This window comes from Myotis nattereri (genome assembly GCF_964212035.1).
Source record: "Myotis nattereri genome assembly, chromosome: 14".
NCBI lineage: Eukaryota > Metazoa > Chordata > Mammalia > Chiroptera > Vespertilionidae > Myotis > Myotis nattereri.
Genome location: NC_138089.1, coordinates 59,919,204 through 60,058,002, shown reverse-complemented (window position 1 = coordinate 60,058,002; position 138,799 = coordinate 59,919,204). Strand labels below are relative to the sequence as shown.

The window sequence follows — 138,799 nt, the reverse complement described above, 5'->3', positions numbered from 1 at the left end:
ACGGTGAAGCCGCTGTCCAGAAGGTCCCAGGGCTGGAGATGGGGCTGCATCGAAGCCTCCCAGGGATCAGCCCACACAGGTGTCTGGACGCTGGGAAACTCCCCAGGAGACTGGGGCCCGGTTCCCCTCAAAGCAGGTCCGTGGACCCCATGCAGGCGTCCAGGTGCCAGACAGCAGTGACACCGGTGGCTGAGGAGGGTGAGTCATCGCTGCTTCCCAGCCTGGCCTCCCTCCGCTCTCCCGGCTCCTGCTGGCCCAGCCCCACTGGGCAGCGAGGGGGAGAGGTGAGGCGAGCAGCTGGTCGCTCTCCACACTCGGGGTGGGAAGGCTGGACTCCCCCAGCCCAGGAGAGCCCCCCGCTCATGCCACCCCACCCTGGCGGCAGGCTCGGGCCCACCATGGCCACCCCCCATGCCCGAGGCACCACTCCAGCCCCCCAGCAGGAAGGCAGCCAGCCTTTGCCAGCCCTGGAAGCCCAGAGTCTCCCAGCCCGGCCGGTGTGGCCCAGTGGTTGAGCGTTGACCCATGAACCAAGATGTCACCGGTGGATTCGGGTCAGGGGCACATGCCCGGGTGGTGGGCTAGACCCCCAGTAGGCGGCATGCAGGAGGCAGCTGATGGATGTTTCCATCCTCTATTCCTCTCCCTTCCTCTCTCTCTGAAAAACGAATAGAAGCATTTGTTTCTAAAGGCCCTCCTGGCCCCCAGCCCATCGGGGCCTAGAATTACTCTCCTTTCCTCCCCTCCCTGGCGGCCCCGTCAGGGGTTTGAAACCCCGAAGCAGCCCCAGCTCCTGACACTCAGTGGCCCTGGAGGACAACGGTGTCCCCGTCCAGGAGCCCGGCTCAGGCTGACCGGGGGGCCCCCCCGGGAGGGTCCTGGCCCGGGGACCTCGGCCCAGAAACAGGCCTGGACGCCAATCAGCTGCACAGGAACCCTGACCCCCTGGGGCGCCCTTCCACCCCCTTCTCAGGGACCCCTCTCCTTGCCAAGCCCCATCCGGAGACCCCATCCCCTCTGAGCTCCTCTCCCATGAACACGAGCCAGGGGCCCCTGAGCCGCAGAGGCTCCGTGGGAAGCAACCTCGTGCCCCCCCCACCAGGCTAGGTGCTCAGGGGGACCCTTAGACCCCCAGGACGAGGTCAGGGTACGAGGACCGCAAGTGAGAGGGACTGAGACAGTCCTTGCCAGCGGGTGTGGGGACCACAGCTGGGGGGAGGGGGGCTCCAGGACATTCCTCACCTCGCTCCCAGCCTCGGGGGCAACACAGCTGTCCCCTCTCACAGAGACCAGGGGTCCCGCACTGAGGGGCAGCAGGGGTGCAATGGTGAACGGCAGAGCTGCCCCCCCCCACCCCCGGCTCATGGGCCCCTGGTCTCGGCACCCCTGCACCTGAGCAGCAGTCCCTGTGTCAGCTTTCCCTACCTGCCCTCAGGGCCCCGCTGGGCCCCCACTGGGGGTGAGGGTAGAGAGGAGAGCACTGGGCAGCGCCAGTCCCCAGGAGACCCCACTGCTTCCCAGGGAGCTTTCCCGTTCATTCTCACTGAGGATATTTTTCCACTGAGGTTTAGAGAGCAAGGAAGAGAGAGGGAGAGACAGAGAAAATATGACGTAGAAGAAACACATTGATGGGTTGCCTCCTGCACGCGCCCCGACCACGGCCCGGGCCAGGGAGGAGCCTGCCACCGAGGTACGTGCCCTTGACCGGAATCGAACCCGGGACCCTTCGGTCATCAGGCTCTATCCACTTGCCCCAAACCCAGGGTTCCATGTGAGAAAGGGCAGAGCTGGGACTCGCAGGAGAGGGAACGTACTCCCTTTAGGGTGAACGGGGGCCCCCACACTGGCAGGGCAGGGGCAAGTGGGGTCCTGAGCAAGAGCGGGGACCACCGCGATGTAGGTGCTGGGCCATCACCCGGCACCCGCTCCCCCTCAGCACCGAGGCTGCGGAGAGGGCTGCGCGGGGACCTGTTCTCCCTCCGCAGCCGGCCCTCGGGGCCATTGTCCAGTGGCCTTGACGGGTGTAAACAGCCGCCGGCAGCAGCACCTCGAAGCCGGTGCCCGAACCATGTGGCGCTGAGGCCTGGCTGCTGGCTTCGTCTCTCAAGGCTGCGAGTACAAGGCTGGCAGCGTGGGAGGAGGGACAAGTGTCCATGCCTGACAGTGCGGGGGGGGGGGGGGGGGGGGGGGGGGGGCTGCAGGTGGAGCAGGCAGCCCTGGAGAGGGGCGGGGCCAGGGGCGGGGCCAGCCATCCTGGCTGCTGCAATCCTGGGTGCTCCTCCGCCCTCTGGGGTCCACCCGAGTCCCCAGGGCCCTGCACCCTGGGTCCGAGTCTCGCTACCCTCCTGTTCTCTGGAGGCTTCTCACTGACCCAGCGCCTTCCCAGCCTCAGGGTCTCTCTTCCAGCTCTGCTTCTGCGCAGCTTCCGCTTGGCAGGGCCTTCGCCAAACATCACCTCCTGCAGACCTCCCTCACCTCTGCATTCACCTTTATTAAATATATTTTTATTGATTTCAGAGAGAAAGGGATAGAAACATCCATGATGAGAGAATCATTGATCGGCTGCCTCCTGCACACCCCACACCGGGGATCGAGCCCACAACCCCGGCATGTGCCCTTGACCAGAATCAAAGCTGGGACCCTTCAGTCTGCAGGCTGACGCTCTATCCATTGAGCCACACCAGCCAGGGCTGTATTCACCTGCCCATCTAATGCTGTCTTCCATTTCCCCAAAGCCACCTGGTTTGCTTGTTTTTTTTAAAATATATATATATATATATTTTATTGATTTTAGGGGGGGGGGGGAGAAACACCAATACGAGAGAGAAACATCAATCGGCTGCCTCCTGCATGCCCCCTACTGGGGATTGAGCCCGCAACCCCAGGCACGTGTCCCGACCAGGAATTGAACCAGCAACCTCTTGGTACACGGGATGACGTTCAACCACCTAAGCCACACGGGCCAGGGCCACCTGTCTTATTCTTTCAGTGCATTTACCAGAATTTATGCTTAAAGTCATTCATTGACTGGTTCATGGGCCAGCGTCACAGTTGAGTTCCCTGCGCCCAGAGGCCAGGCACGCAGCAGGCATTCCGTAAGTGCTCAAGGATCACCCGCAATGGCTCCCTCTGTGGCGTGAGCGGCCCGTGTGCCCTGTCCCCTGCTAGAGCCTGAAGGTTAAGGGTCAGGAACAGAGCAGTGGGCAGCTGGGGCCACCCCTTGGCGCGGCCTGGGGTTAACTCCCCGGCGGGGTGATGCCAGGTCCAGGCCCTCGGGGCCTGCCTGGGGCCGAGGTCACGTGGGCCTCGGTGGCTCTGAGAGGGGCCGAGGCCGGCTGGTGCTCCCGTGCACACGTGGGGACAGTGGGAGTTCCGGGGACATGGGCTCGTTGGAGGCGGCGAGGCCCAGGTTCACGTAGGCCACGGTCAGCTGCACGTAGTGGTCCCCGTGCAGGGCTGCGGCCACCTGCTCCACTTCTCCCACCAGCGTCCCAAAGGTGGGGCGCGCCGCGGGGTCCGCTGCCCAGCAGTGCTGCATCACTGTGTACCTGCGGGGTGGGGAGTGTCAGGGCAGGGCATGCCTCCACCCGCAGACTCTGAGCTGCCCACTGTTGCCCCCTGGCAGGCACGTGGGCATGAAGATGGTGACAGGGCCTAACGCTTAGCTCAGCCCGGCAACAGCCCTTCTCATCTTGTGATGGCTGCTCCCATCCTGCCTTCCCACCCTTAGAGGTCGAAATGCCTTAGAGGTTAAGGCATTCCTGTGCCCTCGTGCCCTGGGCTGTGTGATTTGGGTCAAGTTCCTTAACCTCTCTGTGCCTCTGGATCCTCCTCTGATCCCAAAGCTGTCGGGGGGTAAGGAGACTGGATGCCCATGAGGGGCCCAGCTCACAGGCTGCAGGGCATCATCGCACAGCCTCCGGGGAGGAAGCCCAGACACAAGGATGTGTGGGCGGTACCAGCAGCTTCTCTGGTTGCCAGAGAAACTGCCCCTTTATCTTGGGAATGTCATCCCTGCCTTAAAGGACACTTTAAGTGCCCTACACACAATAACCTCACATAATTCTCAGACTCCCTAAGGGCGGGTCTATTGTCATCCCAATTTACAGATGAGAAATCTGAGGCCCTGGGAGGAGCGCCTTGCTCTGGGATGGCCTTGCGCTGCCCAGATCCCCCTTCGCTCTCCCAAGGCTGCCGACTGCTCAAGGCTGAGGTCCTAGTCAGAAAAGAACCGCCTCCCCCAGGTCACACCCCTCTCCAGGGGCAGCTGTGACCGGTGACGACTAACATCTGGTACCAAGACCCGGCACCTTGATCTTAATTTTGCAAAACTCCGCAGGGCCGTCAGCTCCAGCAGTCCCCGAATGGGCTGCGGCCCCTGTGGGTCTGCATCAATGCCCACTTCTCTGCCTGCCCAGGCCTGCTCCCCTCGCCCACCTCCCAATAAGCCCCCTGCACATGGAACTCCATCTCAGGGTCTGCTGCAGGGCCTCGCTCCGGCCAGAGGCATCACAGGAGCCCCAGGCAGGCGGGCGTTCAAGGGCCAGTCCTCCGCGCAGCGGGACAGGACCTGCGGCCTGGGTCTGCCTGTCCTCACTGCAAAGGCCTGGGCGCAGCCGAGCGCCCGCTGCTGACGGAGATGAGCCTCAGCACCAAACCCATCCCCAGGCACGAGGACAGCACAGCTGCCGCCGCCATGCCTCCCAGAACGGGGATCGGAAACCGGATCCCGTGAAGAAAACATCTGATCGGAGATGCGGAGGGCGGTGTGGGAGCTAATGGAACCTTTCCTGAGACTGAGCGAGCGGGAAGATGGAAAACAGCCCCCTTGGCAGGGCTGTGGGGAGAGGAGTGCCGGGAAATCAAATCACTGGCCGCAACCCAGACAGCAAGATGGGAATGCTGTTACCATGGCGACCATGATATCCTCCCCGCACCCAGCCCTGAATGGGGGCAGAACCGTCCACAGATGAGGAAACTAAGGCTCTGAGAGGGTCCCTTCCCAGGTCACCAGAGGCCGAGGGCGAGGCCGGAACGCTGTCTCCTGTCCCCCCCGCCTCCCCGGCCTCCGGGGCCCAGCTCCCACCCCCACCACCTCCCCATACTCACAGAGCATCTGGGCAATACTCAGGCTGGGGCAGGCGGCGACCCTGGGCCAGGAAGTGAGTGAGGTCAAAAGGGTCGATGTGGGGGTACGGCGGGGCACCCCGTGTCAGCAGCTCCCATAGCAGCACACCAAATGACCACTGTGGAGGGTGGGGTTTGAGGCGACTCAACTCTCAACCCAGGAGGACCCCCAGGTCTTCTACCTCCCCGAGCCCTCTCACTGGAAATGGGGGCTCCACCCCCCAATCAGAGCCCGTTCCTCAATACCCCAAGAGCACCTTCGCCGTCTCCTCCCACCACTTGAGCCAGGCCTGAGGGGGGACTGGGTGGGGCCCGGGGAGTTGAGGAGCCAGTGAGCCCACAGCCTCCTCCTGTCTGAGAGGTGGGCGGGGGGCTGCGGGGCTGCCCAGCTGGCGAGTCCCTGGGCCCGGTCACCATCGAAGCCGGAGGGGCAAGGCCGGGTGTCTGCGGGCTGCGGGGCGGGGCCTCACCACGTCCGACTTGCTGGTGAACCGGTAGGTCTGCAGGCTCTCCAGCGCCATCCACTTGACCGGCAGGCGAGCGTGGCGGTGCTGCTGCACGCTGTAGTATTCCTTGTCCAGGACGCCGCGGGCCAGGCCGAAGTCGGCCACCTTGACCGTGAAAGACTCATCCAGCCTGGGAGAGGGGCGTCGCACTCAGAACTGCCCCCACCTGGCCCCGAGCCCCCCTGTTCCATGTCCTCGCAGCGTTTCAGAGCCAGGGTCCCCTCTGAGCCTGAACTGGGCAGACAGGACCACTGTGGCACGCAGCCAGGCCAATAGGCCCGGCCGCACAGCAGGGGCTGGAGCGGAACCTTCCCCGAGGCCCCTTTGGGGCAGCTGTGGCCCCGGCACCTGCCCCCTCGCCCCACCCCCGCGGCTCCAGCCCCTCACATGCAGTTCCGAGCAGCCAGGTCCCTGTGCACGAACTTCCGCTCTGCCAAGTACTCCATGCCGCGGGCCACCTGCAGGCCGAAGCTGACGAGGTCCTTCACCGTGGGGTTCTGGGGGGACAGGCGGGTCAGGAGGCGAGGGCAGGACGGCTCCCTCCCCGCTGCTGCCTGGCCTCCCGACCCAGGGCCACAGGAGCGCTGACCCGCTGGGGCGAGCGGATGAACTGGAGCAGGTCTCCATGGCGCATGTAGGGCAGCAGCACGCGGGGCAGCCCCTCCGGCGGCAGCACGATGCCCACGAGGGCCAGCACGTGCGGGTGGTGCAGGTCGCGCATGAGCAGCCCCTCACGCAGGAAGGCCTCCACCTCCTGCACCTCCGTGATGCCTGCGGGGCGGCGAGTCAGGCCGACGGGGACAGGAGAGGAAGGGTCTCCCGCCCGGGGTCCCTCAGCGAGGGGGGAACACCGCAGGGACCAGGACCGCCCATCCTCTGCCCCACTTACGATTCAATGACTTGATGGCACAGTGGACTCGATTCTGGGCCTCGTCTATGTACTCTCCATGGTAGACAACCCCGAAGTGGCCTGGCGAGGGGAGGTGGTGAGAGGGGCCCAGCGCCCAGGGCCCAGACCACACCCTCTCGTGGCAACCAGACCCCAGAGCACCGACTGGCATTAAACACAAGCAGCAGCTGCACCACGGCACAGCCTGCAGCCGCCCAGCCCGCATGAGCTGCACCAGAACCCACGGAAAACAAACGAATCCCGACCCCACAGAAGAGCAGCTGGAGGCTCAGAGAGGCTCCTTGGTGTGCCCAAGGTCACACAGGAAGGTGAGAAGGTGACAGTCCTGCCCAACTGTCCCCTGAGCCCGTGTCACATCACAGCCCCCCCGGCCTGGCCCCACACCTTTGCCAATGACTCGGTCGCTGTGGATGACGACGCGCTCATGGGGAATCAGCACATCCTTGACCTCGGCCAGGAGCACAGGGTCCAGGTCCCCAAGCTGGATGGACTTTGTCCGAAGCAGCGGGACACGGGACCCGTCCCCGCTGTCTGAGAAGGACGCTCTGTGGCCCCGACAGGTGGCATCCAGACCGTCCCCGGCGGGAGAGGCTGCGGAGGAGAGGGAGTGAGGGACAGGAGGGGCAGGGCGCTGTCCCCGGTGGCGGAGGGCCCCGTCTCACCAGGGCCATGTCTGTAGTCAGAGCCTGCCTGGAACAGGGACAGAGGCAGGCCTCCGGGGCTGTGGTCCAGAGATGCCAGGTCGTCCAGGTTCGGAGAGAAGGCTGTGGAAGAAGAGCCCTGGTAGGCAGCCTCGCCCCGCTCCTGGAGGCCGACCCCTACCCCGGCCGGGGCAGACAGGGGGCCGCACTGGGGGATGCCATGGTGGAGGTGGCGGCTGAGTCGCCCGGGCGTGGGTGGGGAGCTCACCCAGCTGCTTCCTCCTCCGGTAGTTGAAGACCAGCGCAACGGCCAGGAGAGCCACGAGCAGGACCAGGGCCAGCAGGACACCCAGGAGCGTCCTCTGGAGGGGACCCCCTGGGCCTGGCCGCACCACTCTGCCCAGGACCTGACATTCGCCATCCACGCAGACCTGGGGGAGGTGGCAGTTCAGGCCCAGCCCGCAGACCCCAGCCACGTCTGCGGCGAAGGGCTGGCCCAGCTGCCTACCTCCAGGGGGGCGCCGTCCTTGCCCAGCGGCAGGGTGGGGGGCAGGGGGCAGATGACCACATCGCCCCGGAGCTCATGCTGGCAGCTCTGGCCACCCACGGTGACGTTCACGTCCACACAGTCGGCCACGGCTCCGAGGCCGATGTACTGCGGAGACAGCGCGAGGCCTGGCCAGCGTGAGGCCTGGCCGGTCCCTCTCCCTGGCGCAGGCTTCAGCCCCACCCTCCGCTCTACCACCTCCGCCCCCACACTCACCTCGAACTTAAGGGCATGCTCCTCCGGCTTCAGTGGGGCCAGGTCAGTGCTGGGTGGGTGGGGCGGGGGCAGGAAGCGAAAGCCAGGCAGTGTGAAGCCAGCAGCTCCATCCCCCCGGGCACTCAGGTTCCCTGTCACCCACCCCTGGGGGCCTCGGACCACGTATTCGGGCAGGCGGCACCACTGCTTCTCCGGGAGCTGCCCCGCACACTGCCAGGGCCCAGGCGAGAGTGGTTAGGCAGGCATCCCCCCGTGGCCATCCCAGTCTCCTCAGCCCAGCGTCGGGGGGGGGGGGGGGGCTGGGGCTCAGGGGACGGGCTGGCCTTCCTCCCTCCTGGCCAGTGGCAGCCGCCGGCCCCGCTCACCGGGTTTTCCACGGCCGTAAGCCCGTCGTGGAATGACAGCGCCAGGCGCCACACTGCGGTCAGATGCCGGCCACGGATGGTGACGTGGGAGCCACTGAGGAGGAGAGCAGGCCCGTGGGCTTGGGGTGCTCTGAGGGCGGCTCCCGACCAGAGGGGGAGGAGGTGGCACCTACCTGTAGCCGCAGCTGGGGCTGATGCCCAGCACGACGGGGTCTTCCCGGTAGTGGAAGGTCCAGGCACCCGGCACCGGGGCGCCCCCCACCTGCAGGCGAACGGGAACGCTGGCCGGGGCGGCACCAGGCGGCGTGGTGCATACAAGCTGCCCCTCGCTGACCCTGCAGGACGGGGGCTGGGTCAGGGCCACTCTCCAGGGGTCTCTACTCCACAGGTCTGTCCAAAGACTGACAGTCCCAGTCAGACCCCAAGAAGAAAGGGCGGGAGCAGGCTCCTCACAGCCTTGGCTGGAGGCAGGGGACTTGGTGATGGTCTCTCTTGCCATCCCCAAACCACCTCTTCCTGGGCCTGACCCTGTGACCGAGCTGCTCTCCCTCTGCCCTGAGGCCCGGTGGCCTCCGCGCCCCCCGCCGCCGGCACTCACCCGTCCAGCAGGCACTCGCTCCCGTTGACCAGCACGGCCCGGCTGGTGCCTACGGACAGGCCCTGGCCCGTCAGGGTGAGGCGGGTGCCCCCGGCCTGCGGGCCAAAGAGGGGGTGCACTTCCTTCAGCACCGGCTCCTGAGGGGGCGTGGCGGCGGCTTAGCTCGGGCGGAGACCCTCCACTCCCAGCCCTTCCCTGCCCAGCGGCCAAGGGCACAGACAAGACCCGGCCTCACCATGAAAGAGAAGCCGGGCAGCGCGGAGGCACCGTTGACCCAGAAGTGCTTGCCCCGCGGCATGTTGGTCACGGTGAGGCTCACGTTGGCAGGCCCAGCTGCCTGCGTGCCCGGGGGCTGCAGCTCACATGCAAGCTCCTCTATGAAGCCCTTCCAGGACATGGGGCTAGAGCCCCCGGAGCTCACGGTCAGCCAGAGGTCACACGGGCCGGGCTGCATGCCCACCGCCGGCTCCAGGGCAGGAGGACCTGGCCGGGGGCCAGCCTTGCCCGCTCCATGACGCCAGGGCACACGCAGCTTGCCTCGACCTCCCTGCCCCACAGGCAAAGGCTAGGGCTCAAGGGGAGGGGCCGCTGGGTTGCCCCCTGAGGAGAGGAAGGGCGGGGGACCGTGGTACCTGGGGTCTGAGCTGTCCTTGGGCAGCAGTCGGCAGGGACTTTGGCCCACGGTGACCTGGTGGGTGCCCTCAGGCACCAGACCGTCAGGGTGTAGGTAGAAGTTGGAGCCACACAGGGTCAGCCTGGTGCTGCCCCGGAGGGGTCCGCTGTGAGGATAGAACTGGAGGGGGAGCAGACAGCCTCTGTGGGCCAGGCCCTCAGCCCCGGCTGCTTGCCCCCAACTTCCCTGCCACAGCCCTCGCCCGCCCCGCTCCATTCATTCTAAGTCATGGCTAGTCCGCGATCACTTTTCTGCCTCCAAACCTGCACGTGCCACCAGAATGCCTTCCTTAAGGACATCCCGGGCCCGAGGAAGGTCATGGTCAAGACCTGCTGCCCCCACCCCAGGCCCAGCTTGCCTCACCCTCACCTGTGCCCGGCCAGGCAGGCCATACCTCAATAAGCTCAGGTGGGCAGTGGTCCTGTTGCCAGGAGCCAGGACACTCCTTCTGCCGGCCACACATGCTCCCACACCAGCCACAGCCCATGAAACGCTGTGCCCGCAGACAGCGCCCGCAGGTGAGGAAATGGCGGCAGCCGGGGCCTCTGATGGGCACCTGGAAGACCTTGGGGTGGCAGAAAGGTGGCTTGGGGTGACGGGAGGAGGTTGGGAGCCCCTGGTCCCGTTGTAGAGCAGCGTGGCGAGACCTGGGTGTTAGTGTCTCTCTCGCGCCGGGCCCTGCCCCTGCCCCTGCCCCTGCCCGCCTTACCTTGTCCCCAGAGGCAAAGAGCAGGTGGTTCCCAAGGCGACTGACATCCCGCTGCACGGGCTGCCTGCTGCTGCTCAGCGAGAAGTTGGAGACATACAGCAAGTAGCCGAGAGACCGGGCCAGCTCCACCTGGGACAGGACCGCTGTGAGCAGCGTGGGGATGGGCAGGAGGACGCAGGGCACGGGCTGTGGAGACGGGGGCCTACCTGCAGGACGCGCCCATCGCTCGTGCCCATGTGGGCCACGGTGACGTTGTCCAGGCTTGTCACGTGCAGCGCGGTGATCTGCGTCGGGCCTAACAGCCCGTTGAACAGGTCCACCCGGGGGATGCTGCTGCTGACCAGCAGAGGGAAGTGGTAGCAGCTGCCGTTGGAGCTGGGCGCCGTGGGGTCCGGCTGGGGGAACCGGGGAAGGCGTCAGGGCTCACCCCACACAGTGCCTGTCAGGGGCCACAGCAGCCCGAGCTCGGGCTGTCACCTGGCCTGCCTGGAGGAGACCCAGGCCCGCCACTCCGCCCCCTCCCCCGCCCCGACCTCCCCCCCACACACCGCCGACCCTGGCCCTCCCCCATCATGTCCATTCTGACAGTGAGTACTGAGTCCTACAGACCCAACCCCATTCTCTCCCCACAACCACTCCCCACGCCTTACACACAAGGAAACAGGCGGGACCTAAAGGCCCTGGTGGGCCAGGTGGGAAGCCTGAGCTCTGGAGCAGAGTCCTCTCCTGCCCCCTGCTGGCTCTGCCTTGCACTGCAGCAAGCCCGGCCCCTCTTAGGGGTTTCTCCACCAGCTGAGGGCGCTGAACTCTGGGTTAACTTGTCCGCACAGGTGGCCACATGGTCCTTCTCCCCGAGACTCCAGGGGGCTTCCCCCACTTTCAGCGCTACCTGCGCCTCCTTCAGACAAGCCAGGGTCAGAAGGCCCAGGTGCCAAGCGCGGTCCCAGGGGCCGGAGGCGCTAACATCTCCCTGCTCTTAACGAGGGCGTTTGGGGCTGCACTCAGGGCAGGGCTGCAGAGGCTTCTGGGAAACCAGGGAGCCAGGGTGTGAATGCAAGGTGTTTGCTGAGTGCAAAGTGCAGGCAAGGGCTCGGTCATCCTAGCTGCCTGGGACCCGGCTAGCTTCGGGGGCGCTCAAGGCTGGAGCCCCTGAAGTCTCCATTAGACCAAGGATGCGGAACCCAGTCATCAGACCTCAGCACTGATGGGGGGGGGGGGGCACATGAGCAGGTGCAGAGCTGGGTCTGCGGCTGGTGGGTGAGGACGGGGACTCTGTCCGCACTGAGGAAGGAAACAAACGGGAGGCCCGTTCCTCACCGGAAGTCAGTTCGGTGTTTCCAGCATGACTCAGGGGCGGGTGGGGCCGGGGGGTGGGAAGAGGCCCTACTCCAGTGGGGCCACACCCCTGCCTGCTTGCTTGGCTCCCCACGCCTCAGCTCTGGCTCCCCAGGCTGGTCCGGTGGCCCGTGGCTCCTGGGGCCAGGGAGGGCAGCCAGCAGCGCCGAGCCCCCGGCTTCCCGAGGCCAGCCCCGTGAGCAGGGGGCTTGCCCTGGAGGGTGCCTGCCCAGTCACGGACAAACATGGTGCCAGCTGGTTCACACACCTCCCAGGGGCCGGCCAGCCTGTGGGCAGGGCTGTAGGTTAGGCTGCCTAGAGCCAGGCACTGCCAGGCCTTGCTGGGTGCTCTCTGGTCCACTGGCCACTAGCCCAGTTGGGGAGAGGTGCAGGCTCCGCAGATGGAAGAGGAGGGGGGCAGACAGGGCTGTCAGGCCCAAACGAGGGAGCCCCAGCCCTAGGCATCCTCAGCCTCCATGAACTCAGCTGAGGGCGGGGAGGGGGGCTGAAGACCCCCACCTCGTGTAGAGCTCCCCCCACGTCTGGGCCATAACAGGAGCCAGACAGGAGTCAGCGGTGATATCGCAACAAGGCGAGGGCCGCAGGGCAGCCAAAGGCTGCGAGAGCAGTGCCTGTCTGTCACTTGCTGAGGGACCCTTCACCCGTGTCCTTGGTTTAATTCCTTATAACGGAGGGTGGACTGTTTCCATGGCTCCCAGGAATCAGCTTGGGCTCTGTTTGTCTCTGCTCCAGCTCCCCGACACGTGGCTGGGGAGCCTGGCGAGGGTCGGCTGGAAGGAGCCCAGAACCCAGCCTGGGCTGGGTCACCTCCTGCCTGGGCTGAGAAGGGGGCTCGCTCCGGCAGGGCCCAGCTACAGTGGAAAGTGCCCGAGAATCCTGCGTGGTGACCCAGTTCCCCAGCCCCTCCTAAGTCTGTACTCCTCCCCAGATGTTTACAGTTGCTTGCACAAGACTAGGGTGAGCCTCCTGGAAGCAACTAACTAGAGCCAAGCCACCTTCCCCCCACCCCCCCAGATCCGGGGCCTCCCGCTTTCACCCCACCCACGGAGAACAATCCATCCGGATGAGAGTGCCCTGCAGACTCCCTGACAAACCCCCAACTTCCCAGCCCGGGCAGTTCCAAGGCCCAGGAGCTGGGGGAGGGGCTTGGTCGGCCACTCCTGCAGAACAAAACAAGTGCTCCCCGAGGGAAAGTGAAACTATTGGGAGCGCTGAGCCCCTGTGCATCTGTGCGCATCTGCCTGGGTGCAGCAGGGCCTGTCTGGGTACTGTCTGTCCCTGCGGGGAGGGTGCTGTCCGTCCCTGCGGGCCAGCGGGCCGGGAGCCCATCCCTCTACCCAGTTTGGCAGCGTGCCTGGCGGAGAGATGGCTAGGATGCAACCCAGTGCTCACATAACCAGGGAAACTGCCTAAGAAATCGGAGGCGGTGGTAGGTGAGGGCAGAGCAGAACGGGGTGGGAGCAGGGACAGCCCGCCCGGCAGAGGCACCTCCGCGGCTTTTGTGCGGCAGAGAAAACTCCTCCTCTCGGCCTCGGGCTCCCAGACCCGCGGGCGGTGGGAGGGAAGCGGCCGGGATTCACCCACGGGCACGCCACTCTCAGATGAGGGCCCCTGCTCTCTGCTCACCGGGTTGGGGCACAGAATGGGCGCCTGGAAGAAGTCGAGGCCTCGCCGGAGGCCCTGGGGGGAGCGCGCCTCGCAGCAGCGCTCCACGCCCTCCTCGATGAGCGCGTCCACCAGCTGGATGGGGAAGGCGCAGACCACGGAGCTGGGGCCCGCGCGGCCTCCGCCGCCTCTGCCGGCCCCGAAGGCGCCGAACAGCACCACCTGGCCCTCGGAGACGCTCAGCTCGCCGGCCAGGCGGCCGCCCACGGGGGCCGTGTGCGCTGCCCGCAGCACCGGGTAGGGCTGCCCGCCCTCGGCCGCCCCGCGGCGCCGGCGTTTGGGCTCGAAGCGGCAGTCCAGGACCAGCTCGCGGTAGTTGCCCACGTCGGTCTGGACGGCGCTGAGCCGGGCCAGGCGCGTGTGGAGGACGCCGGGCGCGGCGGACACGCTGGCCCGCTGCACGGTCAGGAAGTAGACGAAGTCCCCCGCGTGGAAGCTGTGCACGTACTCGATGCGGTAGGAAGCCAGGTAGGCGGGCAGCACCGACAGGGCCTCGAAGTTGGGTGCGAATCCCGATGCGTCGGCCCTGAATCGGCGGATGGACACGGAGCGGGGGCTGAAGCGCGCGGCCACCTCCGCGTCCAGCGAAGACGCCGCGTACAAGTAGGAGGCGCGGCCCTGCTCCACCACGGTCGCCACGGTGCCCAGGGGGCTGGCCACGCAGTCGGGGCAGTCCGCGGGCCGGTTGCGCTCGGCGGCGAAGAGGCAGGCGGGCGGCGCCAGGCGCGGGGCCGTCTCGCCCGGCTCCAGCTCGAGCTGGAAGCAGCGGCCGTGCAGGCTGGAGCCGCAGCTGATGAGCGCGGGCAGCACCGGGTCCAGCACCAGCACCTTGGCGTCGGTGTCCCCCGGCGGGCCGTGGGGGCCCGGGCCGCAGGCCGCACACGTCTGGCAGCCGGGGTCGCCGGCGGGGCCCGTGGCCAGGCTCTCAAGGGGCTGCAGGTCGGGTCCGAGCATGTGCAGGCGGTTGCGCGTGGCCACGAACACGGCACTTCCGTCCTCGCCGCCCTCGTAGGTGGCCAGCGCCTGCACCGGGCCGCCGGCCGAGAAGCGGGGCACCGAGTACTGCACGTCGAAGTCGCGGGAGGCGGCGTAGGGGATGCGCGGGCACTGCCAGGAGCCGCCGGCCGCGGGCCCCGCCGGCAGCAGCAGCGGCAGCAGCAGTAGCAGCAGCGACAGCGACAGCGAGGTCGAGGGCGGCGGGCGGAGCTCCATCGAGGCGGCGCTGGGGTCCGGCGGGGATCCCCGAGGACCAGGGCTCGGCGGGGCGCAGACTCGTGGGCTGGGGCCGGCGCCCAGCGCAGGTCTGGCAGCCCGCGGGCACCGGATCCCCGCCCTGGCTCCTGCGCTACTTCCCCCTCCGGCCGTGCCGCGGATCAAGGCACCTGGCGCCGGGGCACACCCACCGCCGCGCAGGAAGTGGACTCACCTGCCGCCCGGCCGCTCCCTGCGGGGCTCCGAGACCGCGGAGGCGGGCGGGGCGGAGGCGGGGCCTGTGGGGAGCCGGGCCGCCCCGCCCCGCCGGCTCTCGGGCCCTGGGACGTCCTGCTCCGGCTCCCGGGCGCTTCCTCAGCGGCCGGGGGTGGCTGCGCCGGGATGGCCTGGAGCAGTAAGGGGGCCCGAGCCGGCCCAGCCCGGACCCGAGGCCCTGGGCGGCAGGGAGGAGGGGCGGTGAGGTTTCGAGGACCCCCTGACTCATTTCTTCTCTCGGTGCCATTGTTGCAGCAACACCCTCCATGCTGGTTCCCGGGCAGCGCCTGGGGAACCCACCGTGTGGGGAAGCGACCAGGAATGGGCGAAGGATCGAGGAGAGAGGTGAGGGGCCCCGGAGTGACCCCATCTTCTGTGGGCAGGGGCCCTCCTTCCTGGCTTGCCCTGGGCTGTCAGCAATAGGATGGGGTCAGGGGAAGGTGGGCTGCACCCTGCCCGCCTGTGGACGGAGGGGTTACCCGGGAGGCCAGGCCGGCTGGCTGGACAGTGGAGCCAGGAGGGGCTGATGTGGAGGCCCAACCCCAGTTCTGGCCCCCTATGGGTGCCTCAGGGTGTGGAGGCTGTAATATGGGACAGGAAACAATGGGGGCCTTCCTCTGACGCTAATCAATAATTCTCTCTCATCATTGATGTTTCTATCCCTCTCTCCCTTCCTCTCTCAAATAAATGAATATATATATATATATATTTTTTTTAATGAGGATGTAGTCTCACTAGGTGGTAGCCCAGAGCTCTCTCTCCAGACTGGATGTAAGAGGGGGTGGGGGGAGCGGAGGTAACTTAGGTCTGCTCTTGCCATCTCTCACCTGGACCTCAGCCCTCTCCCCCCGCCCCCTTATCCCCCCTTAACTGGCCTGACAAACCCAGGGGTAGCCAGCAGGGTGGGCCCTACAAAATCAGAGACTGAAAGTAAGCACATCGGATGGTCTGAATATAAACATTCCCACTGGAAGTGGGTCATGGAGGGTAGTCACAGCCTAGGCCTGGAGCTGCCTTGACAAAGGTCAGTCTTCCCGGAAGTGGTCCTGTCTATTGTCTCTGTGCATCTGAGACCCCTCAGGGCACAGCCACAGCACAGAGCACGAGACCCCAGAACCCCATTGTGAGCTGGTTCCCCAAATACCAGCTCTGTGTGCTGTACACGTGAATTGTTAACTATCCGCATAAAGAAGTTTGGCCCCGGTGGGCGGCTCAGCTGGTTGGAGCGTCACCCTGTACACCAGGAGGTTGCGGGTTCAGTTCTAGATCAAGGCACATACTAGGTTATGGGTTTCAACAACTGATCGATGTTTCTCTCTCTCCCTTCCTTTCTCTCTCTAAAAAAAAAATCGGTAAGAACATATCCTTGGGTGAGGGTTCCAAAAAGAGAACAAAGGAAGTTGGTGTCTCTGCTTTCTCCCTCCCCCTTAATCTGCCACCAATGGATTTCATGTCACCTTCCCTACCACTTCTCATTTGATTCTTGTGGGGAAAGGGGGCCACACACTAACCCTGACAAGCTCAGGGGAGGCCTGCGTGGTGGCCTCACACACTCAGAGGCCAAAAGTCACTACAAGGATGGTCTGAAATGAGAACTTCCTAACCGTGAGTCATGATGGTGTCCTGTCCTAGGCCCGTATATTTGAGGAAGGTTAATCTTGACCTTAACTGAGTCTGTTTTCTTTTTGCACCTAAGAGAACATACCTTTGGTCTGAGTAATCCCTTTCTCCAGACCCCTCAGGCACAAGCTCATGGAGAGGGAGCGCATGAGACTACAGATCTGTCGCCCTCCCTATGTGCTGTGCATGGTCATTGTTAACTGTCCTATACCCACCAACGTAAAAGGAGGATTAGCCTCTTCATCGTATCTTCATCCATTCCAGAGATTTCCCCACTTTGCTTCCTCCCATCTCCCTAATCTATCACCAATGAATTTCATTGCCTCCTCCTTTAGTTGTAATGTATAAAATAAAGTGCGCCCTAGCTCGTTTGGCTCAGTGGATAGAGCGTCTGCCCTCGGACTAAAGGGTCCCAGGTTCCATTCTGGTCAAGGGCACGTGCCCTGGTTGTGGGCTGGGTCCCCAGTAGGGGGCATGCAGGAGGCAGCCAATCAATGATTCATCATTGATGTTTCTATCTCTCTACCTCCCCCTTCCTCTCTGAAATCAACAAAAATATATTTAGCCGAAACCGGTTTGGCTCAGTGGATAGAGCATCGGCCTGCGGACTGAAGGGTCCCAGGTTCGATTCCGGTCAAGGGCATGTGCCTGGGTTGCGGGCATATCCCCGGTGGGAGATGTGCAGGAGGCAGCTGATCAATGTTTCTCTCTCATCGATGTTTCTAACTCTCTATCTCTCTCCCTTCCACTCTGTAAAAAATCAATAAAATATATTTAAAAAATATATATATATATATTTAAAATAAAGTGCAAAACTGCCATTTTCTCAATCCATTGAGATTTTTTTTTCGCAATCTATTGAGATTTTGCTTCCCAGCAATTGTCAGTTTGGCTCAAATAAACTCAAAAATTCTTACAGGGTTTGGTCATTTCTTGTGTTTACATTTTAAATGTATAAAATAAGCCGAAAAACTGCCATTTACTGGAGCATTTTCTCAATCCATTGAGATTTTACTTCCTGGCAATTGTCATCAGTTTGGCTCAAATAAACTCATAAAAATTCTCTATAGGTTTGGACATTTCTTACATTGACACTGGTCCCCCCCTAACACTAAAGAGGGGCCCTGGGGGACACCCTCCACCTCGCAGCCCCCTCAGCCATGGGGGCCTGGACCCTGGAGGGTGGGGGAAACTCGCAGGATGGCCTTGGTCTGAGGACCTGTGAGTCCTGGGTCTGTCTCGCCAATGGGGTGGGACCAAACCCGGGTGCGGCCACCTCGGTCTTGGGTTCCGGCTAGGAAAGAATTCAGAGCCAAGACCCAAACCGTAAGAGAACATTTGTTTGGAGTCACAGAGGGAGAAAAGTAATTCCTAGAAGAAATGGGCTCAGGAAAGGAGTTGCGGTAAAGGAAGGGCCCTAGGAGCTTGGGAGTGAGGGAGCTGATGGTAAGTTGCCCGGGGCAGGGAGGGGGGGGGAGGGAGGGAAGGAAAAGAGAAAGGGAACGGCCTGGGGCCTGGGCCTGAGGGTTTTAAGGGTGGAGATGCTACAGGAGGTCCCATTGGAATATCTCGGTAGAGCATTCAGCAGCTTTCCCGGGAGTCCTTTCCCCGCAGGGGTGGTTCGCCAATGCAGCTGGCACCCAGTCACCGTCAGCTGGTTTTGTTGCTTATCGGGCCTGGAGCTGAACTACAGCTGAGGCCTAGACGTTCTGTCTCCAGAGAGAAAAGGTCAGGGGGTCCAAGCCAGCGATGTGCGAGGGGAGGGAAAGGCACCTGGGGGAGAGGGCCCCCGACAACTGTCCTTTGCTAGGCACCTGGCACTTTCCATCCTGGTGACCCGTGGTCCTTGCTCTGCCGCCAACACCAGGGCTTTGAAGAGTGAGGAGAGTGGGAGAGAGGAGCCCGCAGCCCAGCAGAATTCCACGGGCATGAGGAGCTGTAATCTCCGCTCCCCGCCCAGCCCCTCCTCCTTGCTCCTCCTTCCAGGAGCACCCTTCCCCTTTCTCCTCCTCCAGGGAGCCTTCCTGGCCCAAGCAGTGCCAGTCCCATTTTTGGGGTCTCACAGACGCTATGCTCCATCCACCCCGGCAGAGTTCATTCTGGATAACTGACCCCTTCCCCCATTCCTAGTGCTGGACTCCGCCTCCACGCTGAGCACATGGTGACAGAGCAGGAGCACCTGTGTGGCCACACCCAGGGCCCGGGGAACCCAGTACCTGGGGTCACGTAAAAGGCACTCCCTCCTCTACGCAAGCTCGGAAAATCACCACATGGCTCCTGTGTTCCGCAGGCACCGTGTCTAAAGGTAGTCAGGCAGGGGCAGGGCAAAACCGAATGAAACTTTCTCCGCCTGGAGCAGAGACGTGGGAGGGAAGGGGAGAGAGAGAAACATGGATGGAGACACACAGACTGGTTGCCTCCCGCACGGGACCCTGGCCAGCCCTTGACCTGGAATCGAACCTGCGACCCTTTTGCGTGTAGGCTGACACTCTCACCACTGAGTCATGCCAGCCAGGGCGAGACACGGGTTCCTGGGACCTGTATCCGCCTCCAGACACTTAGTCACCCTGTCCTCCCCTTGGGGGGCGGAGGGGGTGGGGGGGGGGGAGTGCTGCAGTTAACAGTTGGCTCTCTGCTGCCACCGTGTGGCCACGCTGCTGGCTGCCCCAGGCCAGCGTCTCGCCTACAGCTGGGTCACCGGGCAGCGGGTGTCCCCAGGAGCGCCTGCCCCCTCCCCAGCTGCACAGGCCGAGGCAGGCACGCCCTGCGGGAAGCCAGCTCAGGGGCCCTGCAGCGCCCCGCACAGGTCGCCCCCAAGGCGAACTCACAAAGCCTAGCCTCGGTTTGGCTCGCGGCAGCTGCCACCTCGAAGGAGTGCTGGCCACCCCCCCCCCCCCAAACAATACTCCAGAGCACTAGTGCCCGCCTCTTCCTCCAGCCCAGGGACCACCTTAGAGGCAGCAGGGGGCCCGCTCTAACCACGGCAGAACCCCACACCTCGCTGCAGCACCCTCGGTGGCTCCCGCTGCCGGGCTTCTACCTGGAGTCGAGAGCCCTAGGCCTTGGAGACTCCCGGCTTCGCTGTAAACCAGTCCCACCGGGTCCTTTACCGGGACCTTCCCTTTGCACAGGCTGGTTCCTCCACCAGGAGCACCTTCCCTGCTCGCCTGCCATCCCTCCCTCCACCCCCATTAAACCCCCCACTCCTAGGTGTCTGCTGTCCTAGGTACAAGCTCCTCTCATTGTGACCACCCCTCTCCCCACCAGGACAGGTATGAGAAGCCGAGTCCCGCCAACAAGAGCGCCTCGGCTGACTGTGACCGAACACCCGCCCTGGAGGCAGTGGTCTGCAGCCTTGGCCAGGAGCGAGGGGAACAGCAGGGAACAGGCAGAAAAGCAGCCCAGGGCCCGTGCGCCCGGCAAGCGAAGCTGTGGCTGCTCCTGAGGGCTTTGGGGATCTAGGCAGATGGCCTGCTGCCATACTCATCCTCACGGGAGCAGGGAGGGGCCACGGGCAGGAGCTATGCTGCCGTTTCCGGGGACAGTGAAGTAGGACCCTTCCAGGGCGCCTTCGCCCCAGCCCACCCACATGGACACGCTCCCCACATGGCTTGCTTTCCGTGCAGATATTTTGGCCCAGCTCTCAGACTGGTGAGCATGACTCATGCTGGTCTGAAGACATATACAGTGGACGCTGTTCTCTGATAAACACGTCCTGTCTTCCACTCCCCAACAGTGAGGTGGCCACGTTGTGGCAGAACGAGGAGAGGCCCTGGGCAGCAGGGAGGGGCTCCTGCACTGGGCCCTGAGCTCTGCCCAGAGAGGTCTCAGGAGAGTGGCCGAGGCTGTGCCTTCCCTGCTCAGCGTCCTGGGGCTCCCGGCTGTGCCAGGACTGACCCTCCCCACTTGACCGTCCCCATCTTATTCAGCCCTGCCCCTGCCCAGCGACAGCAGCCCATGGCGCAGAGCCCCAGCCAGGGCTTCCAGGTGGGTAGGTGGTCCTTGGGGGCCCACTCAGGAGTGACGGGAGGCACAGGGGGAAGGGCTGGCAGGGGCAAAGCCAGGGCGATGCTAGAGAAACCCTTATGTGTGGTGGGACTTCGGCAGAAAGCAAACAGCTCAAGTCCAGGGCCCAACTCTGAGCTCGTACGGCCTGATGCTGGTGGAAGGAGGGAGGGAAGGAGGGCAGGGGCTAGGACGGAGGACCCGGTGTCTGTGAGCAAGAGTGAGTGAGCAAAAGAGCCAATGACCAGGCCCGACACGTGTCTCCCCAGAGCACTTTAATGCACGCACCCACAGTCCCTGCCTGCTGCCTGGGCAAGGGAGGGCCAGCCCCGCCTGGAGTGCCCATGGCTCCCGTGCTCCCACGGCCCAGCGGGCTCAGGATCCTCATCAGTAGGTGAGGGGCGTCAGGATAAAGAGGCGGTCTTCTTCCTTGCGGATCCAGCGCATCAGCTTATGGATGGCGTCCACGGCGGACGCCTTGGTGCCCAGGGGGCTGTAGCACATGTAGAGCTCAAAGGCACCTGTCACCTGAAGGAGGGGCACAGGGTGATCACCCGGGTTAGACACACCCTGCGGTCCCCGCCAGGACCCCGAAGCCCGGCCCAGCCGCCTTACCCAGGCCAGGAGGTTCTCGTTGGGGCCTGTGTAGTAGATGGTCTTGAGGGGGCGGGATGCATTGTGGGCTCGGCTGTGCAGGTACTGGTAGAGGCCCAGCAGCCGCTCCTGCTCCTCCTCACTGGTGTACGGGGCCTCCATTTCAGGGCTGGAGGTGGGGGAGTGGGTTCAAAGGCACCACTGTCATTGCCTGCTCTGCAGATCTAGAAACACCTACTCCTGGCCAGGAGGACGCCGCCATGTGTCTTACCCTCCGAATGCTCCCCCAGGACAGGGCATTGTCTCCCCACCGCAGAAGACGCCCCAGGAAGGGCTGGGCCCACCCAGACTAGAGGCCTGTTCTCCCTCACGTTCATGGCATCTTTGCTGACCCTCCCTGAGAGAGGCCAGTCGGAGTTTAAGTGTCCAAGACGGAGGGACAGGTCTGAAGTGGAGGGAAGGCGAGCTGGGAACTCTCTGAACCGCGAAGGGGCGAAGGGGAGACAGCGCCCACCTGGCCTCAGCCCCTCTGCTGGCGGCGGGGAGGAGCCCCAAATCCTGGGCTGGACCAGTGACCCCTACGGCAGTTCCTCCAGGACAAGGGCCCGAGGCTTCTGTTCCGGCTTCCTTCCCGGGGCATCGGGCGTTTCCGGCCGCCCGGGGAATAGAGTAGAGAGGTGTGTGCCCGTGGAGAGGAGGGCGATAGGGAGTCTGGGCCCGGGTATCAGAGTAAAACAGACCCAGGGTGTCGGTCTGTGCCCAGAGGGTCGTCAGTTTCAGCGCCACCTCCGGGCTCAGGCCCCACCAGCCCGCTCCCCAGCCCAGCTCCCGCCAGCAGCGCCCCTGGGCCTCCCTCACCTGGTGAAGAGTCCGGAGCTCTTGGACTTGTAGAGGAAGTGCCGCAGGTCGGGGATGCCCACCTGGGCGACGCTGTAGCAGGGCGTGCGCAGCGCCTCCCGCAGCGCCACGTGGGCCCCGCGCCGCCGCAGGCGCTCCTGGAACCGGCGGCGGCAGTCGGACACGGCGAAGAAGTCCTCGCGGTCGGTGGACACGAGCAGCAGGCACAGGTCGGCGTCGGGCTCCAGGTAGGAGATGTGCGCGTGGAAGAAGCCGGCCGCGTTGAACTTGGGCAGGCACACGGGCGTCCAGGCCTCGCCCTCGCGGAAGGACGAGGAGGAGCTGATGAGGTTGAAGAGCAGGTGCAGGTCGATGGGGTGCAGGAACTGGTCCCGGCGCCGCACGAGCGCCACGAGCTGGTTGCGGGCGAGCAGGATGGAGAAGACGAGGCTGCGCGCGCGGGCCTGCTGCAGGCTGGCGCTCACCGCGTCCCGCACGGCCGCCGCCAGGGGCAGGCAGCGCGCCGCGCCCATCAGGAAGCTGGGGTCCCGCGCCATGAGCTGCAGCAGGTTGTCGGTGATGCGCTCCGAGCCCGAGAGCAGGCGCCGCAGGTCGTAGTTCTGCTTCTGCTGGAAGATGTGGCTCAGCTGCGCGCCGGTGAGGAGGCTGAGGATCTGGTAGTAGATGTAGAGCAGCTCCTGCGTCAGCTCCTGCGCCGACTGCCGCGTGCGCGCCACCGCCACCAGCACTAGGGGACTCCGGCGCACGAACACGACCTTGTAGCCATCTGGGGGGGAGGGGAGGGGGGATGTCGGCTGCAGCCCCTTCCAGGAAGCCCTCCTGGACTGGCCTCACCCAACTCCCTCAGAGCCCTGCCTCCTGGCAGCTTGTCGCTTTCCACATCCTCTCCACCCTTCCTCTGAGCTCTGCACACAGTAGGGGCTTCAGGATGGTGAGAGAAACAGCTGCTCACGGCCCCCTTTCCCTGAGGGAGCCGGGCCTGTTCCTGCAACTTGCCTCACCGACTAGCACCAGCTGAAAGCGGGGAGCACTTCAGAAAAACACGCTTCCTGAGCTAAAAGTCAAAAAGATCTCGGGGGGGGGTCTCAAGACCTGGGGTTTTTGGGTCACCTCCCCAGGCTTCCCACCCTCTCCAAGGGCAAAGCCCACATCAGAGCCACCTTTGGCCTCAACAGCCCTAGGGGGCGGTCAGGGTGGTTGCTCGCTGATCAGATGAACACCTGGAGACAGTGAGTGGAGGGCCTGCCCTGGGCACACCGCACAGCCCATCCTCTAGGCCCCGGGAGTCCAAAACCCGCTGGGAAGCGACCATGGCCAGGGGAGCCCTCCCAGCCCCCTCAGGTGGCTCACCCGCATGGATGGAGCGAATGGCGTTCTTGTCGGCCTCCAGGAAGGACACCAGGGCCACCATGACCCCCATGGTGCTGGACAGGGCTTCCTCGGACCCGTAGCGGGAGTACACGGGCTTCCCCGCCTCGCTCAGCACGAACACATGCTTCTGGTGCAGCCGCCAGGCCTCCGCGGCCTCCTCCTCCCCGTCTCCGGCGCCCTCCCTGGGGGGCTCTGTGGCCGGCCTCCCGGAGGCCCCTGGGGGTTCCGCCCAGTCCTCGGAGCTTCCTGGCAGCATCTCCTCCTGCAGGTCCCGGGCCACGCCTGTCAGCTGGGTGCTCAGCTCACTGAAGTCCTGGCTGATCTGGCGCATGTCCGCAGGCAGTGGGGGTGGGCCCCCGGCACCCTCCTCGGAACTCTCCCCAGGAGCCGCCCCATTCTCCGGCTCAGTCAGGTCCTCGTAGGAACGGGCGTGGACAAACATGGCACCCTCCTGCCCGGCACCTGCCAGCCAAGAGCACCAGTGCTTAGAGCAGCAGCCGCCGGCAGACCCCTCACCAGCAAGGTGTCTCCCAGATGCCCTCGCATGACTGCCTGTCTCCATGAGCAAGTCCCTCTTCCCTCTGCGACTCACTGTCCGCCTGCGACTCACTGTCCGCCTGCGACTCACAGGCCACCAGGCTCCTCCACCAATCACACGGGGGGGCAGGCCCTCATGGCTGGGGGCAGCTGCTGTCTGCCCGCCTCTCTCACGCGCATCTGACAGCCTTGTCATCCCAGGCACACGGGCCTCTGTCCACCTGCTCCTTGGCCACACTCAACACCGCCACCTACCCCAGGGCTTCTGCACCTGCTCTTCCCTCCGCCCGGAAGGCACCGGGCCCCTCGCATGGCTGGCTCTGTCAGCTCTCAGCAAAGATGCTCGTTGCCTCCTCACCCGACCTCCAAGCCCAGCACTGTGTGCCTCCCTCCTGAGCGTCTCCTGTGACACTTGTCGGTTACTGTCCGCTCCCTAACTGTGATGGGGTTCCCCCGCGGGCCGGAAGCTGGCTGTTCACTGCTGTGTGCCCGGACCCCCTGCCCCTGGATGCCTCCTGTGCTCAGTGAGCCTCCCCCTGGGAGAGGCCACGCCACTGACAGGGCCACTAGCCTGTGACTCCCCCAGGGGCCTTGTCAGTCTTCCTCTTCTGATTTCTGGGTGTTTTTTTTTGACAGAATAACTCAACAGATATAGTTTGGGTCTCTATTATGAGGTCAGCTCTGTACTAGGCATTGAGGACACAACTGCTCTGCGCTCAGAGGGAGATGGGTAATACGCACATAAAAAATAAAATTACAAAATAACGAGTGTTCTGTACAGAGCAGGCCTGCCTCGCGAGGAGGCGACATTCACACCTCCTCGCTGGAGCGGAGCCGCAGGTTCACTGCAGACATGGGAGGGCCCAGCTGGCGGCAGACAGCCCGGGGCAGACTGAGCTCGGTCCCCTGCAGGACCCCCTGCCTCTGACAAACGCCCAGTGAGCTGAGCACACACGCGATGGCATGGGAGGGAGAGAGTGGAGGGAATCCGGCCCACCCGGAGGCTGCTCTAGCGGCCAGCTGTGCACACCCTGCCCGTCCGTACCTGGCTCCATTCCCTGGGCCAGCCCCGGGGTGGGGCTCTCGGCTCTCTCCACACTCTGCCCATCGGCAGGAGCCAAGGTGCCGTGGGGGCACTCGCTGCTTCTCTTCCTCTGCATGTCAGCAGCCATCCCCTCGGACCTCCTGTGGGGCAAACGAAAGGCATCATCAGAGGAGGGGGGGGTGCTGGCAGGGAACGCCGGCATCCTTAACAGCGAGTGAGCGTCCCTCCCAGGACCCGCTAACTCAGTTCTCTGGGGATGGGCTCTGAGGGTCCCCCCTGGAAAATGAAGCTGGTTGCCCTGACCTATGTGGCTCAGTTGGTTGAGTAACGTCCTGTGCACTGAAAGGTGGTAGGTTCAATTCCCGGCCAGAGCACATGCCCAGGTTGTGGTGTCTCTCTCTCTCTCTCTCTCTCTCTCTCTCTCTCTCTCTCTCTCGTTGTTCTTTTCCTGATCATAAAAGGAAGAATTCATGGTATCTATTCATTGTCGAAAACTTGGAAAGGACAAAAGATGTCATTTTCCCACCATACACATTTCCCACTGTTCACACTTTAGTGTATTTCCTTCTGGTCTTTTTTTTAATGTATATAAAATGTAACTTTTTGCCAAAACCGGTTTGGCTCAGTGGATAGAGCGTCGGCCTGCGGACTGAAAGGTCCCAGGTTCGATTCCGGTCAAGGGCATGTGCCTTGGTTGCGGGCATATCCCCAGTGGGAGATGTGCAGGAGGCAGCTGATCGATGTTTCTCTCTCATCGATGTTTCTGACTCTCTATCTCTCTCCCTTTCTCTCTGTGAAAAATCAATAAAAAAATAAAAATAAAATGTAACTTTTTTAACAAACTGATATCAGCAGGCAAAGCTCATTGAATGCCTAGGCAGCGTGCTAAGGTGCCGTGGATTAATTCAGCTGTTCCCGATCACTGCTCTCAAGGCAGGCGCTCCTCCCGGGCCAGCTCTAGAGATGAAGGAACTCGGCTGGGAGAGTAAGTGCCTGGCCCCATGTCACCGCAGGAGGGAGGCATGAGAGCTGGGGATTGAAACAATTCTCTGTCCTGATACCTTTCACTGAACATCCTAACATTCCTCCATTCAAAACGGAGTTGAGCCCGGCCGGCGTGACTCAGTGGTTGAGCATCGACCTGTGAACCAGGAGGTCACGGTTCAATTCCCAGTCAGGGCACATGCCCGGGTTGCGGGCTCCATCCCCAGTGTGGGGTGTGCAGGACGCAGCCAATCAATGATTCTCCTCATCAATGTTTCTCTCTCTCCCTCTCCCTTGCTCTCTGAAATCAATAAAAGTATATATTTTTAAAAAACGGAGTTGAGCAATAGTTTTCTTTCTGGATATGTAGGCACTTGCAGTGTGTTCTCTGGGGGCCTTGCCTGCAGGGAGACTTGACCCCGCTAGGAATCGGGTGTCAGGAACGTCGCTGGAGAGGGACCTGGGTTGACCTGGTTTGCTTTGATCAGTCTCAGTTTCCTCATCTATAAAATGGGGACAGTGATAACACAGACTCATCGGGTTGTGGAGAATTAAATGAGATCATCCATGTAACCTGGTTACCCCGGCGCGGAGTAGGCACGGTACACCACTCAGCTGCTGCCATTCGCACATCAGGACTGTCCTTACTTAGCATTCAGACCAGGTGCAGCTGCACTTACATGGCCCCCCGTGGTCTCTGCCCTGTAAAACACTCTGAGAGTTTGCTCCCCCCGAGCCAGGCCCAGAGTGAACGGCCTGGGAGAACCTGTTTCTGACCTTCTGAAGCCAGTGAGCTCTGGCCTGAAGTGACCCACCTGCGGTACCCGGCCAAAGAGCTGTCTATGGGGCTAGGGCTGGGCGTTCCTCCAGGCTACCTGGCTCCTCCTGGGCCCTGGACGCGCAAGAACAGACCATTCATTCGCTCTCTGCTGCTCCTGGAAGTGTCTCCCAAGTGGAACTCCTTGGTCTGCCACATGTTCCTGCCCTTTGGCCTTGCATCTCGGGCTCACAGACCCACGCAAGGTCTACAGCAGCTTGCCCAATGGCCCCTGGGGCACTACCCACTGACACCTTGTGGCTTCAGGTGTCTGAGTCAAGCCCGGCTGAGTAGTACCCACATGGAGTGGGGGCAGGGGCCGCTGGCCAGGGCTGGTGGCCGCCCCTTCACCACAGCTCCGCTGCCACCTGAGACCATGCAACATCTCAGCATCCCCACGGCCAATCTGGGGACCCAGCCAGAAGCCCTGATGCAGCAGACAGCTCTCCAGACACTTACCCTGGACACTAGGCAGGGAGCAAAGCCCACCCCGCCCGCCCCCGGATCCCTAACCTGGACAGTGAGGCTCCTGCGAGGCTGAGCCTGAAGCGCTGAGCAAGAGCGGGCTCTTGGAACCAGTCCCAGGGGCTCCCTGGGGGCCCCCTCAAGCAGCTTCTCGGGGCCGCCGGGCTACTTTGCCTAAAGGTGCTCAGCTGTGACAGGAGCCAGGCCAGCAGGCACCTCCCTCCCTCAGGCGCCCGCCCTGAAGGGGAGAGGGCCTGGCCAAAGCCCCTCCCAGCTGGCTCCCTCTTCCTGCTTAGAGCGAGTTCCATCGAGCCTTGACCCTTTGGGGAGGGGCCTCGGGGCGAGAGGCGCAGACACGGCCAGGTGAGGCTGAGCGGCGGCGCTTCCGCAGGATGCTGACTCGGGACTGGGAGCTGGCCACGCCCCTCCCTGACAAAGGCTGCGCGCCCAGCCCTAGCGAGCGCGAGCCCAGAAAGGGGGCTCACCCAGGACGAGGGGCGGCCCAACCGCCCGAGTCAGAGCACCCCGGCGGGCAAGTCCCAAGGCCCAAGGCACGTTCAGGGGCTGCCCCGCTCAGCCCAGTCACCTCTGCGGGTCCTGGAGAGAACTCCGCGGGCGGCAAGTGTGCACTGGGGGGCGGGTCCTTCCTGGCCACTGCCCGCTCCAGGACTTCGCCCTCCCCGCCAAGGGGGCTCCAGGCCTCGCTTTTGTATCCCCCAGCTGGGGACCAACCGCTAAAGGACCCCGGGGAGAACCTGTCCTCCGACCGCAAAAGGCAGCGCGGACGGCAGGACCCCTTCCCCCGACCTGCCGTCTCCAAGCCCCTCCCTCCACGGATGACAGCTCGCCAGTCTCCCTGCGCCCCCAGGCCACGTGGGTTGGCAGTCGGACCTACCGCTTTCTCCGGGGCCCCCGGACGCACAGATCGCCGGTCACTGCCCTCTGCCGGACCCCCGGGAGGGCACCGGGATCGGGCCGGGCCGGGACTGAGAGCGCAGGTTCGCGGGGCCACGACACCCTGTGGACACCGACATGGCCACAGCGCGGACCACCGCCTCCGCCCACCGCCCGTCGCCCGGCCGCCGGCCCAGGAAGCCGGCCCTCGCCCGCCTCTCCCCGCGGAGGCCCGGCTCCAGCCTCTTGGCCCGACCCTGCCCGTCTCGGGCTGCATGATGGGAAATGTAGTCCGCAGAGCGCGGCCTCCAGCGGTGCCGGGGGCGGGGCGTCCGGGCCAGCAGGGCCCCGGCCGGGCGACATCTGGGTGGGGCTGTCTCACCCGCCCCGCCCGCCTTCTCCTGCGTCCTGTCCGCGCCCCCCCTCCCCCCGCCACCCACCGCTTCCTCCGAGTCCCAGTCCCGAGTGGACCAGAGACCCAGGCCCCCCGCAGCTAGAGGCTATGTCCAGGGAGAGGAAGACACTTTGGCCTTGGTCTCTTCTCTGCCTGTGGGCGGACCGGGAGCGCGGAGAGCGTTATAAATGTCTTCGGCGGGTTGTAAAGGATGTAAGCACATCAGTTGTTGCTAAGAAAAACATCCCTTTAGCCACGTTTTAATACTATACTGTGAGGCTCTAAAACGGTAATTCTCAAATCTGACTGCACAAAGAGTGACCTGGGGAGCTTAAAACAGAAACAGAACACGAACGCCGGACCCTGAGGGGCTCGGTTGGTCAGAGCATCTCCGGATTTCCTCTCCACCCTCTCCCGGCAAGTTGCCGGTTCAGCCCCTGGTCAGGGCGCGTACAAGAATCACACAATGAATGCATACATAAGCAGAACAACGAACCGATGTTCCTCTCTCTCAAGTCAATAAATAATAATTAAAAAACAAAACATGAATGCCTGGACCCCACCCCTAGAGAATTTGATCTAATTGGATTGGGATAGGTCTCCTGGGAGAGTATCTTTTTAAAAGCTTCCCAGGTGATTTGCCAGGGCCAGGAACTGCTACAGAATTTGTACTTTCCTAGATGCAAAGCAATAAAAACAGGAAGACATTAAGCTTTCCCAAACAATTTTATTTTTGGAGAACAGTTGAAAGATGTAAAATTGGGGATTGACAACAATACTGCTCATGTGTTCTCTGAAGCAATTAAATCACTTTACAGCCTGGGAGTCCATTCGCCCGACAGTTCTGGGTGCAGGGAGAGTCTGAAATCACTCCTTCGATTCCCCTCCCCATTTAAGGTCCCAATGCGGTGCTCTGCCCTGCGCTCCTCTTGTGGTCACAGAGGGCTGCCACTCGGCAGCCTCCCTCCACACACTGGTCTGTGATCACATGGGGATGACGAAGCCGTGGCCTTTTACCAGAGATAGCTTTGCACAGGGCTCTTAGACCCTTGCACATAACTCAAGAGATCAACCAAAGGACATGGACACTGGGGCGGTGGGGGCTTGTCCTGGGGAACGGGAGTGGCGGGGGCGGGGGGTTAATCAGGGAAAAAGGAGACATATGTAAAAAGCGAAAGATTTATACGATCTGAAGAGAAACCAGAGTACAGGAGACGTATGTAATACTTTAAACAATAAAAAAAAAAATGAATCAACCAGAGTGCATAAATAAGTGGAGCAACAAATCAATGTCTCTGTCTCTAAAAACCAATCAATAATAATAAAAAAAAAACTTCATTTAACCCACTTGTTGAATTATATTTAAATATTGGGACAACTCCTTCCTTTACTTGTTTGCTGATAGGATTACCAAGTAATAAATCCTTGACCCAACTGGTGTGGCTCAGTGGTTGAGCACCGACTATGAGCCAGGAGGTCCCTGTTTGATTCCCAGTCTGGGCACATGCCCAGGTATCAGGCTGGAACCCCAGTGGGGGGCATGCAGGAGGCAGCCGATCAATGATTCTCTTTCATCATTGATGTTTCTATCTCTCTCTCCCTCTCCCTTCCTTTCTGAAATCAATAAAAATATATTTTGCCCTAACTGGTTTGGCTCACTGGATAGAGCGTCGGCCTGCGGACTGAAGGGTCCCAGGTTCGATTCCGGTCAAGGGCATGTACCTTGATTGCGGGCACATCCCCAAGTAGGAGATGTGCAGGAGGCGGCTGATCAATGTTTCTCTCTCATTGGTGTTTCTAACTCTCTATGCCTCTCCCTTCCTCTCCGTAAAAAATCAATAAAATATATTTTAAAAAAATAAAAATATAGCCGAAACCGGTTTGGCTCAGTGGATAGAGCGTCGGCCTGCGGACTGAAAGGTCCCAGGTTCGATTCTGGTCAAGGGCATGTACCTTGATTGCGGGCACATCCCCAAGTAGGAGATGTGCAGGAGGCGGCTGATCAATGTTTCTCTCTCATCGATGTTTCTAACTCTCTGTCTCTCTCCCTTCCTCTCTGTAAAAAAATCAATAAAATATATTTAAAAAAATGCTTTATAAAAAAAAAATAATAATAAATAAAAATATATTTTAAAATATAAAAGAAACAAATCTTGGCCTTTTGGAACAAAAATATATATTTCAATCCCATGATGGCTGTGGAGCCTTGTATGGCGCTGCTGCAAATTTTGGGCTTTGCCGCCAACAACCCTGCAGGCTCCCCTGTGCCCTCTGTGGCCCTCCAGGTTTGGGGTTCCTCGAAACCTTCGCTTGCTGGTGTGTAGGCCCAGGGTTTTCACGGAGCCAGCATGTCATCTCCACAAACCTCTTGTTCTTCCCCGTGTTTCTTTTCTTCCATCGCTTGCATGGACGGTTCAGAACCCGAGGCTGCGGCTGTAATGAAGTGCCCTGACTGCAGTCTGTCCCCAGCCCTGTCGCCCTCTTGCTTATGTGACAGGCAGACCCTTTCATGAGTCTTTTAGTGTCTTCAGCAGTTTTCTGCTCACACACATGCAAGACAGCTAAGGTGGAGTATTCTGAGCTAACAGTGACAGCCGTCCTTCCCTGGACCTTCCGCACAGGGTCCTTCCTGCCTTCATTGCTTCGCAGCTCCCGGCAGGCAGCTGGTTTCCTTGCTCTGCTGGGAAACCTCACTGGGCTTCCCTCATCTCTCTCTCCTGCTTACGGTCTCTCATTTTAATATTTGAGCCATGACCCCGAAGGAGGCTGAGACAATGATGCTTTTCTCTCTGAGAAAGACGCAGGTGCTGAAAGAGCGCCGCCTAGCGGCTGGGCCCTGTGCCCCCATCCCAAGGAGGACACGGCTTTGGATCAGCCCTTTCATCGCTCCTACATCTTGATCTTGGGCAGTAAATACAGCCTTACAGATACTATGAGCCCATGTAATTTTAAACAATTCCAGATGCTTCCTCTGAAAACCCTCAATAATTACCTTAATGAAAAGGGCAAAGTACTCAGTAGCATGAGCCTTGGACGAGTACAGACCTGGGTTTACCCCCACACCCTCCACTTTCCTGCTGTGGGCAAATGACTTCATCTTTCTGGGCTTTGGTTTCCTTAACTGGAAAAGGGTCTGTCATAAGGTTATTGTGACGATTATTTATTTTTTAAAATATATTTTAATTGATTTCAGAGAGGAAGGGAGAGGGAGAGAGAGATAGAAACATCAATGATGAGAGAGAACCGTGGATCGGCTGCCTCCTGCACAGCCCCCTACTGGGGACTGAGCCTGCAACCCTGGCACATGCCCTGATCAGGAATCGAACCATGACCTCCTGGTTCATAAGTGGACGCTCAATCTCTGAGCCACTCTGGTCGGGCTACTGTGAAGATTAGATAACAAAATGCTAGCACAATGCCAGGCATATAGTGTGATGAAGGGTAGCAATTATTATTACCCAAGGACATTGGGACATAGGCAAGAATAATTAGTTCCTTAATACGGTTTACCTCTTTAGAGGATAAAGTACTATCTGATAAGGAACAATGCATCAATAATGACCCAGTTTGGCCTGGCTGGTGTAGCTTAGTAGTTGAAAGTTGACCTTGAACCAGAGGTCACATTCAATGGTTCAATTCCTGGTCAGGGCACATGCCTGTGTTGCAGGCTCAATCCCTGGTGGGGGGAGTGCAAGAGTCAGCAAATCAATGAATCTCTCTCATCATTGATGTTTCTATCTTTCTCTCCCTTTCCCTTCCTTCATGAAATCACTCAAAATATATATTCTTTTTTTTAAAGATATATTTTATTGATTTTTTACAGAGGGGAAGGGAGAGAGAGAGAGAGTTAGAAACATCGATGAGAGAGAAACATCGATCAGCTGCCTCCTGCACATCTCCTACTGGGGATGTGCCCGCAACCCAGGTACATGCCCTTGACCGGAATCGAACCTGGGACCTTTCAGTCCGCAAGCCGACGCTTTATCCACTGAGCCAAACCGGTTTCGGCAGTATATATTCTTAAAAATGGCCCAGTTTGGGAAGGAAAGTCCAAATACCCACAGCTCTTTGTAGCTGTTCCTCCTCTTCTCTGGACCCTCTTTAGTGCTGGCATGCCCCGGGGCCCAGGGCTGGGACTCTGATCTGTCTGCACACACTCGCTCCCTTACGGCCTTGGCCTTCTCCTCCAAGCCCAGGGCTTTAGATACCAGCACTAGATTCGTTGATACCGCCCAGATTTGCATCTCTAACTCTGACCTTTACTCTGAACTCCCGGCTGATGTATCCAACTGACAACTCCAGGCCCCACTAGGCATGGAAAACTCCCACTGACTCGTGCTCTTTCCACCAAAACTGCTCCTCCCACATTCTGCCCTCTCTTTCCTCATCCCAGTTGTCTCCTGTGGCCACTGTGACCACACAAGTACCATCCTGTTGTGGTTATATTATCACAAGTCTCCTAACCAAATGTCTTGCTTATGACCTTCTTACCTTCGGCCTATTCTCCACACGGCAGCCAGTGGGATCCTATTGGCATGGAAGGCAAGTCATATTATTCTATTAGAGGCCCGCCCAATGCATGAAAATTCCTGCAAGAGTAGGCCTTCCTTCCCCCGGCTGCCGGGTCTAATTAGCATATTACCCTTTTATTATTATAGATTTAGAGCCTTCCATCTCCCTTCTTACAGAAACCAAACTGATTTCAGCAGAGGGTGTATATCTTGTTTAATAACCGCTCCCATCTGCATCTCCGCTAGGGCAGAACTTTTTTTTAAATTTTTTTATTTTATTGATTTTTTACAGAGAGGAAAGGAGAGAGATAGAGAGTTAGAAACATCGATGAGAGAGAAACATCGATCAGCTGCCTCCTGCACATCTCCTACTGGGGATATGCCCGCAACCCAGGTACATGCCCTTGACCGGAATCGAACCTGGGACATTTCAGTCCGCAGGCCGACGCTCTATCCACTGAGCCAAACCGGTTTCGGCAAGGGCAGAACTTTTATAAGCTTTGGCTTTTCCCCTGTATCTCCAGCACCTGATACAGTGCTTGGCATACGGTAGGTACTTCATACAATTCTTGAAGAACTGACTTGCAGACAAGATGCCTGAAAAGTGGGAAGGTAACTTTAAAGACTGCTTACCCCCACCACCTCCTTTCTCTACAGATAAGGCTTTATTTAAGGACGCTTTATAGGCTTTTCTTGCAGCAGACTTCTTTCATCCCCTGAAATTGAATTTAGGCTATAAAATCAGGTTTCTTTCTCTAAGGACCCACTGACAGGGACACCAGGTGGCTGGAATCAGCAAGCATTTCAGGTGCAGACAATCCACCTGGCAGCCTGGAGCCGGCCACTGCAAGAGCATTCGCTAAAACTGCGATGCCCCGCGTCCCGCTAGAATGCTGATGTGCAGGCAGCTTCCAGCTTCTCCGTGACCTCGCGCAAGTCACTCTGAGCCAGTTTATTGCTGAGAACTAGTCAGGCCCCGTGGCAGCTGGGCTGATTCTCCTTCAGAGGCAGGGAGGGCTCCCTCCTGAACCTTAAACGTAGCTAACACAGCCCGGTATTTCCGGGCGGGGGATGCCTAGAGGGACGAACCCGTGTGACCACTGCTTCTCTGACTATCCTCGGCCTCGGGCTCCCTTTCTTTCCCTTCACAAGAAGGCAGCCTCGCCCTGACCGGTTTGGCTCAGTGGATAGAGCGTCAGCCTGCGGACTCAAGGGTCCCAGGTTTATTCAGGTGAAGGGCATGTACCTGGGTTGCGGGCACTTCCCTAGGGGGGGTGTGCAGGAGGCTGCTGTTCGATGTTTCTCTCTCATCAATGTTTCTAACTCTCTATCCCTCTCCCTTCCTCTCTGTAAAAAATCAATAAAATATATTCAAAGAAAAAAAAAAAAAGAAGGCAGCCTCGAGCTGCACGGGCCAGGGTGGTCCGCTCGCCCCCGGCCCCCCGCCGGACGAACCGTGGGAGCTGGAGGACCAGTGGCCGCCCACTAGAAGCCAAGCCACACCCCCCGCGGGTCCCACACAGCGGCGGGAAAGCGTGCCCTCCCATTGGACGCCGACAAGCAGCGTGCCCTCACGCTCCGCCCCCGAAGACACACCTGCCCCGCCCCCCCACGCGCGGGGCACGGCGGGAGGGGAGTCGGCGCGACCCGCCGCTCTACTCCATATCCCGGCAGGCCGAGCGCTCCAGGCGGCGGCGCGGCGCCTTTGTGGAGGCAGCGGCCGGGCGCGGAGGAAGTTCCGGTCTCCGCGACACTGGGTCGGTGGCGGTGGCTGAGGGTTCGGAGGAGCGGGCCGTGGAGGCCGCGCTGCCTCGGTAAGGACCCGGGGCGGGCGGGTGGACGCGCTGGAGCCTGAGGGGAGGAAGCCTGCCTCCCAGGCCGCCCTGGACGTCGAGGGCCCGCGCGGCCTGGACGCTGCGGCTTCGGGGTCGCGGGGCGGCCGCGACTTGGCTCGGGAAGGAGAGAGCCGAGCGCTGGTGTGGAGAGCGAGGCGCCGCCCCCGGGAGGAGCGCCCCGGAACGGTCGCGGGCCTGGGGCGGGCCCCGGTCGGGCGGTAGGATTACCGGTCCGGCCTCGGGGCGGCCGGCTTGCGAGTCGGGCACTGGCGCGTGGTGGCGGGTCGGGGCTCCCGGTCTGTGGGGCCGCAGGCGGCCGGGCCTTCGGTTCCTTCCTTTTGCCTGCTTTTCTGAGGTGTCGCTCGAGGGGGAGTCTTCTGTGCCCAGCACGTAGCCCGGCCCTCGGACCCGGACGGACACGAGCGGGCTCGGCGGGACCCCACCGGGCGCGAGAGCTCCGACCCCGACGTCATGGGCAGTAGAACCCGGAGGCGGGGCGGGGGCTGGTGGGTTCTGCGCCCGTTGGACGAATGTGGGGAGAGCGGGATTTTCCCTCGTAGCCCCTCTTTTCAGATTTTAGATCCCGGTTGGCTTTGCCAGTGGGTTTCCTTCCAGCTGGAGAAGGGACGCGTGGCTGCCGCGTTCCGCTCGGGGAGCGCGTTTCCCATAGGAAGGGCCTGGTCTGGCAGGGCCGGTCCGCTGCGAGGGTAACCGTGCCTTTTGCGTGTTCCAGGTGGTTGCTTGGGAAGGTCAGAGGGGCAGGATGTGGGTGAAGGAGCCCCGCAGACTCCCATGCGTCCGGTCGCCTGGCTCGGCTTCTGAACTCGGGAGTGTGCCCTGGGTCTGTTGTCCACTCCCTGTTGAGTGACGCCACCCGCGTGGATGGTTTCATCGTGTCGGCCTCGGCGAATTGTGCGGGCTGTGGGGAGGGGTGTCCCGAGCGGGTGAGACACGTAGGCCTGGCAGAGCCCGCAGTCCCTCCTGAGTGGTGCCCACCGGGTTGGTGAGGCAGTGGAACCTGCACCTCGCCTCGTGGACTGGCCCCCGGGAGGTGCCTGACCCGGGAGTGGGCACCAGGTCTCTGTCCGTCCTGCACATCTGCAGCGTCCTTCGTTCCCCAGTGCTGTTGCCAGACCTGGGTGCTTGTTGCCTTTTGTGTCCTAGGTTCTGGGAGCCTCTCAGAGGAGGACTGTCCAGGGGGGAGCTTACCAGGTGAACCCACCGTCTTATTGCCTGTGCTCGGGGGCGGGGTTATGTTCCTCTGCCGGTGGTTATTGTTTTACTGGTGGTCATCATGACTTAGTTCAGAGTGACATTGAAGTGAAAACTATGGGAAAGTTTTGAAATTCTAAAAATCGTGTCATTTCTTGGATGGGCTCTTCTAGCTAAACACCAAGTGCTTAGAATTAAGTTTTCTGTTAGACGCCCGCCCCCTTCTCCCCCCCACCCCATAACTGTAGGAGCTCTAGAATGTGATAGTGTTTGATTCCCTGGCGACTCCACTAACTCGGGGACATTTGGCAAATTACCTAATTTCAGTTTCTTCAATATGTGAAATGAGGTTAAGAAATGTAGCCACCTCACAGATTGTTGTGAGGTTAATGTGATACATGTGAGCCGCCACTGTTACTTTTTTTACAGCTTTGTTGAGATAGGATTCACACATCTGACAGTTCACTTATTTAAGGTGTATAAGTCATGTTTTTTGCATATCACTATTTTTTTTTTTTTTTTACAACGTTGTGATAGCCCTGGCTGGTGTGGCTCAGTTGGTTGGATGTCATCCGTGCACCAAAAACATTGCCAGTTTGATTCCTGATCAGGCACATACCAAGGTCATGGGCCCCATCTCAGTGGCCCCCTGCAGGAGGCAGCTGATGAGTGTTTTTGCCTCTCTCTTCCTCTCTCTCTAAAAATCAATTTAAAAAATTTTAAAAGTTGTGATATATAGTAACAAAATTTACCATTTAAACCATTTTTTTATTTTTATTTTTTTTTAATATATTTTATTGGTTTTTTACAGAGAGAAAGGGAGGGAGATAGAGAGTTAGAAACATCGATGGGAGAGAAACATCGATCAGCTGCCTCCTGCACATCTCCCACTGGGAATGTGCCTGCAACCCAGGTACATGCCCTTGACCAGAATCGAACCCGGGACCTCTCAGTCCGCAGGCCGACGCTCTATCCACTGAGCCAAACCGGTTTCGGCTTAAACCATTTTTTTAATCCTCACCTGAGGATATGTGTATTGACTTTTTTATTTTATTTTTTTAGAGAAGAAGCGGGGAGGGAGAAAGAGAGAGAAACATCAATGTGAGAGAGAAACTGATCAGTTGCCTCCTGGATGCTCCCTCACTGGGGATTGAACCCGAAACATAGGTATGTGCCCTGACCTGGAATTGATCCCACAACCTTTTTAGTGCACAGGGTGATGCCCCAGCCAACTGAGCCACATGGCTGGGGCATCATTTAAACCATTTTTTAAAAAATAGATTTTTATTGATTTCAGAGAAGAAGGGAGAGGGAGAAAGAGAAACATCAATGATGAGAGAGAATCGTTGATTGGCTGCCACCTGCATGCCCCCTACTGGGGATGGAGCCCACAAACTGGGCATGTGACCTGACTAGAAATGAACTGTGACCTCCTGGTTCATAGGTTGATGCTCAACACTGGCCAGGCGGCTATTGAAACCATTTGTGTGTTTTTTTTTAACAATGTGAATTTTTTTTTTAAGAGAGATTTTATTTTTTATTTTATTGATTTTTTTACAGAGAGAAAGGGAGAGGGATAGAGAGTTAGAAACATCTATGAGAGAAACATCGATCAGCTGCCTCTTGCACACCTACTGGGGATGTGCCTGTAACCAAGGTACATGCCTTTGACCGGAATTGAACCTGGGACCCTTCAGTCCGCAGGCTGATGCTCTATCCACTGAGCCAAACCGGTTAGGGCTGTTTGTTTGTTAATGAGCACTTTTTTCTATTGATTTTTAGAGAGAGTGGAAAAGAGAGGGAGAGACAGAGAGACACAACGACTTGAGAGAGAGACATTGATTTCTGGCCTCCTGCATGTGCCCTGACTAGGGCCAGGGAACAAGCTGTAACTTGTATGTGCCCTTGACCGGAATCAAATCCAGGACCATTCAGTCCGAGGGCTGATGCTCTAGCCACTGAGCCAAACCAGCTAGGGCTAACCCATTTAGTTACATTCAGAGTGTTCATTACACGCACAATATAGTGCAATCACCACTATTTCCAAAACTTTTTCATCATCCCAAACATAAACTCTAACCATTAAGCAAATAACTCCCATTTCCTCTACTGTCAGCACCTGGTAACATCTAATCTATATCCTCTTTCTGTGAGTCTGCCTGTTCTAGGTACTCCATGTAAGTGGGATCATTCAATAGTTGTGCTTTTGTGTCTGACTAATTCACTTTAACATAATGTTTTCAGAGTTCATTCATGTCATAGCATGTATCCAAACTTCATTCCTTTTTTTAAAATCTAAAAACAAAATTTTGATTGAGGTATGATTGATATCTTCATCTTTTTTAAAAAGTATATTTTTATTGATTTCAGAGAGGAGGGGGGGGGAGAGGGAGAGAGAGAGAGAGATTGAGAGAGAAACATCAGTGATGAGAGAGAATCATTGATCAGCTGCCTCCTACACGTTCCCTACTGCGGTTCCAGCCCGCAACCCCGAGCATGTGCCCTTGCTGGGAATCAAACCTGGGTCCTTTAGTCCACAGGCCGACACTCTATCCACTGAGCCAAACCAGGTGGGGCTCTTCATTCTCTTTTAAGGCTGAATAATATTCTGTTTGTATGTATGGACCATGTTTTATCTCTGCATTTGTTGGTAGACGTTTGGGTTGTTCCCTCCTGTTGGCTACTGTAAATAATGCAGCTATGAATATGGGTATCCAAATATCTCTTCCTGTCCCTCTTTTCAATTTTTTGGGCCATATACCTAGAAGTGGGTCATAGGATAATTCTGTGTTTAGGTTTTGAGGAACTGCCATTCTGTTTTTCCACAGCATTTGCAACATCATTTTACATTTCCATCAGCAATGCACAAGGACTCCAGTTTTTCTACATCTTTGCCAATACTTGTTATTTTCTCTGTGTTGGTTGTTTGTTATTGTTGTTATTAATCCTCACCTAAGGATTTTTTTCCATTGATTTTTAGAGTGGAAGGGAGAAAGGGAGGAGGGAGAAAGAGACAGACAGAGAGAGAAACATCACTGTGAGAGAGACACATCAATTGGTTGCCTCCTGCACTCCCTCTGACCGGAAATTGAACCCTCGACCCTTTGGTGTGCTGGCCGCTGCTCTAACCATTGCGAACACCGGCCAGGGCCCTTTGATAAAGTGCAGTTTGTCTATTTTTCTTTTGTTGCCTATATTTTTGGTGTCATTCAAGAGATCATTGCCAAATCCAATGCACGAAGCTCCCCCTTTTAACTTTTGTATCTGATGTTCGGTAAGGGTCCCACTCCATTCTTTCACATGTGGGTATCCAGCTTTCCTATGACCATTTGCTGAAATGTGTCCTTTCTCCATTGCATGGTCTTGGCACCCTTGTTGAAAAATCCCTTGACACCATATATGTGAGGGACTCAGAAATATTAGTCACAACATCTAAGAAATGGAAGTAGCCCAAGTGTCCATCAGTTGATGAATAGATAGAATGTGTGAATAGGTATATTCATACTATAGAATGTTATTCAGTCTTAAAAAGGAGCCCGGCCAGCATGGCTCAGTGGTTGAGTGTTGACCTATGAACCTGGAGGTCACGGTTTGATTCCCAGCCTGGGCACAGGCCTGGGTAGCGGGCTCGATCCCCAGTAGGGGGCGTGCAGGAGGCAGCCGATCAATGATTCTCTCATCATTGATGTTTCTATCTCTCTCTTCCTCCTCCCCCCTCTCTGAAATCAATAAAAATAAAAATAAAAAGGAATGAAATTCTAATAGATTCTGCAATATGGATGAACCTTAAAGACAATATGCTAAGTGAATAAGCCAGTGACAGAAGGACAAATATTGTATGATTCCACTAGTATCATGAGAGGTACATTAGGGTGGTCAAAATTATAGAGACAGCCCTGGCTGGTGTGGCTCAACCTTGTCTTGTGCACCTGGAGGTTGCTGGTTTGATTCCTGGTTAGGGCACCTGCTGAGTGGCAGGCTTAATCTCCAGTAGGGGGCATGCGGGTGGCACCTGATCCATGTTTCTCATTGATCTTTCTCTCAAATGAATAAAAACATTTAAAAAATCATAGGACAGAAAATAGAATGTTGGTTGTCAAGGGCTCGGTAGAGGGGAATGGGGAGCTCCTGTTTAATGAATATGGAGTTTTAGTTTTGCAAGATGAAAAAAGTCCTGTGGACGGATGGTGGTGATGGTTGCACAACGGTGTGAATGTACTTCATGCCACTGAAATGTATACTTAAAAATGGCAAATAGCAAGTTTTACAATGTGTATTTTACAACAATTTTTAAAAATACGTAATTTTAAAATCAGAATGGATCTTATTGATTCCACTTTCCCATGTCCCGTTTCTTACTGACTCCTCTTCCACTTGACCAAAAGGCACCTCTCTATTAGAAATCAGACGGAAGTAAACTACTTAATTGAGGAAAGCCCTTCAGGACACCAAACAATGTTTATATCCTACTGAAGGCTGTTTGGCTTCTTTCCATTTTCAGAGCTATTATGAATAAAGCTGTTATAAACAACAAGTATTTTGTTTTCATTTACCTCAGGTAAATACTTAGTGGAATTACTGCGTCTTAGAGTGACATTTGTCAGAGCAATTTCTCAAGTACTTGTACTATTTTGCCATCTTTCCAGCAATGTATGAGAGTTCTGGTTCCTGGAAACCCATGTGTATTTGACTTAGTGAGTCTTTTTGCTAATTTTAGCAGTTCTAGTGGGTGCGTATTGTGATTGTGGTTTTCTTTAGGATTAATAATAGCATTTTCCAGGTACATGTTGCAGATATTTACTCCCCGTTCCCTAGTTTGCCTGCTCATTTTCGTAAACAGAGTCTTCTGAAGAACAGGTTCTCATTTTAATCTCTATGGTAGTGCTTCCCGGACCTTTCCTAGGAGTGTCTGCTGACACCATGCTCAGGGAGACTTTCTCCTCTGGTTTCTTTTAGAAACTTATTGTTTAGCTGCTACATTATGTCTGATCCATTTTCAACTAATTCGTTTTTCTAATTAACTTTTTTAATATATATTTTTATTCATTTCAGAGAGGAAGGAGAGGGAGAGAGAGATAGAAGCATCAATGATGAAAGAGAATCATGGATTAGCTGCCTCCATGCCCCCGCTGGGGATTGAGCCCACAACCCGGGCACGTGCCCTTGATCGTAATCAAACCCGGGACCCTTCAGTCCACAGGCCGACGCTCTATCCACTGAGGCAAAGCAGCCAGGGCTTCCAATTAACTTTCTTTCTTTCTTTTTTTTTTATTGTTTTATTGCTTAAAGTCTTACAAAGGGTATTACATGTCTCCTTTTTCCCCCCGCCCTTGACAATCCCCTGGCCTCCCCTACCCCCCAGTGTCTTATGTCCATTGGTTATGCTTATTTGCATGCATATAAATCCTTCGGTTGATCTCTTACCCCTCCTCCTGCCCCCCCACCCTCCCCGGCCTTCCCTCTGTAGTTTGACAGTCTGTTCGAGGAAGCTCTGCCTCTGTATCTATTTTTGTTTATAAGTTTATAATGGTCTTTATTATCCATGAATGAGTGAGATCATGTGGTATTTTTCCTTCATTGACTGGCTTATTTCACTAAGCATAATGCTCTCCAGTTCCATCCATCCATTGCAAATGGTAAGAGTTCCTTTTTTTTACAGCAGCATAGTATTCCATCGTGTAGATGTACCACAGTTTTCTAATCCATTCATGTACTGATGGGCACTTAGGCTGTTTCCAGATCTTAGCTATGGTGAATTGTGCTGCTATGAAAATTAACTTCCTATTGTGGTATGGTGGTCCACAAAGCAAGTACCATCAGTGGGGAATCAGGATGTGATTCTGGAGATGGAGCCTGAGAAAGTGCTGCCACATCCAGAGAAGGCAGCGGCATGCAAACTCCTACTTCAGTCTGAAGCCCTGTAATTGGAGGGAAGACACATAAAATTTTAGTGGGAATTTTTTGGTGGGGATAAGAGTGCTATCAGCAGCACTAGTTCCAATAGTACATTCTAAAATTGCTTCTGGTCTTTTTTTCTTTTCAATTTATTTATGTATTTATTTTTAAATATATTTTTGTTGATTTCAGAGAGGAAGGGAGAGGGGGGGAAGAGAGAGATAGAAACATCAATGATGAGAGAGAATCATTGATTGGCTGCCTCCTGCACATCCCCTACTGGGGATTGAGCCCACACCCTGGGCATGTGCCCTTGACTGGAATTGAACCCGGGACCCTTCAGTCCGCAGGCCAACACTCTATCCACCGAGCCAAACCAGCTAGGGCTTTATGTATTTATTTAGAGAGGGGGGAACATCCATCTGTTGCTCCACCCATTTACGCATTCACTGGTTAATTCTTTATATGTATATATTTTTTATTGATTTCAGAGAGGAAAGGAAAGGGAGAGCGAGATATAAACATCAATGATGCGAGAGAATCATTGATCAGGTGCCTCCTGCACGCCCCCTACTGGGGATTGAGCCTGCAACCCGGGCATATGTCCTTGACCAGAATCGAATGTGGCCCCTTCAGTCCGCAGGCCGACGCTCTATCCAGTGAGCCAAACTGGCTAGAGCTCATTGGTTGATTCTTGTATGTGTCCTGACTGGGATCCATCTTGCAACTTTGGCATATCGGGAGAACACTAACGTACTGAGCTAGCTGACCAGGCTAGAGCTGCTATTGTTTAAAAATTCATGGTTGGGGCCCTGATCCAATAGGTCAGTTGGTTAAAATACCCTCCCAGTATCCAAGGTTGCATGTTCAATCCTGGTCAGGGCACATACAAGAATCAACCACTGAATGGAACAACAAATTGATGTTTCTCTCTCTCTCTCTCTCTCTCTCTCTCTCTCTCTCTCTCCCTCCCTCCCTCCCTCCCTCCCTCCCTCTCCCTCCCTCCCTCCCTCCCTCCCTCCCTCCCTCCCTTCCTCCCTTCCTCCTCCTACCTCTTGCCCTCCCTCCTGCCCTCTCCCTACTTCTCTCATATCAATAAAAAACATTTTCTAGTTGGCTAGGTGTTCAAACCAACCTTTTCCTTCTGTGCCCTGTTTATGCTTTTAGCTGACTGTCCTTTGGGGCCCAAAGCATTTACTTTGGAAAAAAATTAGCGTTTAAAGCAGAATAAAGCTGCTGCATACCACAGCCAACAAATAGAATAGGACCCTAAGCATGTGCCCTGACCAGGGATTGAACCAGCAACCTCTTGGTTCAAGGGTCGATGCTCAACCACTGAGCCACACCACTGGGCTGCTTTTTTTTTAAGCACTTGTTCATCTAATATTTTAAAAAAGATTCCCTTGAGTGCCAGGAGTTCAAACAAACCACACCAACAAACAAAAAAGAGAAAAGCAGAAAATGAACTCCTCTCTGCTTCTGCAGATTGGTTTTATGATGGGGCACTCCCTCAGCACCTGGCTGTGCTTGCTCCAAGCCTAGGGATTAGCCCAGGTCAAAGCTTCTCAAGTCTTGTCTGATCATGTGTCTTGCCTGGGTATGCATGTGGCTTTCTACATTTTTCCGTATACATGTTGCCTTGAAGTGTCCTTATTTCCCAAAGTTTTTCACCCCAACTTCTCTAAATATCCTATATAATAAAAGCCTAATATGCAAATGGACCGAATGGCAGAACCCCCAGTGGAACAACCGGTCGCTATGACATGCACTGACCACCAGGGGGCAGACGCTTAACACAAGAGCTGCCCCCAGCCCACAGGACCCAGGCTGGCCGAGGCGGGTGCCAGTGGGGGGGCCCCTGATCACCCTGCTGGTCACCCCATAGATTGGCTCTGATTGCCAGCTAAGCCTAGGGACCCTACCCATGCACGCATTTCATGCACCCGGCCTCTAGTGTGAGACTATAGTTTGCTTTGTAGCTTTTATTAGCAATGCCTGCTGCTTCCCCCGACTCCCCTACCACAGAGTTCTGAGTTAGGTAAAATAGAAACAAGCACCTCGAATCAGTCCTTCAGATATCCCCCAGACAGGTTAGAGCAGATGTACACAAAAATTCACAAACCAGGTTTCCTTTTGATTTGATGGAGGAAGGTGGGAACTGGGCTGCCACTACTTCAAGACTAAAACCACTGCCATGTTAGAGAGGGCATGGGGCAGGGATCAGTAAAGACATAAAACTTTCCTATTATTTTGAAGATGCTTTTTCTTGAATGAGCATTTGCTTTGTTGTTTTAAACCTTTGATTGTTTTCTAACGCTCCAACAAAGTTGATTCAGACAGTTACTGCTTTTGGGGGGGAATGCCTTCGTCTGTCATTTTACTGACCTATAGGTTATCTTTTCACCCTCTCGATAGTGTACTTGGATGCACTAAAGTTTTTAAAATTGATGAAGTGTCCTTCATCTGTTTTGTCTTTTGTGCCTTTGATGTCATTAAGAAACCATTGCCAAATCCAAAGCCATGAAAGTGTGCCTCTTTTTTAGTAGCTGCAGCAAAGGTCTACCCATGACTTCTTAGCTTCTCTTGGGTTATGTGCCCATCTTCAGAGCATCACCGTGGTGAGGATACTAGACTATTGTGGTTGGCCAGGCTGGATGGTGTAGGACTGGTGTTCATGCTAATTAAGATGCTGTTTCTCGAATGGCTACTAGAAAAATTAGTCAATGTTTATAAATGTGAAGCATTCTTAGTACACTGAGAAGTTTGTAGTGGCCTGGAATATGCATTTCTAATTTTAAAAATATATATATTTTTTGTTATAAGTTAATAAGTGAATGTTTAAAAGTGACTTCCAAAAATATCCCTGCTGCTGTGGTCCCTCATAAGGTAAGCAGGAGAAAATTAGGTTAGCTTTACTTGATATTCTAATGTTCTCATTTCATGTGGCTTGTTTTGCACAGGTACCGCTGTAACCAACATTTGGTGGCGAAAGGACCTGCTTATCGGGCCCCTCGGCTTAAGAGATGTGGGGGGATTCGCGACCTGCTAATAGAACAGGCCCTTTTCGGTAAGTCTTAAAATAATGAATATTGAAATGGTTAATATATTCATGATACAGTATAACATTTTTATGGACTACCATTAACGGGGATATTTTGGTGTGTGTAGAAATAGCTCTGGTTTTTAAAAAATAAAAACATTTAAAAATTTTTAGTCATTTCTGAAGTGATTCTGAGACTAGATATCCAGCGTGCCAAGTGTTTTGTGTTTTAGCATTTTATTTATATTTATGGATGACTACTTTACAAGTAAGGCTGTTTCTTATAGAATTAACCCGGTCTGATGGTTTAGGTAAGCCGTAAGAAATGTTAGGTAACTTTAGCTCTATTGCCTAACTTTGTAAAATTTTCAGAACATTTTTTTCTTTGACCAACTTATCATTTATATTTCCTCACCTTAATTTTAGTTTAACTATAAGTCATTACATGCTTTTTAAAAAAAATGTATTTTTAAATTGATTTCAGAGAGGAAGGGAGAGAGAGAAACATCAATGATGAGACAGAATCATTGATCGGCTGCCTCCTACACGCCCCACACTGGGAATCGAGCCACAACCTGGGCATGTGCCCTGACGAGGAATTGAACCATGACCTCCTGGTTCATAGGCCAATGGTTAACCACTGAGCCACGCAGGCTGGGCTATTACATGCTTTTTAAAAGATCTTTGACTAGGAAATATAATTTATAAAGGGGGACTCATTTGGATTTTTTTAAAAGGTACTTGTAGGAAAATGATATTATATATCATTTTAATAACTTCTTAAATTTTTTTTTATTTGGCTAAAAATTATTTTCATAGCCACTGCTATTTTATATTAATAGATCTGTTTCTTGAATAGTCTACATATAATACAGTTCTAACAACCCTAATGCAGTACATTATTCTAGAACTATTGATCGTCTCAACTTAAGAGGGTAAGATAATCCTTAGGGCAGTATTTAAAGACAGCGTTGGATGTGTTCTGGTCAGAAAACGTAGTTTTAGATATCTTAGCGCTCGCCCTTAAATCCTCCTGCCAGCTAACCATTGGGATTTGAGTGGTTTTAAACATGGGAGACATTAGAGTTAGTGGTACTGTCCTAATTTTAGTGTTAAATTGTAATACTTATGAAGAACATTTGAATTTGCTTCTCTTATGTTGAACCACATAGACATAACTAATGTTAATGAGAACTCATGGAAGTCATCATGTTCTGAAGATTCATTAAATATGCATAACTCTGATGTTTAGGTTGCTGTTGTTAAATTCCTATTTAAGAGAGGGTTTGGCACTGTAACTGTTTCTCTTGAACTGAGTGACCCAGCATCAGTCCTGTGAATCTGTCTAGTGTAATGGTGCAGTCTGAGTTCAGAAGGGTCGTATAATAGAACCTGTATATTCTGGGACGAGGGGGCTACTGAGTTGGACTTGGCTCTCTTAATATTTTTGTTTTACTGCTAAATAGCAGATAACTCTTCAGATCATTTTTAACCCTTCAGATCATTTATGTTTTCCCTTTTCACATCCTCCTATTCCCCTCAAAGTCAAAATTCTGGGTGCCTAATTGTTTACTTAAACTCTCTAAACTTTCATCAAAGCCAAAACAATGTGAAACGACTTGGGAAAAAAATAAAATAAAAGTAAAGTGACCTGGAGGAGGTTAGGCAAAGGCGGAGTTGGGTAGCATAAAAGATTGGGCCAGTTATCATTTATCGCTTGAGTTCTGTAAACTAAGAATATGACTTTAATACTATACTATTTTAAAATATGCTTATTACCATGAAAAATTAGCATAAAGCATTAGAATCTGGAATAGCAGCTTTATTCGGGACGTGTGAATAATGCTTGAAGGCCTAACGCTGTCTCTAGGTCCCCTTCAGCGTTAAGCTCCTCGATGCTGTTGTTTGGCTTAGTCAACGTACACGTGCTCCTGGCAGGGCTCACACTGCCGGCTGTGATGCCCGGGGGAGCTGCAATAGCAGGGACCCCGTGCGGGTGCTTCTAGGGGGAGCCACTGGAGACCTGGGATTTAGAAGCAGCCGGGGCTGGCGCTCAGCTGGCGTCCAGCAGTGTGCTCCTACTGGTTATGTCCAGCCAGTGTTTCTTCATTTGGGGCCTGCATCCATTCTGATTGGGTGGTGTCCGTGCTGTAGCTGTAATCACATATTTTGGAATGTTCCTCCTGTACGCAGCAATGAGGAAGACACCTCCTGAAACTTACTGTAAGAAATTTACAGTGCATTGATTTTTCTGATGTATAGGAATCATCATGTTGATCTTGGAATTCTAAGTTCCCTGGCTATAGGAAATGGAAATTTCTGTAGCGTGTCACCATTGCTAGCTTATCTGGTGTTGCGGATTTTCCCTGTTGCAGGACTGGGTGAAAGCTTTTTCTGCAGCAGTCATGTTGAAAACCTTGTGTTGACTTTCCTCGTGTTCTGAAATGGGAGCGTAAAAGTTTACTCCACCACTTCGTCCTAAAATAGCAAACCCTTGCTGTTTCTGCAGATCTAGGACCTTGTTACAGAACTCTGCCAAAAAAAATATATTTACAGAAGAATGTGCTGTGATTAGAGAAGAATGTGCTGGTGTGTAGATTTGAAACTCTGGACAATATGAATAACGCTGTCTTTGTTTCTACAGTGGGAGCCAAGAAGAAAGGTTTGCTCCCGGGTGGAACAGGGATTATCCTCCTCCTCCCCTTAAGAGTCATGCTCAAGAGAGACACTCTGGCAACTTTCCTGGCAGAGATTCACTTCCCTTTGATTTCCAGGGGCATTCGGGGCCTCCCTTTGCAAATGTAGAGGAGCACCCTTTCAGCTATGGAGCTAGAGACGGACTACTTGGTGACTATCCAGGAGGGGAGGGATCTGGACATGACTTCAGGGGGGGAGATTTTTCATCTTCTGACTTCCAGAGCAGAGATTCATCACAGTTGGACTTCAGAGGTAGGGACATACATTCTGGGGATTTTCGGGATAGAGAAGGACCACCTCTGGACTACAGGGGTGGCAATGGGACTGCTGTGGATTACAGAAGCAGGGAAACATCTCACATGAACTACAGAGACAGGGATGCTCACACTGTCGACTTCAGAGGTAGGGACGCTCCTCCACCTGACTTCAGGGGCCGGGGTGCTTATGATTTAGATTTCCGAGGCCGGGATGGAGCTCATGCAGATTTTAGGGGAAGGGATTTGTCAGATTTGGATTTCAGGACCAGAGATCAGTCTCGTTCTGAGTTTAGGAACAGAGATGTATCTGATTTGGACTTCAGGGACAAAGACGGAACACAGGTGGACTTTAGAGGCCGAGGTTCAGGTACTAGTGATCTCGACTTTAGGGACAGGGAGACACCACACTCAGATTTCAGAGGTAGACACCGGTCCAGGACTGACCAGGACTTTAGGGGCAGGGATGTGGGAACGTGTATGGAATTTAAGGGTAGGGAGATGCCCTCTGTGGATCCAAATATTTTGGATTACATTCAACCCTCTACACAAGACAGAGAACATTCTGGTATGAATGTGAACAAGAGAGAAGAATCCACACATGACCATACAACAGAAAGGCCTGCTTTTGGCATTCAGAAGGGAGAATTTGAGCTTTCAGAAACGAGAGAAGGAGAAACACAAGGGGTAGCCTTTGAACATGAGTCTTCGTCAGACTTTCAGAACAGCCAAAGTCCGCTTCAAGACCAAGACAAGTCGCAGCCTTCTGGAGGTGAAAAACAGAGTTCTGATTCTGGTTTGTTTAAAGAAGAAGGTGGTCTGGACTTTCTTGGGCGGCAAGACACAGACTACAGGAGCATGGAGTACCGTGACGTGGACCACAGGCTGCCAGGGAGCCAGCTATTCGGCTACGGCCAGAGCAAGTCCTTTCCAGAGGGCAAAGCTCCTCGAGGTGCCCCACCGGAGCTTCAGGTATGTCAGCGGAGTGAATGGCTTTTTGCTTTTTCATAGGCTTTTCTGAGGGATGAAGTGTAAAGTTCAGGACCATTAGTCCTGGCTCTCTCCTTGTATAACCATTAAAAAGCGAAATGTGTCCTCAGGGATGGAACGTACATCTCCACAGAAAGGGCCCTCAGCTCAAATCATATTTTTGATGTGTGTTTATTCAACATTTTGCTTTATGGTGCTGATTTAAATGCCTTGGAATGATTTACTTTGAAAGTATCTGTTTTTGTGAGTTGATTCTCTCAACTTTTGCAGAATCAGGCCTTGTGGCTGTTTTGGGATCATTTTCTTATTTAAATTTATTTAGGAAGTACCTAGGAATCTTTCTCTAGTCACGAGGAGGTGATATGAATGTTTCAAGTATCTTCTTGCAGCTAAATCAGTTGATTAAATGTTGAATTTCACCCGGCTGGTGTGGCTCAGTTGGTTGAGTGTCGACCTATGAACCAAGAGGTTGCCGGTTCAATTCCTGGTCAGGGCACATGCCCAGGTTGCGGGCTCAATCCCTGATGGAGGACATGTAGGAGGCAGCCGGTCAGTGTTTATCTCTCTCTCTCTCAAAATAATTAAAAAACATTTTTAAAAATGTTGAATTTCTTTCTATATATAATATATAATCTAACATACATATAATCTAAGCAAGGAGAGTTATGTTTGCAGTTGGACAATTAAAATATTATCTTTTTAACTAGATTTTACCCATGTCTACTCAGGTTTCTGTTATTTTAGACAGTAATCCTAAGTCATGCTAACCCAATAATAGCTTTTGAGAATGTTAGAGGTGAGTGACCATATAATTTATTGTTCAGATTAGGACACTTTCAAGAGTAAAAGAGAATGCTATTGACAGTTACTCCAGGACAGTAGCCATAACTGGGCAGTGCGGGCCCTTAGGATTAGGAGACATTTTCTCAAAAGTTAAATTCTTGATAAAAATTTTGAAATAAAGAGCAATCAGTTGGAGCTGAGGCGTTTATGGATATGGGAAGTGCAGGTTTCTCTGAACTGAACTGAGTGGTATGTTCAGACGGCACTTTGTGACTTAGTTCTGGTATTTGTTTATAGATCTGGCTTAAATTTTTTCCTGTTTTCTCATTCAAGAAAAGAAAATGATAGTCTTGAGAATGTTTTATTTGGGTGTGTTTTTCCTGATTATAAAAGTCCTGTTCAGTGTTGTTTCGCTTAACATTCTGCTTTATGCTTTCAAGCCTCCTTCACTGAGCCTTGGTTTTAGGAGAGGTGTATTCTAATGATTTGAGATCAAATTTTGGCACACAGAAAAACAAAAAATTACCGTTTTTCACAGCTTCATATGATGCAAGCCAATTTGATTTTTGATTCTGAGTACCTGTATTTTACGTTCAGTTTCATTGTGTACTAACATTCATTTCTGAATAATCTTTTATTCTGGGTTCAAGGATCAAGATTATAGGACTGGCCCAAGTGAGGAGAAAGCAAGCAAGCTTATTCGATTAAATGGGGTGCCTGAAAATGCCACAAAAGAGGAGGTAAGTGTCTTTTTTTTTTTCATTGTTCTTTTTGCTTTTTATTTTTTTGGTCAGTTAAAAATTGTTTTTTAAACTTTATTTTGAAAAATTACAGATTCACAAGAAGGTGCAAAGCAGGGGTCCTCAAACTTTTTAAACGGGGGCCAGTTCACTGTCCCTCAGACCGTTGGAGGGCCGGACTACAGTTTAAAAAAAAAACTATGAACAAATTCCTGTGCACACTGCACGTATCTTATTTTGAAGTAAAAAAACAAAACGGGAACAAATACAATATCTGTATTTGCATGTGGCCCGCGGGCCGTGGTTTGAGGACCCCTGGTGCAAAGAAGTGTACAGGGAAAGCCCTGGGTGTTCTTCCCCCGGCTCCGGGACGTGTTCGCTTCTGGTATTAGCAGCAGAGCAGCTCAGCCAGGAGACTGGCTTTGGCACCATCACCGAGCTCACTCAGCTTTCACCAGCTGTGCGTGTGCTCAGTGAGGTGCGAGTTGTAGAAAAGATGAAGGCAGTGATCGCAGTCCTTAGGCCTGATCATCACTGTCAGAGCAAACCGGACTAGTGTTCATCCTGTGCCAGGCACGATGTGATGCTTACAGCATTAGTTCATTTAAATAGCACAGCACACTATGAGTAGGTGCTCTTACTCCACTCACTTTGGATATTAAGCGATTTTGCATGCTAGGCACTGAGCGCAATAGCAGTGAATATTATAAAGCCACTGCCTCTGAGGTTAATAAAAAAGCAAAAGGTAGGTGACCTCAGGCAGTGATCAGCGCTCTGAAGAAAGCTAAAGTAAGCTTTAGAGCGCCGTGGGTGAGGACTGTTTCCGATCGGGTAGTTAGAAGGCCATCCCTGAGGAAGTGACATTTGAGCCAGGACTGAATGCAGTGAGAGGACAAACCGTCCAGAAGATGGGGAGAGATCTGACCAGGCTGAGGAGTTAAGGCCATGGCCCTGGATTGAACGAGTCGGTGTATGTCGTCTGTTTAACAGAGGAAAACCGGCCATTGCAAGGCTCCTCAGCAGGTGAGCAGGAGAGACTCGGGCCGATTGCAGGGCTCGAGCGTGAGCTCAAGACAGTTCTGCTCTCTGCCTTCTTTATGTATTGGGGGACTTTTGAGGAATTAGATGAGGCTCATTCAATGGTCTTTGAATGCCAAAGTTCATTTATAAAGTAATCATAGTTTTAAATTATGTCGAGTAAAAACCAGGATGGAAAATATAATATTCAGTATTTGATTATGATTTGTATCATCATTGTAAGTACCATATTCTTGCAGATTCTTAACGCCTTTCGGACTCCTGATGACATGCCTATAAAGGACGTGCAGCTGAAGGGGTATAACACAGGTGAGCTTCTTCTTGTGCATGTGGCCTTGGGTCAGGAAGGGACTTTGTCAGATCTCTGCAACGTGTGCCATTCAAAAAACGTTTAAGAAACCACCGTTAAGATTCCCGGAAGCCTCTGTTGGTGCCTCCAAACAACAGCCAGCTTTAGTCTCCGCTGGGATTCTTTGTGGATGCTTTGTCCACCGGGTGAGGATGCGCGCCCCAGTTCTTCTGAGTGCCTGGGAGATAGAAAGGGAGCGCTGCAGGGCTTCTTCCTGAATACATTTCATGGAATTAGCTCATGAAGCTGGCTGTTTATGTTCTTCATGGTGGGGGGGTGTTTACAATGGAGCCTAGTAGGATTTAATAAACTTACTGTATGTAAAAGTTTATGTCTTATTGCTTCAGCATGAAATTACAACTTTCCAGAGAAATTGTACAAATTAGTGGTTTCTTTCCAGTCTTGCTTGGAGAACAGAGTCCTGCAATAACTAGTTTGTTGAAATCCATAAATAGATCCAGAAGAACTGTCTCTTTGACCTCTGTTCTGTGGTCGTAACTGCAGGTTAAACTTTTCAGAATATCCTCCTAATATTTGAGAGTACCAAGTTTCATCAGTTCCTTCAAATCTTTTTTTTTATTTAATTTTATTATTTGAAGTATTACAAATAGTAGTACATATGTCTCCCTTCCTCCCCCCTCCCCCCCATTGACCTCCCCGCGCCTCCCCTACCCCCCCAGGACATGCTTACTAGTACGGAAATGTAGTCAAAAGGGAAGTGCCAAACACTTAAAGTATTGACCAATATTTTTAGGACTACATAATATGAAATGGCTTAAAAATAAGGTAATATTTAAGTGATCTAACTTGCAGAATTTTACATGGAAGAAAGTAGAGCATTAATCTTTTCACAGAATTTAGATTTCAGTAATCCAAGTTAAGGAACTCTTCAACCAAGAGCATGCCATATTTTTGAGGATATAGTTTACTTTTAAACAGTTTACCATGGAATAAAATTTTTGCTTTAACTAGATAGCTGCTTCTTCAGATTGGTTCTGCAGAGGGAAACTATCCACAAAAATAAATTTTTCTGTTTGAAATAGTCTGGTGCTGAAGTAAATTTACATTAAATCTAGAAATATCTTTTCTGTAATTTGAGAACACACTCAGAAACATTATTTCTCAGAAAGCTAATCATTTCTTTGTTTTAAAAGCAACTCTGAATTTGTGGAAACATGACTAAGCGTTCCTCTGTTCTTGCATACTTCACCTACCGTTTTTGTTTGTTTTGCACGTGTCTTACACACACTTTCGTGGTTTACTGTTATCTTTGGGGATTAGAGTGTATAGGCTGCAGTCGCTTTTTAACTGCAATAGGGCAATAACCTCAGCTTTCATCTTGGTTTATGCATTGCTTCCATTAGGCACTGGCCTATTTAGGAAAGTAGAGATATCATTTTTTAAATTTTTTTATTGTTTGAAGTTTTACATATGTCTCCTTTTGCCCCCACTGATTCCCCTGCCGACCCCCCTCCCCCCCGCCACTCCCACCCTCAAGGGCAAGCCCCCACTGCCCCAGTGTCTGTGTCCATTGGTTATGCTAATACGCACGCATACAAGTCCTTTAGTGGATCTCCCCCACCCCCGCCATTTGTCTCTGGATCTATTTTTGTTCATCAGTTTATGTTGATCATTTTATTCCACGTATGAGTGAGATCCTGTGGTACTTATCTTTCTCCGACAGGCTTATTTCGCTTAGCATAATGCTCGCCAGTTTCATCCGTGCTGTTGCAGGAAAGTAGAGATATCTTGATGTTAAAATAACAGCAATTTAAACTCTTCATTTCTTTAGTACTTACTGGTTTTCTGTCTATGTTGTCAGATTTATTAGCAGAGTAAGACACACTATACAGAAGTTCCTAAATGTGCTGGCTGTGGTAGCCATTGGAATCATAACGGGCTGACCAAAGGCATTGACACGCATGTGAAATCATTCAGGACGTTGGTTTAGAAAAATACACCTTTCAGGAGCTGCAGTCCTTTCTTGGCATTTTCTTACATGAAGTGACAATAGTAGGTAGATAGATTTCTTTTTATAATGAAAGGATTAGATAACCAGTCCCATACTGTCCGTATTACATCTCTGTGTGGCAAGTAGGGTGAACTTTTGAAAACACCGGTTAGATCATGTTACACCCTTGTCTCCCACCTCACTTGGAAGAAATTCCCAACTCTGCCCTGCATGAGCTGGCCTTTGGCTGTTTGGCCTCATCCTGTACTGCTCTCCACCTTTCTTCTTATGCTCTAGCCAGCCCGACCTTTTCTCTAGTCCTTGACCAATACAGGCTTCTTTCTCTGTTGGGGCTCTTGTACTGCTCTTCCCTCTGATCCTCACTTGTCTTCTGGGGTTTAGCTCTTGGCTTCAGTTTCACTTCGCAGAGGCCTTGCCTCACCATACCAATCTAAAATCCCCCCTTCGTCATTTTTCGTTATATCCTAGTTTATTGTCATAGGATCCATCACTGATGTTTTTCTCAGGGGTTTTGTGTGTCTTATTTCTCCCACTGGACAGTTCGCTCCGGAACAGCAGGAGCCTGTGTGTCTTGGTCCGTCCTAATCCTAAGTGCTTACACCCTGCCTGGCACTGAGGGGTCCCAGTGCGCACGGGAAGAATGTGCTTGGGACAGTCAGGGTTAGAGAACTTTAACCTTTACTTCTAAAAAGATTGTGTGTGAATTTCAGTAGAAAAGGTCATTTTATAAATGGCAGTCACTTTTCTAAAGCTGCCTGCTAACCTGCAAAGACCATCAGGATTGCTATTGCTCACAAGAGGGGTGAATGGGGTGGGGCTCACCCTTTAGTTGATGTAATGAGGAGCCAGTCTATAGTAGATTCAACACAGACTCCAGTGAGAGCCTTGAAATCTCTCTCGTTCAGAGCTGTGTAAGGACAGGGCCACGACTTTGATCCCAAATCTGCGGGTTCGGATGAGTGCATAAATGTTTCTGAATATGGAAAGGTAATGCGATGTATAGATCATATATGAATTAATACCCTAGTGCAGCAGTTCTCAACCTGTGGGTCGCGACCCCTTTGGCGGTCAAACGACCCTTTCACAGGGGTCGCCTAAGACCATCCTGCATATCAGGTATTTACATTACGTTTCATAACAGTAGCAACATTACAGTTATGAAGTAGCAACAAAAATAATTTTATGGTTGGGTCACAACATGAGGAACTGTATTTAAAGGGCCAGAAGGTTGAGAACCACTGCCCTAGTGGGATGTATATTAGACATAATATTTCTAGAGCAAAATGTATGACTACTCTCACTAAGAGGACTTAGAAAAGACTAGGAGGAGACAGTATAGTGGAGATCTGGATTTGTCTCCAGATGACTTGACTGAAAATATACCAAAAACTTGATATTTAAGAAATTTTTGGATTTTGGAGTTGCATATAAGGGATTGTGCACCTATATATGCTGCGTATATTTGAGTTTTTCTTTTGCCATTTTCAAATATATTATAACCCCCTTCATTGTAAAGTACCTGGAGTTACATGATTATATTCCTGGGGAAGTATCAGAGTGAAATGTCTTTTGGTGACTGGACAAACTCTTGTGCATGCATACAATGCCACACTCCTCCACAGCAATTGAAGAAACTGCTCACGCACGTGACAACAGGGATAAGTCTCATGGCATCACGCTGAGTGGAGGAAACGACTCAGAGGCTGTGCACACTGACATGAAGGGAAACGAAGCCCTGACGATGCTGCGGTTCGTGCGCATGTCCACTGTTAGACAGTCCCTTGGGGCAGAAGCTGGGGAGGGGGCTGGTGAGTAGTACTTCACAGCTCTGCTGAGGTCAAGTGACTAGATAATGCCACTTAAAAAAGCACACAAAAGAATCAGCCCTGGCTGGTGTGGCTCCGTTGGTTGGAGTGTCATCCTGTGCACTGAAGGGTTGCAGGTTTGATCCCTGTTCAGGGCACATGCCAAGGTTGTGGGTTTTATCTCCAGTCAGGGTGCATACGGGAGGCAACTAATTGTTGTTTCTCTGTCTCTCCCTCTCCCTTTCTCTCTCTAAAACTCAGTTTTTAAAAAATGAATCGAATGTTCCTGAACGATGGTGACAGGGTAGACAAATCATTGCATGGTATAAGCTTCATTAGGTTTCTCCTCGTAACCTATCAGCTGGATTTGTGCCACAAACTAAATGATTTCCTGCCTTTGCTTGCCTCCAAATCAAAGAACACATTAGTCATGCTGTCTTCTATCACACTCCATGCTATAAAAATTCCTGGCAGCAATGTAGATTATGTATGAATTGGTGGTTAAATAATATTTGTCTAAATATTGAGATGTGTATGTGCAAACTCTGGAAATAAAACATTGGATGAGTAGAACCTACGAAGAAAATTTCCCCAAAATGGTACTTTCACACTCAAGTTTAGTTTTGAAAACTGTTTAGTAGTGTTATGTTGAGGGAGTAGAGTTATCTGTTTTGTTGTTCATATCATTATAAGTCAGGGGTGGGCAACCTTTTTGTGAGTGCGTGCCAAAACCAGCAAAATCTCTGATTCAGAATTCTTCTGCGTGCCAACCCTAATTTTTTGAGAACGTGTTACGCCTACTTGATATCTCTTAAGGTGTACGTATGTGAAGAACCTTGAAGAAATAATAAAATTCATTCAAGCGACAAAAACACAGTATATGATGATGAAAAATGCATTTATGTTTTAATGTATACATGTACACTGATAGTCCGACAGAAAACTTTATGACTCTGTTTGATATTATCAGTGGGACTTTTGCTGCTGCATCACTGATGACAGATTTTACATCACGTTTATATTTCGTGACCTTCAGAGATATGCACGAGCTACCACTTTCATCCGTCAGGCTACTCCTATTATGAGACTTAACAAAATTCATCACTGAGAACAAAGATTCACAAGCGTATGTGGATGAAACCAAAACACTGGTCGGCTCTAGGAAGGCAGGGAGAGTTAAGGCAGAGGCACAGAAATTGCTCTTCCCCTCTCTCGTCAATCCATGTCTATGGTCTTTAAGATAACTTGTTATGTAAAATTATTTATCTAAGATGCACCTACACTGAATTTAACTGAAAAATAAAAAAGTCGATATTAAGAAAAAAATTGTAAATGGAAGATAAGAGAGGGTTTCGCATGCCAGCAAAAGTTACTGGCGTGCTATGTTTGGCACGCATGCCAGGGGTTGCCCACCCCTGTTATAAGTAATATAAATTCTATATTTGTTAGAAAATGAAAAAATTTTCATTTTAGCTTTTGGACTAATACCAAACCCTAGACAGTGCTCACTTTTCATACAATGAATATCTTGGCAAATGTACAAGCATATCTGATGAAATGGACTTTTTTTGGGGAAACCTTAATCGAAAATAGTCCTGTATTTTATTTTATTATTGCTTTTTTTATTTTAAAAAAATTCCATTTAATAGTCCTGTATTTTACTACACTTGATCTTAGCCAAAAGGCCGAGAAGCGATTATAGTAGTCCTGTATTTTAAAATGGCTGCTTGGAGGACAAGTGCTGTCAGTTAAGTTCCTGATCATGGTAGTGCTTGCCGATGAACTTGGCAGAAAGTGGGCGGGGGGCAAACTTCAGGTACATTGAGAGGCAGAGGTTTGAACAGGTTCAGGAATGACATCAGTGGAAAGCAGTGTTTGTCTCCCATGTCATAGGCACAGAGATGATGAGAGATTTTTTTTTGTTCCTGACACCAACTAATCCTGGCCCCAAGTGGTCCTCCTGTGATTCAGTTCAGTTCTGACCCTACCCAGAGGTAGCATTGGACCCCATAAGTTTAAGGGCTCAGTCCTGTAAGGCTGCCCTTACTTCAGGTGCCAGTCACACATGTACCGAGATCACTCACACTTCTGCTGAAGGGTCTCATATCCCCCCTTCAGGTTTGAGAATGTGCTAGAATGGCTCACAAGATTGAGGAAAAGAGTTTATTGTAAAGGACCAAGTGAAGAGATATGGAGGTTCATAGGTCTGCAAGTATCCTTGAATATGGATTTGTAAACCAACCTGGAAGCTTTCCAAACGCCATCATTTATGGAGGTTCCATATGTAAACATTATTGATTAAGTCATTGGTCATTGATCATTGACTCAATCTGTAGCCCTTTTTCTCCCTGGAGTTGGGGAATGAGGTTGAAAGTTCCAAGCTTCTGATCAGGGCTTGGTCTCTCTGATGACCAGTCTCCATCCTGGAACTATCTATCAAGAGTCGCCTCATTAGAACAAAAGACAGTCATATACCCTTATCGCTCAGGAAATTCCAAGAGTTTTAGGAATTCTGCGGCAAGAAACTGGAACAAAGACCAAATATGTATTTTTAAAAATATTTTTTTATTGATTTTAGAGAGAGTGAGAGAGAAACATCAATGATGAGAGGGAATCATTGATCGGCTGCCTCCTGCACACCCCCTACTGGGGACTGAGCCCGCAACCCGAGCTTGTGCCCTTGATCGGAATTGAACCTGGGACCTTTGAGTCCGCAGGCTGGCGCTCTATCCACTGAGCCAAACCAGCCAGGGCCCAAATATTTTTTGATGATACCACAGATGGGGATCCCCAAACTGGATCTGGTTGGTTCTAGTACCTTTAGTTGAGCACCAGTTCTCTGTTATAGAGCATGAATGACCTAGGCTCATGTTCTGGCCAAAGTGTCACAAAATGCCTGTTGTCTGACCCTTCTCTGGATGCTAGTTCACTTCTGGAATAGATGAGCGGCTGGGCCAGTGTGATCTGCTCATATCCGGAGCATCTTTTAGTTTGGCCCAGAAAACCATCATGGAGGAAGTGACCCTGTGATTAATTTTGGACTTTGAAAACTCCTTGAAAATACAAACAAGAACAAAATTCTTAAAAATAGCCAGTTGGTACAGATGGGAAACTAAATAAAATAGAACCATAATGCAGTTTTCAAAAATTTACCAAGTGATCATAATGCACATCTTCCTTGTTTCGTGTGTTTTATTATAAACCAGCAACTCACATGCATGGTTGAGGGGGAGAGATCTGAAAGTGCTTGTAAGTGTCAGAGAGATGGATTTCATATGGGCCAACTCCAACTTTCCCAGAGGGTAGTTTGACCTGTAGATCCGGCATTTCCCTCGTTTTCCTGGTGAATGCAGCGGGGGACGTTGCGGTGAGGTTCTCGGCAGCAGAGCAGTGGTCGGCCGTGTGCGCAGGGCTCCTCAGTCCTTTCATTCTTGATAGAAATCAGATGCCTGGATCGATTCTGTTTTGGTTCTTGCTAAAATCTCTACCTTGGTAATATTTTACTTTTCTTCTCAAAGCCTATATTCCCCAATGAAATGGAATTAGGGAAACAGGATCTCTAGAACCAAGCCCTCTTGAATCTCTATTAGGATTTCTCATGGTGCTTTTTATATTCATAATGCTTCTTCCCACAGAAATAACACTCCTTGTTTAGAGGGAAAAAACTGCATTCATTTCCCTCAAAGATCCCCAATAAAATAATTTCTTTTCTCTCTGCCTATGTCCTTTAATATCCTGATTCCTTTTACATTTGGTATTTGCTATATATATTCTGGGCTTTTTCAGTCAGTCAGTACTCTCCAAATGTGAAATTCAACCACACTTCTCTATGTTAGTTGGGTTTTCTAGGTCAGTTTGAATATAGGGCTGCTCATCTCATTTGCCTAAATAAACATTGCTGTATAATTGCTTGGTGTGGACTAGCAGACTTGAATGAGGGAGCCATGTCTGTCAGCATCACCAGGTCAGCTTTTGGGGGGGGGCAGAGACTAAAGAATTGATTCTGGAGTTGATATTATTTATCAGGGCTTTGTTTTCTGTACCTTGTTCCCCATAAGCACCTGGTTAGATTTTCTCACAGATACTTTTTTGGGGAACAGGCAACCACATGGTTAATGAAGAGACAAGAGTCCAAATATTAATTTTATCCTTATAGATGTTCTCCCTTTGCCTTGTTCTCATTCTCAGCTGCCAAAAAAAAGTATAAGAGCATTCATTCGCATTTCTATGAGAAATGGATAGTTTCAGGTTAGAAAATGGAGTAAGATGTGCTTTTGAATAGTCACGGAAATAAGCACTAAGACCCATCAGCCCACCAGACTTCTTCCCAGCGCGAGATGGAGGAAGGAAAAGGAAATAAAAGAGACCTTTTGTTCCTCTCGGTAAGAACACATCTGTCTGTGTGATAATGAACACGGAGTTTGCCATCTTTTTTTATTTTTATTTTTTATTTTTGAGTTATCATCTTGATGGTTCCACATGGTTCTGACTGCAGGGTTGGTTGGTCGTTTTCAGAATGTTTAGGTCTCTGGGTGGAATGAATACCTTCTGTGTCTACTAAAACTTTTCCTGTGGATTATGAAAGCTTAATTTTAACAGTGTAACAATCCAACCACTGTTTTTTTAATCCTCACCTGAGGATATTTTTCCTTTGATTTTTAGAGAAAGTGGAAGGGAGGGGGAGAAAGAAACATCGATGTGAGAGAGACACATTGATTGGTTGCCTTCCACGTGTGTCCCAACCAGGGCTGCGGATAGGGCCTGTAACCAAGGTATGTGCCCTTGACCAGAATCGAACCCAGGACCCTTCAGTTCACGGGCTGATGCTCTATCCACTGAGCCAAACTGGCTAGGGCTGTAATTTTTATAACCATCATTTATAATAAGACTTTGGGTTTTTGTCTTGTCAGAACTTTGACAGCCAGTATAAGTCAGTCTGTGAATGATTGCTTTCTAATTTGCATAGTCAGGCCCACTCCCAATGGTTCTGCCGTTGACATTGTGCAGTAAGAATAATTTGTTGTGCTGCAAATTTCAGTATTTCTTAACTATAGGCGTGGTCTTGTCTGTGCTCAAGATGTGGGACCCTTTCTGTAAATGGGCTGCGGGGAATTTGGAATTCAAATTACTTACATCAGTGTTAAAGGGTGAGGCCATACGGTGTAGCGGCTCATAGCATCAGGGTGAGTCTGACTGCCTGGGTTTGCAGTCTCGGTGAGTTTAAGCAAACCGTTCTTCCTTTGCTGCTTCGCATGGGTAAGTGAGGTCAGTCATACTTGCCTCATAGGGTCCTCTTGTGAGGATTCAATTCATGTATGTGAAGTAAATATAACTTAGTATCACCATTAATTTGTTAATTACTGAAAATTCTTATGGTATAACCATGAGTCTTGGACACACAAAATGCCTGGGATCGCCCTAGCCAGCTTGGCTTAGTGGGTAGAGCATAAGTTTTAGGCATTATAATTAAACTTTAAACTTCTGTTCTTGTTTGATAGCTAAAGTTGTGGGCAGGAGAAATTGAGCAGAGCATTGAGCTTGTGAATTTAATATTAAATCTAAAGTACATTGTCAGCATACAGTATTGCAGGATTGATGTATAAAGGTGTTATTAGATGCTCTTAATGTCTCCTGTGGACTGTATCTTTTCCTTCCCAGTGACTTTAGTATCAAAGTCTGTTTGTCCTTTAGTGAAGTATGGATGTTATCAGGAGTGTTCTCTCTCTCTCTCTCTCTCTCTCTTTCTCTCTCTCTCTCTTTCTCTCTCTCTCTCTTTCTCTCTCTCTCTCTCCAGATGCTGTATGCTCCTTTGGGCCACAATACTTACTTCTTTAAGCATAGGAAGGAAGCTCAAGGCTTTGCTAGTTTGGTGTTGGTTCCTATTTTCATTTCAGCAGCTGTGAGTTGCTAACCACACTCCTGCACTCTTTCTTGGTGTGTTAGGTAGCAGCCATCACATACTTGAGTGCACCTCTGCTTATTCTGTGGCTACCCCTTATCCCTTTCTGACTGTAAACATGCATTTGAGTGTTTGCAGTAGATATCCTATATAATAAAAGCCTAATATGCTAAGTGTCTGACCATTCGTTCTACCAGTCGCTATGATGCTCACTGACCACTAGGGGGGCAGACGCTCCAACCAGTAGGTTAGCTTGCTGCTGGGGTCCAGCCCATCGGGACTGGGTGAGATGGACCGGATATGCTCTGGAGCCCTCACACGGTCCCTCCCTCATGCACCGGTGGGGTCCCTCGGCCTGGCCTGTGCCCTCTTGCAATCTGGGACCCCTCAGGGACCCTGAACCCATGCACTGGGCCTTTAGTTGGTGATAAAAAGCACCTTAGTTGCTCTTGCTATTCTACAATGTTTCCCAGGAACACTCAGAGCCCTTTACACAGTGCAGAATGTTTTATGTATGAGATGTGCCCTGAGTTTGACCAAGAGAATCCATTCCATTGAAAGAAAGTAAGTAATGCCGAAACCGGTTTGGCTCAGTGGATAGAGTGTCGGCTTGCGGACTGAAAGGTCCCAGGTTCGATTCCGGTCAGGGGCATGTACCTGGGTTGCGGGCACATCCCCAGTGGGAGATGTGCAGGAGGCAGCTGATCGATGTTTCTCTCTCATCGATGTTTCTAACTCTCTATCTCTCTCCCTTCCTCTCTGTAAAAAATCAAAAAAATATATTTAAAAAAAAAAGTAAGTAATGAAACAATTTCCCTTGCTAATAGGATATATACAGATATACTCACACCTTTTCTCTAAAGTAGTTTCATCTCTTCCAATAGTTACTAATCAGAGGAGTCTGATTTTGTGGTAAGTTTAAGTAGAGGTTGCAGGGGTTATGGTCAACACTTTGAAATCGGGTAGAAAATTTGAGATTTCTAGCAGTTTTCTTTTATTCTTCCTGGTCATTTCCTAAAATTCAAAGCAAGAATCAACCTATACCGTCGTAACTTTTCTTAATGAACCTGAAGTATTTAACAAGATTATAACTATATTACTATCATGAAACATTTCAGGCCATTCATTCCACACGACAAGGAATCCAACCCATTTTACCAGCTTTGGTCTACTTTTTAAGCTATACTTTCTATTACTGTAGGTGTGTTTTTTATTGTAATTAACTTAATATGATTTGATTTTTGGCTGTTGATGTCTTTTTTGTTTGTTTGTTTTGTTTAAAGTATTACATTTGTCTCCTTTTCCCCCATTGACCCCCGGCCCTTGCTGTCTTGAATCAATGATAGCAGTTTCCTATTATATATATATACTTTGTACTTAAAATTGCCCTGGGTTTTGTGTTGCTTTTCTTTCCTTGAGTTTTATTTCTCATCGGAACAAACCATATCTTTTTCTTGCTGTTCCATCTGTACAGTGTCCTCCTAAAGGTGAGCTTTATCCTGTGAGGCAGTGGAGGAAGCATGGGAGGCCCTGGGGAGCACTGACAAGTGTATTTGTATAGTCAGATGCTGGCACCGCAGGGAGACCGCAGGGTGGTTGGGGTTAGAGCTCAGCAGCCTGTAAATCCCATGACTTTGCCGTTTCATGGGTCATGAGAGCCGCAGATGGCACTTGATCAGGAGAAAGGTGAAGGGTGTGATAACTAATGGTACGTACAGTTCTTCAATGTGTATTGATTGCTAACCACAGCTGTCTCTCCCCCAGCCTACCCACCGCAGATCTTTGTGCATAAGCACAATTTTGGACCCAGCTCTTTGTACTTACTTATGCTTTTACACCTTCTTCCTTTTGTAAAGATTTAGCTGGTTTATGACTTGAGTTGAAACAAGAAAAAAAAAGAGGAGGCCTGAAATGGTCTGCCCCCTGCCAGCCAGAAGCCTCCCGTGGCATCCAAACAGAATAGTTGCCTCAGTCTGTCAGCACTTCTGTCTTTGAAGGTGGTTTCTGCTTGAAAAGTGGTGACTATTAGCATAGCTTTGGGATAATTGCTTCTACTCTCTCGGGATGCTTTTTTTCCTCAGATACTTTCCTGTTCTTACTGACTTTTTCCCCAGAAGATTCAGCTTGTGGTTAAAATGTTTTGGGTCCCCACTTAAACTCTCCGTGGGATGACCCTCTCGGAGCGTCAGTGCTAAAGAGCACAGAGGATCTTCTTGGTTCATAGGAAAAGTCCTTCTGGGAATGACTATCCAGAAACATCCAGACTTTCCTTCAGTACTTTTTTCTGTTTGGGGTAGCAGCTTTGCCTAGTTTAGGAGAGGGAGGGGCCAGCTGGGAGGGCTGTGTTTAAGGGGTTCAGAAACAGGGGATTGAAGTGTGTTTTTTGTTTTTGCAAGGCACTAACACCACTCCCGTCTGTATTTAAATGCTGTCCCCAGGTTACGACTATGGCTATGTCTGCGTGGAGTTTTCACTCTTGGAAGATGCCATCGGATGCATGGAGGCCAACCAGGTTGCTTTATACTTCGGTCAAATGATGCTGGAAGGATCTATTTCTATGTATGGGGAGGGAGGGTTTCAAGTGATTAAACTTTGGAAAGGTGCCAGAAATTCATGTTTGCAGCACACCACATGCCAACCAAAAAGCGATTATGAGGAGAAACTTTAAAAGAGGCCGGAAGGGTCCTCTGGAGGAGTTAATGGGCGCAGAGTGTAATTTAAAAACCAAAGCCCAGTTGTGGTTGGACTATATTTCAAAGACAGTAGATGGGGAAATGACAGGTCTGGAGTGCTTCCTCCTGTGGAGTGTGGCTGAGATGAGGATCCTGATGCGAAGAATGATCCTTGGGGGTCTGTGACCTCAAGGCCCTGCCTGGCACAGGAATTCTGGGTCCGTACTCTTACCCAGACCTCGGGCCAAGACCGCTGATGGCAACGTCGATGGCACTCGGTCCTGCCTGCATGTGCTCCTTTCCTACAAGGGCCATCGGGGAGGAGAGCCTCACGGCTTGTTCGTGTGTGTTGCATTAATGGTTGCCCTCTGCAGATGGGAGTTTTGTACTCCAGGTTTTGGCTGCATATGTCAAAGCTGGTGAATCTGAATCTGTACTTCCCTCATGCTTGAAACACCCAAATGTATTCAGCTTGCCACCTCGATCTCTTATCTGAGTCTTAATTAAACCCTGCCTGGTAGTTTTGGGAAGAATTAGGAACTGGATAGAATCCTTCTTGTCTTGGTGTTTCCTTGGGGAAAGTTTTTTGTTTGTTTTTTTGTGGTGTCTTATTTCCTCCAAATGTAAAGTGGGAGAAGGAAGCGTAGTGATACAGTTTGATTTCAGGTACCCACTGCCTGTCCTTAACGGGGTGAGGGTAGTGCTCCCAGAGCCTCAGAAGCAGGCTCTGCTGGAGAAGAGCAGTGCGCTCGAGAGCGGCTCCTCCTGGGCAGCCTCAGGCCCTTTCATTGGCTTTGTCCTGTTCAACTGCTCACACCCTGAACCTTTTCCTTCTTTGGCCATCTTCTCCCTTACGGACATGACATGCTCTCTGTCCTGTGGGAGAAGCACTAATTAGAAGGAAACGTGACGTGTCCATCTCCATTGTTAGTGATAGAAATACTGCTGGATCCTCAGAGAATGACTGGATTCGGACCATACTCCCTTGACAGAGTTCTTGTTGACTGACTGTTCCGTGTCCATCATTGAATCAGTCATTTAACAGACACTCATTATGTGTCAGAAACTTCTACCTTCCAGTATTGGGAGAGAAGAATGAAGGTCTAATCTGTATCCTTATGGTTGATTTCTTCCTGACAATCTGTCCTAATTCGAGAGCATTCATTTAATTCATAATCATCTTGTTCTGATGAGTGAATAGTCTTTAAACCCTTTGCCTCTGCACTGAGCAATACTGTGAGTGCTGGAAGTATAAGCGGGGCTCTGGCAGATGCCGTCGCTTTTGTGCCAGGCCCTCCTTTCTCCTGGAGAGGGGTGGCCTTACGTTAGAGCTCTTTAACCTTTGCTCTCAAAACATAAAGCAGTGTTGTGCCTTAACTGCTTCTTCCCTCCATCCCTACCAAAAAGTCTTATCGAAGGGACCCAGCCCCCTAAAGAGTGGTGCCAAATAGAAGTAGGGCAGTCTTCTCTAAAACAATGTTTATCCTTAGGGTTTCTCTTAGAGCCACACCTGGGAAAATGTGCATTTACACACACAGTATCTCTCTTCTCACCCATACCACCCGTCTGTGGTCACTCGGGGACTCCAGGTCCCTGCTGAGTGACCTTGCCCGATGAATGGGACAGCAGAACAAAGCAGGAGCAGGCCCAGGGTTCTCTCAGGTGTGAAACAGTGTTTGGACTGGTAAACGTTTTCTTTTTTTTAAACATGTTCTTACTGATTTTTAGAGAGAAAGGGGGAGAGAGAGAAACATCAATCAGCTGCCTCCTGCATGCCCCCTACGGAGATGGAGCACAGCAACCCCAGCATGTGACCTGACCAGGAATCAAACCAGGGACCTCTCGCTGCACAGGACAACATTCAGCCAACTGAGCCACACCTGCCAGGGCGACAGGTAGACATTTTCATGCATAGGGTTCCATACAGCTCTCTGCAGGAGTAAACGTAAGGGCAGCCCTGTCTTGTAGGGCCTTTTAATCTTAGACTAAGAAAGGTGACAGAGATTATGAGGTACTCAGGATCCCATAAATGTTCTCTCACACTCCAGATTTTTGTCTGATACCATTTTCAATGTTCTTTGGAGTTATTTCTTAATGAGACATCACCACATCCATTCGACTCCTTCTCCTAGATACTTATTCTTCTCCTGGTCATGGGACTGAGGGCTTCCTGCTAGCATTGCCCCGCAGCAGTATCCTCTTGCTGAGCGACATAGCCTTCCTTCCCTGTCCAATCGGCATTCTGTTAGTAGCCTTTACCGCAGCTTGGCATGTGTGCAGTTTGTTTTTATGAGAAATTTTTTGAGAACGGGATCTTCAGTGAAATAGTATATAGCTTAGAAGAGAGGAGTGAGTGTAGGCTCTGCCTCCTGGTATTATTTCCTAGCTGGGTTGTCTCTGGCAAGTTTTTTAACCTTCCTCAGCCCCGTTCCCTGTGTCTTCAGTACCTCCCGGGGCTCCAGTGTGGATTAGGCGAGGTGGTTCATGATGCCTGCTGTGTGCCAGGCTCACCTTCTGGATGTCGGAGATACTGCAGTAAACACGACAAATTGCATAACTTCTGTTTTAGTGCATAAGCAAGTAGACAGATTAAAACAAAACATGATAGTGCTGAGCGCTATAAAGATAATGAGCACGGCGATGAGAGATGCATGGTGGGTTCGTGGAGGACTTTAGATGGAGTGCTCAGGGGCGCTTCTTGAGGAGTGGCTCTTGGTGAAAATACGTACAGAACATTTTGCATATCTCCTGGTACCTAGTAAGCATCTGAAATCAGACATCTCCTCCTCCTCCTCCCCCCACTTCATGTCAAGTAATTTCCAGTCATAATTCTAGGAAAATAAGTGTTCATATCTGGATATTCTTTAAGGAAATGGATGTGGATCAAGCTCCCAAGAACACAGTAGTTCAAAATCTTCTGCGAGGTATAATAATGTGAGGGAATAAGTGCTTACTCCTTCAGGTGCCTAAGCCAGGGTTCATGGAAGATGAATGTCTGTTCATCCATTCTCCTCCCCTCAGGTTTTACTTACAGACCAGATCGTGCAGATGCTGAGACCTCTGCTGGGCACCTCTGAGTAGAGTCTGTTTGCTTCTGAGGAGGTTTCAGTGAAATCTTTGGATTGAGGTTTTTTTGTTTAATATGTTTTTTTATTTTTTAGAGAGAGAGGAAGGGAGAGGGATATAGAGATAGATTGATGAGAGAGAAACATCGATGGGCTGCCTTCCGCACGTCACCTGCTGGAGATGAAGCCTGATCCCAGGCATGTGCCCTGACCCAGAATCCAACTGGTGACCAAACCACACCGGCTGGGCTGGGTTGAGTTTTTTATAACTCTCCGCTAGCCTGACTCTCGATGTGAAATTATTTTTATTTATCATTGACTAACATTTATAGGTCTGCCAGCTTGCTTTGTCAGATATTATGTATGCCTTAATGAGGTTGTCTGTATGGTGACCAAGGACCCTCCAGCCCTTTCCCAGGCCGTCACAGAGGCACAGCTGCAGTGTGCTCTGCAGCAGCACAGAGCCGGCTCATCAGGCATCGCTTAGCCAGGCTGTCTGTCGCCTCAGGCCTTCACCTTTGTGTAGGAAGAGGGAGAGCCAGCCAGCACAGGGAGGCAGCCCCTGTATTCCAGCCCCTCCTGGGGGATTTGCTTCTAGCAGTGTGTATTGCCTTGGCTTCCTTTGTTGTCCCAGGCCCTGGAGATTGAGGGTGAATATTATCTCCTTTTGACGGGTGTGCCGTTGCAGGGGGACTTGGGAGGGGAGCTAGAAGCATTGTGTAGAGAATGATCCCTTCAGTGGAGTCCTTGCTCTCTCAAACAGTTGCCATTTGTTCTGTAGGAATTAGCATTTTATTTTCTCAAATTTGCAGGTGTGATGTTTGCTGCCTGTTCATATTCATTCGGTCAAATATTCACTAAAATTCTCCTATAAATGATAGCTCTGGGAGAAGAATTAATTTCCCTGGAATTTTTACTCAATTTTCTTAGCATCAGTGGCCTTTTGTAGCCAAAGATAGCTTGGCTCTATGATGTGATCAGCTTGGCTTCATGAAGTGCAAGGAAACGTTTTCTCTTATCTCCTGACATGGAAATTCTGAGAGATGCTGGCCTTCTCTGGTGTGGGAGCAAAAGGCTGTGGGACACATGAAAATTTATGAAAGTGTTATTGTGCCAACAAAGTTAAGAAAGTTTGGGTTTTTGAGAATACCAGGATGGCCAGGGTGTTTCTGAAGGTACGTGAAGGAAGCCACATCTTAGGTGGGATCTGTCCTTGTCCAAGTGAGATCACTTGTGGAAAGCTTAGCTTGGGGGCGTGGGAAACTGTTAGCAGTAGAAATACTGCCAGGTCCTCAGCGACTGGAGTAGGAGCATATCCCCTTACAGCAGTGATGGCGAACCTATGACACGCGTGACAGAGGTGACACGCGAACTCATTTTTTTGGTTGCTTTTTCTTTGTTAAATGACATTTAAATATATAAAATAAATATCAAAAATATAAATCTTTGTTTTACTATGGTTGCAAATATCAAAAAATTTCTATATGTGACACGGCACCAGAGTTAAGTTAGGGTTTTTCAAAATGCTGACATGCCGAGCTCAAAAGGTTCGCCATCACTGCCGTACAGAGTTCCTGTTGACTGTCTTGTGAGTATGGTCAGGGCACTGGAAATCTAGCCCGTGGCTTTAAAACTCTAAGCTCTGATAAGCAGCCCCTGGCTTTGCCATGCCTCAGACTTTCTCCTGTAATTATACCAGGTGCTCTAAAATGGATTCAGTTTAATTGTCTTGAATTTGAAAAATAAACACATCGTTTGGAACTTCCAGTGCATTAAGAGGAACTTCCAACGTGTCTCCTATGATGAGGTTTTTAATATTTTTGCCAGACATGTTACGGTTCATTTCTGTGAGTTGATGTGCAAAGTACTTTGTGGGTTTTTGGAACTTGATTATATACAATTATTGAGGAAACAGGCAGGATATGTGTCATTCTAAGTAATTAGCTCAGGGGCTATAGGAAGGCACAGTTCAGTTTGTGATCTTGACTATAACTGTGGTTTATGACTTTATCTACCTCCAGACAGTAAGGTTGGCACAGGAAGCTCTCCGCCGTCATCACTTCCTAGCTCTTCTGTAACTTCTGCATCTGTTTCCTCATCTGTAAAATACTGGAAGAGGGATAACCATTGTGCCTGCCTCAGAGCAGTTGTGAGGTTAGCCTCTGTAATGTGTGTGAAGGGCTTGGTACAGTGGCGAGCATGTGGTGCTCAGTAGTAAAGTGATTCTAGAACAGTGGGCTCTGCTTGGTGGTCCCCCTTTCCTTGGCTGCTTAACCACCACTTGGGAATCAGATCCTGAAAAGCAGCAGCACTGCTTGGGTGGCAGCTGATTCCCCTGGTGCTGCTCCCATGGCCTCCCATGACACTGGGATGTCTAGACTAAAAGGGAAACAGGCTGGGCAGCCCTCCTGAGGGCTACCTCTGAGGGATGCATGCACAGCACCCAGGCATGTGTGGGCGGAGGACCATGCCATTCCAGCACTTCTGCACTGGAGAGCCTTGTTGTTTCTGATAGTTCTTTTATCACCGAATTTTCTTAGGCTACCGGTGGCATTGAATGTTGTTAGGCATCTTCTCCATCTGCATTGAACTTGCAGGTTATTCTATATAATAAAGAGCTAATATGCAAATGGTCATCACGCCCTCAAGCCATAATGGCTCAGACACTCAACACTGGGGAGAGATGAATGGGGACCAGCCAGGCTGCAGCCCAGAAGAGGGACAAGCTGCCCACCCCATAGTCCCAGGCGCCAGCGGCTGTGCCTGCGGCCCAGGAGAGGGATAAGCCGCATGCTGTGTGGTCCCAGGTGCCAGTGGCTGTACCCATGGCCTAGGAGAGGGACAAGCCGCCCGCCCTGTGGTCCTGGGCGCCTGCGCCTATGGCTGCAGCCCAGGTGAAGCTGCCTGCCCACGGTCCCCTGTGGCTGCGGCCGGCCCAGATCCTGGGTACCTGTGGCCAACCAGAGGGAGGGAAGCCCAGGTCCCAGGTGCCTGCAACCAGCCGGAGGAGGGAATCCTGGGTCCCAGGTGCAGGGCAAGGCAGAGGCGGTTAGGGGCAATCAGGCCAACAGGGGATCAGTTAGGGGTGATTAGGCAGGCAGGCAGAGGTGTTAGGGGCAATCAGGCAGGCAAGTGGTTAGGAGCCAGCGGTTCCAGATTGCGAGAGGCAGTCAGACATCCCCTGAGGGGTCCCGGATTGGAGAGGGTGCAGGCCAGGCTGAGGGATCCCCCTCCCATGCACAAATTTTGAGCACTGGACCACTAGTAATATAGTAAAGTGTCTTATTCTTCACAGAGCCAAGTGTTCAGGTGTTGTTGATACTGTTGTAATTAGCTAGTCATCATCATATATAATAAAAGGATAATATGCAAATCGACCGAATGGCGGAATGATCTGTCGCTATGATACACACTGACCACCAAGGGGCAGACGCACAACACAGGAGCTGCCCCCCTGGTAGTCAGTGCGCTCCCAAAGGGGAGTGCAACTCAGCCAGAAGCCGGGCTCACGGCTGGCGAGTGCTGCGGCAGTGGCGGGAGCCTCTCCCACCTCCACTGCAGGTGGCTGGTATAGAGCTAGGGGGTCCTGGACTGCGAGAGGGATGTGTGACTGCCAGCTTAGGCCCAATCCCCGGACATCCTCGGAGGGGTCCCTGACTGCAAGAGGGCGCAGGCTGGGCTGAGGCCCCTCCCACCCCCCCGCACTGCACCAGGCCTCTAGTTATTAATAATAGAAAAGGAGCAAAGAGAAGGCCAGACTTTATAGGCATGTCATTTGAGCAGCTTCACCAGGAAGCTGCCGTTTCACACTCCCCAGGGAGCCACCAGCCCATTCATCTCTGCAGGCCACTGGGGGAAGGGGCCCAACCAAGGGGAAGGTGGGTGCATGCACAGTGAAGTTGGAGTAACATAGGGAAGGTACTTGCCTATAGTCCAGCCTGGGGAACTGCATTGGCCAGCGTGGGCAAGGCCACTGCAAACCTGCCAACATTTGGGAACACATCATCCCCCAAAGCAAAGGAGCTCCCTCTCTTGGCTCTCTGGTTCTTTTGGCTTTGCTCCTGCCTGTGTTCCCTCTATAGACACATAGTCATGTGGTCATGCTGACCCCACATACAGTGGACTGATGGAATGCAGGGGGAACACAAGCTAAGCTGGCCTGGAGCTAGACTGGACTCCACTCCAACATGGAAAGGAAACTCTGGACACTGGCTTTGACTCCAGCTCTAGCTACACTTCTTCCATGGTGGGACAAGGGGAAATGGGACCTTGGAAGCTCAGGGGTGTAATTCCACAGAAATAAAGTTTTCTACAACCTCATCCTCCTGTGCTAATGTCAGAAAATTATTTTTCTTGGCATATCTTAAGAAATCTACCCTCACCAGTAACCGGTGGTGACGAGGACCTGTCCCTACCAATAACATTGTCATTATAGCCTCTTGCTCATTTTATATGAGCTAGATAAATCCTATATAATAAAAGCTTAATATGCTAAGTGTCCAGTTATTCGTTCAACCACTCAAAGCATGATATGCTAATAATATGCTAAGGCTGCTCAACTACTTGCTATGATGTCCACAGACCACCAGGGGGAAGACAGTTGACTGGTCGACCAGGCACTATGAGTGCACTGACCACCAGGGAGCAGTCACTCCGACTGGTGAATTAGCTTGCTGCTGGGGTCGGCCCATCAGAACTAAGCGAGACAGGCCGGACATGCCCTGGAGCCCTCCTGCGGTCCCTCTCTGGCTGGCCAACCTCTTGTGTCCCTCCTCAGCCCCCATCATGCACCAGTAGGGTCCCTCAGCCTGGCCTGCACCCTCTTGCAATCTGGGACCCCTCAGGGGATACCAGAGAGCCAATTTTGGCCCAATCCCACAGGCCAGGCCGAGGGACCCCACTGGTGCATGAATTCGTGCACTGGGCCTCTAGTATTATATATAATAAAATGTATATGTATAATACGTACATATTTCTTATTAAGAGTATTGATGGGCCCTTGCCAGTTTGGCTGAGTGGATAGAGTGTTGGCTTGCAGACTGAAGAGTCCTGGGTTTAATTCCAGTCAAGGACACATACCTCAGTTGTAAACAATCCCCAGCCCTGGTTGGGGTGTGTGCAGAAGGCAACCAATCAATGTTTCTCTTATTCTGTCTCTCTCCCTCCTTTCACTGTCTCTAAAGATCAGTGGAAAAATATCCTCAGGTGAGGGTTAATTTTTAAAAAAGTATTGATCGTATGGTGATAACCATGGATAATCCTACCTGGATTGATAATTATTTTTCATCTCACATGGTGAGGTGCTCTTCTGGTGGATTGAGAGGATGCTCTGGAAGGGGATAGCTTAAGCTCTCTTGTCAGGGCTCCCAAGGGAGCCCCATGCTAGGCAGGGGCTGAGGTTGGGGATGGGAAGGAGGGTCAGAATCAGACTCCCTCTCCTGGGCACCGTGAGGTTTTAGTTCTGTTCCCCCATGAGAGAGCTGCCATTTGGATGCCTGATACACAAAGAGAGACTATGGGCTAGTCAGCATTAGACCAGAAAACGAGCAGCCAGAGGAAAGGGGAGAGAACGCCACTGGAATGTGTTTTGTGAGACCGGTTCTCAACAGCGGAGGGAGGGAGAAGGGAGGTGATGTTGACACCCTCTCCTCTCCCCAACCATTGGGCATTTAGCAGGGTCATCTCTCTTGTCTGTTAGGGCACTGGTCCCATTCACAAGGGCTCCACCACCACCAGGTTAAAGAAACAGAACTCTGCTCCCCATGCAGAAGCCCGTCCTGCTTCTCTGGGTCTTTACCATTTCCACCATCCCCAGAAGTAGTCACTCTCCTAGTTCTAAGCTTGTAGTCTTTTTGTGTGTGTTTTTGTTCTGTTAATCCTCTCCAGAGGATATTTTTTCCATTGATTTTTCTAGAGTGAGTGGAAGTGAGGAGGAGAGAGAGAAACATGGATGTGAGAGAGACATATCAATTGGTTGCCTCCTGCACATGCCCTTACAGGGGCTGGGGATGGAGCCGAGGTACAAGGTACGTGCCCTTGACTGGGAATCGAACCCAGGACCCTTCAGTATGAGGGCCGAAGCTCTAACCACTGAACCAAACCAAGTAGGGCTAAGCTATAGTTTTTTTGAATTGCTATTGAGTCTTATGTATATGGAATCACACAGGATGCGTTCTTCTACTTGACTTTTATGCTTAGTATTATTTTTGAAATTTATCTAGGGCTGTGGTCGACAAACCGCAGCTCGCGAGCCACATGCAGCACTTTAGTCCCTTGAGTGCAGGTGCGCATGTACAGCGCGATTGAAACTTTGTGGCCCACGCACAGAAATCGGTATTTTGTGGAAGAGCCAGTATTTGGTGGAAGAGCCACACTCAAGGGGCCAAAGAGCCGCATGTGGCTCACGAGCCACAGTTTGCCGACCGCTGATCTAGGGTATAACTAGGATGTGTTCATCTCATTGTTGTACAGGTCTTTCAGTATACAAATATAGGTATCACGGTGTACTCATTAGTTCTGCTGGTAAAGGAAATGTCTTGTTTTGTTTTGCTTTTTTTCCCATTTGGGGCTATTTCAAAGTTGTTGTTGTGCTTAATGAATAGGTATACTCCTCTGTTAATATATACCTATGAGTGGACTTGTTGAATTTTGTGTCTTCAGTCTTTCGCCTAATTGTTTAAACTTTCATTGATGCCGAAGCCGGTTTGGCTCAGTGGATAGAGCGTCGGCCTGCGGACTGAGGGGTCCCGGGTTCGATTCCGGTCGAGGGCATGTGCCTGGGTTGCAGGCATATCCCCAGTGGGAGATGTGCAGGAGGCGGCTGATCGATGTTTCTCTCTCATCGATGTTTCTAGCTCTCTATCTCCCTTCCTCTCTGTAAAAAATCAATAAAATATATTTTAAAAAAATAAAAAAATAAAGAGAGAGAGGGCCCTAGTCGGTTTGGCTCAGTGGATAGAGCGTCGGCCTGCGGACTGAGGGGTCCCGGGTTCAATTCCGGTCGAGGGCATGTGCCTGGGTTGCAGGCATATCCCCAGTGGGAGATGTGCAGGAGGCGGCTGATCGATGTTTCTCTCTCATCGATGTTTCTAGCTCTCTATCTCTCTCCCTTCCTCTCTGTAAAAAATCAATAAAATATATTAAAGAAAAACAAAAAAAACTTTCATTGATTATTACCTACATGCAGTCATTCAGTAACTACCGATCCCCATACTATAGTAGTTTCCCTTATGTGTGGTTTCGCTTTCACTAATTTCAGTAACCCATGGTCCAGAAATATTAAATGAAAAATAACAGAAATAAACAATTCATAAGGTTTAAACGGGTGCCGTTCTGCGTAGAGTGATGGAATCTCATGCCTCCTGCTCAGTCCCACCTGGGTCGTGAATCATTTCTTTGTCTCGCATCCTCACACTGTAGGTTTGCCTGTTAGTCATTTAGTAGCTGTCTTGGTTACCAGAATGTTGTGGTATCTAAGTGCTCATGTTCAAGTGACTCCTATTTTACATAATAATGCCACATTCACATAACTTTTATTATAGTATACTAGAGGTCCGTGCACGAAATTCATAAACGGGTAGGGTCCCTAGGCCTGGCCAGGGCCGATCTGTGGGGCAACTGGCAGGGTGATTGGCCCCCGCTGGCACCCACCTTGGCTGGCCTGATGCTGCCTGCTCACTGCCCCCCCCCCCCCCCCCCCCCCCCCCGCTGGTGACCTCCCTCTGCAGGGCGACTGGCAGGGTGATTGGGGGCCCCTGCTGGCTGGCATCCACCTTGGCTGGCCTGGCGCCGGCCCCATCCCCCACCCCCCACTGCCACGCCAGTCGCCTCCCTCTGTGGGGCGACCAGCAGGGCAATGGGGGGGGGGGGGCCCTGGTGGTCAGTGTGTGTCATAGCGACTGGTCATTCTGCTGTTTGGTAGATTTGCATATTAGGCTTTAATTATATAGGATTGTTCTAATTATTCTATTTTATTATTATTTTCATTAATCTCTTACTGTGCCTAATTTATAAATGAAACTTTATCATAAGAATGTATATGTAGGAAAAACCATAATATACAGGGTGTCTGCAGAAAATGTATACACTTTGAATAATTATTAATTTCAGTGGGTTAAACTTGAAAAGAAAGAAACATCAATTGAATTATCAACTGTTAAGCGTGTATACATTTTGGGGGGGAATATATATATGGGTTCAGTACTCTTCATGGTTTCAGGCATCTACTGGGGGTGTTGGAATGTATCCCCAGAGATAAGGGGGGCTACGTATGTTTATATATTTGCCAGTGTATTGGGACAGTCATAATTAAGACCACATTATTCTAAACTTAAATGTCCAAGATTAATTAAATTAATAAATTAAGTGTAAGTAGGTAGACATATGACTAATTTCATTCATATATCTAAAAATGTATTCATTCAAGGTGGTCAGATTGCTTTTTGACCATCTTTTTGTTGGGAAAATGGATGTTCCCGTCTAAATAGAGTCCTCTCATTTTCAGTTGTGTATTGTCATCAGGGACCAGAGCTTTGGCAAGAATCGGGGTGTAGTAAGGATATGTGTGGCAGGGTGTACCTGGTTCAAGGGGAAATGGCTAGAGGCAGAGTGCTCACTGAGAGGCTGTAGGGCAGGGCGGTTAGGTGGGCCAGGGTGTGGCAGAGGGAAGAAAAAGAACTGCATTTCCTTGTTCTGGCAATAGTCGTCCAGTCCTGAAAGCTCTTTGTTTGGTGTTTTCTTGTCTTTGTTTTAATTGATGTGTAATTCTTATACTATAAAATGTATCCTTTCAAAGTATATAATTTAGTGGGTTTTAATATGTTCACAAGATTGTACAACCATCACCATTAATTCCTGAACTTTTCCATCACCCCTAAAACAAATCCTGTACCCTTAGCAGTCACACCCATGTCCCTCTGCTCTTCCGCACATGCTCTAAATGTCCACTAACCGACTTTCTGTCTATAGATTGTCTGAGATGTTTCACATAAATGGGGCCATACACATTTTTGTGACTGGTCTCTTTTACTTAACTTAGTGTTTTCAAAGTTCACGTTATACTATGAATCAGTACTTCATTCCCTTTAATAGTTGAACATTCCATTGTATGGATGGAGCGCATTTTCTTTATTCATTAACTAGCTGATGGACATTCGGATTGTTTCCACTTTGGGCTGTTGTGGTTAATGCGGCTGTGAACATTCATGTACACATTTTCAGTGGTTCTCAACCTTCCTAATGCCGCGACCCTTTAATACAGTTCCTCATGTTGTGGTGACCCCCCAATTTCATTGTTACAAATTGAACATAATTGAAGCATAGTGATTAATCACAAAAACAATATGTAATTATATGTGTTTTCCGATGGTCTTAGGCGACCCTGTGAAAGGGTCGTTTGACCCCCAAAGGGGTCGCGACCCACAGGTTGAGAACTGCTAGTGTAGATGTATATTTCAGTTGTCTTGGGTCAATATCTAAAAGTGAAAATACTGAAGCTTTCGGTTTTTTGTGTGCTTTCTGCAAATGGACAGCCTGTTAGACCCTATTTGAATACGCACAGATCCAGTGGCCAGGTTCCATTCTGCCTGGCTGCTTAGGGCATTCACGTAGCCATTTTGAATTCTCCCTCGGCTGTGGGGTATGTTTCACCCGATGCCTCAGGACAGTGCTGCCCTGGACGAGGTCAGTCTTTGTTGTTTGGGTTTGGAGCACAGCCGGGATTTGCAGCTGACTCTTTTTTTTAAAAAATATATTTTATTGATATTTTTACAGAGAGGAAGGGAGAGGAATAGAGAGTTAGAAACATCAATGAGAGAGAAACATCGATCAGCTGCCTCCTGCACATCTCCTACTGGGGATGTGCCTGCAACCAAGGTACATGCCCTTGACCAGAATCGAACCTGGGACCCTTCAGTCCGCAGGCCGACGCTCTATCCACTGAGCCAAACCGGTTTCGGCAGCAGCTGACTCTTGAGCAGCTAGTTTTTTCTTTCCCGGCCTTACAGGTTCTCAGAGTCCACCCTTATGGCACATGTATTGTTCCTGCCTCTAACACCCGACACTGGGGCACCTTCATCCCAAGCACTCAGAAGAGCCCCAAGGAGCGTTTTCCTGAGCAAGGCCCCCAAACTAATGTTCTCCGCCCTGAAAGAGGTTCCTGAGCTTAGACCCCTGCTAGGAATAAGCACAGGCGTGCTCTGAGCTGGCACCTTCCAGGGTACAGGAACCCGCTAAACCCGCATTGGAGTCACAACACTTAGGAGTCGGGTCAAAGAACAGCCAAGAACCTTACCCTACACCTTTAAACTCAAGTGCCCAGGAACTGGGCACAGGAGCGGGAGCAGCTACAGGATCACTTTGCTTCTGTCGTTTCTAGGTAGTATTGGAGCCCCGAGTAAATAGCTGGACCGGACCAAGTGTCTGGGCAAATGACTAGCAAAGATCATGCCCATTAAAGCAGCTGTCGCCAGGTAAAGCCAGACATTGCTACTTGGAAAGGCCCCTGAGGACAGGGACTGGTTCTTTTTTCCCTTCGCTACCCACATGGTGTAGAGCTGGACCTGCAGCAGAGGATGCGCTAAGTCAATACTTGTCAACTGGATCAGTAACTGTTGAATAAAGTGTTTCTGATGCTATCTTCCATCTTCATAGCCCTTAGGGGTTTTATTTTTCTTCATAATAAAGAAGGCTCTAATCCTCCCAACCTGAACAATCTCTCAATTTTCCAAATTCTGGTACTAGTACTTCTATAATTTTTAAAAATGTGTATAAGTTTCTTTGAGCCAAACTGACAACATATGCCAGGGAGCCAGTACTTCTATAATCTTCTATAGCAGATAGTGATACTGTTTACTGTTTCTGTTCTGACAGAGATGGCCACATGTTGTTTCTTCCAAATTTCCTGTCTGATTCTTGTCCTCATACCCTGGGAAGTAGTGAAAGGAATAATTTGGAAAGTGCAGGTAGGTTGTCCAGGGGCTTGCATTTAGTCTTGAATTTGAAGACATGGGAGAGCTATAAGAATGTAACAAAACTAAAATGGCACTGGAAAGAACTCTTCTATATCCGTTAGGATTAGAATTGGCTGTGAGTGACAGAACACTGAAAAGAATTGTGGCGTACATAAGTTTATTCCTCTCTAATGAGCAAGGTCTAAGTCATCCAGGCTTTCTTACAGCGGTGCCATGAACATCAGGAGCCCAGGCCCGTTCAGTCCTCAACATGTGACTTCTGCCTTACTATCCAGGATGGCTGCTGGAGTGTCAGCCATCACTTTGACTTGCCAACCAATGGGACAGAAGAAGGGATGAAAATGGACTTGGCCTTCCCTTTAAGAATACCTCCTGCCCGGCTGGTGTGGCTCAATGGTTGAGCGTTGACCTATGCACCAGGAGATCATGGTTCAATTCCACATCAGGGCACATGCCCGGGTTGTGGGCTTGATCCCCAGTAGGTGGCGTGCATGAGGCAGCCGATCAATGATTCTCTCTCATTGATGTCTCTGTCTCTCTCTCCCTTCCTCTCTGAAATCAATAAAAATATATTTTTTAAAAGTACTGAAAGAATAAAAGCATCAGCATTTCTGCCAGGTATTTCTTAGCAAGAATATATCTGGATCTTACTTATTTTTGGACTCTCACTTTTCTTCGGTGTGGTTGATCATTTTCTCCTCTCTGGGTCACATCCGGCTTTGTCTATTGTACATGCAGCTCATAGTGCACCTTATGCCTAAACTGTTGGTGAACTGTCAGCACACTGGCCTTCTCAGCATAATGCCTCACTCGTTTTGTTTCTCTTCACTTCTGACAATATTAAAGAACTCTTTCCATTCTGCATGTTTCCTGATAAGAATTTCAGATAGAGATATGTGCTTCTTTCTTTAAAAGTGTGCCTGTTTATTGTCCTCATGCTTTAAAATATCATCCCCATGCCTACTCAGCTGAGGAAACATATTTGTTGTTGAATAAAGAATACATATCCTGCCTGGCTGGTGTGGCTCAGTAGATTGAGCATTGTCCCATGCACCAAGAGGTCACTGGTTCAGTTCTCAGTCAGGGCACATGCCTGGGTTGCAGGCTCCATCCCCAGTGCGGGGCGTGCAGGAGGCAGCCGATTGATGTTTCTCTCTCATATTGATGTTTCTCTCTCTCGCTCTCTCCCTAAATTGATAATAAATAAATTTTAAAAAGAATACATATCCTGTTATAGCTAGTGATTTTGAGGGATGAGGAGGTGGTAGGGGAAAAGGTCAAGGCATTTTAAAATCTATGAAACTCTAAGTCTTCCCACAAGAAGAAACAGTCTTAGTACATTGACTTGAAATCTTTGTGAGAGAAGCCAGTGGTGTATGGCAATGCTGACTGTCTTCAGCAGCCTCAATTGGTCTGCGCTGCCCGACACGTGGCCTTTCAACAGGATGGAACCGGAAGTTGGGATTACCTTAGAAAGCCTGGGCATGTCGTTTGTTCTGTCTAACAGAAATCTCAAGGTGCTTCCTAACATTACCCAACATTCTCCCTTTTTAAGCTTATTTCCCCCAGTTTTTCTTATAAAGAGATAAGAAATTTTAATTATATGGTCACTTTGGTTATTGTGATAACCTTCAAGCAAATCTAAGGGATGCCTTTTTTAAAATTGATTTCAGAGAGGAAGGGAGAGAGAGAGATGAAAACATCAATGATGGGAGAGAATCACAGATGCCATCTTCCACCTTCATAGCCCTTGGGGATTTTTTTTCCTCCATAATAAGGAAAAAATCATCTCCTGGTTCATAGGTTGATGCTCAACCGCTGAGCTACGCTGACTGCGCTGAGAAATGCCTTTTGATGTTTTAGATGGTCCGAGGGTGTTTAAAGGCATCTAAGGGTTAAGTCTGTGTTAGATTTCTAGGGCCTGTTGGAGGGTTTCTGGATAGCTGTGGGCTATGCCTTTTTAGATTTGGCAGCAACTCTAGTTAGGGGATGTTAGAGACCTTGGCTTTGTCTTCTCCCACACTCCGGGGTTACCAGAGGTTTCTGCCCTGTGCTGAGACCATCCCTCATTCTCTATCATATCTGCTGTAGGGGCTGCCACAAGCCTACAGTTCACGAATGTTGCTTCCTCACTATGAACTAAGTTAACTCGAGCAGGTCTCAAATGTCAAGTCCACCGCCTGTTTATATTAGGGGTTGAAGTTTGGTGCTTTGGTGCTATTTGCAGGTGAGAACGGGTAGACCTAAAATGATGAGGACCTTTTCTCACTCGAAGCTTCTGTTCTTAGTCTTGTAGCTTCTGTCAGAGTGATACTGGCTCTATAACTTTTTGCCTAAGAGAAAAGTATAATGGGTGGTTACCTCCCTGAAACGGTGGTTGAACAGTGTGGGTTCAGAGATCTGGTGGCTCTGTATTTTGTTTATCTTTTCAGGGTGCTGTTTTTGTAGGAAGCGTGTCAGCAGGATTCTCTGGAATGTCCGAGCAAGGACTTTGAAACCAGTGAGGCTAATTAAGACTGCCTTTAGGAGAGCTAAGGGTCTTGGGTGGGAGGTAGTAGGTAAAGAGCCAGTAGATCACATCTCTTTTCAATGGTGAGGCCAGAAGAGTAGCTGCTGGTTCCATTATTCAATAAACAGCAAAGTAGAGAGCTTTGCATTTTCCACATTGGTCTTAGGAACTCCCTCCCGCCATAGTGATTCGATTTAGAGAACCTAGACCAGTGGTTCTCAACCTTCTGGCCCTTTAAATACAGCTCCTCATGTTGTGGCCCAACCATAAAATTATTTTCATTGCTACTTCATAACTGTAATGTTGCTACTGTTATGAATCGTCATGTAAATATCTGATATGCAGGATGGTCTTAGGCGACCCCTGTGAAAGGGTCGTTCAACCACCAGAGGGGTCGTGACCCACAGGTTGAGAACCGCTGACCCAGACAATGAGGGGGGTGTCTGTGTGTGTGTGTGTGTGTGTGTGTCTGTGTGTGTCTGTCTGGGTGTCTGGGTGTCTGTGTGTTGAGTTTAGGGTCCACTTTTTCCAGGAGAAAAGAGCCAGGGGAGCTGGAACAGGAGTCACCTCAGAACATGAGCGTGTCACAGAGCTGCCCAAACATGCGGGAGAGAATGGTCCTAACTGCCGTGGTGGGAGCCTCCGTAACTGGGATTCAAAGCCTCTGCCCTGCCCAGCCCACAGTTATTTTGGGGTTAACTGAGAAAATCCTGAGGCACGGACACGCGATGTCTGTGTCGTGTTTCTGTCCTCTACTTTATGAGTACTTCCATTCCCTGACGGCGTGATTGAAACCAGCTGAGAGGAGAAAAACGCAATGAAGCGGGGGTTACAGAGGCCTGCGCTCTGAAGGGAATCCTGAGAATTGTCAGTAAGATGTGTTCAAGTGTAACCTACTCCCACTAAGAGCTCGGTCCGATCTTTGTTGGGAAATAAAGTTATTGTTAACAAGGAAAATCTTAACTAGACTGAGGTCCTTTCAAGCATTTGATGAAACATTGCTCTAAAACGTGTAAAGTTGCCCCGGCCGGAGTGGCTCAGCTGGTTGGAGTGTCGTTCATGCACCAAAAGGTTGTGGGTTCAGTTCCCGGTCAGGGTACATGCGGGAGGCAACTGGTCAATGTTTCTCTCTCACATAGATGTTTCTCGTCTCCTTTCCTTTCCTTTCTCTATAAAAATCAGTGGAAACATGTCCTTGGGTGAGGATTAAAAACATAATAATAACAAAAATAAAACATATAGAGTTAACAAACTGAAAGTTTAAAAAATATTTGCATGTTAGTGGTTCACAGTTGTTTGGAGAGTCTAGGTGTAATAGCTGGAGCTTGTCAATCATTTCTGTAGAGTACAGTGTTCGTGGGAAGGAATTGGCTGCGCACCCCACCTGCCTGGCAGTCTCCCGTGGTGGAGCCTCCTTTTCTGAGGAGAGAGACTTTGGTTGTTGTACTGCTTACCTGCCTACTCGTTTGTCTGTGTGTTTATATTGTGTCTGTTTTTGACTCACGTGCCTCATAGGATGGAAGAGTCCGGGGGTCCCTGGGCAGACGAGTCCATTTTTCCGAAGTCTGGGCCTCGGTTAATGAAATTATCTCCAAGACCACAGATCACTGATAGGTGTTCATTTAGATAAGAGACATTTTTTGGAGGAACTGGGATCTTACCTTAAATACACACAGACCGGCAGGGAGCGGTGGTGGAGTGAGTGGGATGTGTTCTCAGCACCAGACGCCTTTAAGCCTTTAAATAACCAAGTCGCTGTCCGCCAGGGCCTGGTCTGGAGGGGATTGTGGTCCTGGAGCAGAGCTTGTCGGAGACCCGGCCTCAGGGCAGCTCAGCTGCTAGGGGGATCGGGGCAGCAAAGGCCCCCCATGCCCCTCACAGAGCACAGCACGGCTTCCACAGGCGCTGGTGTGTTTTCTTAGGAAATGACAGAGAAACTGGTCAGGCAGTGAGAAGAAGTGTTCAGGAGGATTTTAGAAAATGTTTTTGTTGTGTTTCCGTCTGGACAAGAAAAGACATCTCAAGATAAGTAGCAGCCAGGAAGGCAGTCTTCCTGCCCGTCGATCTTAACTGGATCCTGAAGTGGATTCTATTTCCAGTGGCGGTCCCGTCAGGGGCTGGTCTCCTGGCTGCTCAGGGGGCAACGCAGGTCCTGCGGGTGAGAGGCCAGTCTAAGCAGAGGGTCGGAGTCCGTTGTCACAGAGCATTTGCGAGCTTCCCCCAGGGTCTCCGCCTCTGCTTTCCCCTCCTTCTCCTTTCCTTGTTCTGCCTCATTTTGGATTTGGCCTTGGGGAGTAGTGAGTCTCACAGAATGTTTGAAATCGAACATATCTTTGCACCAACAAGAATGCGCTTAGTTACTTTGCAAAAGATTTATATTAAAACTACTCTTTTACACTAAGAGAAATGACACTTCTGTTTTATACCTGCTGTTTGGTTCCGCTTGTTTTATTCTTTCTGTCACGGTGGTTGAAACTTCTGCTAGCAGCTACTTCCTGGCAGGCCTCTGTGTCTTGGGCAGAGCACCTAAGTAAGTGTAGGTGCTGGAGAGCGTGAAGACCACCTGGAGAGGCCGGGGTGGGGGTGGGGGGTGTGTGGCAGAGCTGTCAAGAAGCAGGTCTCTCTAAACTCCCTGTGGGTCCATTGCTTGTGAATTTCTTCAGCCTTTACCTTGTGTGTCTTTTTATCAGAAGTCATTGGCGTGGCAGGTATGATGAGTTGGCTGACTCCCTGGAAGTTTAAAAACGGAATCAAACAAAAAAGCAGTATGGTGAGAAGAAAGCCTGCCCTTAGTCCTCTCTGTGTTGCTAACAAGCTCGGTAATCTTGGCAGGCTGCTCCATGTACCCCGCCATCCTTTCCGTGTGGAAGGAGGTTTTATCTATGTCCCACTCATGAGGCTTGAGTGAGGGGGCCTTTGTGAAGAATGCCTTTGTAAACCGTAATGCTGTGTGAGTAAAGATTACTATCTCTGATAAACAGTACCAGTTCTCTGCACCAGTAACCCGATTCTCCCGTCTGTGTTTGGAAGAAGCACAAATCTAGAAGAGGGATTGCCGACTTCCCAGTGTGAGTGGTATTCACAAGGCTCACATGCACAAGTTTTCCCTGCTTGTTGATCCTGTCTCTCCCTGCATTAACGAGACGGTCCGTAACGTCCTGAAGCGGCTGTATTCTCAGGACAAAGTTCCCCTGTGACTGTGCTTGTGTCGGGCGATCTTTAACAAAGATGCGAAGCTCCTGGCCAGAAAGGCGTGTCCATTTTCTCCTGGCCCTCCCACTACCTTAAAAATCCTTGGCTTGGTTGTCAGCCAGCATAAGCATAGGGGAGAGTCTCACTTTTCTCACTCAAGTCCTTCTCAAGGTTGACAGTCACAAAATGGAGTTAGAAAGTCTCTAAGAGGAGCAGCAAAAAAGGAAATGGCCCTAGCTGGTTTGGCTCAGTGGATCGAGCGTCAGCCTGCAGACTGAAGGGTCCTGGGTTCGATTCTGGTCAAGGGCACATGCCTGGTTTGTGGGCTCAATCCCCAGTAGGGAGCATGCAGGAGGCAGCCGATCCATGATTCTCTTTCATCGTTGATGTTTCTATCTCTTTCTCTCTCTCCCTTCCTCTCTGAAGTCAATTTAAAAAAAATTTTTTTAAAGGGAAATGGAAATGTGGATGTTGAATTCAACAGCCTCACACCCAGATTGCTCCCCTACCGCGTCCCTGAGGCGGAGAGTAAGGACTTACACTGGTCTTCAGGAGGGCGTTGTCTCTAGCCTTTTTTTTCTTTCTTAATATTTTCATTGAATTCAGAGAGAAGAAGGGAGAGGGAGAAACACCAATTTGTGGGAATCGAACTGTGACCTCCTGGTACATAGGTCGACGCCCAGCCACTGAACCACACTGGCCGGACTATCTCTAGCTTTTTGAAGCTTCACATGAAGACCACTTAAGACAGTGATGGCGAACCTTTTGAGCTCGGCGTGTCAGCATTTTGAAAAACCATAACTTAACTCTGGTGCCGTGTCACATATAGAAATTTTTTGATATTTGCAACCATAGTAAAACAAAGACTTATATTTTTGATATTTATTTTATATATTTAAATGCCATTTAACAAAGAAAAATTAACCAAAAAAATGAGCTCGTGTGTCACCTCTGACACGCGTGTCATAGGTTCGCCATCACTGACTTAAGACGTACTTAGGAACACCTACCTGTGTGGGACTTTGTTGGGTGAGAGCTTTGGGCTTGGTCAGATTTCAGCAGGTTATACAGGCAGTCCTCAGGTTATGTCAGACTTGATGTACGTCATTTCGTGGTTACGTTGCCATCTCCAATTTATTAAAAAAAAAAAGTTCTGTCATTTCGACGTATGTACATATGTGCTTTATTTTTTTTTATTATTTACCACAAGTAAAGGTCAGGAATTGTTACCTTTCTTTTAAATTTTTTGTACTGTTTCCCTTCATTACTGCTGTGTGTGTGGTCCATGTGAGTGACGTAGGTGCTCATGTAGGTGGGTTCCAACTTACGGCGAAAATCCGCATTACGTTGCCGTAGGAACGGATCTCCGACATCACCCGAGGACCTACTCTAATCTGTTTAAACCTAATCTTCCTAGTACACTCCTGAGAAAGGAGGTATCTTTGGCTTTACTTTGAAATACATGGTGCCTCTTTAGGAGCCACACCTGGTTCATCAGACTCGTGGTCTTTCTGGGCCTTTACTTCAGTAGCTTAATAAGTGACCCAATAATTCAAATGATGAATAAAAATTCGTTGTGTGAAGATGATAGATAATAGACAAAAGTGGGCAACCAAAAGTGATGAAATCATCCTACCCATTTATTAACCACCACCACTCCCCTACCCCCCCAGGTTGCTTCCCTGGGAGGTACCGGTGGATCTTTGCTCTGTGAAGCCTGAAGAAAGGGCATCGCAGGGCGAGGGCGAGGGCGGGGTAGTGCATCTCAGGCCCATGCTTGGTGTCTGGCTGCCTGTGTACAGTAGCATCAGGGGAGTGAGAGGGAGATGAACCCGATTGTTCTCCTACAAGTGGTGTGTCTATTCTTATTCAAACAACAGCGGTGTTGAAGCCATTTCCTATCTTTAGCAGTGGTTGTAGGGACTCTGAGGAATACTAGTAAGAATCATTGCCTTTATAATATAATATATAAGGTGAAGGTAATGTCAGTGAGTGCTCTGGCGGGGGGTCCCTCCCTCCAACCGAAGCTCGTCCACCGCTCCTGGGCAGCATGTTTGTTCCCTGAGAAGCATAAGTGCTCCTTGCCTTAGAAATTCCTGCTTCCACGGATGCCAAGTGGTGAAATCAGAATTTGCAATTGACTGTCACTCACCAGGCGCCTCGTTCCAATGGCAGCCCCATGTCACATGGACTGGGGGGCGGTGTAGTCTGTGATAGCGGCACTCTCTCCAGAGCTCCTGTGCACTGTGCATGCCAGTGTTCCGGGGATACTGGGGCCATTCAGTCTTTTGTTCTCAAGCATTTAGTCCCTCTTCTGTACCAGGTACTGATAATAAAAGCCAGGAGATTGAGCCTGGATGCTAAGATTTGGCCCAGCAATTGGCAGCTAACACTGAGTTGTCATAAAAATGCAGGTTCTGACATGCAGCGTCCCTCCCAGGGGAAGTGTGGTCTTTCCCAGGGTGAGAGGAGCCGTGAGCCATTACTAGCTGACAAGCGAGGCAGGGCGATGGAGTGAGGGGCAGCTTGACCCTGCTTGCTCCCCTGCGTGCCCGTCCTTGTCTGGCACAGAGGGGTCAAAGTGCATTGCTGAGCCGCCACCGTTTTCCATGCTAAGCTCATGGTAACTTTCTTTCTTTCTTTCTTTCTTTCTTTCTTTCTTTCTTTCTTTCTTTCTTTCTTTTTTAAAGGTTTGCCTAACAGATTTTATGGTCACCTAATTTTTTTAAAATATATTTTATTGAATTTTTTACAGAGAGGAAGGGAGAGGGATAGAGAGTTAGAAACATCTGTGAGAGAGAAACATCGATCAGCCGCCTCCTGCACACCTCCTACTGAAGATGTGCCTGCAACCAAGGTACATGCCCTTGACCGGAATCAAACCTGGGACCCTTGAGTCCACAGGCCGACGCTCTATCCCAGTGATGGCGAACCTTTTGAGCTCGGAGTGTCAGCATTTTGAAAAACCCTAACTTAACTCTGGTGCTGTGTCACATATAGAAATTTTTTGATATTTGCAACCATAGTAAAACAACTATTTATATTTTTGGTATTTATTTATATATTTAAATGCCATTTAACAAAGAAAAATCAACCAAAATAATGAGTTCGCATGTCATCTCTGACACGCATGTCATAGGTTCGCCATCACTGCTCTGTCCACTGAGCCAAACTGGTCAGTGCCATATGTTAATTTTCTTAATTGTCATAACCACCTTATGAAGTAGGTACTGTCATCCTGACTCACAGAAGAGGAAACTTAGTGCAAAGCTAAGGATCTTGCTGAAGGTCATGGAGTGGAGGCAGGATTTAAATTTAGGGAGCATGACCCAGAGTCCACGTTGTTGGGTTTTTTGTTTTGTTTTTTATTTCAAAGAGAGGACAGGAGAGGGAGAGAGAGAGAAACATCAATCAGCTGCCTACTGCACACCCCCTATTGGGGATTGAGCCACAACCCGGGCATGTGCCCTGACTGGGAATTGAACCAAACCGACAGCCTCCTGGTGTGTGTGACAGCCTCAACCACTGCGCCACACTGACCGGCCCAGAGCCCGTGGTTTAAATGACGGTACACCGCGTCTAGGTGGGAGGGTGCAGTGCCACCCCCTGACCCTCCCTGCCTGCAGCACTTTTCTCCTGGGTTGGCTCCTCCCCTAATCTGAGCAGGAGTTGGTGACTACGGCAGGAGGTCCCTTCCTGTGACCCCAGATGTGGACCTGGCTCTGCCTTTCCCCAGCTGGCCTTGCCTCTGACATGTTTCCTTGTCTGGAAGATGGAGATGATGTTGCCTCATGGATCATTTAGGGAATTAAATACAATAGCATATTTAACAGTTTCTGGCTCTGAATAAGCACCTAATAAATGTTAGCAAGTATTTATTATCGTCGTCCCCCGGCCTGAGACTAAGCCAGGGAACAGTTTCTCAGAGACCAGATTCTCAGGCCTGGGTAGGCAGGCAGTTCTCCTTTGGTTTTGACAAGACAGTAATTTTATTCTATGTATTTTCTTAACTCTTTTGGTGTGAAAAGCAGAGAGGTAAAGCATTATATGACAGATGTATGGATCCAAGCAAGAAACTGAGGTCCAATTGCAAAGAACAGCCTTGTATAACTCAGAGCCCTGTCTCAGGAGACACAGAGGACCCTAAAGGGCAGAGAATGAGCAGCGCAGGGGCTAGTTCCAGTTGCAGCCTCGGTTAGTTCACGTTCAAGTGTCGGGGAGGGTCCTGTCTAGGCAGAGATTTCTCCTCTGCTTTCGCATGTGTCTGCTGGTTAGTGTGTGTTAAACAGATGTCCTTTGGTCTCGGTGTGAAATGGATTTCATGACTTGTCCACTGCACAGAGGCAGCGGAGCTCCAGAGGCTTGTGGAGCCCGTCCCCTGTCCTGTGCCAGACTTTGGCCCAGCGCTGACTTGCCAGTGGTTGGTTCTCAGCGCTCATGGCGATTCACTCTGTAGGCTCCAAGCCAGGGTGATGCTGCGGCCACGGCCACCAGCCCTTCAGTTTCCAGATGTGAGGATGGGAGCTCCGTGAAGCTGTCCCCTCCCTCCTTCCTTCCTGTCTGCCGCGCTGGGCCGCTTTCTCCTGGTGCGTTTGCCATGCAGCCAGTTTCCAAAGAAAGGTCCCAGGCACCGGAGTTCAGAGCCCTCCCTCCCGCCCTCTCCAAGGAGTTTTGAGTGAGCCTGGGGAAGAAGACAGTGGAGGGCCCGTGCCTCCGGCTGCAGGAGGGAGAGTGCGCTGTGGGTAGTGAGCTAGCTACCAGCGGGGACTGTGGGCGCGCAGGCGAGTGGAGTGCACCCCTGAGCTCTGGAGGAGCAGCCGGGGCCTCGCCTGCCCGGGGACAGCGCCCCGACCCGCAGGAGCCACGGCCGAAGACGGATGCCGCCTCCTCGCACTCCCCTGCCCGAAGCTTGTGCTTGCTCTGCCACCTGCCCACGTCTTGGCTTAAAACAGCCATTGACATCTGTGGATGAATAAGCTCACTCCTTGTAAAATGTTTCAGCTTGGGGACTGGACAGGCTGTCTGTGCCTTCCTGTGTCTCTGTTTCTCTGAGGGCTGATGTCGATGGCTTCTGTCTTTGTCTCCATAGGGAACTCTCATGATCCATGACAAAGAGGTCACCCTCGAGTATGTGCCCAGCCCGGATTTTTGGTGCTGCAAACGGGTAAGTGGCGAGAGTTCCTCTCCCCAGAAGTAAGGACCTGGCGTCACGCTCCTCCATGGAGGGCAGCCCGGATTTTTGGTGCTGCAAACGGGTAAGTGGCGAGAGTTCCTCTCCCCAGAAGTAAGGACCTGGCGTCACGCTCCTCCATGGAGGGCTCTAGGACCCAGCTGGTGGCGGCCTCGCCGAGGGCAGAGCTCTTCTTTGGCTCATTTCCGATGAACTGGATGAACTGGAGGTCGCCGGTCGCAGTCATCCACAGTCCAGGTTTCCCAGCTTCTGCCTGTGGCCAGAGCGGCTCCGGGCCTGCCGCTGGAAACGACCTAATTTATTCCAGGAGGCTGTTCCAGAGCCATTTGTTTGAAAACTGAATCCTTTTTTTCCATTAGAAATCATGTAAATGAAGTTAATGTGTCCCAGGCCCCAAAAGTGATTCCCATACGTTGGGTATGCAATTAGGTTTTTAAAAACATTTGTAGTCAAACTGACTTCTTTCTCTTGCAGTGTAAGGCCAGCACTGCCGGACTCCAGTCTTCATGCTCATTCTGCAAGTGCCCGAGGCAAGGTGAGTCGGGGTAGAGGCTGTGGTTTTTATTTGTGCGCTGAGCAAGGCACACTTCATGCTTTCCCTGGGCTATAAAGTAGTCATCCCGCAATGTAAGCTGATCTTAAAGGTGCAGTGTGACTCCTCACCTCAGGTGGCCTGCTAGTGATGGAAATCTCCGGGTCCCACTAGGGAGAGATGGATTGCAGGCTCCTCAGACTGAGGTGGCTAAATGGGCAGCTGAACAGAGGTCGGCGGCATTGTGGCTCAGGCCGCATTCAAGGGTGTTGGGTTGGGAAAGAGCCTGCTGGCATTTGTCCACGTGACCCCTTCCCCACTTCTTTGAAGTTATTGGGAATCATTTGTGGTCATTATCATTTTCTCATTTGCACTCTCTGCAAACTTTGCAGGATCTTCAACAGAAAAACATTTGTTGAAGTAACAGTAAAAATACAAACAAGAGAATGTAATCAGGATTGAGGGTGTGTGCTATTTTTATAGAGGAATAACCCTATCAGCTTCTCAGTCACTTGACTGTAAAGTAACTTTTCCAGGAAAGCTCTAGGGGGCACCCTGAAAGCAGCTTCCAGAGACGCCCCAAACAGCAGCTCTGTAGCAGTGGCTGTCACGGCCATCCTTCTGACATTCCCACTCGAGGAAAGCTAGGCATGGCCATCCAATACAGTTCCACGCGGGACTCAGCAGCCTCTGTGCAGCCGCACCGCTCCACGGCTGCAACGCAGGATGCCTGCAGAGTTACGTGCTGGGCTCTGCCCTGAGCAGAGAGCCTCCCTCCTGAGAGGCTGTGGGGCGGGTGCTGTGACAGACTCGGGAAGGCCTGCTCTAGACATGCCCACCAGCGGGAAAGAGCAAAGGACACAGCTGTTAGCTGCTGGCATGACCAGATGAGGCAAAATAGTTTTTTCTCTCAAGAAAGACTTCTTTCTCAGTCTGTTCTAACGAATGATCGTTACACGCACAGCCCAGGGCTGAGGCGGCCTGCGCGTGTAAGCATAACGCAGGTGCTCACCAGGTGCGTTGCTGCCATCAATCTCTGTGTGGCCCCTTGATGTCTCCTTTTGAGTCACATGGCTTCCTGTGAACCCTCCAAGAATGATTAATTGCAAAAATGTGCTCATAATTAACTGGATAGATGATTCTCCTATAGAAAGATTTGTAATGAATCATTTATATTTTGAAAGATATTTGCCTGCTATAAATTTTTACGTATAAACAACCTGTATGCAGTTAGGTCTATTCTTAGCTTCGCCAGAGGAGGGGGGGCCATGGACAGAATTTGAGACAGCTGTCCTTGTGTCATAACCCTAGCAGGAGCAAGGCTCCTAGACACATATGTTTCTACCAAACTTCTAGCAAGAGTCATATTTTAGTAATTTTGTCACCAAATCTGTTCTTATCATTAATTATAATAGTTAGGTCCAGGGTCTCATGAAGGATTAAATATAAATGGGAAGTGATAGAATACTCATTATATTAATTTTTTAAAATATTTTTTATTGATTTCAGAGAGGAAGGTGGGGGAGAGAGAGAAAACATCAATGAGAAGAGAGAATCATTGATCAGCTGCATCTTGCACGTCCCCCACTGGGGATCGAGTCCACAACCAGAGCAGGTGCCCTGACCGGGAATGGAACCGTGACCTCCTGGTTCATAGGTTGACGCTCAACCACTGAGCCGCCCCGGCTGGGCTAACATTAAATTTTTTAATACTTGGATAGGCTCTTCTGTGAACTGTTGCATGTGCTGTCTCATTAGCTCTGTGTGTAATCTGTCAGGGACTTTCTGTAGGCGTCCTGAGACTTGGAAGCATTCCAGGGTCAGTATTGGATGGCGGAGAGGAGGAATCAGAGCAGCAGTGCTTTTTGGATAAAACTTGCCAGAGGTTCTGTTTCTGTTCCTCTAGTGACAGACGTGAAGCAGGATTTAGTAACTTACCCTCAGCTTCAGAAAACACCCATCCCACCACCGTCAGAAAAACAACCCAGCCAGCCCCCAAGATCCACTGATAAGGAACCTGAGCCCAGGAAGCGGGAAGAAGGACAAGAACCACGCTTGGGGCATCAAAAGAAAGACGCAGATCGGTATCTGCCTTCCTCTCGAAGGGAAGGGCTCAGCTTCCGAAGAGACCGAGAGAAGGATTCGTGGTCTGGGGAGACGCGCCAGGATGGGGAGAGCAAAAGTAAGTGCTGTGTCGGGGCTGGTGACACCGTGGTGGGGGGAGGATGGCCTGTGTGGCTGGGGACCACCCCTTCCCACACCCTCACACGGCCGCTCAGCCCGACGGGCTTGCTGTGCTAGTTGCAGGGGCCTTCACCCTCCAGTAGCCAGTTGCTGTTCACACGCAGCAGGTCTCGGTGTGGCTCTCTCTCCTAAGCGTTGGTGAGGGAACGGAGGAGGCATTTGTTTGACTAGCGTTGGTTACAGAAGCAGCCTCGCGAGAGCAAGTAGCATCCGCAGTTAAAAACAACAAAAAGCAGCCAGGCTGTGAGGACTTCAGAGTTAACCTTTCTGTGTCTTTCTCTGCTGCTCTGCCACTTGTGGTGGTTTGTTCAGCCATCATGCTCAAACGCATCTATCGGTCCACGCCCCCTGAGGTGATCGTGGAAGTGCTGGAGCCCTACGTCCACCTGACCACTGCCAACGTCCGGATCATCAAGAACAGAACCGGCCCCATGGGCCACACCTATGGCTTCATTGACCTCGACTCCCACGCCGTGAGTTTCCCCCTGCAGTGGCCTCGCGGCAGCTGCTGTAGACACCCCTCCTTTGGGTTTAAGTCCATGGAGGTGAAGTGACCCCCCGTGGAACTTGGAAATCGTGAGTGGTTTTCCAGTCCACTTTGTCTTGTGCATTTCCAGTTTCCGGTTAGAATACGCAGAGAGCCTGGTCACTGGTGGAGAGTCCGAGTACTGAGCCTTTCAGGAGTTTAGTGAATTTTCTCATTTCTCCACCGTGTTTTACCCACCACAGGCGGTTTTCTACTTGGTGGTCACAGGGCACCCTCTTTGTCCTCAGAGTGTTGCTTTTGTAGGTAGATTCTTGTGACGTGAATTTTTAGCTGTGGGGCGTTTTCCATGGAAGTGACATCAAGATAGTAATAAAAATCATGGGTACATCGCAGATTTCATGCTCAGACATCACAAGGGACTTTGTAAACTGGATCTGATGTGAGGACAGTTGCAGCCTAAAATAAAGGATTTAAATTTCTGACATTTAGATGAGAAACTGATAAAAAACAAAAATCATAAATCTGAATTGATTATGCTGTCTTCCCTTCTGGAACAAACCCTAAGTCTGTGTGACTCAGAAAAAGGTGCTTCTCACAATGAAATGTTTTCCGGTTAAAAAAGCAAAGAAACGGAGGGCCGCTCTGGGCAGCTTCCTTCCGAGGAGCCTGTCTCTGCAGCGCCCTTCGTGCTGTTCCGACCAGAACACCCTGTGCCGCACCTTCTCCTGTGAGGAGGGAAGCCCTAGGCCAGGCTCCTGCAGAGGATGTGCCTTTCCTCTCTTGGGGTTCACACGTGTCTTTGGGTCCCCAGGAAGCTCTTCGTGTAGTGAGGATCCTGCAGAACCTCGACCCACCGTTTAGTATCGACGGGAAGATGGTAGCTGTAAACCTGGCCACTGGGAAGCGAAGGTAAGGCAGAGCGGGGGCTGGGTCCCCTGCTGCCTCCACTGGAGATTTGGGGAGGAAGCTCCTATTCCTGCTGGAGAGACAGACAGAGCAAGGCACGGTGCCTTCCTTTGTGGATAGCTTAGTGTCCTTTCTGAAGCTGGCCTTGTTCTGACTCTAGGTTTCCCCCCTTAGTAGTACTGGGTACTTGAGTCCTTTCCTTCGTGACTGCCTGGTATCTTTGGGCCCAAATGGTGCTACACTCTTGGATGTGCAGAACAATCTTGATACCACCTTGCCCCTTGGAATTCTAAAAAAATGCTGTCCTACTCTCCTCACCTTGTTCACACTCCCATAGCCCTGGGGACTCGCCTTCCTCTTTACTCCTCCCCTCATCGTGGTCCAGGAGTGGTAACTACGTCAGAGAGGCGGCTAACGGGGATGGACACATCCGGCTCCTGCACCCTCAGCTCAGTTGCTGTTTCGCTCCATCAGAGGCTCTGTAGACGCCCGCTGCCCCACCCTCGGGAGCCTGCACCACAGAACCGCTTGCTGTGGCCGGTGGTTCCTTCCCTGCAAGGGAAGAGCGTGTCTTTGGCCTGTAGGGTCGGGCACTTCTCAGGTGACCTTTGGTGGCAGGCGCATGACATGTTGTGTTGTTTGTTGCAGAAATGATTCTGGGGACCATTCTGACCACTACTATCAGGTAGGCTTCCGCAGTTGGGGAGCGAGTGTCCTGTTAGGATTCTCAGGCGGCTGAGAGTGGCTGCGAGTCTCTCCGGTGGTGACTTTAAGGGTTAATGGCCATCGGAAGTTCCACTCTTTTAACCTGCCTTTCTGTGTTAGGGCAAGAAATATTTCCGAGATAGGAGGGGCGGTGGCAGAAATTCCGACTGGTCTTCAGATTCAAATCGACAAGGACAGCAGTGTGAGTGCCCTTTCTTTTATTTCTGTTGTGTGTGTTTTTGGCTGGACAACCATTAAAATCTTGTGCTCACAAAGTTGGCCAGAGGGCTGCTCATTCAGAGAGAGCACCACCTGCAGGTCCTGCTCTGTGTAGGTTGGCCAGCCTCATCGCTGGTTAGTCATTGGCGGGGACTGACATGGCCTGGTTTTATTCCCTCTAGCGTCATCAGACTGCTACATATATGACTCGGCCACTGGCTACTATTATGACCCCTTGGCGGGAACTTATTATGACCCCAACACCCAGGTGAGTTTTGGGCTTTGTTCACTCTGTCAGTGATTTAAAAGTCCAGGGCTTCCGTTGAGTGGCATTTACTTGTCCAGGTAGATTGTAAAGATGACGACCTTATGTTAACTGCTGCCTATGTGGAAAGTCAGCGCCTTTCGTCATTCCAGGTTAGAACAGTGCTGCTCTTAGGAGAAGGGACAGTGCGTCGCCTGGATATGTCCTCTGCCTGGAGTGGGTTTTCACCTTGTTTGATGTGTCTCTTCTTAGACTTGGGAGTGAGAGAACTGTTCTTTCCCCCAGAAAGGAACTGCTCCTAAGACCTGAAACTACTGGGAAGGTGAAATATCCTGTAGACTTACCTGTTCCAACTGTATTACAGCAAGAAGTCTATGTGCCCCAGGACCCTGGGTCACCTGAGGAAGAAGAGAGCAAGGAGAGGAAGCCAGCCAGTCAGGGGAAGTCGGGTGGCAAGAAGGAGCCGTCTAAAAGGGACGGCAAGGAGAAGAGGGACCGCGGCGGGCCGAGGGTGAGAGGACTTGCGATCTGCCCTCTTTTCCGCGAGACTTACAGATGGAAACAAAGGGGTCTCTGCAGAGGATGCTCGGGTCGGAGGGTGGAGTTGCTCAGAGAGCAGGTGGGGTCTTTCTCTCTTACAAGCGCAGAAGCCGGGGGTGAAATAGGGCCTCAGCTCAAACCCCAGCCCCTCCATCCAGTTTCGCTTCCTGCCTTCCCTCTTCAGTGTTGACTACACAGCGCTGTAATGTCACTGCAGCGGGGGTAGCATTTTAAACTGTTATTTTCATGCCTGTGTAGTAGAAATTCACAGGAAAGTGCACCCTTCTTCGACATTTTGGCATTGTTTGTCTCTTCTTTCTGATCTTACAGTGTCATCATGTACAGCACTTAGCATTTCATGTCTCCTTTTAAATTATTCCCTGAAGTTCCTGACATACAGTAATCACTCAATAATATACTAAGTGTGTGTGTGTTTTCTTTTGAAATCATAACAACTCTTAACCTAACTTTCATGAGAATTACCTTGGATTTTATCAGTTTCAGGAAGATGCCAGTGAGGAGACAGTCCCGCCAGAGGATGTCTTCAAGAAGCCCCTGCCTCCCACTGTGAAGAAGGAGGAGAGCCCTCCCCCAGTAAGGCTGGGCTGGTGCCGGGCTGGGCTGGCTCCCAACGGGAAAGGAGGGTCAGGGGCGGGCTCCCTTGGACGTTGATCCTTTAGTGCTGTCTCCCAGCAGGTGTGAGTGGGCAGACTGCGAGTCACGCTTTAACTGGAGAAGCAGAGGCTGTTTTCTGTGCTCGCTCCTTCTCTGCTCCATTCCCCCAGAGCGGGGCCTGCCTGGCCCTTTTTCAGTTACAATCTTGGGCGTGCTAATTCTTCCCTTCTAAATGATCGAAACCCATTGCTCTGGCCTGGTGTTGCCTGTCCGTTGGTGCTGCATAAGAATGTGTGGCGTGGATGTTTGGTCATTTTCGTAGTTTGCTTGCCTGGCCAAAATGAACAGTGGCTAACATTGGTATCTATTTTTTAGATGCCTTAGTGCAGTGGTTCTCAACCTTGGCTGCACGTTAGAATCACCTGGGAATCTTTTTAAAATCCTGGTTTCTGGGCCTCATCCTCCGGGATTTTTGTTTCTTTGTGACTAACGTTGTGGCCCCACCCCATCACAAGGAAACAGAATTTCCGGAGGATGAGGCCCAGAAATCAGGATTTTGAAAAGATTCCCAGGTGAATCTAATGTGCAGCCAAGGCTGAGAACCCCTGCCTTAGTGCGATAGTCTCGTCCCCTGGCTGGGTAGCTCAGTTGGTTAGAGCATTGTCCCTGTGTGCCAAGGTGCAGGTTCTGTCCCCAGTTAGGGCACATACAAGAGTCAACCAATGAGCCCGGCCTGCATGGCTCAGTGGTTGAACATCGACCTATAAACCAGGACGTCAGCGTTCGATTCCTGGTCGGGGCACATACTTTGGTTGCAGGCTGGATCCCCAGTAGGGAGCGTGCAGGAGGCAGCCAGCCAGTGATTCTCTCTCATCATTGATGTTTCTATCTCTCCCTCTCCCTTCCTCTCTGAGACCAGAGAGGAATATATAAAAAAATATATTTAAAAAAAAAAGAATCAACCAGTGAATGTATAAATAAGTGGAACAACAAATTGATGCTTCTCTTCCCTCCTTTCCCCCCTCTCTCTCTCCAGAACAGTAGTAACCTGCTTTAGTTTTTACTTTTGATTGATCATAGGCCAGTGGCCTTACCTCATTACCTAACAGTTTCCTGTGAGCTACTGGTAGGTGCCCTGCCCGTTCCCCATTTTTAACTCAGTTCATTGTAGCACAGCTGTCCTAACCCCTTTGTGGTTCCCTTGCTGAGAAGCCATAGCTCTACCCGAGGGCTGTCCTCCTAACGCCTAGGGGGTGCTGCAGCCTTAGCCTCCCTCCTCTCCGGGTCACAGTGCTGGCAGGTGGTTGTGTCTCTTCCTCTGAAACTTGTCAGGTTGTGGCTCTTCTCTGTGTTCGACTTCAGCTCTCCTCCCTCTGCCTTCTCTTCGCCGCTTTGTTGCGAGGGTCCCTGTGTGTCTCTCTCTCAGCACGGAGAACAGTCACGCTCGAACCGTGTTGCCTCCATCTGGGAAATGAGCAGTATGGCCAGTGGGCGTATACTGAACCCAGTTCACTATTCAAACTAAAAGAAGAAATGAGATGCCCAGATCAGAATATCCAGAAAAACGGGCCCAAAATATAGGTTAAGGTTGGTGTTAATCCCTGGCCCCCTCCTTCCAGCCCAAGGTGGTTAACCCACTGATCGGCCTCCTGGGTGAATACGGAGGAGACAGTGACTATGAGGAGGAGGAGGAGGAGGAGCAGCCCCCCCCGCAGCCCCGCACAGCGCAGCCCCAGCAGCAGGAGGAGCTGAGCAAGAAGGAGAACGAAGAAGACAAACTCACCGACTGGAATAAGCTGGCCTGTCTGCTCTGCCGAAGGCAGTTTCCTAATAAAGACGTTCTGATCAAGCACCAGCAGCTCTCAGACCTGCACAAGGTAAGGGGGCGGGGGGGGGGGGGGCTGGCCTTCCACACGGTAACGTTTGCCATCGCCGAGCATTTCGGGCACTGAAAAAGCGCCTGCCGCCCTTCCTCAGCTGCCTCCTCTCCGCTCCCATGGCTAAATCGGGCCCCTTCCAGAATAAGCTGCTCCCTTTTCCATGAGCTGCTTTGGATGAAGCTGTGCCACCTTCAGAAAACTTCAGACCCAAGGCGAGCGGCGTGGCTGGGGCGGGGGCGACACGCGCGGAGCCTGTGCTACAGGCAGGAGGCGGCTGTGGAGTGGGAAGCTGGGCTTCTCACCTTAGCTCTGCGGCTAGCCTGGCAGTCGGGCCTCACTCAAGCCCCTCCTCTGCTTTATGCCTGGAGGCTTCTCCTGGTACACCTGCCTCTCAGGGTGCAGTTCCCCCAGGGTCACATCCTGCCATCTCTCCCTGTGGGGAGGTGCTGCTGTGAGCCATGCTGCGTTAATGGACAAGTGTCGGGCCTCGTCTGCAGCCTCCCCATTTACATGTACTGACCAGGAGCCAGGTTCTGGGCAAATAAAGCCCATAGTGGACTCGTGCTGTGGAGCCTTCGGCAGCGGGTGAAGGGGCTGGATGAGACTCTCTCCACACAAACCACGTCTCACGTGGCTGGAAGCCGAGCAGCTCTGCTTTCGGTAACAGGCACACCTCCTCTCCCGCTGCCTCGAGGTTCCCACAGCCCCCGGAGTTCTGGGACGCCCCTCGGACAGTCCCTGCCACTGACTTCCTCCCGAGTCCCTGCAACCTTTTCAAATTCTGAGACATCAGACTGACATTTAAATTTCAACTTTCTGATGAAAATACTAAATGGCTAAAGGGACAGAAGGTAGTTGTCAGGAGAGAGAAGCTAACCGTCTGGTAACCCACAGACAGAGCTGGCCCTGGGCAGGAGAAGGTAGGCTAGCACTCCCTTCCCTTAGAGAGACCCACACAGAGAACCCCCTTCTAGTTCCTTCTCTTCCATGTGCCTGAGGGTGTTGTGTAGGGAGCCACTTCAGTGTGGGGCCCTCAAGGAAGAGGGACTCTCAGAGCAGTCTGTCTGCCTTAAAGGCCTTGGGCTTCCTTTTAATGTTTCCCTGGGGGCTTGAAAGTGAATAGTGTTGGATGCCGGGGAGCAGTAGGCAGAGCATGTGGGCATTTGGTTTTCTTCCTGGTGTGCTCAGATTCCCTCCCATAATTTGTATCTTAGGTGAAGAGATACAAACCAGAGTTGTGTCTTTTACATCTTAGAAGTAGAGTGAAGTCCCTCTTGTGCCACCCACATGACTAACCTGTGTGACAGGCAGCATTAGAGCTGGGGTTCCCGTCGCTGAGCCTAGGAGACCAGTCAGGGATGGGTGCTGCCAGGGTATCGTGGCCACTTAGGGGACTGGTCATGAGAGGAGCCGCAGTCCGGAAGCAGCCGCGGGGAAAGGCCAGGAGGCGTTTCTGGACCACTCGTTCTAGACCTGCACTCAGAGCGCCTTCTCTTCTCAGCAAAACCTGGAAATCCACCGGAAGATAAAGCAGTCGGAGCAGGAGCTCGCCTACCTGGAGAGGAGAGAACGGGAGGTAAGCGCAGGGGACCGTTATGGCCGTGGCTGTGCTGTCTGGTGTGGAATTCCTGGGCTGTGCTGAAGACGGCGAACAGGAGGCCCTAAAGGATGCTGTAACGGTTCTCAGCTCATCTGCATTGGAACGGGTGGATTTTATTGTGTATAAAGCACATCTTAATAAAGGTGATGTATTTTTAAAGGTGGTGCTAAGGGTTTCTGAGTAGGTCACATAAAGAGCATTTCACTGTCCTCTTGAAATCAGTGCAGGAGTGTTGGCCAGGGCTGCTGGGGTAACACCTTTTCCTGCTGCAGCTGCTAGAGGAGGTAGCTTCCTGTGGCAGCCAAATGGACCTGCCACCTGGACCACACAGTTCGCCAGCCTCGGGCCCCAGCCTGGAGCTGCCCCAGCCCAGGGCAGACCTCGTGATGCTGGGAGGCCCCTCCTCCTGGGATGGGAAAAGCAGCTGATGGAACACACCCTGTTCCCCCCTGGCTGCCCCAGCAGCTGCTGCGTCCTCAGGCAGTGTGTGGAGGAACGAGAGATGCCAGGGGTTGGCCGCCAGATGAACTCCCTTCACATTCAGAGAAATAATCAAGAATAAAATGAGGGCCCTGACCGGTTTGGCTCAGTGGATAGAGCGTCAGCCTGCGGACTCGAGGGTCCCGGGTTCGATTCCGGTCAAGGGCATGTGCCTTGGTTGTGGGCACATCCCCAGTGGGGGGTGTGCAGGAGGCAGCTGATCAGTGTTTCTCTCTCATTGATGTTTCTAACTCTCTATCCCTCTCCCTTCCTCTCTGTGAAAAATCAATAAAATATTTTTAAAAAAAGAATAAAATGAGGCTTCCCCACTTTTCTGCCCCTCAGCTCTGTTCTTCTGCTTCCCAACAGGGGAAGTTTAAAGAAAGAGGAAATGATCGCAGAGAAAAGCTTCAATCTTTTGACTCTCCAGAAAGAAAACGAATTAAATACTCCAGAGAGACTGACAGGTAAGCCAGGAGCTCTGGACTCAGCCTCGGTCTCAAGACCGAACGGGGAGCCACCCCCTCCTCCAGCTGTGCTGCTGCTTTCTGTCTCAGGCAGCGGGGCTGTCTCAGCTCCTTGAGCATGAGCCTCACCCAGCCTTCTGGCCACCTGTCTTCACAGGGAGTACGCGTTTGCTTGGAAGATGGGCTGGCATGGCCATGGTTGGGAACCCTTTCTCCCCACGTCAACCATGGGCCCAATAAACGGGTCACACTCAGACTTTTTCTCTGGGGAACCTTTATTGTGACACATGGTGGGGGCGGGCACATCCCATTGGGTCACTCTCTGCCATTTGAACTCTTGGGCAAGAACAAAGGTGCAGGAAGGAGACCTCCTCTCTTCCCTTGCTCTTCGCACCACTTTCTACTGGCTCTCCTCCTTCGTCTTCTTTCCTCCTCATCCCTTTTCTGGGTGATTATTGTCCAGGACTCTGCCCTCAGTGCTGTACCCTCTTGACCTGCACTGTCCAAGGTACCCAAAGCCACAGCCGCCACTAACCAGCTAACAAGTCCTGTAACTCCACCCTGAATCAGTTCTGTTTCCTGTGCCGAGTCACTATTTTCATTTACCTCCTGGGCATGTCCTCTCGGACACCCTCGGCTGCTCACACTAAACAGTTGCTCAGCGTTGTAGTCCGCATTAGACTCAGTCCTCAGGGTATGGAGAACTTGCTGTGCTCCTGTTCAGAGTAATGATGCCACTGCATCCTGGTCTCCCTGGTCTGGCCCAGTCTTCCTCCTTATCCCCTGGTGCTAGTGGTCACGTTCCTGGTAAAGCCTGGGCCCCTTTCTAGCTCACCTCCAAACCGGACTCCTTCATCGCTCCTTTGCTCGCAGTCCTCGTCCACCCTTTCCCCGCCGCACCATGACCTTTGTAAGCCGGAGGCTCCTCGGCCTCCTCTGTGTGGAAGTGACATTGCCTGGAGGGAGACCTGGTTTTCAGGGGGTTTCTTTGCCCGAGGAGTGAAGTCCAGAGACCTGATGGAGCGAGATGTCCAGTGGTCATTTGCAGTCCGGCCCGAGCAGCCGTTTGCCAGTCCTGCCCCCCTCTCCGGGGCAGTCGTGTTCGCTCTCTCACTGCGCCTTTCTTCTGGCTCCCCGCTCCTCGTTTGTCAGACCCAGGCAGGTGTCCCCTCGTGGGATTTGTCATTTCCGGTGACGCCCCTTCCGTGTGTGTTCCCTGTGCTGCAGTTCAGTGGCACAGAGCTCCTGTTGCACGCCCACAGCTGCATGCTCTGCGCCAGAAGCATCTGTTGACATATTCTCCTCACGTCCTTCCCTGTGAACAGGGTCAGGTCTTGGTCATTTCCGTGTCCCCACAAGCAAGTCTCTTGGAAAGGGAGGTGTCTAAGAATGTCTGCTTCCTTTGCAGTGACCGGAAACCTGTTGATAAAGAAGATGTTGACAACAGCAGCAGAGGAGGCTGTGCTCAACAGGCTGCTGGTTGGAGGAAGGGCCCCGGACATGGCCACCCTGGATTGGCTTCGGCGGAAGAGGTGACATGGTTTCTGTCTTGTTGGGGGGCATGAACCTGGAACATACTTAACTTTCTCTCTCTGTGGCCCAGAGCTGTGGCCCTGCCTTTGAGCTGGGCTCTCTCCGCTGCTGGCAAAGGACCTGAGCTGAGGAGCCCCTCGGTCTTGATTACTGGGTTTTGACTACATGCCTGCCCTTGGCAGTTTGCTTGGTGGTGGGACCGGGAGAGAGAAATTAGAATCGGGCTCATCTTATTCTTACACAGAGTCAGAGGTGAGGCCTTGTGGCAATCAGGCAGTTTGAGACTGAAGAATCGTTTGGTAAAAACGTGGGAACTTGCCCTAACCGGTTTGGCTCAATACATAGAGCGTTGGCCTGCGGACTGAAGGGTCCCGGGTTCGATTCTGGTCAAGGGCATGTACCTTGGTTGCGGGCACATCCCCAGTAGGAGGTGTGTAGGAGGCAGCTGATCGATGTTTCTCTCTCATAGATGTTTCTAACTCTCTATCCCTCTCCCTTCCTCTCTGTAAAATATCAATAAAATATATTTTAGCCGAAACCGGTTTGGCTCAGTGGATAGAGCGTCGGCCTGCGGACTGAAGGGTCCCGGGTTCGGTTCCGGTCAAGGGCATGTACCTGGGTTGCGGGCGCATCCCCAGTGGGAGATGTGCAGGAGGCAGCTGATCGATGTTTCTCTCTCATCGATGTTTCTGGCTCTCTATCTCTCTCCCTTCCTCTCTGTAAAAAATCAATAAAATATATTAAAAAAAATATATATATATATATATTTTAAAAAAACCAAAAAAAAAAAACCGTGGGAACTAGCAACAAAAGGTAGAAAGGCGTTTAACATGTTTTTATTGATTTTTAGAGAGAGAGAAGGAAGGGAGAGGGATAGAGAGAAACATCCATGAGAGAAAAACATCATCAACTGGTTGCCTCCCGCACACCTCCTGCTGGAGATCAAGCCGACATCCCGTGCATGTGCCCTGACCAGGAATTAAACCCGTGACCCAGTGGCCTCCTGGTTCATGGGTCGACGCTCAACCACTGAGCCACATGTGCCGGGCATGCTGTCCTGTCTTTGAGGAGCATGAAGTTAGTCCTGGTTTCCCAGGAAGGACTTGGCCCCTCAGATTTCAGGAAAAACAAGGAAGGCGAGAAGAGGGAGGAAACATCGCCCATATTGTGTAGGCTTAGTCCCCCTCTGGACTTGCCAACAAGGTTAGCGTCTCCTAGTTCTGGTGTTGAATTCTGTGTCCTGAAATGGTGGCTTCACCACCCTCCTTATTCATCTTGAGTGCTTGTTTATTAAACACCTAAAAATTCTGTGTCCTGATCCGTACTGGTTCAGAAACTTTTATAGTCAAAGACCAGCCCAGAAGCTAATTTCCTTCCGAGAGCCCGCCTCATGGTTTGCCTTTTTTTACAGACTGAAGGCCGGATGAGGGGGCCCGGGGTGGGGGCGCCTGGAAGAACCAGCAAGAGACAGTCCAACGAGACTTACCGAGACGCTGTGCGAAGAGTCATGTTTGCTCGATACAAAGAACTTGATTGAAGGATGGAGACAGTCCCAGGGGACACAGCCTCCTTGTTTCGTTTGTCAGTCTCTCCTTTTGTTTTGTTACTGTTCTTGCTGCTAGAACTTTTTTAAATAAACTTTTTTTCAATGTGAGTTTTTTTTGGTTGTTAAATTTATCCTCTGTAGGTTGGTTGGAGTTGGCAGTAACGGTGGACAGGAGAGAGGGCCTTGCGGTGGGCCCATTTGAGATGCTGCTGGGTGAAGATTGCTGCGCTGAGCCCTGTAGCACTGCCTGCTGCCAGTATGAGTGACCTTGAACTTGAGCCTGTGTGAATAGACTAAGAATTACTTTTATAATCTAATTAATGAGACTAGCATCTCATTATCGTTTGTGTCTATTCCTTGGCTCACTGCTGATGCTGAACTATTCCATGTATTGGTTTACTGCTCTAATGGCCCTTGTAAGTCCTCTTCCGCCTTCCCTTATTGGGGGATGGGCAGGTGTGACACCTCTCTGAGTGCCTGCTGGGTACTCAGTGCTTCACACATGTGATCACAAGTCAGCATAGTAAGAATCACACTCCTCTCCGGCCATGCCCAGCTTTTCCTCCCCTGCGAAGAGGTGTCTGTGCCTTTCAAATCTTAACTTCCCCACCATGTCATTCACCATTTCACAGGTGGTGGTTTTTAATTCTTTGCAGTTGAAGGACTATGTCCTATGAACCTATTAAAACTTTTAAAGATAATTCCTCAAGATAACAGATGATAGTACTAAGAACTGTACTTTTCCTTTTCCGATGCCACAGAGAAGATTATGTCTCAGGAAGAGACCTGCATGTTCAGAAGAGCATCTCGGTGACATACGGCAGGAGAGTGTGAACTTTCTGTGAAGAGACAGAGTCTGTGTTTAGCCTCAGCCCTGTGTATTGAGAAAGCAGCCATGGACAATAATACCTAAACAAGTGATTGTGCCTTATTTACAAAAACAGGTTGCTGGCCAAAACTGGCCCACAGGTTGTAGTTTGCCAACCCCTGTTCTAAGGGCAGGTCCAGCATAAGGCAAGACCAAGAAGAGCTCTGTAAAAAGATGGGGTGGGGGCTGGCATTTTGGAGGGGATGGATGGTGTAGGGTGGGAGATGTAAGGAGAGGTGGGCATATCCCAAGGAGAAAACATTTCCAGCAACCAGAATGGTAGTGTGAACTTAAATTGTTTGCATGCTGTGTCCAAATATAATTCCTTCCTCTTCATCTTGAATAAGTCCTTTTATCCCTTTAAAAGGAAAAACAAGCATCAAGAGCACACTGCATCACAGTACTTCCTGTCTGACCGCCACTAAGGAGGGCTCAAAACACTGGGAGCTTGCCCTCGTTTGTCCTGAGCTGACCAGACCAGGGTTTCCTCCCTACTGACCTGCGGGGCCTGGAGTGAGCTGTGGAACATGTCAAATGCTTCACTGTTGACTCCTGTAGATGCTACTTAGCTGACCCGGGGTATGGGCTGCCCAGCGGAGTACCAGGTTATGTGGCCACTCCAGGAATGTGTTGAGAGCCCACCACGTGTCACGGGGGCCTAGGGGACGCACTGCCCTGGGGAAGAGGAGTATTGAGCAGTTGTTGGCATGAGAGCCTTGAGGAGGAAGTGGGCAAGCTCTTGGGATGGTCTGACCCGGACTTGGTCCTCATCTTTCCTGAAGACAGACCTCAGAGACTAGTTTGGGCCATTGCCTCCTTCTGTTCTTTTCTGGTTTTATTTTGCCACTTTAATGGAGAGTTTGCTGTTGGAAATAAGCTCTAACGTATTTAACACAATTTAAAAGCAATACTGTGAGTATTGATGAAAGTGGAAATGGGTGAGAAGAATGTGTCCCCCTGCCGTGTCCCTGGGAAGTTCCCCGAGGCCTTCGGTTAGAATCCAGCTGCCGAAGGGCAGGGTCTTGAGGGTGCTCTTCATTAGTGTCCCTAGCCCCTGGCACAGGGCCCGCAGCAGGCGCTCAGCAGGGCGTGTAGAATGCTGAGCTCAGGTCTATGGAAAATACTAGTCGAATTAAATTTTAATGACACCTTTCACTTCATCCAAGCCCAGCTGGACAAAAATTATTTTTGTTTCTTGGTACAGGCCCGAGTTTTCACATCTTTTTTCACTTGATATTCTAGAGCAGTCATTCCCAGCCTGGGACCAAAACATGGGACTAGTTTTTTCTCTTGCCAAGTGGTGGAAGATTAAGGGGGACAGGGAAGGCCTAGTAATAGTTCATTAAGTGGAGAACTTTTTTTTTTTTTACATCAAAAAAGTAGTAAAGGCATCCTTAAGGACTATTCTTTATTCTGTAGTGAACACATGTGGCTTTACTTAAAAGACAGCTCACTCTGTTGTCTTCGTTGTCCTTACTTGGCTGGGAATTTAAGCTTTTCCAGACCACGCCAGCTGCCAGGCAGGCCTCTGGGGCCCAGCTCTGGAACTCAGCCAGGCAGTGTCCGCACAGAAGGGCAGCGACCAGAGAATCTGAATGGCATCCATCTTGTTTCCTAGGCATCTCCTCCACGGCTAACAATGATTTTGTGCCATTTATGAACAGCCATATAGTTTTTATGACGGGGGAGGTGCCCAGCCCAGAAATGCTTGTCGAACTGCTTTGGGAGCAAGGCAATTAACTGCTAGTGGCCATTAAGCCTGGCAGGTTCGGGATTTTTGGCATCTTTTGTCCATTGCAGGTTTGCAAAGACCCCATCTGTATTTTTTAAGAGATTTTTTAAAAAATACATATAAAAAAATACATATATTTTATTGTTACTGGTTTTAGAGAGGAAGGGAGAGGGAGAGAGAAACATCAATGATGAGAGAGAATCAATCAGTTGCCTCCTGCAGGCCCCCTAGTGGGGATCAAGCCTGCAACCCAGGCATGTGCCCTTGACCGGAATTGAACCTGGGACCCTTCAGTCGATAGGCTGACACTCTATCCACTGAGCCACACCGGCCAGGGCTGATCCCATCTGTATTTAACTTTTTTTTTTTAATTGAAATTTTATTTTATTTAGATAGGGTGTATTTAACTTTTAAATTCCATTAAACACATTTGAGTGCCTTCTGTGGAGCACATACATTTATTTTTTTTCTGATGACAAGTTGTTTATAAGCTACCTAGTCTGGTATTTTGTTATAGTAGCCCACGCAGAGTTGAGAGATAGATAGGTACATACATATAGAGTTGGAGAGAGGCAGAGAGAGCAGAAATAAATGGCCCATTACTCCAGAATCCAGATATTTCTACCTTTCCCTGTTGTCATATTTTTAATTACCCAAAGAGTTCCCAGTGTCAGTCACTTAATGCCCTGATGTAGACGGATAAGCCATAGAACATGCTTAGCCCAGCTGGTGTGGCCCAGTCGTTGAGTGTCACCCGATGCACCAAGAGGTCGTTGGTCAGAGTTCAAGGCAGGGCACATCCCTGGGTGGTGGGCTCAGTCCCCAGTAGGGGGTGTGCAGGAGGCAGCTGGTGGGAGTTTCTATCTCACTCCCTTCTCCCTCTCCCTTCTTCTCTCTCAAAATCAATACAAACATTTTTTAAGAACATGTTTAAAGATGCTTTTCTAGGAAAAATATTTTTTAGTATATTTGAAGGTTCTGGTTGAGAATCTCACTGACATCCTTCCACTTAGTTATCTAGACGAGAGTGGTATGGGCGCAGTTTTTCATAACTAAACTGATACCTTTCTCTGCCTTGTCATGGTCTATTTTTCAGTTTGTATAAGTGACCCGAAAAAGTTCCACTAAAAATAATTTATTAATGATGGGAAGTTGTGCTAACTGGATGCATGAAAAGACCACCTCCTCACTGGCGGGAGTCCAACACATCTCTGAATCGTCCAAGAATCTCTGCTGCTTCCTGCCACAAATGTTATGCCTTTCACTTTGGTCGTGGATTCATTTTTGTTCAAATCTTTACTGAGTGCACACTGTATGCCGGGCACCAGTAGAGGGACCAGGGATAGAGTACTGAACCAAATAGACAAAGGACCCTGCCTTCCTAGAGTTTACATTCTAGTGGCTGAGGCCATGGACTCTGAAATCAAACGTACTAGTTCATATCCCAGTTCCAACACATTAGCTCTGTGTGACCTCCCCGCTCTGCAAAATAAGGACAATAGTAGTGGCTTTGGCTAGGTGGACAGCAGTTGCAGCTAGGAGTGGTCAGATTCTAGAAATATTTTTAAAAATATATTTCTTTATTGATTTCAGAGAAGAAGGGAGAGAGAGATAGAAACATCAATGATGAGAGCGAATCATTGATCAGCTGCCTTCTGCATGCCCCCCCCACTGGGAATCGAGCCCACAACCCGAGCATGTGCCCTTCAGTCCGCAGGCTGACGCTCTATCCACTGAGCCAAACTGGCCAGGGCTAGAAATATTTTGAAGGTAGAATGAGAAGAATTTGCTGACAGGTTGGGTGCAAGAAAAAGTCACAGATTACTCCAAGGTTTTTGTGTTGAGTAACTGGAAGCAGGGAGTTTCCACTTATGAGCCAGGGAAGGTAGTGGAGAGGAGGCTGGGGTTTTGGCTGTGTTAACTTTGAGATACTACTAGACATCCAAATAGTAACTATTAAATTAACCCTTAAAGTAACAAGAGAACATCAATGTAATACTTTTTAGACCTGCTTTCAAGAATCCTCGTCATTTCCATAAATCTCAATTTCCTCATGTGCAAAGTGGATTTAATCACCATTTCATAGGCTATGAAGACGAAATAGATATTTGTAAAGTATCCTGCCCAATAATCTTAGCGTCCAATAATGCAACATAAGATGAACTAGCGTTTCTTATCTTAAAACCGGGTTAAACGCGCTTGTAACAAAGACAAAACATTGCTATGCCTAATAACGGTAAAGGCTCTAAGCCGGGGCTGCAAAGGGCAGCTTGGCAACGGGCGCGCGTTTGAAGAAGGGAAATACGCAGGAAATTAACGCGGGGCGTAGTAACTGACAGGCTGCCCTAGCGACCACACTTCCCAGCAGCCCTCGCGCAGCCAGGCGCCTCCGCGGATTGGACGACGCCTCGGGGGGCGTGTCGGGGGAGGGGTGGGCGCGAGGCACTGTGGGTAGGAGACGGCGGTCGACGGAGGCGCCATTTTGTGGAGCGGTGGTCCCCGGTTGGAGGTTCTGAGACACAAACCCGCTACCTCGGCCGCTTGGATCCTTCCTGGAAGTAAGTGCGGCGCCGGGCGTAGCGACCGGCGGTCCCCGCTGTCGGGGCGGTGCTCGTGGGGCCTCCCGGGCCCCCGCGCTCGGGACGCGGCCGTCAGCTCCGGCCGGATCTCTCCGCGGACTAAACTGCCCGAGGCGGCGGAGGTCCGCGCTCCTCGGCGCCGCCCGCGCCGTCAGCTTTCCGAGGGCCGCCCCCCGCCCCGCCCCGCCCCAGGCCCGCTTCCTTCGGGCTCTGGCTCCGCAGCCCAGATGAGCCAGGAGCCGTCGCGGCCCCTCGGGTGCCTCTCGGCAGCCCCCAGCCGCCCTCCCCGGGAGGCTGCTCGGTGATGGCTGCTCTGCAGGCGGGGCCCTCTGGGGGGCGGGGGGGGCGTGTGCCGGGAGCTGCGGGGAGCCGGACGCCCCAGTCGGCCGCGCCGGCGCCGCCATCTCGGCCGCGACACCCCGGGAGGTGGGTCTGGGCACCGGCCCGGCGTCGGGGGCGTATCAGAGGCTCTGCCCAGGCCCCTGTCTCCCGGGCGGCTCTCCCCGATCCCGATGCCGCCAGCGTTCGTTGGGGGCGGCCCGGGACAGCCTCCGGCCTCGCGGGCGGCGGCCCCGGCCGCGGAGGTCCGTGTCGCCCGGGAAGCAAGTCCAAGCCGTGTCCACGCTGGCCGCTGGCCGGATGGCAGTGGCTTCGGGGCCGCCGTTGTGTCGCAAGTGGAGTGGATTTCAGTCAGCTCGGCATCCCGCCTTCCGAAAGGTTTTCGGTTTCCCCCGAAACGGTCGGGTCTCCCGTGGCTCCTGAGTCAGGGCCCGATCGCTGCTGTGAGGGTGGCCTCCCCCACGGCGGGCCTTGGACGCGGAGCCCAGGGCGCCGGCCCGCGCCGTCCTTTCTGCTGTGTAACCCGCAGGGGGGCCGGAAGGCCTCCCGCCGCTCCCTCGGGGGCTCCTTCCCCGCAGGCCCTGCTGTTGGAAAGGAGGTTCCCCCCGTTAGTTAGCAGAACAGCGTGACTTGAACGTTGACAGTTTGGTCCCCAGCTTCCCTCCCCCCACCCCGCCCCCCAGGCTTCGATGAAGTTCCGGCCTCTGTAGTGTCCCAGCCCTGGAAGGACTGACAGTGACTCGGGTTTGCAGCAACCACTCTCTCTTTTCTTCTAGAAAAAAACAAACCCCACAAACCGTGAACCTTTCGGAGCAGCGAGCTAGAGCTGCAGTCAGACAATGGGCTCGGACAAACGGTAAGTCGCCGCTGCGCATGCTTGGACCTCAGAGTTTCCCGGGGACGGAGCAGTTTTTAAAAAATTGTTTAGTGTATCAAACAGATGTGCAGGCGCCTGTCTGTGCCAGGCACTGCTGTGCGCACTCCCGTGATCCCTGCTCTCAGCAGCGTGTAGTGCAGGGAGGGAGCGGAAGTGGGGTGCGAGTCCTGCTGCAGGAAGGCGGGGAGGGTGCTGCCAGCACTCGGGGAGCGTGGGGTTCTGGGAACAGCCGGTTAAGCTTCCCGGGGAAAGTGTTATCTAAGGTGGAGCCTGAAGGGTAAGGCGTGCGGGTGGAGTGGGTCGGAAGGTCCCAGGGTGGGTCACAGCTGTGCAGAAGTCAGTGCCTGGCTGCAGCCGTAAGCGACCACCGAGGGCCAGTTCCTGTTCCCTGCATGGCAAGACGACCCAGATTTATAGGCTGGGAAATTTTCGACCACGGATTACACACAAACTGCTAAAGAATTAGCACCGGGTTAAGTGGGAGCTGCGGCTGCTGTCAGCTGTGGGTTCTCCCACTCAGGCCATTTGATTGAACACACAGCCTTTCCTTACTCAGCCACCTGCCTCCTTAGCGTCCAGGCCAGTCCCAGTGAAGGACCAGATTGATGGCCCCGCGGGACTCGGGAAATGGTCTTGTCACGTGATGCCATTATTTTAATTCTGTGTCAGCAGTCTGTGGTTCCAAATAACTTTCAAAATTAACATTTACCTTTTTAGGGCCCAGGCTTCACATCCTGAAACAGTCCTAGGCTACTGGTTTTCATTGATTTCTTTTTATTTGGATGCTTTCAATGCGCCCTTATAAACCTGTCCTTTGTCTTACCCTTACACAGCAGTTTTATGAACCTGGTACATAACTTGTGAAATAACTATGAATATCTGTGGTCAAGTGGGTTCAAGCCTCTTGTTTTTAGATTTCCCAGTGCTGCCCAGTAACCAAAGATAAACTAGATGTTATAGGAAATAATGTTCTCTGACAACGCTGGGTATGTCTGACAGATGAACTACTTTGTTCACTGCCTGCTGGGGGAAAAGATGTATGTAACTCATCCAGGCTATTGTGATACCCTTGAGAGCAGATGAGTCAGGATGTGCTCTCCTTTGAAACTGGGTGAAATGCTAATAATTTATTTCTCCCTACCTTTGATCACTAAGATCCAAGTCAGGTGTAATGGGGTGATGCATAGACCACAGGCTTGGGAAAATACAGAATGCATTTGAACATTCCCTTTCTCAAAAATATTAAACCCAAACATTTGATATCTGAATTTTCAGATTTAGTGTGAATTCCTAAAACTTAGTTTTGCATTTAGGAATATGGATGTTTTCCCACTGGTTGTCTTTGTGACCTGGGATTTAGTGATAAATTTTAAGGGATACATATAACTATTTGTATATCTTGTAAACTGAGCTGTGGACATGTGTTCAGCCATGTTTTCTAAAGGTGCAAAATGTGATTTACTTTAGAATAAACGCAAAATATTTTCCCTGGCAGAGTGAGCAGAACAGAGCGAAGTGGAAGGTACGGCTCCATCATCGACAGGGAGGACCGCGATGAGCGGGAGCCCCGGAGCAGGCGCAGGGACTCGGATTACAAGCGATCCAGTGAGGACCGGAGGGCGGACCGATACGACGACTACCGGGACTACGACAGTCCCGAGGTGAGTGACAGCAGCTGCGCGTGGGCTGCCAGGGTTCGTATGGCTGTACGCGGGAGACGCCCAGGCTTCTGGAAGTGAGATCCCAAGTGTGGACGTCTCTCCGGGGCATGACATTCAGACACTCTATTGTAGTCATAGAAATGTCGGCCAGGGTTCACTCAGGGCTTGCCCTGTCCCAGGTGCTCTTGAGTGCTTCGCTTCTGTGAGCCACTGAGGTCTCGCTCCAGCCTGTGAGGTGGGTGGTCCCCCATTTTAAGGATGCGGCATGTGGGTGTCAGACTGAGCCAGCCCTGCGCCTCAGCTGGCGCGGCTCTGTTTAAAGCAGTCGTGCTGCACATGTCATTCTGCACTGGCCTTTTCCTTTCCCACTGTTTCCTCGCACATCGTCTTCCTATCGTAACGGGCAGTGGCATCTCGCTGTGTTGGCATCTGCACGGTGAGTGGTTCAGCTGCTTCCTGACCTGAAGGATTGGTGACAGGGTTTCTTTGGTTTGGTTCTGCTGTTTTAGGAAACGCCGCAGTGACGTTGTCATGGAGTTCTTGTATCCTCGCTATTGTTCCCGAAGATAAATTCCAGGAGTGGGTATAGAGCCAGTGGGTTTCATTGTGGTTTTGTTTATTGTAAATCAGAGAGAACGTGAAAGAAGGAACAGTGACCGATCCGAAGATGGCTACCATTCAGATGGAGACTATGGCGAGCATGACTACCGGCACGACATCAGCGACGAGCGGGAGAGCAAGACCATCATGCTGCGCGGCCTTCCCATCACCATCTCGGAGAGCGACGTAAGGGGAACAGCAGCTCCGTCAAGCGTTCTGGGCACAAGGAGCTTCTACCCTTGTCTTGTGTTACTGTTTGAGCTCAAGCTGATAGCTCAGTTAGTGAAGCAGGTCTGTCTTTAGGGTCGACTTCTCTCAGCTTGGTTCATTCATGCATATAAATTCCCATTTAGACTGACATTCCTTACTGCAGGGATCGGGTGTTATTCCTTCAATAGCCCTCAGAAGGCAGTCAGTACATTTTTATTGAATTGATTAATTATTTGGTGAGCGTGTATCAGTAAAAACACTTTTGTCCTGATCTGGCCCCATTTGATTGGATGAGAATTGCACTGTCATTTGACACATCCGGAGCCTGTTGAACAGGAAGGCATTCTGACTCCCCAGTCCTCAGGCTGGCCGGCTGGGGCCTTGGTGCCCTGGCACTGCCTGGTCTCTTTTATTTTAATTCTTTTTTTGTTTGTTTGTTTCCTCTGGGCACTGCCTGGTTCCCAGTGGCATCTGTCATTCCATCCAGGCACATCCACCCCCTGATTCCCCCGCAGGCCACCTTGGGCATGTCCATCGTGTGCTTTTTCTGCTCAAAGGCTACTTTCTGCAAAGCCTTTCCTGACCCACCAGGTGGAAGGCCTTCCTCCTCTCTTCCCAAGCTCTGTATTCGTGACATTCATGTGGCACTTACATCAGCACATCTCCCCACCACCACCATTCCCCCCCCCCCCCCCCCCCCCCGGGACCAGCCGTCTCTGAGATAGGCTTCCACGCTCTAGTGCAGGAAACCCCTCGGCCGATGGTGGTGGTGAAATGGATGTGAGGTTTTGAAGTGTTTTTGAAAGGTGTAAATGCATAGCATTGTGTCAGTATCGTCTTGGAGTACTCAAATTAAAATTCTAACTAACGTTTATGAGTTTGAGACAAAGCTGAAGGTAAATACTGGGTTCGCACAGCTATGGTCTTCTAAACGCTGGAAGTGGCGGTGTGAGGTGGGGCGCTGGAGTTAGTGGTGGGACACTAATGGGGACCCACTGCACACCTGCCGTGTGCTCTGTGGATGCTCCGTGACGCAGAGCCATGGATCCCGTCTCAGGAAACGCTTAGGTCAGTGATGGCGAACCTCTGACACGCGAACTCATTTTTTTGGTTGATTTTTCTTTGTTAAATGGCATTTAAATATATAAAATAAATATCAAAAATAGAAGTCTTTGTTTTACTATGGTTGCAGATATCAAAAAATTTCTGTATGTGACACGGCACCAGAGTGAAGTTAGGGTTTTTCAGAATGCTGGCCCGCCGAGCTCAGAAGGTTCGCCGTCACTGGCCCAGGTGAATAGCTCAGGTCAGTGGTGAGGACAAAGCTGAGGAGACGGTCGGTGTTGGAAACAGTCTGTTGCGAGAGGTCCTCAGGCGCCTCAGAGCTTCGAGGGGGTGTTGCTGGTGGCAGGTGAGGAAGTGCTTCCGGGTGAGAGACGCTGAGCTGGGCCTTGAGGGGAAGGAGGGTTTTGTCTGGTGGGGGGCTGGCGGGAGTGGGGGGCTGGCCTCCAGGCAGGACTTCACAGGAGCAGGCCTAGGAATAGAAAGATACTGGATTTAGACGAGACCTTGCACCCAGCTTGTGTCCACGAAAGTTGAAGGCTGTGGTAGGAGAGGTGGCTGGGAAGGTGCTGTTGGGACAGGTGCTGGAGGCTTTGGAAGCCCAGCTAAGTGTAAAGGGAAGTTACTGGGCGTTTTGCCTGGTAGCGAAAGCTGTGCGGGCTGGAGTGATGGGAGGAAGCGTGATAGTTAGCGAGGGCAGAGCTGAGCTCAGAGCGCAGCAGTGAGCATGTGGCGTTGGGAAGAAAAGCCCCCCAGGAGCCAGTTCAGGAAAGAGCCTGTCCATCCGACTGTCCCCTTGAGGCGTCTGTGGGGCCTGTGGCCCTGGGAGCCCAGGGAAAGTGGTGGTGTGGGGAGAGCAGGCTCTAGCTGCCACTGGGGCCTCCCTGCTGGCGACAAAACGAGATTGTCGTGCTTGTGTTCTAGGCTTGTTTGGGGAAGTAGAAGTCTCCGCCATAGAAGGCTGGTTTTCAAAGTAGGGTTTCTGAGGTGCCCAAATATTACAGAACTAGGGTCCCTCGACCTGGCCTGCGCCCTCTCGCAATCCGGGACCCCTCAGGGGATGTTGGAGGCTTGGTGCATGGTTATGGCCCGATCCCCACAGACCAGGCTGAGGGGACCCAGCAGTGCGTGCACTGGGCCTCCAGTGTGCATATAAGATCCTTCGTTAATCTCTTCCCACCCCCTCCTCCCCCTTCCCTCTGAGATTCATCAGTCTGTTCCATGTTCCCATGCCTGTGCGTTGAGCGTCTGCCCCCTCGTGGTCATTGTGCGTCATAGCTACTGGTCAGGCAGTTGCTTAGGCTTTTTTTTATTATTATTAATATATTTTATTGATTTTTTACAGAGAGGAAGGGAGAGGGATAGAGAGTTAGAAACATCGATGAGAGAGAAACATTGATCAGCTGCCTCCTGCACACTCCCTACTGGGGATGTGCCCGCAGCCAAGGTACATGCCCTTGACTGGAATCCAACCTGGGACCCTTGAGTCTGCAGGCCGACGCTCTATCCATTGAGCCAAACCAGTTAGGGCTGTTTAGGCTTTTATATAGATAGATACATAGTCTTAGAAAAATTGTTGGGCTCTTTAAAACACTTTAAAAGCATAGTATTTCATCTTTTCCTGAGCTTCAGCTGTCGCTTTCATTCTTGTTTGCCTCTTTCGCTTGTCCTCCCACTGACATGGGAATTCTTAGAGTAACTGTGTTTAGTTACTATGTTGCCATGATGTTTCTGTATCACTACTTTGGAAGGAACTGTCTTTAGTTACAAAGCATGAGGTAACCTGAGTCAGTGTAGCTTCTCATTCTCTGAAAAATTTAATACAGTCCATTTTCCTTGTTTTGGGTGGTTGCTGTCTGTAAATTCACTGCTCCTAGAGGTGATCCAGAGCTAGGTTCTTGTGAGCTTGTCACATTTTGCCCACCTTGTTTTGTATGTAGTTGCTTAGAGTTGCCTTGTTTAATAGGTATCGTTGATTTAGCAGCCTCGAACTCCTGGCCAGCAGCACTGTAGGTCATGGCTGAGTAAAGCTTACCTGACACATATATGGGGCACCTCGTGGCCTTGCACTGGGGAGTCATTAGCCAGTGATGTCAGCAACAGCACGGAAATGGGACAGCTCAGCGCTAAGCAGACTGAAAGGGCCCTTTGTTTGGAGCGTGGCCGCGGGAACAGGCAGGAGCGATGGGCACGGACGCCGCAGCGCTGACTTGCAGTCAGAGACTTAGGAGCAGGCATGTTCGCAAACAGAAGCCACGCGTGATGAGGATCGACGGCGTGGCCCTGCAGCCTCTGCACGTGGGGGCCGCTGAGAATCCCTGTTTCACAAATTTGCTCCTGTTTTTCCCCCTGAGAGTATTGCTTCCTGGAATTATTACCAAAGAAACGAATACAGTTTTTTATCATTGCCTTTTGCAATAAGGGCTTGGCGTGGCATCGGTGAGAAACCTGTCAGCCAGAATTGCTGCTTCTAGGCCCAGTTAATGTTTATTTTAATTTATTAGGGCCTAACAATAGATGAGCTTTGTTAATTTTCATCATTAAAGTAAATGTAAGAAAATTCTTTCTTAAGATGTGCAGAAACTACTTAGCTTAAGGGGAGTTTCTCGTTTTTTGGCCATTGGTTCTGCTCCTTTAGCATAAAGGGCCGTGAGATGAGGCTACAGGGGGAGGCGTGGTGGACAGGATGCCGGGAGCAGACCGTGTGTCCTAAGGTAAATAATGGGCCCGAGGGAGCCCAGGCGGCACACAGAGCTTTACGGGCGCAGCGACACGGGCGTTCCTGTGAGAGCCCTCCTAGTCCGTGTGTGGAGTAATTGCATTCGGCGGATGGAAGTTCAGAACTTGGCTAATGAAGCAGAGATGCAGCCCCAGTCCTTGAACTTGCTTTGGTGCGGAACAGTTTGTGGCTGAAGCTTTAACTGTAAATGTGTAAAACCCTGTGCAGATTCGAGAAATGATGGAGTCCTTCGAAGGCCCTCAGCCTGCGGATGTGAGGCTCATGAAAAGGAAAACAGGTGAGAGCTGAGTTCCGCTGTCCGGGCCTCTTCCCCGTCCCCGTCCCCAAGACCCTCCTGACCCCCAGCCTTCGAGCACATGAATTCAGAATGACAGGTTTGCCATGGCTAAGGAATGTGACTCTTTGCAAACGATGTTATAGAGCATCTGAGGACGTTTTTAAAAACTTTGTTTTTAGGGGCTTTTCTTTCCTCCGGTAAGTAGTGTTGTATAAACTTCTTGTTCGTAGTCGGTTGCATGGTTACTTTTGAAGCGTGGAATCAAATCGAGTGGCTTTTAGCTCAGGCGGCTTGGTTCCTTGCCATGGCAAAGTATCAAGAAGATCCCCAAGTCAAGTCACATTTATAAAACTGCTTCCCAATTGGCTTTGTCCCACGGTGTTGAAGCAGTGGGAGAGAGATTCGCCTGTTATAAAGGAACTGACTAACACAAGTATCCCGTCTATATCTGAATGCTGTCTCTAGGTGTAAGCCGTGGTTTCGCCTTCGTGGAGTTTTATCACTTGCAAGATGCTACCAGCTGGATGGAAGCCAATCAGGTTGCTTCACTCACCAAGTCTAGATATTCATGAAAATGGAACAAGTCTGTACAATTTTAAAAAAGGTTGAAGGAGTGGTTTGTTCCAAAGGAGTGACTTTACAAAAAGAAAAGCTTTGTATATATTAAAATTGATGCAACTAGAATAAATCTAGTCCCAAGGACGCATGGCAGAATTCGCTCTGCCCTTGGCCGTATCTGCCTGGCGGGGCTTGGCTACCCCTGACCACCTAGCTGCTACTTACCAAACACTCCGTGTCCTTCCCCTGCTTACATGTTCCTGTTCATGGTGTCATTGAGAGGAATCTCAGAATCTCCAGCTCTCTCTGACAATGAAAAGAATTCAATAGAAGTCTGCTGCAGGCATTTTACAAGTAACTCCCTATTTCTCCTGGACCACACCCCCCCAAGGCATTTCTGCTCATGTCTTCAAGGGCTAGTTAAGGGCCTGGCGGAATGTGTGGACAATAAGTCTGAGGAGTGTAGCGGGGAGCCAGTGCCCTGCTGTCTAACCTGGTTAGAGTGGCATTAACATTCTAATCTCCCTGGGAACGCCTGGGCTGGCGGTCCAGAGCAGACCATTGCTGGTTTTTGGAGGTGGCATGAACTGAAGTGTCAAGATTGCGTTCAGTGCTTGGCACAGACATGACGTTTTTCCAGGACTCCAGAGCACAGTATTGACGCCTTAACCAAGTGCATTCTGGGACGTTTTCTTAACGCCTGTTGCTTCTCTGCAGCATTTTATGATTTGTCACCCATAAGTGAGAATTCTATCCTTTGATTATTAATATATTGCCGTTTATAACTAGACTCACTAATTTTGATTGGTTAGATTTTTAAGCCTTGTTTTCTTAACCCTGCGGTGGCACCTGATCTTCTAAAAGTGGAGCGTCATGCGTTTCCCACGGGGACACCATCCCCGTCCCTTCAGAAGGTGCGCCAGCTCCTGTGAGTCTGTTCCCTCGGCGTGGCAGCATCGCTTGCTGCAGTGGCTGTGTCTGAGGACTTGCCTGGGAGTTTCAAACTCCTAAGGGATGAAAAGCCTGTAAGACCTTTTAAAATCTCCACAATTTTAATGTATACAAAGCTGTGTTAGTGTAATACTTTATTACAGTTCAAACTCACTCCAGAAAGCAAAGGCCAATAGGATTAGGGACTCAGTGGTAGTTTGGAGTCTCCCCAGCACCCACCTCTCCTAGTGGGTGACCTGTTGCCATCTCTCCCGGCTTCTTTATTTTTGCTTCTGTACAAGGAGTGGGTGGCCCCTCGGCGCCTTCCTCTCGGCCAGACGTGCGGTCTTGCCTTTAGATCTTTCAGAGACCACATTCACAGCATGTCTTAATCCTCCAGGATTTGCAAGAATCAAATTGCTCAACAGTATGTATGTTCAGAGGGTTAGACTCCTTTTAAAAATCTGGATATCTAACCTCCTGCTTCAGTCACCCCGTCCCTCTCCTCCCCCCAAAAAAGAGAAAGAAAAGGTGCACCTGTTAATGAAGACTCTTTGGGGGCAGGTGCTGGGCGTGCTCTTGGCTGGACTGATTCAGCTTGGAGTCTTGAACTTTTCAAATTAAGTCCCTCTAAGTCACGTGGTTGACTTGAAGGATGAGGTGGCGTACAAGCATTTACGAATCTTTCCTACCCCCCTGAAGAAACTTCATTGGCCTCCTGGTTACTCATCTTGAAGAGAGAGTACCATCTATTTCAGTGAAAAGCACATCTGTCACCTAGGACATTACAGGCTGCAGTTGGCAGAAAGAAGCCTCGCTTAGCTGATTTAGACTCGATGGCATTCAGAATAGTCCCTCCTGAGCAAGAGCTGTGACCAGACTCCCTTTCAGAACGAGTTTCCCTCCCCTGCAGCTCTTCCTGAAGCAGGAGTTGGGGGGCAGGGCAATGTGAAGGCGCTCAGTTGCCTAAGGATGGGGGACGGGGCCAGGCGAAGCGGAGCCCGAGGACACGTGCTAAGGGCTTAAGTAGGAGACAACTCAGAATTGGGAGAGTGTGTTTTCTGCTTTTTGAACTAGACTGTCACCTCGGGCAGCCTGTCACCGCCGAAGGTTAGGACTCCTGTCTGCTGGCGACGCGCCTGGTGCGTGTCCGCGGTTAGCGTTGGGCAGCGTTCTCAGCATCCCTGACTCCGTTTACCTTCACTCCGCATCCCATTCTCTTGCTGCCTGTCGGAAGGATTGGATGGGCAGAGTATAGGTGGCGGTGGTTGGTCCTCCCCGTATTGTCCATTTAATTCCAGAGCACTGATTTTTCCGAAGTGTGCTCTGCCCTGGGAAAATGGACACACGCTTCCCACAATGGGAATAACTAATGACTTCTTTTTTTACAGAAAAAGTTGGTGATTCAAGGAAAGCACATTGCAATGCATTACAGCAACCCCAGGCCCAAGTTTGAAGATTGGCTTTGCAACAAGGTAAGGCTGTTTCTCCCGCGTTACCTGGCTCCTTCGGGGTTTTAGTGTGTGTGTGTGTGTGTGTGTGTGTGTGTGTGTGTGTGTGTGTTCGTGTTCGTCCAAACAAGGGACCGGAAGTGCCGGTCACCGGTGTTTGTCATAGGGTGACTTTTGTGCTTTGTGATGTTCTTTGGGTCCCCCTGTTAGAGGACAGAACCCCTAGAACACTTGCGTTTTTATTTACTCAGCCCAGGTCCTCAGCCCAGTGCTTTAGTTAAGGTTTTAGGTGTGTTTCACGTGACGGTTTCTTCAGTTCCACAGCTCTCAGCTTTGGGCAGCCCTCAGTGACATGAACAACAGTCCTGTGACCCGGCTCAGGGCTCAGGTTACGTGAGTCCTGTCAGGGCCCAGGGCACCACGTTGAACTTGGGTGTGGCATCGACATGTTGAGAGGCTCGCACTCTGTTCTGGCTGCGCCCGTGTCCACTCCTCTGTCTGCGTTGTCTGTGGACATGGAGTGGTCCGTGTCGGCGCTTCGATATGAGGGAGAGCTTCGCCACTGACTCCTTGTAGGTTTCTGAATGAACTGAAACTTTCCTCCAACTTGATAAAAATGCAGTTTGTGGCAAAATAGGCCAAGATGTGTTTTTCTCAGAGGAATGCCCGTAGCAAAGCAATCTGAGTGTGCAGGGTAACACCCTGTGTCTTGGGTCCACGGTATTACGCGCTGCGTTGACATTACTGACTGGGACGAGCCCTGGCCCTGCCGCTCTGACCCACTTGGTTCCTAGTGAGCCTGGCAATTAAGGTGAAACTTTTTTTTTTCCAGTGCTGCCTTAACAATTTCAGGAAAAGACTAAAATGCTTCCGATGTGGAGCGGACAAGTTTGGTAAGCCCGGGTTCAGCTGTTTGGAATATGCAGTAAGACCTGACTACTGGGTTGTCTGTGAACTTGAGGGAACGTATAGGTTTTAGGACATATAAACAAGTAACTTGGATACTTTCCTGAAACCTGTACCATAGGTTCGGTAGGTGCTGCTGGTGACAGCGGGCACGGAGGGGCCTTTACTTCCCAGAAGGAAGTCTGCTTGCCGGGGTGCACTCTGCACCTGCTCTTTGAGCACAGGGGTCGGGTCAGCCCTCCACGGGCCCGGTCTGTGCATTTCACACCGACCATGTCAGAGTTCACGAGGTTTTATTACAGCCACACGTGGGTACAAAAGAAAACAACTTCACTAAACACTCAGGCTTTGGGGTGTTAATATATTTCGTTACTAAATGCGTTGCTGTGCTGTCTGCCTGTCTTCTGTTGCTGATCTCCCTCCTTCCTCCTGCAGACTCGGAGCAGGAAGTGCCCTCAGGAACCACCGAGTCGGTTCAGTCTGTGGACTACTACTGTGACAGTAAGTCCGTCTCGCCTGCTGGCCTCTGTCAGCGCTTGGCTTTTCTGTTCTCTGACCCTTTTGTCATGCGCAGCAGCAGCTGCTGCAGGGTGTCCTATAGAAGGTTGGTTTTTAGAATCTCCTCCGTGTCAGAAAGAAAGGTACACTAGGAACCTCCCCAAATAGATGTGCGTGTGTGTGTACTTGAACCTGCCTTGAGAAGCGCTGGCGGTGGGACGCATTTATACGTCATGTGTCTCCTTCGCCCCCAGCAATCATTCTCCGCAACATCGCCCCACACACGGTGGTGGACTCTATCATGACCGCACTGTCCCCCTACGCGTCCTTGGCCGTCAACAACATCCGCCTCATCAAAGACAGGCAGACGCAGCAGAACAGGGGCTTCGCGTTTGTGCAGCTGTCTTCCGCCATGGTGAGGGGCTCGGGGATCTCTCCTTTGCAAAGAGACAGCCTCAAGAGGCAACGGGGTTCATCCCGTGGTGATACTAAACTGTGAGCCCAAAGTTCAAGGCTACCTAGTGGGGTGTGGCAGTGCTAAGTCACGGGCCGGTCGCGGGAGGAGTGTGGCGCGGGCGGGGCGATGCCTGAGCCCCAGTGAGTCCTTCGGGCTTTGCCGTGGGTCGACCTCGCATTTACTCCATTAAGGGCACGGCGCCTCCTCGTCCTGGAGGAGTGGGGGTGGTGTCTCCAGGTTTCACAGCCGCAGACAGCAATGAGCTGCTGTTCTTTTTTGAGAGAAAGCTCTGTTCTTTCCAGCGGGGCGGGTGGTAGGGTGAGGTTTCCAGTTACACGACAGTGGATTCTTCCCCTTCTCCTTCAGGACGCTTCTCAGCTGCTGCAGATATTACAGAGTCTCCACCCGCCTTTGAAAATCGATGGCAAGACTATTGGGGTTGACTTTGCAAAAAGTGCCAGAAAGTGAGTGGCTTCAGCATCCTTGTTTCAAACTGCTGTGCGCGCACGCTTGTCCGGGATGCTTTGCTGACGGTCCCGTAAGCTTTGTCTCCACGCTGGGCCACTCCCCTCCCCGGTCACCCAGGCCGAGAGGGAGACCGTTGTCTCCCCTCAGAGCTCGGTACCTTCTGGCCTCTGTCACCAGTTGCCAGAAGACTTGAGAACGGGACACAGGCGGGCCGAGCGGGGGGGGGGGGGGGGGGGGGTGAGTGCTGTGCCGGCTCCAGGGCAGACCTGTCTGGAGAGAATCCCTTCCTCCCGGGCTGGCGGGCCAGGCTTCATGAGGATGGGCCCCATCTGGCATGTAGGTTTCCGGTGTCTAGTGTCATTGCTCATCCAGCAGACGCCTCATTGGGTGGCGGGTGCTCAGTAGAACAGGGACACTTGTCCACCGAGGACTTTGCCCAGGGAGACCCCTCCCCGTCTGCAAGGTGGCCTTGCTGGCATCGGAGACCTCCCACCAAGGCTGGAGGGAATCACTGTGTCCGTGGCCTGTGGGGTGACGGCCTGGAGCATCCTGAGGGGTCACATGGTTGGGTCGTTGTGTTTTAGAGACCTGGTCCTCCCCGATGGCAACCGGGTCAGCGCCTTCTCTGTGGCCAGCACAGCCATCGCTGCCGCCCAGTGGTCGTCCACGCAGGTACGATGGCCCTCCTCCGCAGTGCCTGCCTGAGTAGCTCTCGGACGGTTTTAGGGAATCCTTCCTCGTTTCCCTTCCTGGTGTCCACTAAGGTGGTCTGTTCGTTGTCTTTTGGTGTTTTCTAGTCTCAAAGTGGCGAAGGAGGCAATGTCGACTACAGCTACCTGCAGCCCGGCCAGGACGGCTATGCGCAGTACACCCAGGTAGGTGGTAGCTTGGACCGATCCCACTTCTGGTTCCAGAGGGTTCTGAGAACAGCAGCCTTAATGGTGGACTTCTCTTCAGTACTCGCAGGACTACCAACAGTTCTATCAGCAACAAGCTGGAGGGTTGGAATCTGATGCGGCATCTGCATCAGGTAGAAACTTCGTCTCCCTTTTCTCTTTTGTTTGAGGAGAGGCACCTACGTGTTCCAGCGACACCCAGAGCTCCGAGTCCATTCCCCGCACGCTGGGGGGCACGTTGAGGGTTGTCAAGGGGCTGGGAAGATTAGGGTGCTCGTGGTCACCAAGATCTGATCACAGCCTCTTAGAGAGCGTGTCGCAATGAGGGTTCATTCTTGGACTCACCTCTATTGCCTGCTCTGTGTCCTCGGGAAGCATGAGTGCCCGCGCAGGGTCAGGGGACAGAGGGTGACCTGGAGCCTGGTACCCAGACGTCCATCAGAAGGGTCACTACTAGAAGCCTCTGCTTACGTTTTGTTCCAGAATCAGGAAAGCCTTGGAGCTCGATCTCTCCTCCGCTGCAGAGCAGAGATGGTCTCTCCTCCATAGCATCAGCAGCAGGCTGACTGCGCTGTCTCACTCTAGCAGGGTGTGCAAGCGGAATGGCCGTAGGTCAGGGCATGTGTGGGAGTCACTAAGATCTCACAGACACAGACACAGAGGCTGGGCTGGGCATCGCGGTGCAGATGCTCGGCTCCGAGTGCCGTCCGTGCCGGCTCTCCCTAACCCCGGGGCTTCTGCCACAGGCACAGCCGTGACCACCACCTCGTCCGCTGTGGTGTCCCAGAGCCCGCAGCTCTACAATCAGACCGCGAACCCGCCCAGCTCTCCGGTAAGCCTGTCTCCCAGGCACAGCGAGCGCCTGTCGGGCGACTTTGTTTTGCTGGCCGAGTATCCTCCTTTCGTGCTGCAGGAACCACCCCCAACCTTACTTCTCCCTGTCCGGTGCTGTTAGATGATAAAATAATGTGCGTGTGTATTTTAAATGTCACATTCCAAACAGGTGTGTTTGTGTTTTCTGCATGCTTCGACTTAATGACCTTCAGCGAGAAAGTGGTAGCTACGTGCGTCTGGCTCCAGGGCTGCCTTAGAGCATCGTGTGTGTTTGTGTGTGTGTGTGTGTGTGTGTGTGTGTGTGTGGCCCTTCCTCCTGGGTGGTGGTGATTGCACCCTAAGAGACTGTACAGTTGAACTCATTGGAGCCGCTGTTCTTTGCAGACTGAGGAAGCACAGCCTAGCACCAGTGCAAGTACCCAGGCCCCTGCCGCTTCCCCGACTGGTGTAGTTCCTGGTACCAAATACGGTAAGCCGGCCGTGGGGCTGTTGACAGTTAGAAGGTCCTGGTTGTTGCCTTTGTTTGACGAGTTCCTCTCCCTTCGTGGGTGTCGGAGGGACGTTTGGGGATGTGAGAGAAGACGGTGACAGCTGCATCTCGGCCGAGAACTGGAGTGCAGCAGTGTCTGCCTGCTGACTGGTTGCTGGTTTTGCCTTTGCAGCGGTGCCAGACACGTCCACTTACCAGTACGATGAGTCTTCGGGCTATTACTACGATCCCACCACAGGGCTGTACTACGACCCCAACTCGCAGGTAACTGCACTGCTCTCCTGGGTTCCACTCAGCACATCCTAGCGTCATTGAGTCCCGGGATGAGGCATGAGGTGAAGTAGCCCCTGCAGAGGAGCAGGTGACCCAGATTCGTTTTAGCTTCTCCACAGCCATCGAGCCCTGGCCTGTGTGGCTCACTCAGTTGGTTGGAGTGTCATCCTGTAACCAAAGGGGCGGGTTCAATCCCAGGTCGGGCACTTGCAAGAAGCGGGCAATAGATGTAAGAGAAAAACATCGATCCATTGCCTCCCACCCCGACTGGAAATGGAACCCGCAACCTTGGCTTATGCAGTGGTTCTCAACCTGCTGGCCCTTTAAATACAGCTCCTCATGTTGTGACCCAACCATAAAATTATTTTCGTTGCTACTCCATAACTGTAATGTTGCTGCTGTTAAGAATCGTCATGTAAATATCTGACATGCAGGATGGTCTTAGGCGACCCCTGTGAAAGGATCGTTCGACCGCCAAAGGTGTCGCGACCCACAGGTTGAGAACCACTGGTATGGAGATGATGCTCTAACCAACTGAGCCACCTGGCCAGGGCTCGAGGATTTAAGTTTTTAATTTGTAGGTTAGAAAAACTCCTTTGAGGTATAACATACATACAGAAAAATGCACAGAACTGAAGTGTGCAGTTCTCTGAATGTTTACACTCCTACACCAACCAGCACTGAGGAGAGAGCAGCCCTAGCACATGGCAGATCCCCTGCCCCTGGCAGTCAGGACCCCCCTTCTCTCACTGCTGTTCTGACTTCTCACCATGGACTCTTTTTCAAGTAGCATTTATAGGTGGCTCTTAACCTTTCTGTAAAGACCCAGATAGAGCCCCAGCCGGTGTTGCTCAGTGGATAGAGCGTTGGCCTGTGGACTGAAGGGTCCCAGGTTCGATTTCAGTCAAGGGCACATGCCCGGGTTGCAGGCTCGATCCCTAATGGGGAGTGGCAGGAGGCAGATGATCAGTGATTTTCTCTCATCATTGATGTTTCTCTGTCTCTCTCCCATCCTTTTGAGATCAATAAAAAATACATTTAAAAAAAAAAAAAAAGACCCAGATAGAAGTTGGCAATTGTATGTCTTTTCCACATCTTTTTTTAATTGAGATAAAATCCACCGTTTTAACCATTTAGAGTGTACAGCTCAGTGGTGGTGTGTGCGCTCAGAGTGTATCTCTGTCGTCGACCATCACCGTCATCTAATTCCAGAACATTTCCATCATCCCGTGGAAGCCCTGTGCTCCACTCCCTAGCCCCTCGCCCCGGGAACCTGTCTGCTCCTGCCTCTGGCTGCCCAGTCTCCCATTTCAGATAAACGGACTCAGATGTGACCTTGTGTCCAGCTTCTTTTCTTAGCCTCTCTGTTCTCAGGGGAGAAGTTAGCAGGTTTGTGGAGGGGCGTTTTATTTTGGGTGGTGTATGCGATTTTTAAAGAGGAAAGCAGCTTTAACACTCCGTAAATAAAACTGTGATGATCAGGAGCTGGAGCCAGAGAATACAAGAGAAGTGCTTTTAACAGGAACTTGTATTGAGAGCCCATGTGTCAGAGCGAGGCGTGAGGCTGAGGGCGCCGAGCAGGCCGAGTCTGCCGCTGCCTCCACCTCCGTGAAGTCTGGCCCCTTCCCAGGCCGCTCTCCTTGCTGGACACAGAAGGTGCGGCCTGTGTCTGACCCACCCACTTCCCAGCAAGAGACATAACAGGCCCTGCTGTGGGTCCCTGTTGAGCAGGTAGAGTGACAGACAGGGAACAAAGCAAGAGAGAGGTGCCGCCTCCGCTGGGCAACTCGTCCTTCCCACGGCCTTCGGTTCCGGTTCCTTCACCTGCCACCACCTTCCGGGCCCCGAGCCGGTGTTGGCAGCCCTGTGTTTGGTGGCCTCGATGTCCGAGTGCTGTGCCTGTTTGAACCAATTGAGAGCAGTTAGCTGGTTGTCACAGGGGATGTGTTCTGGCCTTTTGGTTTGTTTCAACGGTCTGTGGAAAGGAGCCGGGTTAATGAATGGGAACTAGACTCTTGAGAAGAAACCAGATTATACTTTCACTCAAGAAGTTTCACACTTTCGCTGGCTGGTTCATCGTCCTCACCCACCATCGTGCAGCTCCCCTGTGGGCAGGAGGTGTGATCTCCGCAACATGTTTTGTTTGTTTTTGTTTTTTTAAAAATAACTTTGATGTGTCTTTTGACAAACTGTTTCTTTAACTGTTGGACAGCAGAGCGTCTGCACTGACTGTGTCTGTTTCTAGTACTACTACAACTCCCTGACGCAGCAGTACCTGTACTGGGACGGCGAGAAGGAGACCTACGTGCCGGCCGCCGAGTCCAGCTCCCACCAGCAGGCGGGCCTGCCTGCTGCCAAGGAGGGGAAGGAGAAGAAGGAGAAGCCCAAGAGCAAGACGGCCCAGCAGGTGAGGCGCCGCCGGCCGGTTCCCGCCGGGCGTGCTGTCCGGGGTTCTGGCTGTGGCATTGCGGTCCGCTTCACCTGGATTCCTTTTTTCCTTTCTTTCATTGGATTTGTTGATGTTTAGAGAGAGGAAGGGGGGCATCCATTTGTTGTGCCGCCTATTTGAGCATTTTTGGCTGCTTCCTGTGTGTGCCCTGACCGGGATCAGACCCGCAGCCTTAGCATATTGGGACGGCGCTCTAACCAGCTGGGCCGCCCGGCCAGGGCGAGCGTTTGGCAGTATGTCAGTGGTACCGCCGGTGTCTGTCAGGTTGCCTGTGCACTTGGGACTTGGGGGCCTCAGGCTGTGGAGCAGTCTTCATGTGGCGACTCGGAGCGGTTTGTGGTTGGAAGTAGCAGCAAAAGCGGTTTTGTTAAGAGGTGGCTGAGATAAGACCCGCGGTGCGGCGCATGCGGAGTGTCTGCCTGAACGTCTCTCTGTGGTGGTGGTTTGGGCATTAGATCGCCAAGGACATGGAGCGCTGGGCCAAGAGTCTGAACAAGCAGAAAGAGAACTTCAAAAACAGCTTCCAGCCTGTCAGCTCCTCGCGAGAAGAAGAGAGGAAGGAGAGCGCCGCGGCCGACGCGGGCTTCGCTCTGTTCGAGAAGAAGGTCTGGGCGGCGGGCGGCGGGGCGGCGGGGCGGCGGGGGGCGGCGGGGCGGGCGGCGGGGCGGGCGGCGGGGGGCGGCGGGGCGGGCGGCGGGGGGGGGGGGCGGGGCGGCGGGGGGGGGCGCTCCCTCGGACGCGAGGCTGACGGGACACGAGGCTGATGACGTGCTGCGCTTCCCAGGGAGCCTTGGCCGAGAGGCAGCAGCTGATCCCTGAGCTGGTGCGGAATGGAGACGAGGAGAATCCCCTGAAAGTAAGGAGCTCGCCGGGGTTTAAAGGCCGAGTCTGTCTCACTGGCAGCGAGGCCTCACCCGGGAGGCGGGGTGTGGTCGCCGGGGCGGGTGTGGCGGCTTCTGCACGGACTCGTGCTGGGGGCTTTGTGTTCCCGGAGGGAGCGGGCGAGATGGAGCAGGAAGGACGCCTGAGTTCCTCAGCTCAGCTCATTGCGTTTGACTGCGTGTGTGAGTAGTTTTGGGTGTGGAAAGGGAACTAAGAGGAAGTGTGTGTTGTTGATCCTCACCCGGGGATATTTCCCCATTGATTTCTAGAGAGAGTGAAAGGGGGGAGGGGGGCGAGAAGCATAAACATGAGGCTCACACATCGATGGGTTGCCTCCCATGCACACATCCAGGCTGGGGATTGAACCTGTGACTCTTCAGAGCGCAGGCTGGTGCTCTAACCATTTAGCAACACCAGCCGGAGCAAGAAACGTCTTTTACTTACTAGAAACTGGGCTGTGTGGGGCTGTTTCTCTGATCCGTTGTGTTTGGGGTTTTCCTGTGCGGTCAGTGGTCTGAAGACAGCCACCTGGGAACTTTCCTTGGGCCCCACGCGGTCGGTACCAGGAAGGCTGTTACCAGCACTCGGGCCCTGGCTGCTCCATGCAGTGTGCAGTGTGATTGCCGCTAAGGCAGCGGTTCTCAACCTGTGGGTCACGACCCTTTGGCGGTCAAACGACCCTTTCACAGGGGTCGCCTAAGACCATCCTGCATCTCAGATATTTACATGACGATTCATAACAGCAGCAACATTGCAGTTATGAAGTAGCCACGAAAATAATTTCATGGTTGGGTCACAACATGAGGAACTGTATTTAAAGGGCCAGAAGGTTGAGAACCACTGCTCTAAGGTGTGGCACAGAGCCATGGAGGATGCGTTACTGCCTCCAGATATTAGCTATACTACCCGCCCATTGTACATTGCCAACGACCCTCCTCCTCTTGTCCCCAGAGGGGTCTGGTGGCTGCTTACAGTGGTGACAGTGACAATGAAGAGGAGCTGGTGGAGAGACTGGAGAGTGAGGAGGAGAAGCTGGCCGACTGGAAGAAGATGGCCTGCCTGCTCTGCCGGCGCCAGTTCCCAAACAGAGACGCGCTGGTCCGGCACCAGCAGCTCTCAGACCTGCACAAGGTGCCTGCTTCTCCCAGCTCTGGGGCGGGAGGGGGGCAGCTGGGCGCTGGGGGGCTTGGCCGTGAAAGTGCAGTGGATGCTCACGATGCATGATTGTCTTTTTTTATATATTTTTTATTGTGAAGCGGGAGAGAGAGAAAAACATCTTTGATGAGAGAGAATCATTGATCGGCTGCTTTCTGCACGCCCCCTACTGGGGACCGAGCCTGCAACCTGGGCATGTGCCCTTGCCCAGAATCGAACCCAGGACCCTTCAGTCCGCAGGCCGACGCTCGATCCACTGAGCCACACCAGCCAGAGTGTGCTTGCCTTTTAGAGGCTGTTCCTGGTCACAGGCGACCGCAGGCACTGCGGGGTCCCTCCAGACCACTGCAACGAAGCGAGTTGTGAGCTTCTTGCTGGCAGGGGTCTCGCCTTCAGTTTGTAAAATCAGCACCTGAAGCGCTGGGGCCTGCTTGCTGCGGCCTCGGGGTGAGAATGAAGGAGCGTGGGCTCGTGCACGCTGCCTCTGCTTTCGTGCTGGGGTCGCTGAGCTTAGAACACAGCAGACATGGGTGACGTTAGGATGTGTCACCTGAGGGTGGTCTGAATTCTTACCTGTGTCACATCTCTTCTGCAGCAAAACATGGACATGTACCGGCGGTCCAGGCTGAGCGAGCAGGAGCTGGAAGCCTTGGAGCTGAGGGAGAGAGAGGTGAGCGGGGCGTGTGCCGCTGGAGAGAGTCTCAGGTCTCTGCCTTGAGCTTCTGTTGGTAGCACTTGGTTCCAGGTCCAGGGGAAGGTAGGGAAGGTGATCACACACTTAGCGGCCGCTGTGGCTCGTGAAACTGGACCCAGGCCACACGTGCTTTGCGAGCCCTGCATGGTTCCTTCAGGAGGTGCCCTGAGGCCTGCTCTCGGGTCCTGAATGCCAGGTACTTGCAGGGGAAGGACCCGGGTTTGAGGAAGGAGCAGGGGCTCTCTCTGGCCCAGTGCGGGGAGCCTTCCTGAGCGATGCTGAGGCTTACATTAGGCCCAGGAGGCAGCAGGGCCTGAGTGGTTGCAGGGGATGTGGAGGAAGCAGTGGATGGGGCTCAGGTGAAGGCAGCAGAAAGCCTGTGCATCCAGCAATGGGCAGGGAGAATGGAAGCCTATAGATTAGAAATGAACCCGTGGGCCCTAGCTGGTTTGGCTCAGTGGATAGAGGTCGGCCTGCAGACTGAAGGGTCCCAGGTTCGATTCCGGTCAAGGGCACAGGTCTGGGTTTTGGGCTTGATCCCCAGTGGGGGGCGTGCAGGAGGCAGCCAATCAATGATTCTCTCTCATCACTGATGTTTCTATCTCCCTCTCCCTCTCCCTTCCTCTCTGAAATCAATAAAAATATATATTTTTAAAAAGAAAGAAATGAACCCATGGGCAAGTTACTTGAAATTCCCCCCGCAAGTAATCGGGAGGTTCTGTAGGTAGGGGCTGGTTTCTGTTTTGTTGTTTTCCTGTTTGTCCCCCACTGTTTATGGTGCCAACTCCCCAGGGACTGCCGACAGGTCTCAGGCCCGGGGGTGGGCCTGTCCAAGTGCCGAGGGGAGAGGATAGCTCTGTGCTCCTCCTCCTCCTCCTCCTCCTCCTCCTCCTCCTCCTCCTCCTCCTCCTCCTCTTCCTCCTCCTCCTCTTCTTCCAGGACCGTGGCGGGCTGTGACACGTGGTGGCCGATAATAAGCCTGCTCATTGGGGACGTAGCTCTCCGCAGGGCCCGCAGTTTCTCAGGCCACTGGTGAGGCCCTGGAGCGTGGCTGCCGCAGGCTGAAGCCTGGTGTCCGAGCTGTGTTTGTTCTCGCGCAGATGAAGTACCGGGACCGCGCCGCTGAGAGACGGGAGAAGTACGGCATCCCCGAGCCGCCAGAGCCCAAGCGCAAGAAGCAGCTGGACGCGGGCACCGTGTATGTGTCGTGAGCACGTCCCGCCTCCTCCGCGGGGGCTCGAGCCCTTTAAGTAACTCTGTGTTTGCCGCTGGCAGGAATTACGAGCAGCCCACCAAAGACGGCATCGACCACAGTAACATTGGCAACAAGATGCTGCAGGCCATGGGCTGGCGGGAAGGCTCGGGCCTCGGAAGGAAGTGTCAAGGCATCACGGCCCCCATCGAGGTGAGCCTGGGGCGGGGCTCCGGGGCCTGGGACCCGGGCAGCGACCTGACACGAAACGGCGGTCTCTCCACAAGGGGTTCTGCTCCCTGCGCCTCCCTGACTCCGCCTCTGCTGAGATGGCAGTTGGGAGGGATGCTCGCGTTTTCTGGTGTTTGGTGTTGTCCTAAGGGCAGACCTGTTTTCTCCTGAGGCCTGTGTATTTCTGTGTCCTTGGTTGTAAACAAACCCTTACCACCACGCAGACCCCTGTAGCCGCCATTGGGTTATTGAAAGGTATCGTGCTTTTGTTTCTCTCCTAGTGGTTTTGGTTAGGCATAAAGCAAATTAAAATGTAGGGTTTTTGTTCACGTGAAGAAATCCTTTAGTTGGTCGGAGGTGAGATTGAGGTTCAGTCCCAGGATCAGGGCACCACCCGCTGGCCTTCTAGACAAGACCCCGCAGTCACCGCTCCCTCCCCACCTGCGCCACCACTTAGGTCACCCCTTCCCGGCCGGGTCTGCGGGGAGCTTTGCTGGCGCCAGGCCGCCCTGCCGCTGTCTGAGCCCTTAATTACCAGGCCTTTCCCGGCTTTGGTCATGTTTGGGGCCTAGGGCCTAGTTTCCGGCGCCGATGCTTGCTCAGCAGACACTGGGCGTGGGGGCGGGGGCGGCTCAGTCTGCCTGTCTCCTTGGCCCATTTTATTCCCTCAGACCCTATACCGGCTCCAGGTCTCCAGTGCAGAAGTCCTGGTCTCTGGCGCCTGGTGGGTGGTCCTGCCCGGTAGGGAGTGGGCCGGACGAGGCGTGGAGCGGCCCATCGCCTGCCAGCGCTGACAGCAATTTTCTGCCCCCAGGCTCAAGTCCGGCTAAAAGGAGCTGGCCTCGGGGCCAAGGGCAGCGCATATGGACTGTCAGGTGCGGATTCCTACAAAGATGCTGTCCGGAAGGCCATGTTTGCCCGCTTCACGGAGATGGAGTGAGACTCCGAGAGGAGAGAATGAGGAGCTCCGAGGGCACGGATGGGCCACCGCCCAGTTCCCTCTCCTGTCGCCAAGGGCATGCCTTGCGCTGCTCCCCGCTCCCAGGAGCCCTCTGGGTTGTGGGTGAATGCCTTCCTCCTTCCTGCCAGAGGGCTTGTGAGCGGCGAGGGACTGGTCTTTTATACTTCCGTGTACATAGTGTCACGTACTGTTTTACGTGTAGCCTGCGTGTGGGCCGCCAGCCCCGCTTTCCTGGGGGCGTGGCGACGCCCTAGGTGGTGTGCGACACCAAAGCCGCCTCGTTACTTGTGTTTTTTCTTGGCAAAAGCCTGTGTATATTTGTATATTAAACATTTGTACAGAATTTTGGAAGATTTTCAGTCTAGTTGCCAAATCTGGCTTCTTTACAGAAGAAATACCTTGAAAAATGAGTGGCTGTGTCTCTTTATTCCTGGGAGACGGGGTGGGTGAAGCGTGTCAGCCAGTTGGGCCTGGTGATGACGTAAGTTACTTAGAGGTGCTGTTTTATACTATTTTCCATGCTCTGGTCATGCTCAGATGTTTTTTCCCCATTACAGTTTACATTCAATATTATATTTTACTTCTTTTAAAAAATGCATTTTATTGTTTTCAGAATGGAAGGGATAGGGAGAGAGAAAGAGAAACATCAATGATGAGAGAGAATCATTGATTGGCTGCCTCCGGCACGCCCCACACTGGGGATCGAGCAGGCCTTGTGCCCTTGACCAGAATCAAACCTGGGACCCTTCAGTCTGCAGGCCAGCGCTCTAGCCACTGAGCCAAACAAGCCAGGGCCAATATTACTGTATTTAAAAATTGAATTTAGAAGGGGAGAGAGAATGGAACATTGATATAAGAAACATCAGTGAGTCGCCTCTTGTACACGCCTCACTGGGGAACGAACCTGCAACCTGGGCATGTGCCCTGACTAGGAATCGAACCTGCGAGCCCAGCCGAGCCACACTGGCCAGGCCAACATTCAGTATTTATTCCAAGTGTACAGCACAGTGGTTAGACGACCGCATACTTCACAGTGTCCTCAGGCTCAGGTTCAGGTTTTAAGTTTTAAAACTTCCTGGAAATGCGGTCAACTGAGTTAGCGTTCCCACGTCCGGGCCCTAAAGACCAGCGAGTGCGCACTTGTGCTTCTCCTCCACTTCGCCAAAACGAAACTGCAGTGTGCAGGGACCGTGCCGTGTCCATCCTCCACTTCGCCAAAACGAAACTGCAGTGTGCAGGGACCGTGCCGTGTCCATCCTCCACTTCGCCAAAACGAAACTGCAGTGTGCAGGGACCGTGCCGTGTCCATTCTCAACGGCGCCACCCCCTCGTTTCCCAGCAAGAGCAGAAGGGGTGGTGACGGGCACCCGTGCTGCCGACCTGGCTGAACTGGTGCTGGGCTCCACCTTTGACGTGGTCGGGTGGGGGTGGGGGCCTTGCTCGGAAGCCACTCCATGGCTAGTGGATGGCCACCTTTTCCTAGTTCCAGGCAGGCCTGGTCCTGAGAATGGAGATGCCCACCCCCCCCCACCTCCCAGGTGCCTTGGGGGATTGAGCCCCACTTTGCTAGGCAGATGTGGATGCACATGCAGAAGCCCCGAGTCGGCTTCAAGGAGTGGGGCTTGGGAGCCTCACAAATGAGGGTCCAGCCCACATAGGGATCCCCATCTTCCCAGGTCAGCCCTGGGGAGAGTCTAGCCCCCCGGAGCCCTTGAGCAGCACGGGGGAGCTGCCCTGCACCTGAGTGAGTCAAGCAGCTCGTTAGACACCTGACAGCCACCCAGGAGGCCCGTCCAATGAGCGCAGGGATGTGCCCAGCAAAGGCCCAGGGGAGCCTCCTGCCTGGGAGCCCCAGGGGACCAGGCCTCACAGCCTTGGAATCAAAGCGGCGGCTCCATGCCAGGAGAGGCATCAGTCCGCCCCGCCGCCTGGAGCTGACAGCCCCTTCTCGGTTCCAGGCCCCATGGACTCAGCCACAGGCTTCCTATGGACATGGGTCGTGTCTGTCCCTCAGGGAGGCCGCAGGCCCCTCTCCTGCCTCCGCCTGCTCCTCAGCCACTGTCACCAACATGCCCAGCCCCGTGACTGCGGCCCTCACCTCGCACCTGAACCAGCGCCCCATTTCCTGAGGCTGCACCTGGCCCAGATCTCCTGTGAGACCATCTTCCGGAGATCCTACTGGTGCGCAGTGGCTCACACCCTGAGCGCCTGAGGCCAAGGGCCAGCCATCCCCAGCAGCTCATCAGGGTCTGCTCCAGCCCCTTGCCCAGGATGGGTGGGGGTGCCCCGCCCCTCCCTGCCCAATGGGTGAGGTGAGGCGAGAGCAGCGCAGGGAAACCCAGATTCCGAATCGAATCTGGACGGTCTCCTGCTGAACTAGCGGGAACCCCAGGGGCTCCAAGCCCGGCCTGCCCTTGACTGGGACAGCTGCCGCGAGTGCGCTTTGAGGGCCGTCCAGGAGCAGCTGCCGTGGCCACGCATCAAACGAGTTTCAAAGCCCAGATGAGCAGCCAGGCCTGAGCTAAGCTCCCCAGGCACGCAGTCTGGCTGGGGGGTCTCAAGGGCACCCAGAGCCCAGCCACCAGCCACCCTGGTTCCCGAGGGATGAACACCCTCAGAGACAGGTGGGGTGTGCGTGGGGGGGAGGCAAGGGGGGCATGTGGGGGGAGATTGCCCAGACGGGACCCTGGAGGAGGGGGCTGTGCTGCTAGTGACCACCAGGTGGCAGCACTCCATCACCTATTGGGCAATGCTGGTGCAGGTGGGGCGCCGGCTCTCACCCAGTCCTGGGGTGCCGAGGGTCCCAGGGTCTTTGGGATTCAGGGGAACCTGGCTGGAACTCAGCCTGGCTGGCCCTGCATGTTCCTGACAGGTTTCCTACCCCCAGGGACCCCCTGGTTGGAAGGGGTAGTTGTTGCTCAGCTGCGGAGCCAGAGCCAGGCCCACATTAAGTGCTTCAGCCTCTTAACAATTCTTTCCGACACAGGGAGGCCACTTCTGCAGTCCAGTCGATAAAGTGCATTTCTGCCCCTCACACGCCTTCACCTCTGCCCCATGACTGACTCACTCCCCTGGCAGGGCCCACAGCTGGCCCGCAGCCTCTGGCTCTACAGCCCAGCGAGTTGGGGCTGAGCTCCCAGGCTCTCCGATGGAGACCGGGGGTGCCCACCGCTCTCACCAGCCTCCTGAAACGGGAGGGGGTCCCGCAGGAGGTGCAGCCAGGAGCACAGCCCCTTCCCGCTTAGCCCCTGCACCACTTTCATCTGGTTTATTTTTCTAATACATTTGTATTGATTTCAGAGAAGAAGGGAGAGAGAGCTAGAAACATCAGTAATGCGAGAGAATCATGGATCGGCTGCCTCCTGCACGCCCCCTACTGAGGATCAAGCCTGCAACCCGGGCCTGTGCCCTGACCAGGAATCCATCCATGACCTCCTGGTTCATAGGTCGACGCTCAACCACTGAGCCACGCCGGCCGGGCCATCTGATTTAAAAAGGAAACTGAGGCTCAGAGAAGAGCAGCTGCTGGAGGCTACCAGATCGGGAAGTGCTGAGTCTGGTTCTGACCCAGGTGTCCCCCCTCCCCCACAGCTGGCCCGGAGCCGAAGGGAGTCACCGAGTGCAGATGGGCCCCTAGCTGCAGGCACAGGGTCTGGCTCCAGCTTTGGGCAGGACGTGCTCCAGCTGCTGTGTTGAGGATGGAGTGAGCTCAGCCTTGGGAGGCCCACCCCCCACCCCAAAGCCCTGGGGAGAGAGAGAAGACAGGCAGGGAGAGGCAGGAAAAAAGACAACTGCAGACAAAGCAAGGCCGAGAGGATGCTGGGAAGAGGAGCGGAAAGGTCTGAGGCTGCTGGGGGGGGAGGAGGCTGCAGGGACAAGATAACGCAGGGTGGGGGCCGCTGGGTCTGGGGGAGTCGGATCTGCTCCACCCCCGGCTGCCGCCAGATAAGACAGCCTAAGACAGCAAGTAGTAGCGGAGAATTCCGCAGGCTCATGGGCAGGCCAGGCTGCAGCAGGCAGAGGGGAGGCAGGAGGGACCAGGACCCCCGCCGGCTCTCCTACCCACTGAGGCCCGGGAGCTGATGCACTCAGGACGGGCCCCAGCTCCAGGCAGGTCCCCCCACCCCAAGTACGGCTGGACAGAGCTGTTGGAGAATGACTCACGGCTGTAATTGTCCCCCGCCCCCCTTTACCTGGCCCGGGGGGGGGGGGGGCAGAGGCTGGGTTCAGTGCCCAGGATGCCCTGTCAAGATGTGTGGGCCAACAGGCAGGGCTGGACTCGATCCTGACTCGTGGGGGCACCGTACTCCTTGGCTGGGCCGAGGGGCAGCCCTCTGCACTCACAGGCACACGCATGCACGCACAGGCCTGCAAGTCATCCGTGCAGCAGGCGTGTCTCCCAGCACCGAGGTGTGTGTTGGGGTAGGACACGCAGATGCCTGCAGACCCCGCCTGCCCCACCCTGCCCGCATGGGTGAGCCAACCGTGCAAGCGCCCGAATGAATACCCTCCGACTGCCCACCCGCACAGGCAGCGTAGGTGGGGCCCTGAGAGCTCACCTGTGCGCACTGCAGCCTGCGGCCCGGGAAGGAAGGAAGGAAGGAAGCCAGCTGGGAGCCGGACGGGGAAGCGCCGCGGGGCGCAGGCACACGCAGGCTCACGCACGCAGTCACTCGGACTCCCTCCTTCGCTGGAGGGATCTTGGGGGTTCCACCCCCACCAGGCTCCCGGCTGCTGGAACAGGGCCCACTGCTCAGCTCGAGGGTCCAGAGTCAGGGCTGGAGGCAGGGAGGCCGAGGGAGGCCGAGGGAGGGCGTGTGCGTCTGAAGTGGGTTGGCTCAGCTCAGAACCTTCCCTTCCAAGGCCTGCAGCCACCCCTGTTGGGGAGAGAGGGAGCAGCCTCCCACACAGACTGGGATACTGAGGCTCGGAGGTGGGCAGCAGCCAGCCCTGGCTGACAGTGTCCGTCAGCAGCTCGTGGACACCCAGGGCGCCTGCCTCTGCCCTCGCCATTTCCCTGGGTGGGGTTTTACCCACCAAGATGGGCTCTGCCAGCCCCTCCGACTGGGCGGGACTGGGATCCCCGCGGGTGGACTCTGCCTCCTCCCTCGGACTGGGCGCTGGGCTGGTGGACTCTGCCTCCTCCCTCGGACTGGGCGCCGCAGCGCTGGCGTGGCCGGGCCTCTCTGAGACCAGCTCCCTGGCTGCTCAGGCTCCTCCAGACTCAGGCAGAGCTGAGCAGCCACCGCGGCTCGCGCGCCCCCCCCCCACTTTTCTGGTTCTTATTAATGTAAATGAAGTCGCTCCAAGCTCCTTAATGGAAAGCGTTCCTGGAATTTGACTGTGCACACGTGGTGGGCACCCTGAGCTTAACCCCTGTGCGGCCGCGCGGGGCTGGGGTGGGGCTGGGCACCCAGGCCGTCAGCCCCCTCCCGGACCCGTCCCTCCAGGACAGCGACACCGCGGGTGCAGAGCGGCCATCATCTGGCTCCTGGTTGGAGGGGGACCCCGGCAGCGGACCTCTTTGAGCCTCCCACCCTGTGGGGAGAAGGTCCCGCCTCTAGGATGCACCCCCCTCTCTCCCGCCCTCCTCCCCCTGGAAGTAGATCTGCCAGGACAATTAGCTTCACAACTCTGGGGGCGAAGAGGGGAGCTGGTGACCAAGTGGAGACCCAGAGCTGGCTGGTGTGGGGGTGGGCGAGGGGCCGGGCGGGAGCCCGCAGCCCCCCCATCTGGATGCTTGTTCTGGCGCAGCCTGGGCCCGACGAGCGGGGTTTACTGCCCCTCGGGGAGGCCGGGATGTGGGCTCCGCCGGCGGCAGAGCGTCTAGGATTTCAGTGTCTCCCAGGTGCGCTCCACTCCGTCCGCGGGAGGCCTGGGGAGGCTGGCGGCGGGGGCGGGGGGGGGGCAGCGGGGAGGGGGGCTCAGGAAGGGGAAGGAGGCCAGATGGGGGCTCAGGGAGGGAAAGGGGGCTCCTAGGGGGCGGCGGGGAGAAGGCAGGGGCGCTGGGAGGGGCAGGGCTCAGGAGGGGGTGGAGGGACAGGCTCCAATGGGGACAATAGGCTGACAAGCCGCGCTCCCACCCACACCTGCCAGGCGGCTGGGGGAGGGGACTGACCCACTTAGCCACCTTCCTCCCAGGCTGGTGCTAATGAGGCAGCCTCTCCCCAGGCTGCGCCTGAGGCTGTCCCTTCCCCCGCAGCCCCTCATTAGCTACTGGGGTGCTCACTGGCTCAGGCACCCCCCTCACCTGCAGCCGCGCCTGCCTGTGGCAGTGAGGAGGCGCCTCTGCGCCCCCAAATGTGCCCTCTGCCCCTGGCTCTCGCCCCAGGACCGGGGAGGTGCGGGGCCAGCTCCCTGGCCGCTGGGCTGTGAGCACAGGGCTGATTGCCCCGTGTCCCACCTGCACGCCAGGGGGCAGGGGGCAGGGGGCGCCAGGGGGCAGGGGGCAGGGGGCGCAGCACAGGAAGCTGAGGCTGACCAGGAGGGCCTCCCTCTGGGGAGGCCTGGGGAGCACAGCTCAGAGGGCTGAGAGGAGGTGCGTGGTTCAAGGAGAATGGGGTGCAGGGAGCCCAGCTCCAGGGCAAGGTGGGGAGAGTGTGCGTGGGGCACAGCTCCGTGCGGACTGTGTACCCGGGAGCACCCTCTGCAGAGCCAGGGACCCTGCAGGAGCACCGCCCTGGGAGGACGATGCAGGCAGGAGGGTGGGCGCACTGCTCTCAGGCCATGGGAGCCCGAGGAGAGCGAGCAGTCTGGGCCCATGTGTGCGGGGGGCAGGGCTCTCGGGATCCCCTGTGGAAGGGGGTCCAGGGCCTCTTCTGGCTCCTCCCCCACATTCCTGGGGTGCATGGGGATCCGGTGGCTGGAGCACAGCCAAGTGTCCCCAGGCTGCTGGATGTCCCGCTGCCCATCTGTCCCCCTCCCCAAGGACCCCGAGCCCAGGTGGCACTCCCCTCCCAGCACCCTCATTAGGAAAGAACCCCAACCTTCTGGTGCATCTGCCCCGCCCCCGCCCCCACGCCAGCTGCAGGCTCTGGCCCCTGGAGCCTGATGAATATTTATGATGAGATAAGCTGAGCCCTGACCAGTGTGGCTCAGTGGATAGAGCGTCGGCCTGCGGACTGAAGGGTCCCAGGTTCGATTCCGGTCAAGGGCATGTACCTGGGTTGCGGGCACATACCCAGTCGGAGATGTGCAGGAGGCAGCTGATCGATGTTTCTCTCTCATGGATGTTTCTAACTCTCTATCCCTCTCTCTTCCTCTCTGTAAAAAATCAATAAAATATATTTTTAAAAAAATAAGCTGGATGGCCGGGTCCCAGCCCAAACCTTTGTCCTGAGCAAGAGGCAGGGTCAAAGCCACAACGGGCAGAGCTGGACCCTGGGTTCTGGGTCGGGCGGCCTGACTGGGGCACTAGACTGCCGGGCCCATCCCAGGGAGGGGCTGGGAGGAGCCAAGCTCGGGACTGCGGGCTGAGCGGAGGGGGGGGGGGGGGAGAACTGCCTCCAAGGTGCACACTGGCCAAGG

The 138,799-nt window shown here is 52.4% G+C and overlaps 4 protein-coding genes across 7 annotated transcripts; 2 read left to right on the top strand and 2 right to left on the bottom strand.

Annotated features, from left to right (window-relative positions):
- Window positions 1-2,484: 2,484 nt before the first annotated feature.
- Window positions 2,485-14,525, bottom strand: MST1R (macrophage stimulating 1 receptor; the record flags this gene model as incomplete). Of its 2 annotated transcripts, none has more annotated exons than XM_081106371.1 (20): window positions 2,485-3,548; window positions 5,110-5,246; window positions 5,598-5,763; window positions 6,021-6,130; window positions 6,223-6,404; window positions 6,523-6,603; window positions 6,928-7,134; window positions 7,206-7,307; window positions 7,453-7,615; window positions 7,693-7,839; window positions 7,948-8,157; window positions 8,313-8,406; window positions 8,486-8,647; window positions 8,911-9,047; window positions 9,146-9,311; window positions 9,543-9,703; window positions 9,978-10,148; window positions 10,293-10,421; window positions 10,499-10,687; window positions 13,275-14,525. In XM_081106371.1, the coding sequence occupies 20 exons, from the start codon at window positions 14,523-14,525 to the stop codon at window positions 3,296-3,298; spliced, it is 4,218 nt and encodes a 1,405-aa protein (XP_080962497.1). In that variant the 3' UTR covers window positions 2,485-3,295. The 2 variants fall into 2 exon arrangements, with proteins under 2 accessions (XP_080962497.1, XP_080962498.1); XM_081106372.1 differs by having other exon boundaries at window positions 8,911-9,005.
- Window positions 14,526-20,667: 6,142 nt separating this feature from the next.
- MON1A (MON1 homolog A, secretory trafficking associated) lies at window positions 20,668-29,421 on the bottom strand. Of its 2 annotated transcripts, none has more exons than XR_013996802.1 (6): window positions 27,972-29,421; window positions 24,811-24,950; window positions 23,208-23,690; window positions 21,858-22,510; window positions 21,021-21,168; window positions 20,668-20,933 (listed from the first exon to the last, which is right to left on the bottom strand). XR_013996802.1 is itself a non-coding variant. In XM_081106251.1 (6 exons), the coding sequence occupies exons 1-6, from the start codon at window positions 28,331-28,333 to the stop codon at window positions 20,793-20,795; spliced, it is 2,040 nt and encodes a 679-aa protein (XP_080962377.1). In that variant the 5' UTR covers window positions 28,334-29,421; the 3' UTR covers window positions 20,668-20,792. The 2 variants fall into 2 exon arrangements, 1 of the variants encoding a protein (XP_080962377.1); XM_081106251.1 differs by having other exon boundaries at window positions 21,858-22,623.
- Window positions 29,422-34,547: 5,126 nt separating this feature from the next.
- On the top strand, window positions 34,548-103,110 carry RBM6 (RNA binding motif protein 6). 2 transcript variants are annotated; one of them, XM_081106295.1, is made up of 21 exons: window positions 34,548-34,689; window positions 44,778-44,884; window positions 47,502-48,780; window positions 50,232-50,321; window positions 51,599-51,668; window positions 63,823-63,896; window positions 88,882-88,956; window positions 89,458-89,518; window positions 91,422-91,697; window positions 92,072-92,232; window positions 93,058-93,155; window positions 93,801-93,837; window positions 93,978-94,059; window positions 94,259-94,344; window positions 94,706-94,852; window positions 95,380-95,475; window positions 97,116-97,373; window positions 98,878-98,952; window positions 99,826-99,923; window positions 101,332-101,455; window positions 102,868-103,110. In XM_081106295.1, the coding sequence occupies exons 2-21, from the start codon at window positions 44,841-44,843 to the stop codon at window positions 102,991-102,993; spliced, it is 3,357 nt and encodes a 1,118-aa protein (XP_080962421.1). In that variant the 5' UTR covers window positions 34,548-34,689; window positions 44,778-44,840; the 3' UTR covers window positions 102,994-103,110. The 2 variants fall into 2 exon arrangements, with proteins under 2 accessions (XP_080962421.1, XP_080962422.1); XM_081106296.1 differs by lacking the exon at window positions 63,823-63,896 and having other exon boundaries at window positions 34,566-34,689.
- Window positions 103,111-108,046: 4,936 nt separating this feature from the next.
- RBM5 (RNA binding motif protein 5) lies at window positions 108,047-131,682 on the top strand. Its single transcript, XM_081106294.1, has 25 exons — window positions 108,047-108,160; window positions 109,297-109,376; window positions 110,893-111,058; window positions 111,689-111,844; window positions 115,878-115,947; window positions 116,413-116,486; window positions 118,827-118,910; window positions 119,719-119,779; window positions 120,228-120,293; window positions 120,545-120,705; window positions 121,114-121,211; window positions 121,800-121,887; window positions 122,013-122,090; window positions 122,173-122,245; window positions 122,858-122,943; window positions 123,330-123,414; window positions 123,608-123,699; window positions 125,954-126,115; window positions 126,613-126,762; window positions 126,942-127,013; window positions 127,991-128,170; window positions 128,790-128,864; window positions 129,989-130,086; window positions 130,164-130,293; window positions 131,126-131,682. Exons 2-25 carry the CDS (start codon window positions 109,360-109,362, stop codon window positions 131,249-131,251), a joined length of 2,448 nt encoding a protein of 815 aa, XP_080962420.1. The 5' UTR covers window positions 108,047-108,160; window positions 109,297-109,359; the 3' UTR covers window positions 131,252-131,682.
- The last annotated feature ends 7,117 nt before the right edge of the window (window positions 131,683-138,799 follow it).

What these genes read in the sequence shown, in the direction of transcription:
- MON1A (XM_081106251.1), bottom strand. Translation starts at nt 28,333, where the DNA reads ATGTCGCCCGGCCGGGGCCCTGCTGGCCCGGACGCCCCGCCCCCGGCA. An exon ending in AGCTCCGGACTCTTCACCAG is followed by an intron (nt 21,169 to 21,857) that starts GTGAGGGAGGCC and finishes CCCCACCTCCAG; the next exon opens with CCCTGAAATGGAGGCCCCGT. An exon ending in ACGAGAACCTCCTGGCCTGG is followed by an intron (nt 20,934 to 21,020) that starts GTAAGGCGGCTG and finishes CCCCTCCTTCAG; the next exon opens with GTGACAGGTGCCTTTGAGCT.
- RBM6 (XM_081106295.1), top strand. Translation starts at nt 44,841, where the DNA reads ATGTGGGGGGATTCGCGACCTGCTAATAGAACAGGCCCTTTTCG. An exon ending in ATTATGACCCCAACACCCAG is followed by an intron (nt 94,345 to 94,705) that starts GTGAGTTTTGGG and finishes ACTGTATTACAG; the next exon opens with CAAGAAGTCTATGTGCCCCA. An exon ending in TACTCCAGAGAGACTGACAG is followed by an intron (nt 99,924 to 101,331) that starts GTAAGCCAGGAG and finishes CTTCCTTTGCAG; the next exon opens with TGACCGGAAACCTGTTGATA.
- RBM5 (XM_081106294.1), top strand. An exon ending in CCCAGTGGTCGTCCACGCAG is followed by an intron (nt 121,888 to 122,012) that starts GTACGATGGCCC and finishes GGTGTTTTCTAG; the next exon opens with TCTCAAAGTGGCGAAGGAGG. An exon ending in AGCTCTCAGACCTGCACAAG is followed by an intron (nt 128,171 to 128,789) that starts GTGCCTGCTTCT and finishes TCTCTTCTGCAG; the next exon opens with CAAAACATGGACATGTACCG.